The following is a 144,179-nucleotide window of genomic DNA, read 5'->3' as shown; positions in this document are numbered from 1 at the left end:
TCTTGTACAGTATACGTGTTTGTACTGCGTTCATGGCACATTTAAAAAGTCACATGACTGCATCTAGTGTAAATGAGCCCTTAAATCTCCTCACACACATTGTACAACATTCTTCAGATCTACCAACAACTGCGTAGTACAACCTACCAGATCAGATACAGACTCATTGCATAGATTTGGCAGGTCCTCATATTACAGAGTCTTGCAAAATCTAAAGTTGATTGTACAAAGCTTGTAACAAGTACAGTTGTGCTCATAAGTTTACATACCCTGGCAGAATTTATGATTTCTTGGCCATTTTTCAGAGAATATGAATGATAACACAAAAACATTTCTTTCACTCATGGTTAGTGTTTGGCTGAAGCCATTTATTATCAATCAACTGTGTTTACTCTTTTAAACGCTCCATGCACACTGGACGTTAAAATAATGTTTTAAAAACACCAGTAGCTTTGCAGCGAGTCTTTCAACGTTTTGTAACATTTTTGCAATAGCGTTTATCAGTGTTTTTAAAAAAATTTTTGTTGCTTTTTTTCAATGGATCAAAAACGTTAAAAAACACTGGTGAGCCACGTTTTTGAGCGTTTATCGACGTTTATCAGTGTTTATGAGCGTTTTTTGTGGTCAGAAAAATGACTTCTGAATGCAATTTTATGGTGTTCAGAAAACAGCCCATAAACTCCACTGCTGATAAACATCCAAAAATGTCCATGTGTGCACATAGGATAACATAGAGGGGAGTTTATGGGCTGTTAAAAAAAACACCCAAGCGATTGATGCTGGAGATGCGATTACCACAGGGGCACACTTTTACACATCTTCTGGGAATGCCCTGGCATCCAGCCATTTTGGCTACAAGTCCTCCAATTCATCCACAAATTTACGGACATCTCAGTGTCCAGAGACCCTGCAGCAATTCTTCTTAACCTGACCCCTCTCTCCCGGAAAAAATACAATAAATCATTACTTAAACATTTACTTAATGCAGCTAGAGCATGCATTCCAGCCATGTGGAAACAGCAATCTCCTCCTACCCTCGCCCAATGGTTCGCCAGAGCAAAAGACATAGAAAGCATGGAGAATCTGACCTCCGCTCTACGGGACAAATCAGAAGAACACAAAACCCGATGGTTCTACTGGGATCAATTCTGTTTCTCTGAAGAATACTCTCAATGCCTATGAAACCAATTTTTTGCCTGTCGTGACCTGGGTGGTGTGGGGATGGCGGGACACTGTCCGCATCCCTTTCCCTACCTCCCCCCACTTCACCCTCCCCCCCCCCCTTTTTTTTCTCTTCCTCCTCTCCTTTTTCTTTTTATTTTCTTCTCCCATTATAATTTTTTTCTTAAGCCCAAAAATTGATGCACTTCGTCACAGCCGAACACCGTTTAAGATATAATCCATCATCTACCAGTTACTACTTTCTCAAAGGTTTTGTATCGATTGCACAAAACTGCTTTTTTCAATTCTGTAAAGAGACAATGTTGGATTGTAGTATTTACACTAACTGTTATTACCCCGACTGTGATATAGCATGGCTATTTGTCTAGCTATAATTGTCATCTTCTGTGCATCTATCAATAAAAAAAGATAAAAAAACAAACAAAAAAAATAAAATAAACGCCCTGATCAAAAGTTTACATACCTCAGTTCTTAATACCGTGTATTGCCCCCTTTAACATCAATGACAGCTTGAAGTCTTTTGTGGATGAGGCTCTTTTATCTTCTCAAATGGTAAAGCTGCCCATTCCTCTTGGCAAAAAGCCTCCAGTTCCTGTAAATTCTTGGGCTGTCTTGCATGAACTGCATGTTTGAGATCTCCTCAGAGTGGCTCAATGATATTGAGGTGAGGAGACTGAGATGGCCACTCCAGAACCTTCACTTTATTCCTCTGTAGCCAATGACAGGTCGACTTGGCCTTGTGTTTTGGATCATTGTCATGTTGGAATGTCCAAGTTTCTGGCTGATGAATGCAAATATTCCTCCAGTATTTTTTGATAACATACTGCATTCATCTTGCCATCAACTTTGAGGCTCACACATCCCCAAAACATCAGCGATCCACCTCCATGTTTCACAGTAGGAATGGTGTACCTTTCATCATAGACCTTGTTGACTCCTCTCCAAAGGTAGTGTTTATGGTTGTGGCCAAAAAGCTCAATTTTGGTCTCATCACTCCAAATGACTTTGTGCCAGAAGGTTTGAGGCTTGTCTCTGTGCTGTTTGGTGTATTGTAAGTGGGATACTTTGTGGCATTTGCGTAGTAATGGCTTGCTTCTGGCGACACGACCATGCAGCCCATCTTTCTTCAAGTGTCTCCTTATTGTGCATCTTGAAACAGCCACACCACATGTTTTCAGAGAGTCCTGTATTTCACCTGAAGTTATTTGTGGGTTTTTCTTTGCATCCCGAACAATTTTCCTGTTAGTTGTGGCTGAAATTTCAGTTGGTCTACCTGACCGTGGTTTGGTTTCAACAGAACCCCTAATTTTCCACTTCTTGATTAGAGTTTGAACACTGCTGATTGGCATTCCCAATTCCTTGGATATCTTTTTATATCCCTTTCCTGTTTTATACAGTTCAACTACCTTTTCCCGCATATCCTTTGACAATTCTTTTGCTTTCCCCATAACTCAGAATGCAGAAACCTCAGTGCAGCACTGGATGAAAGATGCAAAGGTCTAACAGGAGTCCAGAAACTCATTGACCTTTTATACACACACACTAATTATAAGCAAACAGATCACAGGTGAGGATGGTTACCTTTAATAGACATTCAAACCCCTTCGTGTCAACTTGTGTGCATGTCATCAGGCCAAAATCACCAGGGTATGTAAACTTTTGATCAGGGTCATTTGGGTAGTTTCTGTTGCCATTATGATTTAAAAAGAGTAAACACAGTTGATTGATAATAAATGGCTTCAGCCAAACACTAACCCTGGTGATTAAACACTGAGTGAAAGAAATGTTTTTGTGTTATCATTCATGTTCTATGAAAATAGGCCAAGAAACCATCAATTCTGCCAGGGTATGTAAACTTAGCACAACTGTATAGTGACCCTTTGGCCATACATGGATTGAAATTTCATCCGGTTCAGCAGGGACCAACCGAGATTCAATTTATGCATGGCCAGGCTGAATGTACCCAAGATAATCCAGCAATCGACTTGGGTACAACCAGCCTGTCCTATTATTTTTCACGTGGCTATACCCACATGTTGTTGCCGACCCCCCCCCCCCAAGAACACAATGGCTCTATGGGAGGAACTTCAACATTCAGTGTTGATGGAGGAATCAAGCGATTTTATTTCCTTCCACCTGTAGTGGAAGGAATTAAAATAGAATCATTTATGGGCTGCTTTAGATGTACCAAAACTATATAATAGAAGGACACACTCAATCTATCCAACCAATCTGTATCCAATCAGGCCAAACCTTGCACTACATAGCTCAGAGGTCAGCAACCTTTTTCCACTTAAGGGTCAGATTCAATGTATGTGAATGCATGGAGGGCCGCATTCACCTGTTAATAAATGAAGATAATAACCTAGACCCCCTTTACAGTACACAGCCCCCGAACCTCTGAACCCCTTTACATTACACAACCCCCACACCTCTGGACCCCTTTACATTACACAGTCCCTCACCTCTGGACCCCTTTACATTACACAGTCCCCGCACCTCTGGACCCCTTTACATTACACATTCCCCGCACCTCTGGACCCCTTTACATTACACATTCCCCGCACCTCTGGACCCCTTTACATTACACAGCCCCCGCACCTCTGGACCCCTTTACATTACACAGCCCCCGCATCTCTGGACCCCTTTACATTACACAGTCCCTCACCTCTGTACCCCTTTACATTACACTGTCCCTGCACCTCTGGACCCCTTTACATTACACAGCCCTCGCACCTCTGGACCCCTTCACATTACACAGCCCCCACACCTCTGGACCCCTTTACATTACACAGCCCTCGCACCTCTGGACCCCTTTACATTACACAGCCCCCGCACCTCTGGACCCCTTTACATTACACAGCCCCCGCACCTCTAGACCCCTTTACATTACACAGTCCCTCACCTCTGGACCCCTTTACATTACACAGAGCCCCTGCAAATTACACAGCCCCCCCCCCACAGCTCTGCCCTTTCCTACCTTGTCCCATGCAGAGAAGACAGATCAGAGCAGGGAGCATGAAGCTGAATGAGAACACGGGTGAGACACACAGCAGTGCTGATAAAGAGCTTCTGGATTTAAATTTTTCATATTAACAAGCTAGGACCACCTAGCAACCAATCACCTGGAAAGTTAAGTCCAGCAGCTCCCGCTGTCTTATCAGCGCTGCTGTGTGTCTCTCCCGTGTTCTCATTCAGCTTCCTACTCCTTGCTCGGGCTCAGCTCTTACTTAAAATGTCAGCAGGCTGGGTGCACGTAAATTAATCACATGCACTGACGGGCCAGGCATTTAGCGGCGGTGGGCTGTAGGTTGCCGATCCCTGACATAGCTGATGGTGGATGTAAAAGGAGATTGTACAATCCAATCAGATTGTAATGTGTGTGGTATACTATAAGGAGAATGTCCAGAGATTGCAGCATTGGATTGTATAGTGGTTGGCCAATAGAGATGGGCTCAGGCGTGTTCAGGATCCTAGTCCCAACCCACCTGTCCAACAATCCCACCAGGAAGCCGACACTGCACACCAATAATCACAGGCAGTGAGACATTTCCTGGTCCGCAGCTGCACAGATCTGGAAATGCCTGTGATTAGTGGTGTGCAGTGTCGGCTTCCTGGCGGGATCGTTAGTCAGGTGGGTTGGGACTAGGATCCTGAACACGCCTGAGCCCATCTCTATTGCCCACCATTAGGCTCAATTTCACTTGGATTCGGTCAAACTTAGTAAACAGACCAGGGCAGAAAATTATTAATTGTTTTGCATTGATCACATGAGATGATCTGGTCATAAACTAACCAATCAGATTGTATAGTGTATAATAAGCCCCATTCAGACCTTGTGTACTGGGAACAAGCGTTCCCGCTATTAACTTTTAAAGTGTAATATTTATGTGGAAACGCTAGTTGTGCACAGGGCTGCCCTATGTGCCCTTGTCGCTAGGGTTGCCACCTCATCCCTTTAAAAGTGAACACACATGAATTACACAGGTTCTGTGACAGATTAACCACTTGCTGACCGCTGCATGCCGATATACGTTGGCACAATGGCTGCAGTGGGCAAATGGGCGTACCTGTACGGGGATAGCAGGCGTGCGCCCGCCGCTTACAGTGTGACCATGCCTGCGGGAACCAGCGGACTCGATGTCCGCCGGTCTCCTGACAATCGTGTCATGGAGCTGCAGAATGGGGAAGTGCCTATGTAAACAAGGCTTTTCCCCGGTCTGCATTGTGTCATGACAGAGATAGCACTAAGAACGGTCACTGGTTCGAATCCTGACCACGACACTACCTGCCTGGAGTTTGCATGTTCTCCCTGTGCCTGCGTGGGTTTCCTCCGGGTACTCCGGTTTCCTCCCACACTCCAAAGACATGCTGGTAGGTTAATTGGATCCTGTCTAAATTGTCCCTAGTATGTATGAATGTGAGTTAGGGACCTTAGATTGTAAGCTCCTTGAGGGTAGGGACTGATGTGAATGTACAATGTATATGTAAAGCGCTGTGTAAATTGACGGCGCTAAAGAAGTACCTGAAATAAATAAATAAAATTACTGCTCCCTGTCATGTGAATGGAAGCCGATCCCCCCACCCCCCCCCCCCAGTTAGAATCACTCCCTAGGACACACTTAACCCCTTCACCACCCCCTAGTGGTTAACCCCTTCACTGCCAGTGTCATTTACACAGTAATCTGCATTTTTGTAGCACTGATCGCTGTATAAATGACAATGGTCCCAAAATAGTGTCAAAAGTGTCCGATGTGACCACCATAATGTCGCAGTCACAATAAAAATCGCAGATCACTGCCATTACTACTAAAAAAAAAAAAAAAAAAAAAAAATGACTACTAAAATCACCATAAAACTAACCCCCATTTTGTAGACGCTATAACTTTTGCACAAACAATAATAAAAACAATATCAGTATACGCTTATTGCGATTTTTTTTACCAAAAATATGTAGAAGAATACATATCGGCCTAAACTGAGGAAAAAAATATTTTTTTATATATTTTTGGGGATATTTATTATAGCAAAAAGTAAAAAATATTGCTTTTTTTTTTCAAAATTGGTGCTCTATTTTTTTGTTTATAGCGCAAAAAATAAAAACCACAGAGGCGATCAAATACCACCAAAAGAAAGCTCTATTTGTGGGAAAAGAATGACATCAATTTTGTTTGGGTACAACGTCGCACGACCGCGCAATTGTCAGTTAAATCGACGCAGTGCCGAATCACAAAAAATGCTCTGGTCAGGAAGGGGGTAAAATCTTCTGGGGCTGAAGTGGTTAAGGTGGTAATTAAACTCACTTGGTACCTTATCTGCATTAAATTAGCCTCAGAAATCGGTGTAATTCATGTGTGTTCCGGTTTAAATGGAGGAGGTGGCAACCCTACTTGTCGCCCAAAACAAACGCCTGTTCCTTTTTGGGCGACAAGCTGAGCACGACTTTTCACTGAATGTTTTGCTGAGCGACAATCACACAACGTGTGGGGTCCCAGTAAAGAATAACGGCACCCAAACGCGTCTTCTCCCACGATTTGGAATTCCAGATTGGCCGAGTGTGAATTCAGCTTAAAAGGGAGGTTCTGGTTATTCGATCGGTTTGATAATCGATCACTTTGATTGGATGAGAAGAAAAAAAAAGAAGCATGTATGGCCACGGTAAGATCTCCAATCAGCTATGTAGCAGAGGGGACGGTCTGATCCAATACCAACTGAACGGATTGTTCACATCGGTCTTCAGGATACATTCCTTGGAGAAGTAATGGTGACCATACACTATACAATCTAATTGTACAATCTCCTCTATGTAGTGCAATTGTCTGCCTCATATTAGTGTTTGTAAATGTAAAGGAGATCGTACAATTAGATTGTATAGTGTATGGCCAGCTTGAGAGAGACAAACTACACAAGTGTCTGGTGGGAGGTTGCAATGTAAATCAGAATAAAACTTCTCTATGTAATAGAACTCCCCCCCTCGTCCTGTCTATGGTTACCATGACAACCTGACAGCAGACAAAGTTTAGGGAAGTCACTGGAAGGCCCCCAGTAGCCGGCAGTACTTACCTGTCCCCCTGCTGTTAGTGTCCTCGGTCACACACCTCCCTCTTCTTCACCACTGACAAGCTGGACATTCATTAAACTTCACCACACACGTTCAGTCAGGTAACAGAGCTCTCCCGCCCTGGAGCATCATGGGAAATGTAGTCCACACGGCCATACAGCTCAGGGGTAGAGGCGGACGGACAGACTACATCTCCCATGATGCCTCGGGGCTGCAGGCGGGGCCTGCGTCTCAAACTATGGAAATAAAACTTACTATACAAGGAGGGCGTGGCCTCAACTGTGACTGGAATTGTATAAGTGTGTAAAATGGCTCCAACTATAGAACCAATTATAGAACAGACGGTGTGTGTGTTTCCATATTATAATAAAGTGGGTCTGTCATAATAATAAAAAGCCTGCTTAGTTTTATGCCAGGCAGACTTGAAGAAAAAAGCTTATTGAAAGTTAAAAAATGTATCCCTCAGAGCTAGGGTGACCACATTTCTAAAACTGCCATTCAGGGACATTGTGAGGTGGCATCCCTAGGCACCCCCCTTCCCAAAAAAATATGATTTCAAGACCCTCGCCGACGATGGAATCTGTCACTCATTTCCCTTCTGCGTTGCTATCATAGAATGCTAGGAGGAATTGATGTCACTTTAGAACAGAGGTCCCCAGGAGGAATTGATGTCACTTTAGAACAGAGGTCCCCAGGAGGAATTGATGTCACTTTAGAACAGCGGTCCCCAACCTTTTTTGCATGAGGGACCGGTTTCGTGGAAGAGGGGAGGAATGTAATCTCTGGGTTGACAGGGAATTCGGTGGCAGGTGATTTGTCGGGTGATTGTTAGCACATAATCATCCCCACACCATGCTTGATATGGTGTCAGGATTAAGGATGAGCTCCGGCGTGTTCGCACAGCCCACATGCAGAGCCCGCCAGGAAGTCGTTACTGCGCTGCACTAATAACAGGCAGTGAGACATTGTCCCGATGCGCGGCTACAGAGATCGGGAAATGTCTCACTGCCTGTGATTAGCATAGCGCAGTGCCGACTTCCTGGCGGGCTCTGCATGTGGGCTGTGCAAACACGCCGGAGCTCATCCTTAGTCAGGATGATCAAATCACATTGTTTCTCTTACTACATTGTAATATATAATGAAATAGTTCAACTCACCATAATGCAGAATCAATGGGAACCCTAAGCTTGTCACTTGCCACCAGATACAGCATGCCACCGTCGCCTGCCCCCAGATGCAGCTTGTCACTTGCCACCGTCATCTGCTGCCAGATGCAGCGTGTCACTTGCCATCCGATGCATTTTGTCGCTTGCCACCCGTAGCCTGCCACCGGATGCAGTGTGCCACTTGCCACCTATACCTATAGCCTGCCACCAGATGCAGTGTGCCACTTACCATCTATAGCCTGCCACCAGATGCAGTGTGCCACTTGCCACCCATACCCTTCCACCAGATGCAGGGTACAATGGGTTGAGGACAGGGTTCTGTGGAGGGGTGAAGGGTACTATGGGTTGGAGGCAGGGTTCTGTGGAGGGGTGCAGGGTACTATGGGTTGGAGGCAGGGTTCTGTAGAGGGGTGCAGGGTACTATGGGTTGGGGGCAGGGTTCTGTAGAGGGGTGCAGGGTACTATGGGTTGGGGGCAGGGTTCTGTAGAGGGGTGCAGGTACTATGGGTTAGGGGCAGGGTTCTGTGGAGGTGTGCAGGATACTATGGGTTGGGACAGGGTTCTGTAGAGGGGTGCAGGGTACTATGGGTTTGGAGCAGGGTTCTGTAAAGGGGTGCAGGGTACTATAGTTTGGGGGCAGGGTTCTGTAGAGGGGTGCAGGGGACTATGGGCTGGGGGCAGGATTCTGTGGAGGGGTGCAGGGTACTATGGGTTGGGGGCAGGGTTCTGTAGAGGGGTGCATGGTAATATGGGTTGGGGCATAGTTCTGTAGAGTAGAGGGGTGAGGGGTGCAAGGTAGATGGGAGGTACAGGAAGAAGAGAGGGCTCCCACACAGGGTTCAATGGAGGAGTAGAGGGCAGAGGACAGTGTCAGAGGGGGCCCTGGACATTGACAGCCTGGAACGGTCGGAGGGACCTGGATCAGAGCTGGGGGAGACGATCAGGGTGGGAGCAGCTGGGGGTGAGCGAGCACCGAGAAGGAGGGACTCGAGGACTGGGAAGCATGGGAGGGACTCGGGGACACAGACACAGGCAGCGCCCCACCCCCATTTCAGTCACGAGAGACGAGCAGTGCCAGAGTACCGATCACCGGGATCCGCCGTACACTGCACGTCTGACAGAGAGCCAACACTGCTATTCCCGACCTACACCTCCATCCACCTTATACTACCCGACTGCCAGCCCTGCTCATTCAACCAATCACCCTCTACTACCTTGAGGACAAAGACGACCCTGCCTATCAGCAGAGCAGAGCATGGGGCGGGAGGAGCTGGTATGAAAAGACTCCGCCAATCCCGCTGTCTGTGCAGATCTCCAGCTCCTCCCGCACCCTTGCTCTGTGCTGATAGGATGAAATCGTTGGTGGTGCAGGAGAGCCGCAAGAGGAGACAGATAGACATGGCCACAGAATTGTGAACGGCTGCATTGGACTTGTCAATTTCATTGCGGGACACTGTATTGTCCCAGAATGAAGGTGCCCGGGACCTGGGACAGACCTCCAAGATGCGGGACTTTCCCGGGCAATTCGGGATGCATGGTCACCCTACTCAGAGCCCAATTTCTAGAGGCTTGATGGGGCTCTTTCACACTCGCGCACCCAAGGGATGGTAAAAGCAGGCGGTTGAGCCCCTGACCACCCACCTAAATTCAGAAATGCAGCTGCCCATGCCGTGGGCGCAGCAAAAGAAAAAAATTGAATAAACAGCATGCAGTACCACCACGCAATGTAACCCATTTACGTAATTGGACTCCGCCATAACTGCTATGCGACTGTGTGTGGCGTAGCGTTGCCACCTGTCCGGGTTTGGAATCATGTGTCCGGGTTTCAGACTGCCTGAAACCAAGACACATTATTCAGACCGGACTATGGCTTCCCAGCAGGGTTGTTGGCTGCAGTTGTCTAAGCTGAGAGTGTCTGTTACACTCTCTTTCATGCTGCCCAAAGCCAGCACCAGGCCCGGACTGGCCATAGGGACCACCGGGCATATGCCCGGTGGGCCGGGGGCCGCCGGGCCGCATATCACGTCTCCCGTCCCGACTCTCAGCTGCTTGGGCCGACCGGCACTGCTCATCCGTCGCTAGCCTCTCTGCGGCCACCTTCGCGGAGACGGCCGCATTTCTTTGTGGCAGAGTCCCGGGTCCCCACTCTGCAGCAGCAGGGCTGCTCCTTGTGACTGTGCCGCTCACCACGGCCGGCTCCGCGGCCGTTCGGCCAGCCTCCTATTCAGGTTAGAAGGAGAAAATGAAGAGGTCCGGCGTCAGGTCATGTGATTGTGCAGGGGGCGGAGCTGGAGGAGACCACCTCTGCCTCATGTCGTGAAAGGATCTGGACTGCTAGAACGGTAAGTGACACTATGCCAGTCTGGCCTACCAATGTTTTTATTTATTTTATTTTTTTTTTTTTTGTATCTTGCCTGCCAATGTTTTTTTTATACTGCTTGCCAATGGTTTTTTTTTTTTTTTTTTTGTATTTTTTTTTTATCTTGCTGGCCAAAGTTTTTTTTATACTGCCTACCAATTTTTTTTTTTTTTTTATCCTTCCTGCCAATGTTTTTTTTTTTTTTATCCTGCCTGTCAATGTTTTGTTTTTTTTTTTATCCTGTGTGAAAGCTGCTGCTTCCCGGAAACTAACCAGAATGCGAATGTAAATGTAGGCTGCATTCACGCCTCAACGTTTAAAGTCGTTTTTGCTGTGATTTTGACACGATTTAGTTCAGGTCACCAATGTAAAAGGCAGAAGAACGCCTGTAATCTGCCCTAAAGAAGCTCATGTTCTTTTTTGACCTGAAGGCATTTTCAGGCGTTTTGCTTCATGTGACAAAACGCTCAGGTGAACATGTACCATTGAAATGAACAGGATTTCGCTTGGGTGTTTTTCAGGCATTTTTTCTGGCGTTTTATTGGTGTTTTATGAGCTGAAAACGCTCAGGTGTGAATGCAGCTTTACTATTTTATCCCAGCTTGAGGGGAACAAGAAAAACGACCTACAGGTATGGATAGCTCCCAACTGTTCCTGATTTCGAGGGACTGCCCCTCTTTCCTCCGCATGTGTCCCTCATTTTGGTATAGTATAGTTGTATATAAAATGCACTATTTAATTTTCAATATGTGTTTCCCAGGGCCAGTGCCGGGACAAGGTCATCTAGAGCCCAAGGCAAGCAGGCCAAACTGCACCCCTCGAAATGTATGAGCATTATGTGTCAGCAAAACCTCGCCACCCCAAAAAAAAAAAAAACTGAGCACTAATGTATATGCTTACCTTATAAGCATAAATTCCCCCTCCTTCTAGTACAAATCTACTCCTCTCTTGAAATTCCCCCTTCCAGCGCAACCCCAGATCAATCCCCCCCCCCAAAAAAATCACCCCTTCTAGTTCAAATCTTCTGTCCTTGAAATCCCTCAAATTTCCCCTCCGAGTACATATTCCCCCCCACTCCAAATCCCCTCTCCCAGCACAAAATGCCCCCTCCTAGCGCACCCCCCTCCCCCGTATTTACCCTTATAGCAGAAACACCCCCACTATTCATCCCTACTAGTACAACCCCCCCCCCCCAAATGTCCCCTCCTAACGCAATTCTTTTCCCCCCTTTTACCATATCTCTTTTAGCACAAACCCTCCCCAATCCCCACTCCTAGCACAAAACCACCCCCTCCAAATGTCCCCACTTCTATCACAAACACCCCCTATTCATCCCTACTAGCACAGCCCCCCCCCCAAAAAAAAACTGTCCCCTCCTAGCACAATTCTCTTCCCCCATCCCAATACCCCCCATTTCCCTTTGGGATTAATAAAGTATTCTGTAACACAACCCCCCCCCCCAAAAAAAAGTCCCCTCCTACAACAATTCTTACCATCTGCTGCCTCCCAAATTTCCTCTCCTAACACAAACACAAACCCATTAAAATCCCCCCACCCCCGTGTCAGGGGGTGTGTCCTATGTCTACATACTTTTGCAGACCAGTGTCCCTCGTTCCCATCTCAGAAAGTTGGGAGGTATGAAATCTACAGTCATCAATAATTTGTTTTAACCATTTAGTTTGCATGGTGACTTTATTAGAAAAAGTAGCTCTACTTTAAAGTAGAATTATAAGCAAAACTATTTTTGAGTATTGGAGGGTTATAACCCCTGTCGTTTTTTTTTTGTTTGTTTGTTTTTTTTTTTTACCATCTGTGTCTCCCTGATGAGAATTCCCTTCACTTCCTGTCCCAAAGCCAAAACAGGAAGTGAGAGTAAATCCCTCCTGAATGAAGAACTCCCAGAACCAGTGTCCCTATTGGAAGATTTCCCCTAAAGTTTTGCCTTTAGTTTTATTTTAAGAACACAGTTTGCACACAGACATTCCAATATCACAGGATGCAATGTAAAACAAGGGGTGAGCTGATTAACCCAATTCGTTTTATTACATGTTTTATGAACATTAGATGATATTCCTAGGAGGCCCTCTAGTGGTTAAAAAGGCAAGGTTTATCCCTGCAATAAGACAGAGCAATTGTGCTTAGACTCGACCTGCCCCCTGGTGGTACAACACAAAAGTACTGTAATAAATAGACAGTAGACCAGGTCTTTTCTGGAACTTTATGTTTAAAAGTTTGTCAGTATTTTTTGCTAGAAAATTATTTAGAACCCCCAAACATATATTTTTTTAGCAGAGACCCCAAAGAATAAAGTGGCCATTGTTGCAATATTTTATGTCACACTGTATTTGTGCAGCAGTCTTTCAAACGCAGTTTTATTGGGAAAAATACACTTTAACCGCTTGCCGACCGGGCCATAGCCAAAAGACGGCTACAGCACGGTCAGATAACTCTGGGATGGTGTACTATAACGTTCTCCATAATCGCGCTCACCGCAGGTCCCCTGGGGGCACGCACCCAGAAATGTCCATGACCATTGGGTCTCCCAGACCCGGCGTGTCATGGATCAGGGTGAAGGGCCAATGACAGTGGCACTTTACCACATGAAGACTCTGTCCAATGACGGAGTGATCACTTGTCAACAAACCGGAGCATTTCCGGTTCGGCTCCTCCCCTCTCCTCACACCAATCAGTACAGCGTGTGAGGAGAGGAGGGAGCTGGTGCAGCAGCGCTGTGGGTCTGGATCTGAAGTGCCAACAGCATGATCTGTGCCCATCCCTGGCTCATCCATCCACATTTATGCTCAGCCATGCTCCATCCCTGGTTTGTCCATCCTCATTCATGCTCCATTCCTGGCTCATCCATCCATCCCTGGCTCATCCATCCACATTTATGCTCAACCATGCTCCATCCCTGGTTCATCCATCCTCATTCATGCTCCATCCCTGGCTCATCCATCCATCCCTGGCTCATCCATCCACATTCATGCTCATCCATGCTCCATCCCCGGCTCATCCATTCACATTCATGCTCCATCCCTGGCTCATCCATCCATCCCTGGCTCATCCATCCACATTTATGCTCAGCCATGCTCCATCCCTGGTTCATCCATCCTCATTCATGCTCCATCCCTGGCTCATCCATCCATCCCTGGCTCATCCATTCACATTCATGCTCATCCATGCTCCATTCCTGGCTCATCCATCTATCCCTGGCTCATCCATCCGCATGCATGCTCATCCATGCACCATCCCTGGCTCATCCATCCACATTCATGCTCCATTCCTGGCTCATCCATCCATCCCTGGATCATCCATCCTCATTCATGCTCATCCATGACCATCCCTGGCTCATCCATCCACATTCATGCTCATCCATGCTCGTCATCTCTCCCCATCCATGCTCTTCCATCCCCATCCATGGCTCATCCATGCTACATTAGTGATCATCCCTGCCACATCCATGCTACATTAGTGATCATCAGTGCCACGTCCATGCCACATCAAAGATCATTCGTGCCACATTAGTGCTCATCTGTGCCACATCCATGCCACATCAGTGCTCATCCGTGCCACAACCATGCCACATCAGTGCTCATCCGTGCCACATCCATGCTACACCAGTGATCATCCATACCACATCTGTGCTCATCTGTGCCACATCTGTGCTCATCTGTGCCACATCAGTGCTCATTTGTGCCACATCAGTACTCATCCATGCCACATCCACGCCACATCAGTACTAATCCATGCCACATCCATGCCACATCAGTGCTCATCCGTGCCACATCAGTGCTCATCCATGCCACATCAGTGCTCATTCGTGCCACATCAGTGCTCATCCGTGCCACATCCATGCCACATCCATGCCACATCAGTGATCATCCATGCCACATCAGTGATCATCCATGCTACATCAGTGCTCTTCCGTGCAACATCAGTGCTAATCCGTGCCATATCAGTGATCATCCGTGCCACATCAGTGGTCATCTGTGCCACATCCATGCCACATCTTTGCTCATCCATGCCACATCAGAGGTCATGTGTGCCACATCAGCACATCAGTGGTCATCTGTGCCACATCAGTGCTCATCCATGCCACATCAGTGCTCATCTGTGCCACATCCATGCCACGTCAGTTCTCATCCATGCCACATCAGTTCTCATCCATGCCACATCAGTGCTCATCCATGCCACATCAGTGCTCATCCATGCCACATCAGTGCTCATAAGTGCCACATCCATGCCAAATCCGTGCCACATCAGTGCTCATCCATACCACATCAGTGCTCATCCGTGTCACATCCATGCCACTACAGTGCTTCACAAAAGTGTAATAGGTAGTCAAATTAGATGTATAATTTATGTCACTAGAACACCTGATGGTGCTCCCTGCATGTTGGGCCTCTGTATGTGGCCAGGCTGTGTAAAAGTCTCACACATGTGGTATCGCCATACTCAGGAGGAGTAGCAGAATATATTTTGAGGTGTAATTTTTGCTATTTACATGCTATATGTTAGAAATATTGTATAAACAAAAAGGAAAAGGTCTGGTGTCACCCGCAAACCACCTCCAACCCATTATATGCAACACAAAACAGGAAATCGCCCCGGGACTTTAAATGAGGTGAATGCTTTTAGCCAACAATTGACAGAGTAAATGCAGTCTCAAATTTATTAAAATAGTCATGCAAACATAAACATGAATCATAGCCAAGCCACTAAAATGATACATACAAAAGAAGTAGTACTGTATGTATCATTTCAGTGGCTTGGCTATGATTCATGTTTATGTTTGCATGACTATTTTAATAAATTTTGAGACTGCATTTACTCTGTCAATTGTTGGCTAAACGCATTCACCTCATTTAAAGTCCTGGGGCGATTTCCTGTTTTGTGAAATATTGTATAAATGGACAACTTTGTGTAAAAAAAAAAAAAAAAAAAATGCGTTTTATTTTCTTTACACAATTTCCAAAAACTTGTGGAAAAAAAGACATGTTCAAAAGACTCATCATGCCTCACAAAATATACGTTGAGGTGTTTACTTTCCAAAATGGGGTCATTTTTTGGGCGTTTTCATTGTTCTAGTGCTCCAGGGCCTTCAAAAGTGTAAGTGGTACCACACGTGTGAGACTTTTACACAGCCTGGCTACATGCAGAGGACCAACATGCAGGGAGCACCATCAGGCGTTCTCGTATCGCTATACTCAGGAGGAATAGCAGAATACATTTTTGTATTTTTAGTACTGAACACTCTAAATGAATACATGCAAAAACACAAATGAATATATTAAATAAAGTCCACACTGTGATGGTAAATAAGCGAATATAATCGACGGATGAAAAACTGGGATATGATGTTTATCCAGGTGAGTGAATATCAACTTTCAGACATCAATAGCAGACAGATGTGAAGAGAAGATAATGGGAGAAGCCACCACCAACATAAGAGAGGCTTACCATAGCATAGACTCAACAAGGCGTAAGCCCAATGAGTCATCAAGACTTGAGGTGACAACACACCAATAGGCAAGGACATCAAACGTCTGCGGATGTTGGCACAGGAGGATGCTGTGCACACTGTTCCTCAGATAACTTGCAGCAAGGAAGGGAAACTCAGAGATATGTAGATCGAATCCTTTTCATATGCTCACAAGATGCAACCATAAATGAAACAGAAGTTCCACATGGTGTAAATTCGCATAACAAGGAATATTTATTAAAATTTTGAGGAACACTCACATGTGAGCAAATAAAAAGCACTTGTAAAAGACTGAAGGTTAACGCAATGGCATCAGCAGGCTTGCCCCAACGCGTTTCATCTAAGGAGACATCATCTGGGGTGTAGACATGCCATGGCCATTGCATTTAAATAGACATAATACCCCAATAATAAGCTACAGAGGCCACTCCCCTCTCCACTGTATACACTCGGTAAAAGAATTACTAGCCCCAGGAAGATCCCGCCACCCGCAGGCACCATAGAGCTGCTGATCACCACCTCCCACCAGGTGGGGGGTACAGAGATGTGCTGGGGGCTGGAGGTGCACAGCGGTGACCAGCCAGGTACACGGGAACCTCTGGAAGGGGAGGGACGGCTCTCTGGGGACCTTGATGTAAGGGGGGGCTCTCTGGGGACCTTGATGTAAGGGGGAGGCTCTCTGGGGACCCTGATGTAAGGGGGCTCTCTGGGAACCCTGATGTAAGGGGGGCTCTCTGGGGACCCTGATGTAAGGGGGGCTCTCTGGGGACCCTGATGTAAGGGGGCTCTTTGGGGACCCTGATGTAAGGGGAGGCTCTCTGGGGACCCTGATCTAAGGGGGCTCTCTGGGGACCCTGATGTAAGGGGAGGCTTTCTGGGGACCCTGATGTAAGGGGGGCTCTCTGGGGATCCTGATGTAAGGGGGGGCTCTCTGGGGACCCTGATGTAAGGGGGGCTCTCTGGAGACCCTGATGTAAGGGGAGGCTCTTTGGGGACCCTGATGTAAGGGGAGGTTCTCTGAGGACCCTCGTGTAAGGGGAGGCTCTCTGGGGACCCTGATTTAAGGGGGGGCTCTCTGGGGACCCTGATGTAAGGGGAGGCTCTCTGGGGACCCTAATGTAATGGGTTGCTCTCTGGGGACCCTGATGTAAGGGAGGAGGCTCTTTGGGGATCCTAATGTAAGGAGTGGCTCTCCGGGGGACCCTGATGTAATGAGGAGGGCTCTCTGGGGACCCTGATGTAAGGAAGGGGCTCTCTGGGAACCCTGATGTAATGAGGGGGGCTCTCTGGGGACCCTGTTGTAAGGAAGGGGCTCTCTGGGGACCCTGGTGTAAGGAGGGGCTCTGGGGACCCTGATGTAAGTAGGGAGGCTCTCTGGGGACCCTGATGTAATGAGGGGGGCTCTGGGGACCCTGATGTAAGGGGGAGACTCTCTGGGGACCCTGATGAAAGGAAGGGGCTTTCTGGGGACCCTGATGTAAGAAAGGGACTCTCTGGAATCCTGATGTGAGTAGGGAGGCTCTCTGGGGACCCTGATATAAGTGGGGAGGTTCTTTGGGGACCCTGATGTAAGGAAGGGGCTGTGCGGACCCTGATGTAATGAGGGGAGGCTCACTGGGGACCCTGATGTAAGGGGGGACCCGCACTCAGATATGTAACGATTATATATATATATATATATATATATATATATATATATATATATATATATATACAGTATCTCACAAAAGTGAGTACGCCCCTCACATTTTTGTAAATATTTTATTATATCTTTTCATGTGACAACACTGAAGAAATGACACTTTGCTACAATCTAAAGTAGTGAGTGTACAGCTTGTATAACAGTGTAAATTTGCTGTCCTCTCAAAATAACTCAACACAGCCATTAATGTCTAAACCACTGGCAACAAACGTGAGCAAACCCCTAAGCGAAAATGTCCAAATTGGGCCCAAAATGTCAATATTTTGTGTGGCCACCATTACTTTTCAGCACTGCCTTAACCCTCTTGGGCATGGAGGTCACCAGAGCTTCACAGGTTGCCACTGGAGTCTTCTTCCACCCCTCCATGATGACATCACAGAGCTGGTGGATGTTAGAGACCTTGCGCTCCTCCACCGTCCGTTTTAGGATGCCCCACAGATGCTCAATAGGGTTTAGGTCTGGAGACATGCTTTGCAAGTCCATCACCTTTGCTCTCAGCTTCTTTAGCAAGGCAGTGGTCGTTTTGGAGGTGTGTTTGGGGTCATTATCATGTTGGAATACTGCCCTGCAGCCCAGTCTCTGAAGGGAGGGTATCATGCTCTGCTTCAGTATGTCACAGTACATGTTGGCATTCATGGTTCCCTCAATGAACTGTAGCCCCCCAGTGCCGGCAGCACTCATGCAGCCCCAGACCATGACACTCCCACCACTATGCTTGACTGTAGGCAAGACACATTGGGGTTATTTACGAAAGGCAAATCCACTTTGTACTGCAAGTACACTTGAAAGTACACTGAAGGTGCACTGGGAAGTGCAGTCACTCTAAATCTAAGGGGTAGATCTGAAATGAGGGGAAACTCTGCTGATTTTATCTTCCAATCATGTCCAAGCTAAAATGCTGTTTTTTTTATTATCCTTGCATGTCCCCCTCGGATCTACAGTAACTTTACTTCCAAGTGCACTTGCAATGCAAAGTGGATTTTCCTTTAGTAAATAACCCCCATTGCCTTTGTACTCCTCACCTGGTTGCCACCACACAGACTTGATACCAACTGAACTGAATAAGTTTGTCCTTGTCTCAGACCACAGGACATGGTTCCAGTAATCCATGTCCTTAGTCTGCTTGTCTTCAGCAAACTGTTTGCGGGCTTTCTTGTGCATCATCTTTAAAAGTAGCTTCCTTCTGGGACGACAGCCATGCAGACCAATTTGATGCACTATGTGGCTTCGGTGGTGTATTTTGGTTTTGTGCTGCCCTAGGCAAGACTAAAATCAGACAACCCCCCCCCATGTAAATTTTCCCCACCCCTTCCTGTTTAATGCATGTGACTCCTTCCAAAATTGAAGGACTGCAAGTTCCAGTATGAACCCCTGAGATATCATGTTCAGACCTGTAGTCCTTCACTAGTTTTTAGGGGGGGGGGGGGGTGATATCCTCAGCTCTGAGGGGTTCATGCTGGGACCTGCAGTCCTTCACTTTTGTGGGTCACATCCCTAGATCTTACAGGTTCATGCTGGAACCTGTAGTCCTTCACTAGTTTGGGGGGCGTGCCGCATCCTCAGTTCTGAGGGGCACATGCTGGGGGGGTCACATCCCCCAAAAGTGAAGAACTACAAAGTTCCAACATGAGCTCCTTAGATCTAAGGATGTGTCTCCCTCCAAAATTGAAGGACTACAAGTCCCGGCATGAACCTCTAAGATCTAGGGATGTAACCCTTTAGATCTCACGGGTTCATGCTGGAACCTGTAGTCCTTCATTAGGAGGATGGAATCAGTGGCAGTGCTTGGGGGGGTTGGGTTCCGTATCAGTGCTTGGGGGGTGGGTGCAATGTCAGTGCTTGGGGGGGGGGGTTCAGTAACTCTCACTTGCTGTTACCTGTCAGTGAGTGTCCAATTGATTCCCCCTGCCTGCATGCAAGAGAGGGGAGGAGAGAGAGGGTTAGGGAAGGTGAGAGAGAGAGGGTGGAAGAGAGGGAGAGAGAGAGGGGGTGTGGGGGTGTGAGAGAGAGGGGGTGTGAGAGAGGGGGAGTGAGAGAGGGGGTGTGAGAGAGAGAGAGAGAGGGGTGGGCGGGAGGGGGTGTGAAAAAGAGAGAGAGAGAGAGAGAGAGAGAGAGAGAGAGAGGGGTGGGCGGGAGGGGGTGTGAAAGAGAGAGAGGGGTGGGCGGGAGGGGGTGTGAAAGAGAGAGAGAAAGAGAGGGGTGGGCGGGAGGGGGTGTGAAAGAGAGAGAGAGAGAGAGAGAGAGGGGTGGGCGGGAGGGGGTGTGAGAGAAAGAGAGAGAGAGAGGGGTGGGCGGGAGGGGGTGTGAAAGAGAGAGAGAGAGGGGGGCGGGTGTGTGGGGGTGGGGTAGAGAGAGAAGGAGGGTGTGGGAAGGGGTGGGAGAGAGAGAGAGAGGGGGGTGGGCGGGAGGGGGTGTGAAAGAGAGAGAGAGGGGGGCGGGTGTGTGGGGGTGGGGGAGAGAGAGAAGGAGGGTGTGAGAAGGGGTGGGGGTGGGAGAGAGAGAGGGGGGTGGGGGTGGGAGAGAAAGCGGGTGAGAGAGGGGGGTGGAGGTGTGGGGTGGGGGAGAGAGAGAGAGAGAGAGGGGGTGGGAGAGAGAGAGAGGGGGGTGGGAGAGAGGGGGGTGGGGATGGGAGAGAGATGGGGCGGGTGTGAGGGGGTGGGAGAGAGAGGGGGGTAGGTGTGTGGGGGTGGGAGAGAGAGAGGGGGTGGGTGTGTGGGGTGTGAGAGAGAGAGACGGGGTGGGTGTGTGGGGTGTGAGAGAGGGGGGTGGGAGAGAGAGAGGGGGGGTGGGTGTGTGGGGTGTGAGAGAGAGGGGGTGGGTGTGTGGGGTGAGGGAGAGGGGGTGGGAGAGAGAGGGGGGTGGGAGAGAGAGAGAGGGGGTGGGTGTTTGGGGTGAGGGAGAGGGGGGTGTGAGAGAGAGTGGGGTGGGGGTGGGTGTGTGGGGTGTCAGAGAGAGAGAGGGGGTGTGAGAGAGGGGGGTGGGAGAGAGAGAGAGGGGGTGTGAGAGAGGGGGGTGGGAGAGAGAGAGAGGGGGTGTGAGAGAGGGGGATGGGAGAGAGAGAGAGGGAGTGGGTGTAAGAGAGGGGGGAGAAGGTGAGGGTGGTGGGAGAGAGACCCCCTAGCCCTGCCTGCAGTCCCTACTGCCCCCCCCCCTGACTGTCCCAGGCAGCCCCTGTCTGTGTTGGTAGGTGTTGGTAGGTGTCATGCCCATCCTCGGTCAGCCTGTCCTCCTGTTCCAGCTTTTTTGCCGCCCCCCCGCAGCGTGCCGCCCTAGGCCTGGGCCTTGTTGGCCTAGGCCAAGAGACAGCACTGTGTGGCTTATGGTCTAAGCTAGTGGTTCTCAACCCTCTACTGCCGTGACCCCTTGATAAAATTTCCCAAGTTGTGGGGACCCCTAACAGTAAAATTATTTTCGTAGTGTGGGTTGTCAGCACCCGAGGCAAGACAAGTAATTTTGCGCCCCTAATCCACAGACATTTAGCGCTCCTTGAGTCCCTTCCACTCGAACAGTATTAAAACCCCTTCTGGTACATTTTAGGATGTACCACTCTTTCTCTTTGTTCTACTTTCTTTCCCTTTTACCTCTCTCTTTCCTAATTTCTTGTTATTTTTCCCCATCCCTCTCTAGCTGCTTTCTTGTTCTTTCTCTTGTTCTTTCTCTCCCTTTTTCTTTGTTCTTCCCCGTCTTTTCCTCTCCCTTCCATGTATTCTCTATTTTTATTCCCTCTCTTACTCCTGGGTGGGGGGAATGGGATGAGTGGAAGTGTTGGGGGGAGTTCTGATCAGCCAAATTTAGGTGCTCTTGATCAAGGTTATCTGCTGATCGTCTGCTGATCTGATAACTATAGTGGGGACCTATAATCACAGGTAGTGTTCCTCACTGAGTCTCCGACTTTGTGGTGTCTCCTAGCAGTGACACCTATGCCAAAATCAGGAGATAAGGTCTCCTCCAGCCCCTCTCACTTCACATTCCTCACCAGTCAGCTGATCTCTAGTCTCTGCCCCCCACCCATGCTGTGAAATGAATGGGCAGCTGTGAGCTCCAGGGACAGCCCTGCTGGGCAGCCGCAAAAAAGCTGGGAGAGCGATGCAGGCTTCAGGAACAGCCCAGGATTCGGTGACCCCTGGCAAATTGTCATTTGACCCCCGAGGGGGTCCCAACCCCCAGGTGAGAACCACTGGTCTAAGCACTAACAGGCTGACCCCCCCACCCTTTAAACCTCTTCAGCAGTTCTGGCAGCACTCATACGTCTATTTCCCGGAGACAACCTCTGGATATGACGCTGAGCATGTGCACTCAACTTCTTTGGTCGACCATGGTGAGGCCTGTTCTGAGTGGAACCTGTCCTGTTAAACTGCTGTATGGTCTTAGCCACCGTGCTGCAGCTCAGTTTCAGGGTCTTGGCAATCTTCTTATAGCCTAGGCCATCTTTATGTAGAGCAACAATTCATTTTTTTCAGATCCTCAGAGAGTTCTTTGCCATGAGGTGCCATGTTGAACTTCCAGTGACCAGTATGAGAGAGTGAGGTCCTAAGTATTCAGACCCTTTGCCCAGTATTTAGTAGAAGCACCCTTTTGATCTAATACAGCCATGAGTCTTTTTGGGAAAGATGCAACACGTTTTTTTACACCTGGATTTGGGGATCCTCTGCCATTCCTCCTTGCAGATCCTCTCCAGTTCTGTCAGGTTGGATGGTAAACGTTGGTGGACAGCCATTTTTAGGTCTCTCCAGAGATGTTCAATTGGGTTTAAGTCAGGGCTCTGGCTGGGCCATTCAAGAACAGTCACAGAGGTGTTGTGAAGCCACTCATTCGTTATTTTAGCTGTGTGCTTAGGGTCATTGTCTTGTTGGAAGGTAAAACTTTGGCCCAGTCTGAGGTCCTGAGCACTCTGGAGAAGGTTTTCGTCCAGGATATCCCTGTACTTGGCCGCATTCATCTTTTCGTCGATTGCAACCAGTCGTCCTGTCCCTGCAGCTGAAAAACATCCCCACAGCATGATGCTGCCACCACCATGCTTCACTTTTGGGACTGTATTGGACAGGTGATGAGCAGTGCCTGGTTTTCTCCACACATACCGCTTAGAATTAAGGCCAAAAAGTTCTATCTTGGTCTCATCAGACCAGAGAATCTTATTTCTCACCATCTTGGAGTCCTTCAGGTGTTTTTTTAGCAAACTCCTTGGGGGCTTTCATGTGTCTTGCACTGAGGAGAGGCTTCTGTCGGGCCACTCTGCCATAAAGCCCCGACTGGTGGAGGGCTGCAGTGATGGTTGACTTTCTACAACTTTCTCCAATCTCCCAACTGCATCTCTGGAGCTCAGCCACAGTGATCTTTGGGTTCTTCTTTACCTCTGTCACCAAGGCTCTTCTCCCCCAATAGCTCAGTTTGGCCAGACGGCCGGCTCTAGGAAGGGTTCTGGTCGTCCCAAACATCTTCCATTTAAGGATTATGGAGGCCACTGTGCTCTTAGGAACCTTAAGTGCAGCAGAATTTTTTTGTTAGACCTCATGATTCTCATTTGCTCTGACATGCACTGTGAGCTGTAAGGTCTTATATAGACAGGTGTGTGACTTTCCTAATAAGTCCAATCAGTATAATCAAACACAGCTGGACTCAAATGAAGGTGTAGAACCATCTCAATGATGATCAGAAGAAAAGGACAGCACTTGAGTTAAATATATGAGTGTCAAACAAAGGGTCCGAATACTTAGGACCATGTGATATTTCAGTTTTTCTTTTTTTAATAAATCTGCAAAAATGTCAACAATTCTGTCAATATGGGGTGCTATGTGTACATTAATGAGGAAAAAAATGAACTTAAATGATTTTAGCAAATGGCTGCAATATAACAAAGAGTGAAAATTTTAAGGGGTCTGAATACTTTCCGTCCCCCCTATATATATATATCTATATCTATCTATATATATATATATATATATATATATATATATATATATATATATATAGATAGATATAGATATATATCTATCTATATATATATATATATAGATAGATATATATCTATCTATATATATATATAAATAAACACACACACATGTATATTATATACATGTGTATGCCCGCCCAAGCGTATGACTTTCTTTACTTCGCTGCTATGGGCTCTAGCCCCCAGATCTTCTGTAGACCTAGCCCCTGGTGGGGGCCCTTCATGGTTTCTTGCACCGGGGCCCTGAAGATTGTAGTTACACCTCTGGTTCAAAGCTTGGGATATTTTTTTATAACCTAACCCTGCTTTAAACTTCTCCACAACATTATCCCTGACCTGTCTGGTGTGTTCCTTGGCCTTCATGATGCTGTTTGTTCACTAAGGTTCTCTAACAAACCTCTGAGGGCTTCACAGAACATCTGTATTTATACTGAGATTAAATTACACACAAGTAGACTCTACTTACTAATTAGGTGACTTCTGAAGGCAATTGTTTCCACTAGATTTTAGTTAGGGGTATCAGAGTAAAGGGGGCTGAATGCAAATGCACGCCACACTTTTTAGATATTTATTTGTAAAACATTTTGAAAACCATTTATCATTTTCCGTCCACTTCACAATTGTGTGCCACTTTGTGTTGGTCTATCATATAAAGCCCCAATAAAATACATTTACGTTTTTGGTTGTAACATGACAAAATGTGGAAAATTTCAAGGGGTATGAATACTTTTTTCAAGGCACTGTATATACTATTTGTCTTTACCTGTAAGCTAAGTTTTACTCTCATATGAAGATTACTTTATACATTACTCATATACAGTATATTATTGTATTAAAGTGCACTCTTGTAGGGGGTCCATTTATCCCAGTTTAGGTGTTGTGTTTAAAGGGGTTGTAAACCTTCAAGGCTTTTCACCTCAATGCATTCTATGCAACAGCTGGAGGGCCGCCAGTTTGAGACCCCTGCTTTAGAGGCCCCAGAAACAAAAAATAATAAATGTACATTTTTTTACATGCAAAAAAATGTGCATTTATTATTATTTGTTAAAAGGTGAACTTATCCTTTAAGCACTGTGGGCGGAGTGAAATGCATTGGGAACATGGCCTGGTTGGCCTCATACACCATCTTATGGGGTTTTGCAAAGATGTGCGACTTCCAGGACTGTTCCCTTTTTCCATTACTTGTGAAGTATTGCCGTGAAGGTTGTAGCAAGAGCAATAATTCTACCACCAGACCAGACCTCCTTTGTAACTTTTAAAGTGTCACCTACTGTATGGAGATTTTGAAGTACTGTAGTTTGTCGCCATTCCACAGGCATGCTTAATTTTAAAGTGTGACGTGTTACATATCTATTTACTCGGCGTAACATCATCTTTTATATTTTACCAAATAATTGGGTATTATATTGTGTATATCACATACTTACCCATACCTCGCAACCGTCCAAGTAAATCCCGGTGTCCAGCCCAAATTCGCTGAATCCCTCACTAGTCTACCTTGCAGGTGCTCATTGCATGACAGCTGTCGAGACTTAGACTTGCTCAGTGCCCAGCCAGCACAGCACCCCCTCCACCACCCCCGCTTGTCAGCCCGCTGTATAGCCTGCAGAATGGAAGAGGTGGTAGGCTAGATCTGCTCTACCGCCTCCCCTTTTCGCCTTGTGCCCACCCACAAACCCCTGGCATGCAGCCAATGCTGTGCATGTGAAGAGGTTGTGTGGGCAGGAATTTTGAATTTTTAGGCAGTGCTTCTGTAGTTGCTGCCTGAGTCTTTTCCATGTGCCAAATTGATTCTTCCTGCCTTCCATGTGTCAGTGTTCCTCCCTGCCTTCCATGTGCCATACTGATCTTTCCTGCCTTCCATGTGCCATAGTGATCCTTCTTGCCTTCCATGTACCATAGTGATCCTTCCTGCCTTCCTTGTGTCATAGTGATCCTTCCTGCCTTCTGTATACCATAGTGGCTCTTCCTGCTTTCCATGTGTCATAGTTATCCTTCCATGTACCCTCCCCCTCCACGTTTGGCCACACCCACTTGTTGCTGCGACGCACATAGCATGGCACAAGTCACTGTCTCCCTGAAATGTTGCTCATTCTCACTTCAAAAGTTGGGAGGTATGCTTACCTATGCATGGAGTCCAGCGCTGTCTTCCCACAGCTGGCCACCTTGGATATGAGATCCGGCTGTGGCTTCCTGAGGAACTACAACCAGATCCCCACTACGCATGCCATGAATCACGCACCACCCCTCCACTGCAGTCAGAACAAACAGCTGCTGGAGAGGTAAACCTCTGCGGTTTAACATTCAGCTGTCAGGCAGCTGTTCGATCAGTGTGAACCCTGCCTTCAGCCACTGTGTGGAAGCTAATGCCCCCTTGGGACACGTTATGTGCATATTTCAGGAGGCATCAGAAGCAGAGGGCATACCTTTCTCACCTAAGGGACAATGGAGGTGGGGGGCAGGGTGGAGTTAAAAAAATAAAAGAAAGGTTAAAAAAAAAAATTGTTGTTTTGGATTTCTGAGCAAAGGGTTACAGAGAGATTTGGTTCCAAAACAGGGATCGCCCCTTCAAACAAGGACCAGTGGGGGAGTTATGGAAGTCTGTGCTCCCCACTGGGCATGTCAAGGCTTCATTTCCTGTTTTGTTTGAAGGTACCTTTAAATATCAGCAGAGGCACTTCTGGAGGTTCCATTTACCACTATACCTGATATAATATATACGTTTACTAAGGATCTCTCTCTTCCTCTTTCCAATATTGTAAGTTGCAAAATATGTCCACGTGGTGGCACCATTGTCATACTAAGTTTTGCTGAAAGGTCTATTCAACTGGGGCAGCTTAAAGACTCAAACTGATACATCATATTGAAAAGAAACTGTTATTCTTGATCATTTAAATACACGGTATATAAAGGTTTAAAAAAAAATTGCATATCTTAAAGCGGGATTCTGGCCTGAAAAAAAAATTTAAAAGTCAGCAGCGACAAACACTGTAGCTGCTGACTTTAAATAAGTACTTACCTGTCCTGGGTGCCCGCGATGTCGGCCGCCCGGGGCCAACCCGTCCCTCGGCTCTCAGGTCCCGGCACCGCTATCCTAGGTAAGGGAAACAGGCAGAGGAGCCTTGCGGCTTCACTGCCAGTTTCCTATTGCGCACACACGAGCGGCACGGCGCTCCGCTCTGTGAATGGCCCTGTGGTGTTCTGGGAACACACACAATTCCCAGAAGACAACCGGGCCGCTCACCGAGAAGAACACGCCACGTAATAGGAAGAGGCAGATTAGGAAGACTGCCTAGCAACAAGGGTTTAGGTAAGTTTAAAATTTTTTTTTTTTTCAAATGTTTTTTTTTTTATTTTTTTTTAGGATTTTTGGTGATTTTTTTTTTCAGGGTGGCCTTCCAGTTAAAGTACACCTATAATCAATGTCTGTGATAAAGTGAGCCTGTTTTTTCCAGGCTACGAGATTGTCTATTAACAGTTCCACACTTATAGCTGTACATGGCGTATTCTGCAATACATGTCTATGGGCTAAATTATGCTGCATCTGTGACTTCCAGGCACCACAACAGGTGGATTTACTCTGTACAACAGGCTGCTGTTATAAATCACAGGGGCCAAATACTGCCTCCCTCCCAGCCCCCAGAAATGATCAGATTATATTTTCGCTGAAAATACACTAAAATCATTATTGTTCGACATACAGTTAGGTCCATATATATTTGGACCCAGGCACAATTTTCATACTTTTGGCTCTGTATGCCACCGAATAAAATTAAAACTAAACAATCCAAAGAATTTGAAGTGCAGACTTTCAACTTTAATTCAAGGGGTTGAACATAAGGCCCCCTTCACACTGGAGCGGTGGGGGCGTCGGCGGTACAACAGCGCTATTTTTAGTGCTGCTGTACCGTCGTTCTTGCAGCGGTATTCGGCCGCTAGCGGTTCGGTTTTAACCCCCGCTGGCGGCCGAAAAAGGGTTAAATCCGCTCGTACAGTGCGACTATAGCTGCGGTATTACCGCGGTATAGCCGCGTTGTCCCATTGATTTCAATGGGCAGGAGCAGTTTAGGAGCGGTGAATACACCGCTCCTTCCCCGCTCCAAAGAAGCGGCTCGCAGGACTTTTTTTACCGTCCTGCGAGCGCACCACTTCAGTGTGAAAGCCCTCGGGCTTTCACACTGAACAAACAGCGGAGGCTGTTTAGGGGCGGTTTTCAGGCGGTATTTTTAGCGTAATACCGCCTGAAAACCGCTCCAGTGTGAAAGGGGCCTAACTATCAAGTACAAATTCTAGGAACTGCAAGTGCATTTTTATACACAGTCCCTCATTTACAGGGGCTCAAATGTAATTGGACAAATGAATATAATCATAAAAAAATTGTTACATTTTAATATTTTGTTGAGAATCCTTTACTGGCAATGACTGCCAGTTTGGAAACCATGGACATTACCAAAGACTGGATTTGCTCCTTTCTGATGCTTTGCCAGGCTCTAACTGCAGCAGTCTTCAGTTGTTCTTTGTTTGTGGGTCTTTCTGCCTTTAGTTTTGCCTTTAGCAAGTGAAATGCATGCACAATTGGGTTGAGATCAGGTGATTGACTCGTCCATTGCAGAATATTCCACTTCTTTTCCTTTGAAAGCTCCTGGGTTGCTTTTGCAGTGTGTTTGGATCATTGTCCATCTGTACTGTGAAGCACCAACCAATCAACTTTGCTGCATTTGGCTGAATCTAGGCTGACAGTATATTTCTAAACACTGCAGAATTCATCAGGCTGCTTCTGTCTTCTGTCACATCATCAATAAACACCAATGACCCGGTGCCACTGGAAGCCATGCATGCCCATGCCATCACACTGCCTCCAACATGTTTTACAGATCACGTTGTGTGCTTTGGATCATGGGCTGTTCCAAGCCTTCTCCACACTTTTTTCTTCCCGCCATTCTGGTACAGATTAATATGCGTTTCATCCGTCCAAAGAATGCTTTTCCAGAACTGGTCTGGCTTTTTTAGATGTTTTTTGGCAAAGTCTAATCTGGCTTTTCTATTCTTCAAGCTTATGGTTTGCACCTTGTGGTGAACCCTCTGTATTTGTTCTTGTGAAGTCTTCTCTTGATTGTAGACTTTGACAATGATACACCAACCTCCTGGAGAGTATCCTTCACTTGTCTGGATGTTGTGAATGGGTTTTTCTTTACCATAGAGAGGGTCCTGCAATCATCCACCACTGTTGTCTTCCGTGGATGTCCAGGCCTTTTTATGTTGCTGAGCTCACCAGTGCGTTCTTCTTTCCTCAGAGTGTACCAAACTGTTGATTTGGCCTCTCCTAATGTTGCTGCTATCTCTCTGATGGATTTTTTTAAGTTTTTGAAGCCTTACAATGGACTTTTTCACTTTCATGGACAGCTCCTTTGAACGCATGATGTAGGTTCACAGCAATAGATTCCAAATGCAAATACCACACTTAGAATCAACTCCAGACCTTTTTTGATGAAGAAATAATTGATGAAGAAATAAAGGTCATGAAACAGCTTTTGATTCAATTGTCCAATTACTTTTAGTCCCTTGAAAAAGGGGGGGATGGCTAATCTTAAGAGCTGTAATTCCTAAACCCTTCCTACGATTTGGATGAACATACCCTCAAATTAAACCCAAGAGTGTGCACTTTCAGCCCATATCTATTATAATAACTATAGCTCGAATATGTTTTGGTAAATACCTGAAAAAAACTAAAATTGTGCCCGTGTCCAAATATATATATGGACCTAACTGTATTTACTGGACACTTCCCCTGCTCTCCACCTTGAAACATCCGCTTGTGTGTGGGCAGCAGCTACCAGCAGGAGAGGAGAGAAGCTGGCAATGCTGCGGGGAAAAGGGCACCTGGAAAGCAGGTGGATGAGGGCGTGGATGCTAGAACTGATCCTCCTGCAGCTCAGCTGGAGGAAAGAAGAAGAGGAAAAGCCAGCAGATCTGCATGGGGAAGCAGAAGAGGATCAATGTCGGCAGTACAGCTGGCCCTTCTGCCCGGCCCCCCCTTTTGAACTGTTGGGGCCCGGGCCCAGTACAGGACTGGCTCTACTGCCTTATCAGCGGCCCTGGCTGTACACCCTAATAAATGGCAATAAACAAGGGCCTTTAGAGTATATGCACTTTTGGAAATATCCGAATTTGGCTAACACACACTTTATATTGGTCAAATGTTCCCAGTCACATGGAAAAAAAAATAAATAAAATTTTTTTTAAATAGCGGCTTACTTTTTTTATTGCTCATTTTCCTAAAAATCTATGTATCTTAATCTATGTATTTCTATGTAATGTTAAGGAGGGCTGGGGGAGTATAAAAAAAAAAAATCCTTCCTGACCTACTAGAAATGGGTCAATTGGCCAAATGGGAACCACTTGACAAAAGTGACACAGAAGTAGAGATTTAGCAGATCCTGTTTGAAATAAGTAAATAATAAAAAAAAATACTATACAGCCGTGGCCAAAAGTTGAGAATGACACAAATATAAAATTTCAAAGTCTGCTGCCTCAGTTTTTATGATGGCAATTTGCATATAACAGAATGTTATGAAGCACTAGTGTTCAAATGAATTGCAAAGTCCCTCTTTGCCATGAAAATTAACCAAATTGAATAAAAAACATTTCCACTGCATTTGCGAAGAAGGCTTCAGGGCTCCCAAGCAAGCTCCAGGACAGTCTCCTATATTTGATTCAGCTGCAGGATCGGGGCTCCACCAGTGCAGAGCTTGCTCTGGAATGGCAGCAGGCAGGTGTGAGTACATCTGCATGCACAGTGAGGAGAAGACTTTTGGAGGATTTCCTGGAATCAAGGAGGACAGCAAAGAAGCCACTTCTCATCAGGAAAAACATCAGGGGCAGACTGATATTCTGCAAACGGTACAGTGATTAGACTGCTGAGGACTGGGGTAAAGTCGTTTTCTCTAAAGAATCCCCTTTCCGATTGTTTGGGACATCTGGAAAAAAACTTGTTCGAAGAATAAAAGGAAAGCACTCAGTCCTGTGCCATCAGGGTCAGCGCTAGCTATAGGCAGCTGCCTAGGGCAGCCGGGTAGGGGGGCGGAAAAATGCAGATCCCCAGCCACTCGCTGGGGTGTTGGATTTTTAAAATACCATCTGTCCCTCCAGCAGGCAAACTAAAACTTCCACCCTGCTCCCCATAGAAGAGAGGGGGCGCAGCATGGAAGCTTTGGTTTGCCTTTGGGGAACGGGATGTGGAGCCGGGGAAGGGATCTGGTGAGCAGAGGAGGGGCAGGACTTGCCATGCACCACTCTCCCGGAGGGGGTGTTTCCTGTACTGGCAGGACACTGGGCTCCCCGCTGTGTGTGCTCTTCACTGTCTCAGTCCTCAGGTAAGGGGGGGGGGGCGTGTGTGTGGGGCAGGGCCACTGATAGATACCGTAGAAGGGGACTTTTTTCTTTTTCAGGCACCTGCAGATTTACACTATCCTGTGCTGGCCGCTTTTGTGAGATAGAAGTCCCGATGCTCTCTGTCCCTGCTGCCTGCCTGGTGAAGAGATTCTGCTTTCCCTGCACACTGCCTGATTCCTGCAGTTAGGCTCCATTCACACTAGCGCGTTTTTTGATGCATTTTGCAGAAATGCACGGGAATTTTTTAACATGGGTTCCTATGGAACATGTTCACATCAATGCTTTTTTGTTTCTCTGCATTTTTGGAAAGGGTCAGGGACTTTTTTTCATGCAAAATGCAGCGTTTTGCATGTAATAGAATTCAATGGACAAGCATCAAAAACGCAAGTGCACCGTTTTTGCCGTGTTTTTTTTTTTTTTAATTTTTTTTAGACTGTTATAAAAAAAAAAAAAAAAAAAAAATGCAAAACGTGGCAAAAACACTGCTCAAAAACGTGGCAAGCATGAAAAAAAAACCTCCAAAAACGCTCAAAAGCAACATGCATAGGTGTGAATAGAGCCTAAGTGCTGAGGAAATCAGGCAGAAGAATACTGACAGGCTAAGGACAGCTGGCTGGAACTAATTAGTGCTCTGGCTGTATGTTTAGGGTCGTCCTGGAAGGTCAACCTCCACCCCAGTCTCAAGTCTTTTGCAGACTCTAACAGGTTTTCTTCTAAGATTGTCCCTATATTTGGCTCCATCCAACTTCCTATCAACTCTGACGAGCTTCCCTATCCCTGGTGAAGAAAAGCCTCCCCCCAACATGATGCTGCTGTCGCCACCACCACGTTTCATGGTGGGGATGGTGTGTTCAGGGTAATGTGCAGTGTTAGTTTTTCGCCACACATAGCGTTCTGCTTTTAGGCCAAAAAGTTCCATTTTGGTCTCATCTGACCAGAGCACCTTCTTCCACATGTTTGCTGTGTCCCCCACATGGCTTCTCGCAAACTGCAAACGGGACTTCTTATGGCTTTCTTTCAACAATGACTTTCCTCTTGCCCCTCTTCCATAAAGGCCAGATTTGTGGAGTGCACGACTAAAAGTTTCCCGTGGACAGAATCTCCTACCCGAGCGTTGGATCTGTGCAGCTCCTCCTGAGTTACCATGGGCCTCTTGGCTGCTGCTCCGATTAATGCTTTCCCTGCTCAGCCTGTCAGTTTAGGAGGATGGCCATGTCTTGGTAGGTTTGCAGTTGTGATACACTTTTTCGGATGATGGATTGAATAGTGCTCTGTGAGATGTTCAAAGCAGTGGCGGAACTACCAGGGTTGCTGCAGTCACGCTTGTGACTGGGCCCTGGCGTTCTGCCACTGTGGGAGCCCCCCCCACCCAAGACCCCCAAAAACCCAGGTCGGCAGCTCTATGGTGCCCGTGAATCTCCCTGGGGCTAGTAGTTCTCTTCCTGAGTGTATTCAGAAGGGAGGGGCCTCTGACCCAGGCATGTATCAGTTTCACTCTTCAGTGTACAAGTCGTGCTGCTTGGACAGTCTTGCTTATCCCTGCGCGGGTCAGAGGCCCCTCCCCTCTCCACTGTATACACTCGAGAAGAGAATTACTAGCCCCAGGGAGATACCACCACCCACGGGCACCATAGAGCTGGCGATTGCCACCTCCCCCCAGGTGGGGGGTATAGATGTGCTGGAGGTATGCAGTGGAGACCAGCCAGGTACATAGGGAACTTCTGGAAAGGGGAGGGGGCTCTCTGGGGACCCTGATGTAAGTGGGGGCTCCTCCAGAGTTACCATGGGCCTCTTGGCTGCTTCTCTGATTAATGCTCTCCTTGCCCGGCTTGTCAGTTTAGGTGGACGGCCATGTCTTTGTAGGTTTGCAATTGTGCCACTCCCTTTACATATGATGGACTGAACAGTGCTCCGTGAGATGTTCAAAGCTTGGGAGAATGTGTTTATAACCTAACCCCTCTAAACTTTAACACAACTTTATCCCTGACCTGTCTGGTGTGTCCCTTGGCCTTCATGATGCTGTTTTTCACTAAGGTTCTCCAACAAGCCCCTGGGGGCTTCACAGAACATCTGTATTTATACTGATATTAAATTACACAGAACAGCTGTGTGAGATAGATAGATAGATAGATAGATAGATAGATAGATAGATAGATAGATAGATAGATAGATAGATAGATAGAATTACACACAGGTGAACTCTGTTTACTAGATTCTAGTTAGGGGTTTCAGAGCAAAGGGGATGAATACAAATGCACTCCACACTTTTCAGATATTTATTTGTAAAAATTTTGAAGAAAATTATAATTTTGCTTCCACTTCACAATTATGTGCCACTTTGTGTTGGTCTATCACATAAAATACATTTATGTTTTTGGTTGTAACATGACAAAATGTGGAAAATTAAGGAGTATGAATACTTTTTCAAGGCACTAATACATTCACTACAAACCAAACTATGCAACCTTTAGGCCAGGTTCATACTATTGCGAATTGGATGCGCATCCAATTCGCAATAGCAGTAGAATGTGAATGGCTCTCTGGAGCAGGTTCACATATCTCCGATGCGGCTCCGGTGTGAATTTGCATAGGAGCCCTGTGCGTCTTTTGGTTCGTTTCAGGTCCAAATTCAGCCCAAAATTCGGGCTGAATTCAGACCTGAAACAGTGAACCAGGATGCACAGGACCCCTGCTGTGAGCCGCATCGGCATTAGGTGTAAACTGAGCCTTATAAAGCCTTCTTTACCTAGTTTCATTAACTCTGCTGATTTGATGCAATCCTTACAGTATACAGGTAAACTAAACAAGAATGTAAAAAATTATATATAAATATATATAAAAAAGGGAACAGACAACGCAGTGGATTAATTCGATTTATTGCCAAAAAACATCAATATCAAACAGGAAGGCGTGGGATGTATATACATGTTCAAAAACCAGAACAAGGATTCAGTGAATATGGTTAAATCCAGAACAGTTATGTCCAATCCTTATTTCCCCCCCCATATCAAACACAATCTAAATTATTTGCATATAACATTGGAAAAATCATTAACATAAGCACATTTCAGATGATGGTATTTGAAGAAAAAAAAAAAAAAGTGTCAGGAACAGGATTTAAAGTGCACATCACCGACACAAAGTAGGGGTAGCAACTTGAGTCCATCTTATCCTCAAAGAGGTATTCAGCTATAAAAGAACCCACAGGGTCAGGGATGTCCCACAAATTGATAGGCCCCACGTTGTTCATAGTGATTCTAAAATGTCAACTTTTTGGCCATGGATACTATTTCTACAGTTTATGGGTACTGAGCACCATTCACTTCTTTATCAACTCAAAACTGTAAAAATGATAAACTGATTCTAGTAGCAAACCCACAGGCTTTCACAGTGTTCCACCAAGGTACATCAAGAGGACCTGTTCTCATTGCCTTTTGGTCAGCTTTAAATGAAGAGCACTGATGATTAATGTTCATGCCACCAAGAGGTGAACGAAGCTCAGTACAAATGCTCCGTGACCATAGAGGAGAAGTATCCATTGGTAGATGACCTCAACCTTTTCTTTGGATGCATCAATTTAAAATAAAAAATACACTAGTTCTCATATAGCATACACAACCCTTTCTATGCTTTTATGTAGATAGGAACAAAATTTTAGCAAAAAGGAAAACCAAACATCTGAATCCTTTGAGGTTACCAAGACCTCTAAATCCAAACATATGGATATAAGCAGTAGCATTTGCACACAAAAAAATAAAAAAAAATTAGTGGTAACCATTTTACTGGCAGGAAAAACTAGACATCCGAGTGACTGGTGATATGGGCAGTGACCTCAGAGGGAAAAGGGGGGGGGGGCGTATGCCCAATAGATGCCAACCAGATTCACACTTTCCACAGCTGGTCACTATGGGCAAGAATATTTTTGCTTCCCCCACCATCACATAATATACCTGTAAGATCAAGCTGATGTGAAACACATTTAGTGGTTAAAATACTGACCGCTTTTTTTTTTGTGGACTCGGAAAAAGGGGGCCCTCCAATGGCTGCAATTGGTTACTACACATGGAGGGCAAATTATATTACATGGAATCAAAATTTTCTTATGACAACCAGGCAATGCACCACCAATAGGAAATAACTTGAATTGTGTTCATAAGATTCTATTGTAAAGGAACAAACCGTGAGAATTTTGCAACTAACATTTTGTGAAATCCAAAAACAAACCTTTCCCTTGTAGGTGTGGAAAAAAAAAAAAAAAAAAAATCTAAACTCCATGTATTAAAACACACACACAAAAAAAAAAGCTTAGATTAGATCTTGTTTTAATTCAGCCAGCAGGCTGAATGAAAAACCACCAACAGATTCTTTCAGCCACATAAGCGAGGCAGATGGAGGAATGCCCCCTCCGGGACATTGGATTCTGCTATCAGAAAACACTGGTTGAGAAAAGTTTTAACATTCCTGTTCAACAGAAGCGGCTCTAAAGATAGACTTCTGTTGAACAGAGACGGTCACACATGGATCGAAATTTAGTCCCTGCTTACCATACATTTTACAATCTCTCAGTAAAATTTCCCTTAGATTTACCAAAGATATGCAACCTTTCTGAACTATTCCATCAATGAAGGGTTTTCGTTTAGGCAGGCTGTTGCTCATAGTTAGCAGGGCTAAAGATTATATTCTATTAGCTAGATCGTACCATGCATGGTGAGCTTTACCCCCAATGTCCTAGCCTATAAATTGCCCTCTTCCTCTCAGTCCACATCAGTTCAGGGATTTTAGCCTTTGACTAAGGTCACTGCCACAAGGATTAAAAGGGTTGACCACCAACAGGATGAAATGAATGCATAGTACAAATTTAGGCTTGCCTCTATGTCCCATCTAAACTACAGATCCAAGTCACTTGTGGAGCAAGTAGATCTGACCAGTAGCTGTAAGCCAGACAAATGTTTTACAGAAAGCACCCACACTGCCAGGAACAGGGGGCCAATAGGTACCAAAAGAGGGGGTCTTATTAAGACTTTACAGAACAGGAAAACTTGAGCTGAGTGCAATCTAAACTCTGCACTCATCCTATCCTGCCCAAAAGATCCCCTCGTAGTGGTCTGTGCATGCCACTTACTAGTGCTCACTTCACCTTAAGAAATGAGGAAAGAGAAGATACGGGTTTGTTTTCAGCGCTCACAAGGATGGAAAAATGTGTCAGGAGATACATAGATGCAGCTGGTGGTTACTGCCGTCTCTAAAAATTTAAAATCAGTTTGGATTTTAAACTTTACTATTTACCTTACTAAATATAAAGGTTACATACACTTGTTACTTTAATTGCCTTGCACCAGTAGAAATCGGTGTTCAAGGGTGGGACACCGCAGAGAAGGACTCTGTTGTGTGAAAGAAGTGGTCTCTCGGCAGAGGTCTGACACTCCTTGTCAAGCTATAGCACGGAGTGCAAGCTTTACTGAAAGAAAGCCCAAACTATGAGTCCCAGGGGGGGCATGGTGCCTGTGTGCCGCCAGGAATAAGGACCGGTAACCAGAAGGAGGCCAAGAGGAATTTGCCGGCAAGGGAACTTGCAAGTGTCAGACTGTTAGTGGTAAGGCCAGCCATAGATGGAGCAAATTTCTTGCCTGCAACCATGAGGATCAACTTGGGTACATTTAGCCTGCACACAGATGGTTCGAATCTCTGCCAGTTCGAATCTTCAGCAGGAACTGTCTATTGCCAACTTGAAGTATTGTGTTTGGCTTTAAGCAAGGCAATTAAAGTAAAATTAAATATGTACATACCATTTTCCTTAAAAATCCAGTTAAAAATGAAACCTCATTGACAGGTTTACTTTATACACTAGATGGTTATAAAAACTGGCACCTCTCTGCATACAACAGGTCCACTTTTCCTGGCTGCCTACATATATTGCAAATACCCATATATCGTCAACGCACTGGTACTTACCAAATGCACTGTGCTAGCCCATAAGCTTTCTTAACTCTAAGCAGTGCGTTAGGTGTGCAACATAACAAAAAACTGAAAATGGGGTTACTTTTAAATTTATTCACAAAAAATGACCACCACTGAACAGAGGTTTACTCTAAAAACATGAACGTTAAAGAGTAGAAAGTCATACATGGAAACCAATGGAAAGGCAGGGTCAGTACTCCCATGTGCACCAAGTCTTCAAATATCAGACGCAAGAGCACTTCAGAAGTTAAGTAACCAAAACATATTAAATTCTTTCTAAATATATGTTTTAAATGAAAAAAAAAAATTTTTGTAAAAATAAAATAAAGGTCAAGCATCAGACTTTTGCATATTAAAAATTAAAAAAAGAAATATATTTATATATATTTATAAATCTATAGAAAAAAAAGGCTCTAAGCCAACGCAAAAAAAATAAAGAAAAAAAAAACTAAAGATTTAAAATGGCAAAGAAAATATTTTATTAACCTCAAGGCTGAAGAGATGGAGGTTAATACACCGCATTCTAAAAGCAGAACCCCAAATTCTGAGGGGAGGGTATGAAAAAAAAAACACATGACCCCGTGCAAAAGTCTATCGAATAAAAGCTCTTTGTAAAAGGGATGCTTCAAGGGGAGAGGAGGTGCAGGAACGTGGTCTTTGTAGGCACTTCTGTCTTGGTTATGTTCTTCCATGAAAAAGATCTAGAGAGAAAAAAAAAGGTCATGAACAGAACTGCATGGGTAAGAAAAAAATAAGGAGCAATCATACATGCTAGGAAGAACAAGAAGGGGACTGGTCAAATAGAGAATCACAACATTTACAAGAGATTGGTTCATACGCTTTCCTTTAGGAAAAAAAAAAAAAAAAAAAAAATCTTTTCATGGCTCAGAACTAGTTGCACAGTACTAAGCACTTTGCCTGATCCTGCCTGCTGGATCAGGAAACAGTTTTAAAGATGTAGGAAAAATCTTGCACAGTGTATGGCAGACAAGCGACTGACAGAGCAAACAGCAAATAGTGAGGGACAGACCAGGTCTCAGCCTGACCATCTCAACTTTTGCTTGGACTGACCAGCATTATCCAGGTTGACAGCCCTTGTACTGTTTTTTTGGGGGGGGGATCAAAGTAGCCGGTTGAAAAAAGTGAGCTGAACAGTGACAGCATCTTTTGAGATGCATTAACTATTCGGGTATTCGGACTTTTGCAGACACCGCAGCAATCAGAATACAAAACCCAGCAGGGGAGATTCCTCCACCCACGCTGTTTAGCACTGATGGATGAATCTACTCGATGTCTATCATTCAGCAAGAGATCAGATAACTGGGCCCTTTGTTCTTTTTTAGCACCAGTGCATGGCTTGCATAGCTCATACATCCTCTTGGTTGTAGACATCTCCTTTCAAGCAGCATACTAAGCAGTATGTGTGGAGAAAACCAGGCACTGCTCATCACCTGTCCAATACAGTCCCAACAGTGAAGCATGGTGGTGGCAGCATCATGCTGTGGGGGTGTTTTTCAGCGGCAGGGACAGGACGACTGGTTGCAATCGAGGGAAAGATGAATGCGGCCAAGTACAGGGATATCTTGGACAAAAACCTTCTCCAGAGTGCTCAGGACCTCAGACTGGGCCGAAGGTTTACCTTCCAACAAGACAATGACCATAAGCACACAGCTAAAATAACGAAGGAGTGGCTTCACAACAACTGACTGTTCTTGAATGGCCCAGCCAGAGCCCTGACTTAAACCAAATTGAGCATCTCTGGAGAGACCTAAAAATGGCTGTCCACCAACATTTACCATCCAACCTGACAGAAGTAGAGAGGGTCTGCAAGAAGGAATGGCAGAGGATCCAAATCCAAGTGTGAACCCCCCCCCCCCCCCAAAAAAAAAAAAAAAAAAAAAATTTTTCCCAAAAAGACTCATGGCTGTATTAGATCAAAAGGGTGCTTCTACTAAATACTGAGCAAAGGGTCTGAATACTTAGGACCATGCGATATTTCAGTGTTTCTTTTTTAATAAATCTGCAAAAATGTCAACAATTCTGTGTTTTTCTGTCAATATGGGGTGCTGTGTGTACATCGAGGAAAAAAATGAACTTAAATGATTTTAGAAAATGGCTGCAATGTAACAAAGAGTGAAAAATTTAAGGGGGTCTGAATACTTTCTGTCCCCACTGTGTGTGTATAATATTAATATATATAATAATATTATATATACACATTACCAACCTCCCTTTTTTTCCAGGTTTTGGGATGACAGACATGTGCTAAATTCAAGTCTGTCCAGGGGGGTGCCATCACAGAGGGCATTGAGGAACATAACCATATAAAAAGAGGAAACAGAGGGGTAACATTTTTTTATAGTAGCAAACGGAGAAGCCATCAGGACTTAAGAACTTTCACCTGAGATAGGTCTGTGAAGAATTCCGCTATGGAGTTTTGAGAGTTTGGAAATAGGAAGATCCGGCCAGGCAGCATTTACTTACCTGGCGCCCACTCATTCCCTGCTATTGCAAGCATACCAGCCACAGCAACCCTCAAGGTGTGCATTTGCCTGGCTTGTCAATGTAGTTTTCCATGGCTGCTATGTTTGCACGGTACCCCCAGCATCCCTACAGATGTGCATGGGCTGGTCTGTGCCGGCTGCCCTGACGGCTGTGCTTGCACGGCATCCTTGGTGTCCCTACAGATGTGCATGGGTTGGGCTGGTCTGTGTCGGCCGTTGTGCTTGCAGGGCATCCCTCTGTGGGTTGGACACCCCTGGCCTAATGCAACTGAGGGCTAAACAGCACAACAATAAACTAGCTAACCTCCATGAATACCTTCCTTTACTAGGAAACCTAAAGTGACTGCTGTGAGAGAAGCATCATGGCTGTCATTAAATGCTTCCAACTGAAAATTAATTCTACGTGGCTTGCAGTGTCTGACATCAATAGTTTGAGTTGCAGATCCAAAAAAACAAAAACGCAGGCTATATTTTTTTTTAAACACCTTATCTCTATACCTGTTCCAGGTCAGCTACTCAGCACTAAACATCAAAATGACAGCCAGGAACTTATTTTCAAAAGTGAGGTCAGCAATGGCAACCTCTATTAATCTTCCATGATAGATTCCCTTTAGAAGTCTTGGAGTAACAAAACGTGAATCTCAAAGGCCGGTAGTTGCTTTTACCTTGTGCTTGTAGATTTAAGCCATCATGTTATTATCGGCATATATCCGCCCTCCGTGGTCACTGTAACCATCCATTGCATACTCTGGCTCTAAATCACCCATATGATCAAGAGGGATTTCATCATGATACATGGGACGGTAATTGTCATCTGTGGAGACACACAGTTTTAGTGACCAAGGCATCATTCAAAGCAAGTGCTGCACAAAAGATCATCTGTCCAAAAGCTGACTCCTTGGTCATCCAAAGGAATTTCTACTTTCCAAACCCACATCTTAAAACACTGCTCTAATCAAACAGGATTTTATTCAAAGAGTTCGGCTATAGACACCTTTCACACTGGGACGGGAGGAGGGGGAATTTAGCGGTAGCACCGCTAGTTTTAGTGATGCTTTACCGCTGCTATAACAGCGCTATTCGCCACTAGTGGACGAGGGAAGGGTTAACGCCTGAAAAGCACAGCTGCCGAAGTGCTTTGCACGCGCTTCTGCAGCAGTGCCCATTCATTTCAATGGGCAGGGACGGTTTAGGAGCACTGTATACACCGCTCCCGCACTGCCCCAAAGTTGCTGCATGCAGGACTTTTTTTCCCTGTCCTGCAAGCGGACCGCCCCAGTGTGAAAGCACTCTGTCTTTTACACTGGTGCTGCAGAAGAGGCAGTTTTCAGATGCTTTTCAGATGCTATTTTTAGAGCAAAAACGCCTCAGTGTGAAAGGGGTCTTAATGCTGGACCCACTGTAGCAGTTTTAAAAAGAAAGGTTTAAAAAAAAAAAAAAAAAAAAAAAAAAAAAAAAAATCGATACCCTACACAAGTGTCTAGGAAGCCCAATAAATAAGATCCGTAAAAAAAAAAAAATTTTTTACTCACCATCAGCGTAAGGTTCACCAATGGGGATCATGCTCTGTGCCTAGAAAAAGCATGTTGAAGAAATCAGATACGCAGCCCAAATTGAAATGGGTACAGCAGAGATTACAAAGCTGGAGGCTCATTAGGAAATAGAGCAAGATAAGTGCTTACCGCTTCCCAGGCTGCAGGGTCCTGGCGGAAGATGGCATTGGTCAGCTCCACAGACACTCTCTTCCTGTAGTCCGGGTTCTTGTCCTCAGAGATACGGAATAGGACGGCAGCAGCATAGGTAGCTGAGTGATGAGAAAAAAAAACATTTTTAGGGTTTGACTGGAATCAAACAGTTTATTGCAAGGAACAGTATGTAGAGACATTTTATTGTTTAGTTTTGAACTGAGTAGGGAAGGGTTAGTCCCTTTTACGTTCATTGTCATTTATGTCCCTGCAAGGAGATGCAAATGTGCAGGGTACTTTTCCTCGCAGCAGTCATTACTTTTGAAATTTGTGTATAAATAAAGTCCTGTCATCCACCACAGCAGACAGACTTGTAGTTCTATGTGGAACAGGAGTGAGCGGTGATCACTGCACATATACTCCACTGACACTCCCTGAAAAAAACTGTACCTCTAAAGTCAAGTAGCTGGAAATAGAGTCTGCAGAAGCCTGGAATTGCATCTGCGATCCACTGATCACAGTTGCAATGCTTCACAAAAAAAATAACAAATGCAAGTTTTTCACTGCAAACGTGCATTATATTTTTGTGAGAAGTGGACTTAGCCTTTAAAAAGGTCCTTCTCTGAGTCATGAAGGTCAATATCCTGGGACAGATCTTCAAAACATGGCAGCATCCCAGAAAATCTATGAAACCTTTCAATCAACAGATTATAGGCACCAACCAGCCTGCAAAACCGTGCAAAAGGTGCCGAGACTGCAAATGTAAAAATGCCTCCATGGAGCTTGCACAACCATGACATATTCCCAAGTAGCATATAACATCTAAAATAATGGTTCGTATGGTGTCCAGCTTACCTGTGCCCTCATTGTGGGAATGCAGGAGTTCCATCAGAGGAGCAGATGCACCCTCAGCATCAATGGTGTCAGCTGCTTCTTTATCCTGAGCAAGTTCACAGAGCACTCCAGCTGCCACTCGTTGAATGTTCTCCACGGGGGAATACAGGAGCTGTCCAAAAAAAAACAGCAAGTTACTGAAAATGCCAACACCATGAAAGACTCTGGGGCTGCGGTGCTGGATGGACCCTTGCAGTACAAGCTGCTGCCAGTACTTGGTGAATAATGGAGTCCATATTATATATAAGAAGTTTACTAGGAGCCATTCCATAAACTGGAGCAACCGACCAGGTTATTCAAGGCAAGGCTGCCTGTACATGGCTGCTTATGGGGTAGCAATGGAGTATCACTTAAGCCAACTGGGCATTGTAAGGATCAGTGCCATTAGTTGGGCTAGTGTATACGGCCTTTAATTTTGTCTGACCAGGGTTAAACAGTTTGGATGGATAAGACCTGAAAAGTTTGAATATGGAACTGGATCCTATGAAGCAAAATTACACAGCCTTTTATTATAGCATTTGCTTTACACGATTCTGAACTGCTTGTATTATTCAGCAAGCCAATATGAATGCAGAACAAAGACAGCTTGAAAACTACTCAAATGAAAACCATTATCCTCCCACAAGACATGCCAAGCTTGACCTGCTTGCGAGTCCAAAGCCCTTGTACCCTAGGCTTTAGTAACCTACGACCGATAACAGATTGTCATTTCAGGACGACATGTTGATGGGACTTCAATTACATCTTCGTCAAGAGCGAAGAAAATGAGTGAAGCACTAATTCTATGAAGCTTTACTGGCTTCAGCTTGTAGAAAAGCAAGGATTCCCCCTTCAATGAGTACCAAGAAAACTACTCAAACACGAGAATACAACAGGAGCCCCAAAACAAGGGTTAGGATAAAACGCTTTAAAGCCAAACAGTTTCAGGTGCCAGAAGTGCCCCTTCATCAGGGGTTAAAAACCATTAAAAAGCCGGTATGGCTTCATAAGGAAACACAATTTAGCACACAATATGTATGTTGTATACTGAATGTACAAAACAATCTAAAGTGTTGCTAGTGTAAAGCAGGCCATAGATTATGCGATTTTCTTTCCTGCACCACAATTCCGGCAACACTGACTGTATGAATAGGTGAATGCCTCCCACTTTCTTCAGGCAGGGAGGAGCGAAGAGCTGCCCCTGCTGGGAAAACAGTGAATACTGCTAGCAGCTATAGCCACTGGCAATAATCGCATGCTAATAATCAAACATGCTGGTTGTACCCAAGTCGATGGATCAACTTGGGTACAATTAGCTTGCCCATAGATGGATTGAATCACGGCCTGTCTCTGCTGACCCAATGTCCGGCTTTATTGTCTGTATGCTAAATCTGTAGGCAACGCCACATCTATTCCAGCTTACAGAACAAAGAGCACAAACAAGAACAAGTGAACCACAGAGAGAACTCAAGGCAAAAAAAGAACTCTTTAAAGGATCACTCAGCACTATCTACTATATTGATTCCCCAACCAATCACTGATAAATCCTTTTCTTTAACAGTGCAGCCTGCCCATCACCGTGCCGGAAATATGGATCAAGTTAATGGAACAATTAGCTGCACAAATTACTAATTAATGAGGCTGTGTGTTTCCAGCTCAGGACTTCCATGCAAATCAATGATGCCTTGCAGGATCCAGCTCTGGAATGTCCGGGGACTGCTGGTAAAGTGAGCGCACTCTGCAGCAGACCTGTAAGATGTGTCAGCATATATTACAGATAGATAGGATAGTGGTGGGCGCTAATGATGGTTATGAAGCCAAGGTCAGAAATAGGTCACACAGAGGCCACACAGAGGCCACTGCAGTGACTGACAATGCAGAATCTGTTCAGTGCCAAAATATATTGCAGTGTTTGCAGGGAAGCTCATTACTGCCATTCTAAAAAGAAAATCCATATCCTAGATCTGATCCCAAAATCTGCAACAGGGCTAAACATTTCATCTATATACATTGCAACGACTAGCTTCTTTTAGGAAATATTGGTTTCCTGGCTGTCACACTGGTTCTCTTCACAAAGAGAATAGGTTTAGCCAAACAAGCAGTGCCTAGCATCACAAAAGAGCAGGCAATACATTAGACTAGGTGGCTTTTCCAGATTCTCCCAAAAAAGTGAGATCTAATTGACATGAGGCAATAAAGACTAAATCGGTTTTTTAAAGCACAACCCCCACTAAAACAAAAAAAAAAAAAAAAGTTTTCCGATGCAGTAGGGCTGTGTCCACACTGCATGGGTCAGCTTCTCGTTTTTGTCTAAGGAAGAGGAGAAAGTTTATACTTACCCAATCCTCTGCTTTACCTACAAGCGGCGCTCCCCCAGGATCCAGAGCAGGTCTATGGGCATGACGTCAGGAACAGTCCACTGCACAAGACCGTTAAGACTGTGGAGGGGCAAGGAGCCACAGAGACCTGTCTAGTGCTGGGAGGATCAGAGGATTAGGCAAGTATCTCCATTTATCCAATCCCCTACACCACCACGAGCAGTTGACCTGTGCAGTGTGGGCACTGCATGAGAAAGCTCTATCCCCCCAGAGTTAAGCTTTAAAAAGCCCCTATAAATGAGTCAGAAGGGCCCACATAGGGTATGCAGCATCCAGCCTTACCTGTACAAACAAGGGGATGGTGTTGAGCTTGTAGATCTCCATGCGGTTCATGGGGTCCCTTGCCAGGATATGAAGAGCTCCAGTGCAGCCTTCCACAATCTCCTCCATTCTGACACCATCCTGGGAAAAACATAAGGCAAAGTTTTGCAAACAACCGATGCTGGTCATTATTAAATTTAACAAGTATGCAGATTAGCCCTTTTCCACCTTTTTAACCTGGGGGAACCCTTAAAATAATTTTCCTGGGCTCAGGGACCCCCCTATTAATTACTATATCTACAATTCACAGTACATTAGTGTGATGTTTCTAGGAAGAATGCTTCCTACACTTTTGGTTACTGGGAAGAATCAACCCTCACAGATAGCTAAAAAGATTGTCGTGGTCAGTGTTTGCTCATCTGAAATGCAGACGTTGCTCAAGGAGCCCCTAAAAACCTCTGGAGGAACGTAAGGGTTCCAATGTACACTGATCGAGAATTGCTGCTAAAGATACTTTTAAGTAGTTCTCAAGCTTGGAGGCAATCAGTCAATCATTTGCAAACTAGCATACAGTGGGGAAATTATTTGATCCCCTGCAGATTTGCCCACTTGCAAAGAAATGAAGGGTCTATAATTTTCATCATAGGTGTATTTTAAATGATAGAGACAGAATATCAACCAAAAATCCAGAAAAAAACCTCATGATACAAATGTTATAAATTGAGTTGCAGTTCAGCGAGTAAAATAAGTATTTGATCCCCAAACAAAACATGACTTCGGACTTGGTAGAAAAACCCTTATTGGGAAGCAGAGAGGTAAAATGTTTCTTGTAGTTGGTTACTAGGTTTGCAACATCTCAGGAGGGATTTTGGTCAACTTTTCCTTACAGATCTTCTCTAAATCCTTAAGGATTCTTGGATGTCGCTTGACAACCCGACGTTTCAGCTCCCTCCATACATTTTCAATAGGATTAAGGTCTGGAGACTGGCTAGGCCACTCCATGACCATAATGTGCTTCTTCTTGGGCCACTCCTTTGTTGCCTTGGTGGTATGTTTTGGGTCATGTCATGCCAAAAGACCTATCCACAGCCCATCTTCAGTGTTCTGGCTGAGGGAAGGCTCCATAGCCCCATTCATTGGCACCTTAATGCAGCAAAGTCTGCCTGTACCTTAAATAGAGAAACAGCCCCAAAGCATCATGTTTCCACCTCTGTGCTTGACAGTAGGTTTGGTGTTCTTAGGGTCAGTCATTTTTCTTCCTCCAAACATGGCGAGTCGCGTTCATGCCAAAGAGCTCAATTTTGGTCTCATCTGACCACAGCATTTTCTCCCAATCCTTCTGAAACATTTAGATGTTTACTGGAAAACTTCAGGTGGGCCTGTACATGTGCCTACTTGAGGGGGACCTTGCAGGTGCTGCAGGATTTCAATCCATGGTGGCGTACTGCGTTACCAATGGTTTGTTTGGTGACTTGGGACTACTTTGAGCACAGAGTGGTGGCTCAGTCAGAGGATCTATGCTCTGCACATTCAGCTGGGGAGGGGGTGGGAGCAGCTGGCTCAGACACTCAGCTGTGTGGAAGCCAGGCATCTGGGCAAATCCAGACATTGTAGGGATCCCTGTAGAGCATGGACTGGATCCTTCACGCAAGCCAAAAACGGGCTTTAGGAGTCTTGGCAGAACTAAGTGCACTCCTGTGACCCACGGGAGAAGTATAGCCAAAAAAGCGTGGACCATACTTCTACTTTAAAGCATGCAACTGCCTTTATATGGTAAATAAGGCACTGGCCGCTAACACTAAAGTAAACACTAACTTCTGCACTACAAAACATGACCTTGGATGGATGCATCACTGTCTCACCGTGTATGGCTGTTGGGTTCCAGAAGCTGCATGCCGTTGTGCATCCTGGTGAGCTTTAACAAGCAGCTGGACCAGGCGGGGGATGACGCCAGCATCATGTAGTGGGGCATGGTTGGCAGGGCACAATGCCAGGTTTCGGATCAATCCAATTGTTGCCTGTTAAAAGAGAAAAATAAATATAAAAAACTCAAACTGTTGTAATGAGGCTTAAGACAGATCTGTAAAAAACCTTGAACCAGGCAGCCAATGCACCCTGTAAGTTACAGCCAGCTTCAACTTTATGGAACTTTTTTGTCAATGAGATCCCTGGAGTTATGACCAAACATATGCTGCAAAGGATGCGAGTAGAGGAGCTGGTTACCTTTTAGGTTCCTTCTTGCATAAGGTTACAATAAGTAGGTTAGCCCATGGAAGAGGCTGCTGTCACTAAGATTTTAAAAGCGAAGCCCGTCATACAAGTAATTCCGGGGTTTTGTAGCATCTACAGAATCCCTCAAAGAATGTGTTACCCCAACATTTTTGATATGTATCGGATATTCCATGTACGTGTGATACAAAGTATTCTGCTCGCTTTGCATTGCTTGCTTTGTGTGAAATACCTGGTGATATACCTGCCAGTCCCTCTACTCTATTTTAAATTGACAATGCTAGGCATAGAAGTACATCACAGCATAGCCTGCCTGTCCTCCAATGGTCAAACTTGAGAAAAAAAAAAAAAGCATACAGTTCTCATCACAAGTGTGTTGCAGCGTTTGCTCAATGTGCTCCTCCTCCTGAAGTTATTACTAGAAGATCCAAGGAAAGCAACTTTCATCATTACCCTCTATACCTAGACTTCTTACTATAGTACATTGACTCTTTAAAAAAAAAAAAAAAAAAAAAAGTGTCCATTGGCTAGTAGAGTGGACCAACCAACTGTTAGAATTCCACCTAAATCTGTACATTCCTGAAGTAAGGAAGGGCAATGATGAATACGATCAGATGCCTTTACACAAAAGGAGATTCCGTTTCCTACCTTGACCAGTGGCCACTGGTAGGGTTGGCCGATCAGCTTGACAATGGCTGGGATGCCATAGTGAAGTCGAACAGAGTTCTGAGCCACCTCTGCATCTGGGTGACGGCTGGTGAGATGGCGCAAGGCGCAAACTGCTGGCTCTGAGATGTCATCTTTGTCGCTCGCTCTCAGGATGGTGTGAATCAGAGACTCCACTCCGTTGCTTTGGGTGACCAGGGTTTTGTTGCGGCCGTTGTTGCAAGTCAAGTTGGAGAGGGTGCCGGTGGCACAAGTGAGGACGTTCACATCATCTGAGCTTAGCTGGTTCACCAGAATCTTCAGTACATTGTCTAGACCTTCCTATAAAAATACAAAACAATCTTGTATCAACACACTGGAAACCAGCTAGTCTTATCCACCTAATACAGGTAGAGTAGTGTTTAAAGGAGGAGGAAAAAAAAAAAAAAAAAAAGCAGAAAGAGGAATGAAGGGAGGGGGGTGGAGTCACTTTTGACTCATTTGTTCAGCTTTAGCTATTAGACTCTGTAAACAGGCTTTTCAGCAAAGCAAATAGACACAGCCAGGAAAACATGGGAAAAGATCCCTACAATTCCCAGCTGCTGGCTTTAATTGAGCAATATACACTGGGCTGTCATTTAGGATCTGTATACACACCCACATGTGTGATGTCAATACCATGTGACCTGAAAAGATCAGCAAGGAAATGTTCTCTCCAGCAATAGAGACTGAGCATGTGCAGCTTTACTACCCTTACTATTATCTGACCTTGCCAAGAGAGACCCTGCAGGAGGGGGATGATGTGTGCATAGAGGATCAAAGAGCCTTTTTACACAATGCAGAGGATTAACCCCTTAAGTTCAACAGTGAGTATAACAATCCTGCTATTCTGCATATACAGACAGATTTTACGGTTGTAGGTTTAGTAACACTTTAGGGGGTGAGGCAGCGTGACGTCACGCTGGTACCAGAAATGGCCGGGCGGCAATCTTGCTGCTCACCGCATGCTGCCACCTACTGTCCAGGGGGGCTGTCAGCAATCCCACATCATTGTATGGCCAGTTAAAACTTCCCTATGTTATCCAAAACGTAAATAGTTTTTTGGCTGGAGTTGCACTTGACATTCCGCTGACCTTGAGTGGTGATCACCTGCTAGGAGACATCGGATCGCCACCCCACCGGTCCAGAGCTTAGAAATCCCCCATAGGTTAATCTCCAAAAATGTACCGCATCAGGCGGTACGTTTAGGAGCATTCTAATTGGTTAGCGCTATCACATGGGTGGCGCCAACCACTTAGAACCCACGTAGCCCGTCCTGTCACTGTGGGCGAAGAGGAGAGAAAGCCGTTGGGAGGGGGTCCAGTGTAAGTTCACCTTACAGATTTTCTGTAAAGGTGAACTTACACTTTAAGAACAAACCTACAAAACCCATCTTGTTCATAACCCGGGAACAGTCAGTAAATAGAAAAACACACACAAAAATCACAAATTCCCTTTCATTCGGATCATTCTCAGGATTGCACAATGCTCCAATCATGATCCCAAATAGATGCAACTACATGCCAATTGTTTAGCTTATGCAATAGAGGCTCATTATTCCAGCCGATTAGGGGTCCTTTGCTACTCTTCCTTATTAAGCTGCTAGTGATCTTGTTTCCAAGCGAGCTACCCAACTTCCCCCAAGTGGCTAAATCCCTTAGTAACAAAATTATTAAAAATTGCCCATGTCGTTCTAGCTCCAGACCTTCCATTACAGAGGTGTGATCTCAGCCCAGTATATCATCTCCTCTGAATTATGCAGGGAGTGATTAGAGCTGTAATTGGGAATACATGGGACAAGCCGAGGCGTGGCACTCTCATAAACCACAAACCTTTGCAGGCAATCAGGGATTATTACAGGTAAGGTGTGTGCTCACTCTCACAAGTCTACACACCCATGTTTGCTTTATGCTCATAATAAAGTTATTGAGCATGTCACTGGAGTGAGAGCTGGGTGGAGCAGGGCTTTACAGCATGACTACAGGAGATGGAATCTAGGACACTCTGATTTTGAAATGTGTCAATACAAAATGCAATACTTAAAGACATAATATAGTGCATTTATAGCAAATACATACGTTGAATTGGTGAAATAATTTCACAACATGTGTTCAATGGTACCCCAGCACACTGAAGCAAGGCATTTGTGTTGCAGTGCAACTATTATACTACTGTGGTAGTGGGCCATGTACAAAAAAAGGTGCATATGCGATTGGTGCGAACTGGACGATAAAGCGTGCAAGTGTTATCCCACCACAACGGACCAGATCGGTGTGGTGGAGACTTTAACGTGACACCTATTTATTTCATCATTTTACAATCCATATTTTTGTTACTATAAAATTGTACAGATCTTGGGATTAGCCACTAGGAGAATGGCTCAGTACTATTGCTCTGTCTCTCAACTGTTGAGATACGACTGCTTAACAGGGAGTGCATCACATGAGTTGGCTGACAGGGGTCATCCAACTATCTATAGTGGTTGTACGCCACTGCTCCTATGTAGCACTGTAAAGCATGAAATAGATTATGATTCTGGATAGTTTCTCAGAATCAAAATGCAAAAAATTTAGTCAGCCAGGCAACCAGCTTTCTCCAGAGGTGGCCAGCAATGGTAGCCTACATACATCATAAAAGATTTGCTTCAATCAAAATGCAATTCTCAATGTCTTAAAGTGGTCGTAAAGCCCCGAGACATTTTTACACATAGGTAAGCCTATAATAAGGCTTACCCTATAGGTACTGAAAATATCTCCTAAATGTGATGCGTTTAGGAGAGATTTACCCTGTAGTGCGCCAATGAGGTCATTGGCGCATACAGTGAAGAAACGGCCCTCCGTGCCGTTTCTTCCCCAGCGTGTGACGTGACTGGCGGCTCCCACACGCATGTGCGGGAGTGAGGTCACGCGGCTCCAGCCAGTCAGAGCCGGAGTCCGTGGCTCCAGAAGGAAGATGGAAGCTTCCACCAGCAGGGGCTTCGTTTGCGATCAAGTGCAACATAATGGGCTAGTATGTGATGCATAATAGCCCATTATGCTTTTACTTTGCAGGGTAATAAAGAGGAAGTAAAATCAGGGTTTACTTCCTCTTTAGGAGATCAGTTATTTTCTATAAGCTCTATTCCCAGCTTCAGAACAACGCCTCCTAAAACATCTCTATTAGAAATTACAATGGTCACATGATCGGTACCCCATTCCGCTTGCTCCCTATCAGAAGCCTTGACAGAGACCCATCGGTGACTGCTTTGTCAGCGTGCTGCGAGCACGCTCTCACCACACAACCTCATGCACCATAAATGCATATGTGCTGCAGCTGGAAATTAATGCCCACCTTTCCTTCTTAAAGCAGCTCTCCACCCAAAAGAGAAAGCTCCACTAGTTTGCCTGCCCCCCCCCCGCCCAATTTAGCACTTTGACAGGTACCCGCTCCCATCTTCTGGGTAAGATCGCCATCACTGAGCTATAAAATTTCCGGCCCCTCCTTTCCACCTGCTGCCTTCTGGCAGTCACACACAGGTCCTAGAAGATGGCAGGACCATTCAGAAAGTGCAGCGTGACTTGTGCATGCTCGGTAGGGAACTGGCTGTGTAGCCTGGCACCTCCACCCGGAGCCAAATGACGAATCTGCTCGGGGTACCGACATCATGGGATCCCTGGACAGGCAAGTGTCCTTAAATTAAAAGTCAGCAGCTACAGTATATATATATATATATATATATATATATATATATATATATATATACACACACACACACATATATATATATATATATACACACACACACACACACGAGCTCCTCCTTGGTCCGGATGATAAGGAAAGTTATTCTAGGCTGTAGTACTCTCTCCATGCAACCAATAAACACTAACCTCCAAAGGTCAGCCACCTCCTGTGTGATAGGAATGATTCACTTCTTTGCACAGTGGACAGAAGAAAGAATTACAACCCCAATCCATCACCTTTCCCCTCCTTACATCAGCTCACTTCTCTGAAATCCACTTACCTTTGACTTTGTAAATCATTTTTATTCCCTTCAAGGCAAGTAAATGGAGAACTCACATAGGCTTATTAAATAAGGCAGAGCAAAGAAAAATGACATTGTAGTCCGAAACAGGCAATCAGAAAGCATCTTAAAAGCTGAAGCTGCTTCTTCTTTACAAAGTGCTGCCTTCAGTGCCATCTCTCCACTGCTACTAAGGACCGGATTACCCAGCCTCACCATCACCGCCCTTCATCTCTCCCTCCTATCTTAAAACTGAATGCTGAGCAAACAGCCAAATCAACCCCTGTAACAAATGTAACAAAATACACCCCCCCCCCCCCAACAGATCCCGACCAGCAACAATACAGTAGATTTCCCAGCAGCCACCATCAATAGACCCTCCCGTAGACAGCAACAGAGCCCTCCTTCAACAGTAGATCCCTACTGGCAACAGTTGACCCCCTAGCCACATGAGACCCCTCTAGCAACAATAGAGCCACCAGCAGAAACAGCAGACTTCCCCAACAATTGATCCTACCAGCTACAATAGATCCCCAAGCAGAGTGCAAGAGCATCATGGGAAATGTAGTTCCAAAACTTTTGGGGTACCAAGGTTTGCTATCACTGTCCTATCTGGTAGGGTAGAGGACCAGAGTTCTCTGTTCCAGTTCAGTTACAGGTCTCATCACTCCTAGCCTGTGGACAGTGAAAGTAAAAGCAGCATGTTGATAAGCTCATTACTCTGCTCTCTCCTCCTGCCAGCATGCTCCTTTCTACTACAGCACAATCTATTGACTGATTGTGCTGTAGACTTTAGTACTACTTTAAGCAAGAGAGCTTGCATGAGAGCAGGGTTTGTAGAGCCCCCATGTTTCTCTTGTGAAAGGTTCCCTGAAACTATAATACACTTAAAGTGAACAGCCTGACTTTTGCAGCGTTAGTCTTGCCCCGAGACCTCAAACTCGGAGTCCAGACTCAGATATACAAACCGTAACAATCACAGCAAAGTTGAGGCATGGTTCACCCCTCCTGACAGGACAATGTGACCTCTGACTATCTTTAGCAAACAATGGGGGGGGGGGGGGGGGGTTTGCAGGATAGGATGGCCATCTCCACCTCTTGCTGAGTCAAGATTTGCATACAGTACCTTTGATTTAAGGGTGCTAAAGATGCACAAAAAAAAAAAAAAAAAAAAAACACAACACACATGAAGGCATCTAAGCAGTTAAGTAGTTAAGCCAGGAAAGGCTTGCTCAACATCTGGTTGGTTGCTTTGAGGAAAGTTGACCTCTGGAGATTTTCCTGCCTGACTTAAGCTTTTTTTTTTCATGATCCAAGTTGGATGCATTCATTCAGCAAACATAGTGCAGCCACAGTCTCAAAGCCGGCTATGGGGCCAATGCTATGTTGCATGTAAGGATTTGGCAATGAAATTCCGTGCCGAAACCCAACAGTTTGGCTCCCAGTTGCAGCGTGGTCCCATTTACATCAAACGGGCAAGGTTGACAGGCCTGTCAACTCAGCATGCAAAGTTGAACTTAAACATACCGCAGAGCAAAACATCATGCAAGGTCTCTGGTTCGTTTTGGGTCGGCGGTAAAAGAATGTGGCTCAACCATCTTTTTACCTCCCTCTTGCCTCCTCTCTGTTTAAAATGAGTCCTTTGAGGCGTGTGAGAATACTAAAGTCTTGCTAGTAGCATTTTTGCTGCAATTTTTACTAAGTGGCATGTTAAATAGAGATCACCAGCAATACCTGTGAAGTGTACCTACAACACACTGGACCCATTATTGCATGAGAGTAAAATCTGCTCATTCTGCCTATCGGTTTTGGACCGCTAGGTCTGTAAAATATTTGATATACAGATTAGTGACTGAGATTCCCTCGGCTCTGCCTGGTTGATAAGGTTGGTAGTCAGCCAATGGTTCAGGATACAGACGGCTTCCCCACCTTCCACAGATTTTCACTGTGAAGGCCAGTTCACACCATAGAAAAAACGCAGCTAGGATGCGTTCCAGATGCTTGTCTGCATGTGCATTTTTGACGCAGTTTTATACAGTCCACGGCATTTCCCCCCCTCTTTTTCTTAACCTTAACCACTTACAGACCACCGCACACCGATATATATCCTAACTGACCGTTATATCGTTACCGAATGTAGTTATGGCAGCAACTAGCTGCCATAACCCCGGTATCCTCTTCTTCGACTTTAAGATAAAAGTGGACTCTGCAGCGGATTCGCCACTAGATCACTTATCAGCGGCGGGACAGGACACCCCCCCCCTGCCGCTTACCGGAGCCATCGGCAGCGGCGATTGGATGTTTTCCCTTCCTTGGCATGGAGACGAGTGAGGGGAAGATGGCCCCCACCCGTCTCCATACCATTGCAGGGCGGAAGCGACGTCAAAACGTCACTTCCGCCCATAGCTCTTAAAGGGCCATTTTTTAAAATGACAATCCCCCTCCCTCTATTGCATTCTAGTGTAAATATGAGATCTGAGGTCTTTTTGACCCCAGATCTCATATTTAAAGGAGGTCCTGTCATGCTTTTTTTCCTATTACAAGGGATGTTTGCATTCCTTGTAATAGGAATAAAAGTGACAATTTTTATTTTTTTTTTTTTTTCTTTAAGACGGTGTAAAATAAAAAAAAAAAAAATATACGCTCCCCATCCCGCCGAGCTCGCGTGCAGAAGCAAAGGCATACGTGAGTAGCGTCTGCATATGAAACCGGTGTTCAAACCACACGTGAGTACTTTTTGGTGCGTTTTACAGCATTCCAGTACAGTCCAGTGCAAGAAAAATACAGTATGTTCTACTTTTTTTCTGTAACAGGAATGCACTGAAACTGCAAGCACTGGTGTGAACTATGGCACTGAAAACCATATAAACTGCTTTCCATGCAAAAAAAAAAAAACAAAACACTTACTGGACTGCATGTGGTGTGAACTGGCCCTCAATCTTTTGTAGGGTTCCCCAGGTTTATAACCTTAGTCTGTGCCGGCAATCTGTGTGGGACCATCAGTATCCCCAGCTGGGTAACGCTATGCAAATACATGGCAGATGTTCAGCAGGTTCCTCTCACCTGTTTGGTGGCCACATCAGACAAGTTCCTCAGAGTCCATAGGCAGTTCTGTACAAGTCTGGGGCTGGAGCTAGTCAGATGCTTCCCGAGAGCCTGCATTCCCCCTGGAAGAAAAGATGATGAAACCAATTAAAGGCAGCTGTGAAAACTCCGCAGTGGGGCAGACATGCGATGAGGGCCGTCTCAGAAAAAAAAAAAAAATAAATAAAAATGAGACACGAAACAGTGACATGGCTTGAGGCAGCCGTAACAAACATGCAGCAACATGACTAGTGCCTGAATAGCCATCAAAGTATCTAAAACACTAACCTCTGACATCATGGAGCCTCCCTCGGGGACTGAAAAGTGCTGGTGTAATTAGCTCCAGAAAGCAAAGATTTTCACTTTCATCTCTAACATAGAACCCGAGAAAACTCTACCCAGAAGCCCTCGAGGCAGAGTGGCTAGTGCTTGGTCCATTGTGGGACATTTACAAAGCATTCAGAAATATTTGTGCGCAATTCCCCTTTGGCCAGTTTTAACAAGTTTGAATATTTACAGCTGTGCATTCTGATTTCACCCTTTCCCATCCACCGCAGGCCTTTAAATGGGTCTTATAGCGGAATTGGGGAGGTGTTGGTGGGAGGGGAGAAGGACGGAGTTCCTGACGGCACAACCACTGGGATTGGCTACAACAAAAATGGTGACCGTGTACAGACACCGACTCCCTGTTGCAGAAATGTGAATGCAACGGGTAAAAGATGGCTTCAGCTCCTGTTCTCCACCAGTAGAGAACTCATCAGATGCATTTTGCCCTTTTTTGGGGCCTCTACGATTAAGCTCCAAAAAGGACGAAACGCGTCTGAGAAGTTCACTACAGGTGGAGAACAGGAGTAGATCGCGTGTCTTGCATCTGTCTACATGCTGATCCGACTGACAGGTTTAAGAAGGGGGGGGGGGGGGGTTCATTCAAGCAGTTCCATTTCCATTGCACTAGGATTGGCTGTCACATTATGTCATGGCTACTTTTCCAAGGTAACATCTGGGTTTGTAAAAGGTAGTGCATACAAAGTGGACTTCCCTAATCCCATCCCAAATGGCCATTGAAGAATATATATAAATGAAAGGGTTATCGTCCAGCTTTAAGAAGGGGTTTCCTCTCACTTTGAAGAGATTTTACTTCCTCGCGTCTGGGACAAAGTGCAAAAAATAAATAAAAAAAAAAAAAAAAAAAAAAAAAAAAATCACACAGCTGTCACAAGTTTTCCACTTCCATTTGTGTAAAAGAGGAACCTTTTTAAGATAAACATGTGAAAGGCCAGCTAAATTTAAATCTTTACAATATTGTATGAAAAGGTTTGTAAGTAACATGGGAGTCTCCATAAGCTAAACAGCTGTGTGCTGGAAGTTTCTCACCAGTTCCAAGCTAGTCTCTCCATAATGGTGTATGGGGTGGAATTACTTCCACCCCAAGGTTCAGTTCACATCTATCCATGCCGTTTGCTCTGGCACGAAAGCCTATTTGAACGGGCTGCCGTGCCTGCGTTTCCCACAGAAAAAAGGTGCGTGCAACTTTAAAACCGTGGCCTGCAGAGAAATCCCATGGTCATATCAATTTCCATGTGGTTCCTGCACTGGCAAATGTGCTGCGTTTTTTTTAAATGCCTGGGGGTACCATTTAAAATAATTGGTAGACCCACAGTCTCACTGCGGGTGGTTGTGGGACTCGCTGCGATTCCTGCTCCCGCAGCCATCCACAGATGTGAACCAAACCCAAAAACGTTTTGCTGGCCTGGAATTAGTCTGCTGATTATGAATGGGAGAGTTTGACAGGTAGCTCCACCTCTCAAACTGCATGTGTACAGCCCTGTCAGGCAGTAATGTTAGGATTCAGGTTAGCAACTTGTGGAGAGGGAGGAGTGCTAAAACCACTACTCAGCCATCTGTTTTTACTGCTAAAGTAGTATAGTGCAGTGCTGATGAAGATGAAATAAGCAATAAAATTATACCAATATAAAGTGAATATGATAAATGAATATTCAAAACAAAAAATACACAGTAATAAAATATCACAATGATAAAGTAGTATAAACCAACAGTGTTAGTGCATATAAAGTGCATAAAGTCCATATATAACATCAAATATAGTGACTGTGAATCTGTGTGAACTGGTTGTCTGTAGATAATCCACCACCATAAAGGAAAGGGGCTTACCAGACAGGTTGAACCCAACTAGGCATATGCCCGATAAGTCAACCAAGCTTTTGGTGTAACACACCCAAGGAGGTACAGCAACCATGACTACCAAAGTAGACCAAACCAGATAGGGATCCGTGACCGTTTTGACATCAGTAGCTGTCTACCATAGAAATAGGGAGCAGAATTTGTGAGCGATTCCTCTCAATAGGACACATGGCAAAAAAAAATAGGGCCACAGTGTAATACCGTAAAATATAAAGCAGTTATTGAAAAAAGATAAAATGGTCACTCACATTTGAGAAGACATTGGATAAAATCAAAGCAACGCAGTGGCATCAGCAGAGCCCGTCCCGACGTTTCGTCCTAATAAGGCATCCTCTAGGGTCAAGGAAGAAACGTCGGGACGGACACTATGTGGCCCTATTTTTTCTCCTTTTGCCATATTGAGAGGAATCGCTCATGAATTCCGCTCACGAATTCTGCTCACTATTCCTATGGTAGACAGCTACTGATGTCAAAACGATCACGGATCCCTATCCGATTTGGTCTACTTTGGAAGTCGTGGTTGCTGTACCTCCTCGGGTGTGTTACACAAAAAGCTTGGTTGACTCATCAGGCATATGCCCAGTTGGGTTCAACCTGTCTGGTAAGCCCCTTTCCTTACGGCGGTGGATTATCTACAGACAACCAGTTCACACAGATTCACAGTCACTATATTTGATGTCATATATGGACTTTATGCACTTTATATGCGCCAACACTGTTGGTTTATACTACTTTTATCATTGTGATATTTTATTGCTGTGTATTTTTGTTTTGAATATTCATTTATCATAGTCACTTTATATTGGTATAATTTTATTGCGTATTTCATCTTCATTAGCACTGCACTATACTACTTTATTTGCTCACTTACTAACAGATTATCTGATATGCTGGCAGCTACCACTATTTGTATACGACAGCGCGGTTCTTTCACAATTTTTTCTACACATCTGTTTTTACTGCCCCTTGGCTATCTATGTGAAACAGCCCTAAAAGAGGGGATGTTTATGATGTACAAGGAGTGAGGGGCTGGGCTAGGGAATGGATGCTTCCTGAAGTCGTCAAAGTTGCTAAGAAGTTCAGAGGCTCATTGTAAATAAATGAAAATGTCTTTAAAGAAATGAAAAAATGCTGCAAGCAAGCATTTACTAAACTTATCTCTGTACTTTTACTTGCAGTTTAAGTTGCCTACAGGGTCTGCAAGGGCTGGTACACACCAGACGCTGCACTGCAGCACAGCAGATGGTGTGCAGTGCGAGAGGCCTGATAAAAGGAGGACCGAGCGCGGCGCCCTATAAAAAGAGGACTGAGCACAGCGCCGTAAAAAAATACATAAAATAAATAAAAAGGTCTGCATTCAGTACTTTCAGTGCACCATACCCATGCACCACTGCAAACTTGGTGTGAACCAGGCACATAGGAGACTAGGCATTTTGCCTTGTCTATGCAGTGAAATGCAGTCCCACCGCATCTGGTGTGACTCTACCCTAACCGTAGATGGGGAACCAGGGTCCTGGACATTCAGATCCAATAAAATAAAACACTCCAGGAAAAAGGAAAAAGCAAAAATGATTCACACAGCATTCAGATTTGTCAAAATCACATGGCTGAATGTATAAGGAATTTCACAGTCGTGGAAAATGTAGATCATGTCGTCAGTTAGCAATGGACAGTTTAAAAAAAAAAAATTTGACTATTTGGCCATATCATGCCATGGTGGCTCAAAAGAAAGTGGTGATCTGGACTGGCGTAGATGTATTGCGTGAAAAGGGTAATTACTTCCACCCCGTTACACAGTGCTGTATGGTTTTGCGCTCTTAGGGAAATGCAATGAATACAAGACACGGGGTCCCTGGTGAGCCAGCACTGCACGCAGTCATATGCGACAGATTACACAACAGCTTTCTTACGCTCTCTGCCTCCAAGCCCTGCCACGGAGCATCAAAAAGATCTGCCACAACAGAAGGGCCTGCTGCTAACTCAATGAGGGGAGATCAGAAGAAATGGAGGTGGAGGGGGATTAAGGAAGGAGTTAATAAGATGACACAATACCAGCGTGATTAGGAGAAACTCATCTCCGTCTCTGCTGGAACTCTGAAACTTCAGACAATTATCACCTGAAACTGAAGCTGAGTTTGACATAATATATCACGCCCCTTGCAGGCTGTTAAAGCTAACAAGGCTTAAAGGACTACCAATCCTAAAAAAAAAAAAAAAAAAAAAAAAAAAAAAAAATAAAAAAAAAAATTATATTATATATTATATTATATTTATATATATGGAAGCTGCAAAGCTGCACAGCAGGTAATGTACTTAGTAGAATGAAAGATCTAAAAATTAGTTATTTCTGGGAAGACCTTTTCATCGAAAGAGTGCACTTTCTTCAGTCTATGAAGTCCCCCAATGCACTTCATATGTTTTGTACTTGGGCTATACAGCGACTATAGTCAGCACTTAAGTTCAAATACCACCAGTAACGATCTGCAAGGAGCTGGTGTACTTTTCTTTTGGCCAATTCTATTTTCCACCCAAAAACCCACTGGTAACATGTAAGGCCACCTTTACATTTTATGAATGTGTTGGTGCATTTTTTTTTTCATAGACGACCGTTGCAGTGGCTGGGCATTATCAATGGGCTCTCAATGTGCATTAAAGTGGACCATACCAAAGATACTAACCTCTCCTGCTGCCCTTGCGTCTGACTACTGCTCTGATGCAGAGAATTCATATGCTGAAGGCTTATCAGAAACAGACTTCGATCTCTTCATCCCACTCAGTGGTTGCTCCTGCCAATCAGTACAACACTACTGAGTCCTGCAGTGACATCGGGACCAACATGAGCAGCCATGAGAGTAGGGGGACCAAGATCCTCTATAGCAGTGTTTCTCAACTCCAGTCCTCGAGGCGCCCCAACAGGTCATGTTTTCAGGCTTTCCATTATTTTGCACAGGTGGTTTGATCAGCTTCACTGCCTTAGTAATTACCACAGCCATTTCATCTGAGGGAAATCCTGAAAACATGACCTGTTGGGGCGCCTTGAGGACTGGAGTTGAGAAACACTGCTCTATAGTGTTCATTTCTGGGGAGAATTCAGTGGGTGACATTTCTGCATTGGAGCAGCATTCAGTAGCATTCAGTAGCGTGAACAGCGGGATAAGCACTGTATTTATCTTTTGCGGGGACAGCTTTCTGGATGCAGATTTTAGAAACGGGGTACTTTTCATGCATCTTCAATGTGCGTTGGAAAGAAGTGCGTTTGCTTTGAACATGTATATATCTGTTGGGCAGCCATTGGAATAGAAGCGCAATGCAATATGTATAAACAGCACATTACAATGAACACTCCACTCAAAAGTGTGCAGGGTAATCTCTAAATCTACTTGCAGCCACATTCCAAGACTAGCCTATATAACCCTGTAAAAAGAAAAAAAAAAATATATAAATATAAATATATATATATATATATATATATATATATATATATATAAATATATATATATATATATATAAATATATATATATATATATAAATATATATATATATATATATAAATATATATATATATATATATATAAATATATATATATATATATATATATATATAATATATATATATATATATATATATATATATATATTTATATATTTATATATATATTTATATTTATATTATAATATATCTGATCCAGTCCAGTCTCCAGCAGCAAATGCTCTGTGGAAGAGACCGCCAACGGCTGGGAAGGGACATGATCCATAGACTTTATATGGGGCTTCCGTTGTCAGCTGCCTCTCCTGCACACGCCTCCACAGAGAGGTCACCGCTGACAGCTCAGCGCAGGACCAGCTTTAGAAAAAGGTATGTATAGAAATTTTTGCTTTATAGGGTTAGATAGGTTAGTCTAAGAATGTGGCTGCCAGTAGATTTAGAGATTTTAGTGTTAGGCTGAACTTCTACTTTAAAAGCGGTTGTATTGTCCTCTTGGTCATTTTTTCCTATAAGGCTTACCCTGTAGGTAAAATGAATATCTCCCAAACTTGCACAGTTTAGGAGATATTCACTCTGAAGATCTGGCAGATCGTGGTGGAACCTCAGAGCTCCGTGCCGGAACAAAGGACTCCTGTGCACATGCAGGCTCACAGCGTTGGAACCCGCAAACTCGGAACAAACGCTGGGGGAACATGTCAGCCCCCTCAGCGGTGACCGGTCGATGCTGCGGGGGCTTCGTTCTAAGTTAAGCATTTCATAATGTGCTAGTATGCGATGCATACTAACACATTATGCTATTGTCTTGCAGGGTTTTTTTTTTCTTCTTACTTTTCAGCGGTTTACTACCGCTTTAAAGAAAAGGTTAAAAATTAGGATCAGTTTTAGTTCAAGCAGGAGAACCTGCTGTTCAGGCTTATGACAAAGAGCGGACAGCTCCAAGCGTCACTGCAAGTGGCTTCAATGTTCTAACATTTTTCATGCCATGTTCAGGTTAGTTCCACTGTACATAGTCCACCTATGGTGTAAACATTAATTCCAGTAATGCAAGATCCTCCACAGACAAGCAGACTGATTTTGTTTATGTGCTTCCTTGCACCAAGGGGTGAAGAACACAACATGTGCCAGAAATTTGAGATCTGGTCAAGCAAATCTGTATGAAGTCTATCAGTTTATGGTCATGTTAGATGCCATTCTACAGCAAGGCATTTCATACAGAGCCTCTTGAAGGACATTATATGAGGACTAACACCCTAAGTCTAAAAATGACTGAAATGCTAGGCTTTTCTTACCAGCTTCCACAATGGCAGGTTTGTTGCTGGGGCAGACAGATAGAACCTTCAGCACTCTGCTTGTGGTCCACAGCAGCTTCTCATAGTTGTAGGTCCTCATGATCTGCACAAGACCTTGTGGGCCTCCGTTGGCCAGAATAATCAGCTGAGAAACACAAATTATTTGTTATACCAGTGTACTTGACACAAGAGACCAACCATTTCATTTTTTCATTTCAGCATTTAATACAGGCCTCTGAACAGCATATAGACCCCCCCCCCCAAAAAAAAATGTTCCTTCACATCTCCAAGAAGGGATGGGCTACTTGTACAACATGTACCAGTAGTTTGGCTGTGGTCACTCACATGGACTTTTGAAGGAGACCGGCTTTCTATTGACATGCAGAAAGGAGGTGGACAATCAGAGGTAAGGACTGGGGTGGCTCACTCCCTACACCCTGATGCATTGCTGTAGTCCAAGCCGCTACAGCGGGAGCAGAGGGTGACAATGCTGCAGTGATTGGGAACTGCAGTAGTAAGTGTCATTACCATAAAAATAAGTCAGGATTTAATGAACAATCAGGGGGGAAAAAAAAAAAAAAAAAAACTTTCCTGCAAAAGGTTATTATGCAAAGGGAGATATGAGATAATGCTTTGCTTGCATCGACTGTAGCATATACTGTATGTAATGTGACTTTTGACCATAGTCCTACTTCAACTTTCAAAATTATAAAATTGCAGACAGTTATCAGAACTAAAGCTATTAAGCCAACTCCCTTTTATAGCTTCACTAAAAGGCCATACATAGATCAAAATTTTGCCGGTTCAGCAGGGGCTGGACGAATTTTGATCCATGTATGTGCAACCCTGGTTGTACACAAGTCAATCCATTAATTGATGTGTATACAACCAGTCTGTCAGGTTTTTACGGAACAATTCGCGCCGTTGGCAATAAGTTGGCAACACTAAACATTGTGTTCTGACGGTAGGGAAGGCTCCCCGCTGGCAGAACACAATGGCGCTGTGGGAAGAATTGCCCCTTCAACATTACTGATGGGGGATTCAGGCAATTTTCTTTCCACCTGTTGTGGAAGGAAAGAAATTTGCACAATCCATAGCATAAAATGGAGAAGTACAGACAAAGCTCGTTTGGCTGTATTTCTCATGTTGATCACAGGAATACAGTCCTTTTTGCACTACTGTGACCTGTTCTCAGCTAAAGCCTGCAGTTGGCTAATGCCACAGAGTCGGTCCAGGCCTGGGCAAAATCCCAAAAATGAAGTTGGGATCCATCCACATGCCTGGACCGGCACCCAGCTCAGCCTCTCAGCGAGCCGCTGAGAGCCAGAGCTGACCGCTTCCACCCCTCCACAACCCATTGCCCAATTGGGGTGGGGGGTGGGGGGGGGCAGAGCAGAGAGCGGTGAATGACAGTCACCAGCTCTCTGCTTAGGGAGCTGTGAGAACCGAGCAATCGGCGGTGTTTGATTTCTCAGGTGTTCGAGCCGGCGGGGGACCGATGCTGCATCCACCTAGGTAAGTATGATAATGCAAAAACACACCATACACAACCCACAAACAACTATACTTCTTTCAAGTCTTCTGGGGTTTTTTTTAGCGTATAAAGACTTTTAAAGAGGGAGAACGTAACTTTCTGGAGGCTAATTTTGTTGTTCAATATTTTATTTCCTATATGGATTGCAAACAAAACCTCTAGTGATCCATATGTCAGGGATGGAGAGTCCCTACTTAATATTTTAGAGAATCTACTGTTCTTTGTCAGGCTTACACCAACAAAAGAGCCGTAAACAAGAACAATTATAAAATGTTCGTCTCTATATACTTTACAAGCTGTGCATACATTTAGAGGCTAGCTATAATTTTACCTTCTGCTAAAACCATTGTTAAAAGATTAAAAAATGGAACCACCTACAAGGCTGTTGGTAGCAAAGACCATGGGGGGAGGGGTCTTATTCGGTTATAGGTCAGATTTTTTATTTATTTATTTATTTTTATTAATGACAAGAATGCAAATCTCGCAAATGAATAATTTTGGGAAGTGCAAAAATGCACACCTGACCTTATTCTCCTAACCTTCTGTAATGAGGGTAGTTGATTATTTTCAGCCCTAAGCTGGCCACACATTGAGCAAATTTCAGACAGTTCTTGGGTGGTCTCCTGGCCGAGATTGTTGGACGAACACAGTGCCTGCATCTGATCAGACGCAGGCACTCTTCAGGTATTTTAGAAGTGACTTTTTAGAACATGATATTTAATAAAACAAAGCTTGAATGTGTACCATCTATACTCCGTTTTATTACAGCAGACAGTTACGCTTTTAGTCCTCTGTGCAACATAAGCTTCCAAAATCCTGAATTGAAAACCTTTTAAAAATGTCATTAGGCTTCCTACGCAGCAGACGTGGTTTAGACAGCAGGTCATTAAACAGATACAAATGCCCAATCTATCTTTAAAAACAACCAAGGACAAAGCTTAAAAAGTCAGGAAATCTAAGACGGTTGCCAGGTGCCTATAATAAAGGAACCTCAAATCAAGATCACGAAAGGTCTTAAAAAAAAAACAAACATTTTATACAGCTAGGCTAATGTATCTGGCTAGTCATAAGCAGCCTAAACTATGCAAGGAATACGATTAGAGCCGAAACAACTAAATCGATTTGTTTCATAATTCGATTACTATTGTCATAATCGATTAAATCGGCCAGATAATTAGTGGGTCTGCATACAGAATGCATTATTTGTTTACATATCAGGTATTACAGTACAGCACACATACAGCTCAGTACACTGCCCATACACGTCAGTAGGTGCCTTAGAACACGTGAATGTGTGAATGTGTGAGGAGCAATGCCTCATGGGACATGTAGTCCTGGGCAGGAAGTGAGTGGTTCTAAAGACAAAATTTCTCTTTACCTTGCTATTGGGGCACTTTATAATATACTTTGCAGCTTGCTACTGGGGCACTCTGAGGGCAGGAGGAGCCAGAAGTGTCAGTGGGGACCCTAGAAGAGGATAATCCGAACTGCTCTGTGCAAAACCTTTACAGAGCAGGCAAGTATAACTTTGTTTTTATTTTTTAAGTTCAGTTTTTTAGTTAAAAAAGACTTTAAAGACTCAGGTAAGATCAGCATCTGAACCCAGAGAAGGTGGAGATTGATAGACTGGATGTAATAGAAGGGAATTACATGTAAAGTAAACATTTACCAGAACTGTGCATTTAAAGTGATCATATCTACGAAAAAAAAAAAAAGTTTAGCTTTAATATAAATCTTTTATATCTCCCTTCTACCCTTCATATAGCTTCATGTCTGACTCCTAGTTAAAATCCCCATATAGCCTACTTCTGGGTGTATTTATTATTATATATTCACAAAATATAAGTAATATTACTTTCACTGTTCCACAGTTAAAAAAAAAAAAAAAAAAAAAAAAAAAAAAAAAAATGAACCCCTTGTAGTAGTTTTTATCTGTTCTTTTTGTACTATAAAAAGGGCTCATTTTATTTTAGGTTTAACCCCACAATGACAGGTGATACAAAAAATAAATAAAAAAAAAAAAAAGCATGCTGTTGCTACTAATTTCATAATATCAGCTGCTGCATATTTGGAAAGGATCAAGGACTTTTTGCAATGCAAAACGGTGCTTTTTTGGTTCAATAGACTTCAATGAAGAAGCTGTAGAAAATGCATGTATTACGTTTTTGCAGCAATTTGTGTTTTCTAATCTGCCAAACAAAAAGCATAAAAAAAAAAAAAAAAATGCAAAAAAACACAGCAAAATCACGTGTGCAAAAATCAAAAACGCACTGCAGAAACAGATCAAAAGCAAAACTGCATAGGTGTGCACCAGCCTTATGCTTGCCATACGGATCAATTCTCAGGATGAGAACACTCGTCCAAAAAAAAAAAACACAAAAAAAATTTACATTCTTTCATTCAACGAATGTACAATTTCTGAATGAACACCACATACACCGTCTGAAAACTCTTTTGACCAAGAAGTTTTCTATTTTCTAAATTTTCCCATCACAGTGGTTGAAAACAAACGTCGATTTGACCCCACTAGTGATTAGAAAATCGAACGAACGTTCTTAAAACTACATTTATTTTTCTTTTTTAGGGAAGATATTGTTTTTGCATGGCCAGCATATAATATATTAGTTTTTTTTGAAAATCTGCAAAAACGTCATGTTTGATCTGAGTCTGATGATATTTACCAGATTCAATCTCTAATAGTATATACAATATATCTCTGTCTGTTATTCTCAGAGTGGATTTGAGATTTTGCTCCCTAACCATATAGTTGGTTATTTATATTTAGCACTGAGATATTTAAGAATAAATTGCTTTTTTTAAACCTTACATATTAACTAAATTATACACCAAGCTTCTTTTAAGGTTATTAACTGATTAATCGAAACAAAACAAAAAAAAATAAATACAATCGGCCAACTAATCGATTATGAAAATAATAGTTAGTTGCAGCCTAAAACTATGATTAATTCCAACAACGCTTGTGACAATCAGCCATGCAGTGGTTCCCTAGATGGTCACGATTGGTGCTGATTTTTGCATACAGGTTGTTAATAAATCTGTGAGTAGGAACTGGTCATGCCAATTTTTAATGGAGGACGAGGAGTAAAACTTCATTGACCACAAGCCAACAGGGCTTAGAAGTAGACCATAGCACGTTTTGGTGACATGGTGATGTTGAACACCACAATACAGTCCACAGCTTTGCAACTTGATATACACTTATACATCTAAAAGATCTGTTTTTTTTTTTCCTAGTAATAAGGGAACACAATCTGATAGCTTGTACACATTTTCCAATATCAACTTCTATAGGAACACTACACATCCATGTGAACCATAATCAAACCAGAAAAACTGCTCACATCAGACTGCACTGTAGATTACACTTTAGTGAAGGTCAGTGACCTTAATGACCATGCCAGATCGGCTCATTTATGGCTAATCAATCTGTCAGGTTCCTATAAAGGCAAACACTTGAAAAAAGGAAGTAATCAGGCCATCAGACCAGAAATTTGATGATTTTTCTGCTGCTTCTGAATGAGTCTGAACACATTCAGGTATACAGTACCGAGAACTGTTGAAAATGTCTCTCTACATAAAATCTGAAAGTTTAAACCTAGAAGCAGAGACACTTCTTACTACCAACATAATACGTAAGGCTTTGGCGACTTGTGTCTTACCTTGCTCTCCTGGTTTCCGTATGCCAAAAGCTGCAGGCAGTCTGTTGTGATGGCCAAGAATTTGGGGTTGTTCTTGTTGAGCAGTGGAACCATTTTCTGCAGTCCATCAGCCAAACGGACAGCCATTTTGGCACCTTCCTGGTATAGCAGCAGATTGTGCAGTGTGGTTATGGCGTAGAAGAGCACTGACTCTACCGGGGAGCTAGAAGATGAGAGAATGGCACAGATGTGAGGACATGTGAACATCCAAATACCTTCCATCAGCTGTCCTAAGACAATTATAAAAATATGAGGGTGCATACTTCTGTTTATATTGCAATGCACAAGTACATCAAAGGTGCTTCAGATGTCCATAGCATAGCGATAAAGTATGTAGCCAAAACGTTTAAATACCCAACCATCAGACCTATTTGTGCTTGTTTGAGATCCCATTCCAAAACCATAGAGAATTTGTACCTACTCAGCCAAAAGACAATTTGTGAGGTCAGGTTCTCATTTTGGGACAGAATACCTGGCTTGCAATTGTGTTTCAATTTGACCTAAAGAAGTGCATTAGGATTGAAGTCAAGACTCTGTGCAGGCCATTAGTCTATCAAAAGGTCTTTATTAAGGATGAACTCCGGCGTGTTCGCAAACAGCCCGTGCAGAGCCCGCCAGGAAGTCAGCAATGGGGAGCGCTAATCACAAGCAGTGAGACATTTCCCGATCTCTGCAGCCGCACATCGGGACAATGTCTCACTGCTTGCGATTAGCGCTCCGCACTGCCGACTTCCTGGCGGGCTCTGCACGGGCTGGTTGCGAACACGCCTGAGGTCATCCTTGGTCTTTATGAAGCTAGACCAGAAAATGGCCTTTCAAAAGGCTGAAAGGGCACAATTGTCTAAAACAGTTATGCAGTAGTATTAACAGTGCCATTCACTAAAAAAAAAAAAATCTACAGATAGGTGTGATAATAAAGTGTTCACAATCTTTTGAGCATATGATAAAGTTGGGAATTTTGTGGCCAATAGGTCTTCAATGTGAAATTATTAATACACAATGGCCCGTTATTTTGTAGTTGTATGAATGACAACTTCACATACATATATCTGCTGTCACAAATCTTAATACAGAGGCCTTCATCCTACTGTGGATTGCTTTGCCTCAACTTATCAAAACTATTGTGTCATGAAATTCACAAAATAATTTATCCATCATACACTCAAAAGGCAGAGGACATAGCTATGTGGAAGGTGAGACTTCTGCTTTTATTACTTTGCCTTTGTTGGTTTAGCAGGACGTTTGGCCACCCATTTGGAGACCAGTGTTTACAACACCTTGCTTATACCTTGAAGGCAAATGCAGATAATAAATACAAATAATCTGGGCTAGGTAGCACATCAGTCTTTGCACCTGATGTACCAACCAATGCCATGTGCACTTCACCTACCACAGATCAGTATTTTTTTATTGCAGATTGACACATCAAAACGCCGCTCCAATGTATAGCAAGAGACCCGGATAGCGGCACTCCATAGATCCTTCCTAAACCAGTTTTATTTAGGTTGACACATTTCACGCTGTGCTCAGCACTTACTCATAAACTGGTTGAGCGCTGAGCACAGAGCGTAACATGGTCAACCATTTCTCCCCCCCCTTGTTAGTTTTGGATGATTCTATGGATTTACTTCTAATAAAATAGCATAAGGAGGATCTGTGGAGTGCAGTTGTCCAGCTCTTTCTTTACACTGGATCAGTTGCGAGCTTGGCTAGCACCCTATGGATGCTGGATGTTGAGTCCTGAGGTGTGGACCCACCTGGAGTAGTCTTGACAACTCCCCTCCAGATTACAAGGCACATTAATTGATTAGTGTGCAAGTCCCTTAAGTGGAAAAGCCCCAACTCCTGCCAAAGGATTTGCGTTCGTTCATTCATTCATTCATTCCATTTCTGAGATACACATAGCACAGCCGCGTCTAGCAGGACGGGAGTCCTAATTTTCCCTGGAGAAGTTCTGTGTCCTTTCAAAAGGTCCTTTCCCTCCCCCAACCTGTGACTGGACAGTGAAAAAAGAAGCAAAGTAATGAGCCCTTCTGTCATTCTCCTACCAGCACACTGCATGCACTGCTTCACAACTGACTCGTACTGCTTTTACCTCAAGTCAGGGCTCTACTGTACAGGGGGTGCAAGAGGCTGATACCAAACCAAAATTACATGCCATCACTACTTATGTTAAAAAATAATAATTTGAAAATACAGAGCTACATTAATTTCTGTTGCCTATATCTGCCTGGAGATCAGCTTTAATGTTACTTGGAGTTTCTTCAGGAGGTTACTGACCACTCATATCTCAAATGCTGAAGGTAAGGTAAACAGACAATGATACCTAAGCATGCGCACAAGAGCAGGAATGCCTCCAGACTTGAAGATGGATAAGAGCCCCTCTCGGTGGTGGGACAGGTTGTGTAGGATGCTGGTGGTGCAACGGGCAGTTTCCATATCACTTGTGTTCTGCATGGTGCGCACTACGGCGGCCACAATCTGTGGAGACTGCATCAGGGCCCGGCGAGAAGCCTCTTTTTTGGAAAGTTGATTGACAATCATAGAGGCCTTGTTTACCACCACCTGGAAAACAGATATAAATACATATCAGTTATCAGCATTGCTGTGCAATGACCAGATTTCAGTGTTTTCGCCAATATAACAACGTGAACCTGTGAAGGTGAAGCCTACTGAAAAGCAAACCTCAACAGCTGCTTAAAGTTACAATCTCTTCTCTGCCCCATTTGCTTCCAGGAGAGGTTCTGTGTAAACTTCAAGTGCTTCCTAGTCAGGCTCCAGAGGACAATGCTTAGCCCTTTGTAAACTCTAAGAATGGGCAAATTAGATTTTTTGTAGATGCCAGTGTTGGAATCACCAACCAGGTTCACAAATAGATGTCTGAGGATCTGGTGGAAAATCTTTGTAACAAATTCCTAACTCCACCTGGCTGTCTTGACAAAGGGACAGAGTTGAGCAATAAGGGCTTGATCATCAATATGGTCGAGGTAGTGTGTGTATTTAAGAACTCTAGGCCAGAATATTTTACATCAAAGACTCCAAAAACACCTAAAATAATGTCAGTTAATCTAAACTGAAAATTACTTAAAAGTAGTGTTATAAAAAAGGAGCCAGTGCTAGAAAAAGTTAATGGCATCAATGCTACCACATAAAATAGGAAAGCTTGTCAAAAGCCGTGTACAATTCAGCTACAAGACAATCATACCGGATCTTCATCATTCAGGAGTTTGGTCAGCTCAGGTATGGCGCGGGTAGCCAATTCAGCATCATCCTGGTAGTTAATGAGATGGACAATGGCTGATTTCAGCATCTGTGAGGGCTCAGCCAGCTTCTGTACGTTGGTCTGCTGCCCATCAATCTGTGTGGACAGTAGGTAGCTAGAGTGGTGGTCTTCCACCGTCTCTGGGTACATGGCAGCACGCACACGCTGGGCACGCGTCATGGCCAGCTGCGACTCCATCTCTCCTGCAGGATAAAAAAAAAAAAAAAAAGTTACAATGCAGAACTAAGAGAAACTATGCAAGTAACATGCTATGTGACTTTAGTACATAGGAAAGTGAATTGTAAAGAAGGCCTGTCATAGGATCCGGGGTTACTTTATCTTTTCCTGGCGTGTCAGTATCAGGATGTAAACAAACTTGCGGCTCCTACTGGGTTTGTTTACATTGTGAAGAGCTGGCCTCCGACTTTCCAGTACAAAATGATCTGCTGGGCTGTAAAGCTGCCCTATCAATTCTACATGTGCCTTTCCCCTTTCCTCAATGTGTCCTGAGCTCTCCTGGGTCCTGTGACAGCTCAGAAGATTCACTGAAGTCTTCAGGGTGGAGAGCAGGTGGGGAGAAACCCACTTTCTAGCCCTTAAGTACGATATCCGTTACTGCAGTAGAGCTTTAATAAAAAACATTTTCCATCAAAGAACATTGCCTCTGCTCCAAAACTCTACGGCCTCTCTGAACTGATCTTGCCATCCAATTTACGAAGTCTAACTGGCTAACTATTCCAGACTGTTACATCCAAGAGAACCAGGGAGTTAATTAAATAGGGACAACAAAGAGAATGGCTAACAAGATACACTTGGCAAATACGCAGCCCATTTACCGAATATAGTCCATTAACATTCTCCCCGCAGTGCAGTGGCTGCTAAGCTCAAACCCTGTGGGTTGGTTAATTGCTCCTATAGTGATTCTGGCCAGGCTCGTTTATTTCATTAGCTTCGTTCAACGCTTGTCACAAGGTATAAAGGCATTGCGGTTGTAGGATTGGAACAGCCAAGCCTGCCCGTAGTTCGTTATATAACCCTATAATGGAGATTTCCACTTTGTCTGAACTGTATCCAATCTCTACTCTCTAATTAAACACGGTTTCTGCACCCTCTAGACATTAAGTTATGTCACTATATCCTCACTGTATTTATTCCTCTGAAATTTAAAATTTACAACAATATAAATTTCGAAAAACTATCATTAAAAAGCAGTCCTGAGGTTCCAGTCCTGTGACGTTTTAGATATATCAGTCTACTGCAGGTTGGAGGAAGTATTTCCCTCACTGCAAGGGACAGTTATTTGACCAGAGTGGGGCTCCAACGCAAGTGCAAAAATGTAATGCAAATGGAGGCCAGTTTGTCAATAGGCCCTTACACACTTTTCATGAATGCGCACATAAAAAAAAAAACAAAAAAAAAAACAAAACTATAGGTCTGATACCAGGTTCCTTAACGTGTTTCCTGTTTGTGAGTAGGTAGGCAGCTTAAGTCAAAGCAGCATCTCTCGTGATTTTATCTCAAGTATTTTAGATTAGTAAATTCCTCACCAATAATCAGTTTAAATCTCACCCAATAAGCATTCCATCAAAGTGCCCATAGACATGAGATGACTATCTGTTAATTCAGTGGATTTAATAAGGCGACAACCTTGTTTGGGCTCACCGATGGCCTACAGCCTTGGCACCCAACCTGTGGCCCTCGGACCTCAGCAGTCTGTAGTGGGAACATTAATTAGGGTAATATTGATCTCTACTAGCTTCATGTGATGTGTTCCCAGTTTCATATGGTCTTCTGCAGCATATCCCCAGCCAAAATCACAATTTCCTCTATAAGGCCCCTTCCGCAGGGAGCAGGCTCCATAGGAGTCCGCCTGCTCAGCAAAGAATCGCTCCGCTGATCCCTGCTGAGCAAGCGGGTGGCTGCTCAGTGTCTGTTCCGCTTACGCGGAGCAGACAGACATAGCATGCTCTCCTCTATGTGCAGGATTGGATGTAAACTGATCCACTATGTTGGTGGGTGTAAACGGACACATTTAAACCTGCCGCTCCAGAGGAGAATAAAAACTGACAGGTCGGCTCTGATCAGTCCTCTTGTGTGAGAAAGGGCCTTTAGATGTGCAGTTTCTTACAGTCCTCTCAAGCATTACATAAATTGAACATTACACATGGCCCTTTGGTGGTGTCAGGGGCCACATTTGAGGCCCCCCTTTAGCTCATAGGTTGACAACCACTGGCCTACGGGCAAAAAAACCTATTCTGATTGCTACTGCCTCATGGTGGTGAGTAGTCTGGATGACCCAAGTACACCTTACTTGTTGGTGGTCTAAGGTTGCACAGCGCTTCTTGGCTTGGACATAGAACTCCACTAAGCTTTTGTGTTTTAAGATGGGGAGAGGAGGAGAGTGACACAGGTAAATGGTATCAACACTATCTAGGAGGGATAAATACCCATTGTTCAAGTTTTCTAACCTACCCAATGGATTAAAAACGCAGATGGAGAGGGCAGGATACAAAACAAGGCCGAGGTCTACAACAGATCAACATCTCATTTTATACCCTGCAAAATATCTGTGATAGGGCAGTGCTAAAAAAGTTAGAGAAATACATTAAAAAAAGGGTACTATTCGAAAGGTAGGGCAATTCTCAGTCAAATATTGGAGAGAAGCAGACTTGCTTATTAGTGGCTCTCCCCTTACAAGCATAGAGGTCATATAGGAGATATAAAATTGTATTGTAGTCCTTTCAACAGCTCCTCATTTTGCAGTCACATCCTGACTTTACTTTAATCGGAGTGCTCCTTAAAATCAATTCTTCCCTACAGTGAAGGGCTTGAATCATGGGAACTTGCCATAAAGCCCAGAGCAGCTTTTTAAAGAGGTTGCTTAAATATGCTACAGACAAGTGCTGAGTTACAATGAGGTCTTTATATTGCTGCCCAAGGTCAGGATTGCTGCCACGCTAAAGCGGCTGGTGCCAGCTGCAGTTAAAGGAAATGTTACAGTCCCCTCTGGAAATTCACACGGATGAAGCACAGTGTGTACACAGTAGGGAAACAATGGCCTTGTAGGGTATGTGCCATCTGCCCGTCCCTCCTCCTAAACAAAGTATGAGAGGTATAATGGCACACCATGGGCACCAAACTAGAGGCAAATGTACCGCCTTGTGTTTTCGTTATATTGTCTAAATAAAATACCAGGGCATAGCACAGAAATTGTATAAGCCAGTGGTGGTTAACCTTTTGGATTTAGGGGGCCTCAAATGCAGCTCCAGACCAACATCGTTAAACATAATTTTCGAGGAGATGGTCACTCACAGGCAGGTCGCCCACCCGCCTGCCCTGGGAGACGCTCACAGGCCGCCCGCCATGGGAAATCCACCCCACTGCAGCCTCTTACATCATAAAATGTTCTATTTTCCCCAAGGCAATAGGTCAGCTAAAGGCAGTTTTTAAAGCGAGAACATTTCCAAATTACCTAATTCAGCCAAAATCTCCCTACTGGGGCAGAAACATCACCCCTCAGTCCCAAAATACCAGCAGCTTCCAAACCCCTAGCTTAAAGTAGAAGTCCGGTCAAAACCTAAGCTTAAACCTACTCTCACCCCTATTATAAGCCCTATACCACAACTACCCTATAAAGAGAAAGAAAAAAAAAAAAAAAAAAAAAAAAAAAAGAAGGTCTATACCTAATTTAAGGGCGCTCTGGTCCAGTCATGTGATCAGTTCCCAGTGCGGACTACAAGGGGAGAGGGGGGACAATGGATACCCTATAGTAAATCTATGGATGTCACTAACTTTTGCAGCCGTTTTCACTGCTCTTTCCTCTTCTCTGAAACCTGCCACTGAATGGAGATTATGTGACTGATCCAGAGTGCCCTTAGATTAAGTATACACATCTTTCCTTCACAGGATAGTTCGTAGAAAGCTTAGAATGGGGGCTGTGAGCAGAATTGGGCAAGTCATAGATTAATCGAGTCGCTTTCCTGCAATCATGGGTTGCAGGAAAGAAAAGTCGCTCAATTCCCCCCTCAACACAATTTGAGCATCCCCCCCCCCCCCACTCCCGCGCTATTGTGTGCTACTGGCAGGGAGCTTACCCTGCTGGCAGAATGCAATTACTGCTATTGGCTTTAGCCATTGGCAGTAATCACATGAAAAAAAAAGAAATCTGACAGGCTGGTTGTACTAAAGTCGATCGATGGATTGACTTCAGTACCAGCCTGCCCATAGATAGAATCTCAGCTGGTCCCTGCTGAAACGGCCCAAATTCAGTCCATCTATGGCCGGCTTTAAGCTTAGTTAGATTTTGACTGGACTTACACTTTAAACTAAACTACTGCTGACCTAAAGAAACCACACTTTTGTAGTTATCCAGCAGTTCTTTTATTTCCTTAGCAAAGTAGGTCTTTAAAATACTTCTATGCTTAAAAGAAAAATTGAAGTCCTAAACCTTTTATCCCTTTAGGAGGTCCTGTACCACCGTATATTACTATGTGGGTTTTTTTGCACTCCTTCGCCAGTGCTCTTTGCTGGAATAGACAAGAACCAGTCACACCCCTCATCACAAGAGTCTTCACACCAGACTTATTGCAAAAAATTGGGAGGGGGTTGTGCCTGACCAGCACTAGGTTCAATTCTGGTGCCTTTTAGGCTGCACAGATTTAAAACAGTGCACAGTGGCAGCAACCGGAAAATGGAGGCAAGGTCTATGAAAAGGCATGTTATTACAATGCCGATTTAAGATAAAAGTGAGGATGTATAGAGTGCACCATAAAAGGTGGCACCATCGCTTTGCCCTGCATGGACAAGGTGGTAGTGATGCCCCCTACCACCCAGTGTGACAGCGCTCTCCGGGATGGATAGGCCAGTGCAAGAGTGCTATTCTGTGGGATGGGGGAGGTGGTACCTACACCCCTCCATATCTTGGAAGTTAGGCACGTTGTAGGTATGTACTAAATCAGTATTTTAAACATACCTGATGCTTGTGGTTGCTGTTGTGAGTATGTGGTAGTTTTCACTGTTGTGTACTTGGAATAGCCTCCCAGATCATCATCATCCATTAGCATGGTCTTGCCGGTCACAGATGGTGCCGAGGTGTTCATCCCCGAATTAATGCCGGAATCGTAGGTGTAGGTCTTCTGCCACTCTGTGACCTTAATAGGTCTTTCCATTGTGTCCATCATCTCCATGCTGCTTCTGTGGAAAAAGAAACCAAGATCAGACTCTGAAGGGAAGTTGTTACCTGGCACAGAGAAGGATTTCAATAAGGTGCTAGTTCCAGGGAACGTTATGCGGGATGTAGCAGGGGTGCTCTGCCCTGGAACTGGCACCACTTCCCAGAGTTTAGCAATGGTGGCCTCCTAAACCTAGAAGCATACGTAAACTGAGTCATCCGTTAGCTCATCTACTTCTACAATGGTAGTATATGCAAAATGATTCATCATGAGAGATAGGGAGTGCACAAAAGATCATATATGATCCCTTATAACAAGAATGTACTGTTCTGCAGAAACCATACTGACCAAATAATGCAGATCAGCGATTATATCAACAACCTAAACCTCATACTCAGTACAAAGTATTTATCACAGTATCTCTGCGTGTCTCACAGCTCTATTCCCCCACTTTTTATTCTCTATTATGGAAAACCCATTAGGCAAGCGTGACACCATCATTTAGCTCTGTGATGGCTTTGGCAGTTGGACAGAACTGGGAATTGTGGTGGAGATTGCCGTTAGTCTCGAAGATACATAAAAATTTAAAAAAACATTATAAGTCAACACATCAAAACATGACCAAACAACCAATCAAATTTGCCTCATTCTATCTGCCAAGGGTCTTGAAACTGTTGTTGCTTGCATTTCAAATGAAGTACAGAAAAGTTCATCTCTCAACGTGTTACACCTGTATTCAGGTAATATGTTGAGTATCCACCACCTCAGACCCCCCCCCAATTCCGCCTACATGTGACAGCAGACAGTCTCCCCGCACCCACTGTCATAATTTGAAAAGAATTCTGTGAATAAACTAAAACTACAGTCAGCCATTGTGGCCAATGGCTTGTAGCATTCAATGGACTGGAGGGTTCTGGTGACTGCTCTTGTAGTCTATTGATCTTGCGGACATTAGTAACTGCCTGACCGTTTCGCACTTAAAGGGCATACAGCTATACTGACAGTCTGCAAGAGCCTAATATTGCACCCGTGATCTGCTGATCTCAGGTACAATGCTTTACAGGCTCTCAAGATTAACCGATTGCCGACCAGCCGCCGCAGTTCTACTGCGGCAACATGGCTCGGCTGCGTGAATCTCCGCCATGTTACATTTAGATTTGGCCACTAGGGTTGCATGCTCGCCCACGAAGCCGATGCGAGTGTCCGGCGGTCTCGATCACGATGGGCTACCGCAATCACTCGGGGCACACGGAGAACCGGGATCTGTGTGTGTAAACACACAGTTCCCGGTTCTCTGAGGGGAGAACAGACAGATTGTCTGTTCATAAAGAGTATGAACAGCGATCTGTCATCTCCCCTACACAGTCCCCTTCAGTTAGAACACACAATAGGGAACACATTAACCCCTTGATCGCCCCCTAGTGGTTAACCCCTTCCAGTAACATTTTTACAGTAATCAATGCATTTTTATAGCACCGATCTCTGTAAAAATGCCAATGGTCCCAAAAATGTGTCAAAATTGTCCAACGTGTCCACCATAATGTCGCAGTCCCAATAAAAAACAAAAAAAACAAAAAACAAACACACACAGATCGCCACCATTACTACAAAAAAAAAAAATTTTTAAAAAGTCATAAAAATATCCCCTTTTTTTGTAGACGCTATAACTTTTGCGCAAACCAATATACGCTTATTGCAATTTTTTACCAAAAATATGTAGAAGAATACATATCTGCCTGAACTGAGGGAAAATTTTTTTTTATATTTTTGGGGGATATTTATTATAGCAAAAAAAATAAATAAATATTGCTTTTTCTTCAAAATTGTCGCTCTTTGATTATAGCGCAAAAAATAAAAACCGCAGAGGTGATCAAATACCACAAAAAGAAAGCTCTATTTGTGGGGGGGGGGGGGGGGGGGAGAGTGGGTGAAGGACGTCAATTTTGTTTGGGTGCAACGCCCTACGACCACGCAATTGTCAGTTAAAGCGAAGCAGTGCCGAATCGCAAAAAATGACCTGGTCAGGAAGGGGGTAAAATCTTCCAAGGCTGAAGCATATAAGAAAAAAAAGTATATATATATATATATATATATATATATATATATATATACACACACACACACACATATATATATATATACACATATACACACACACACATATACATACATATATATACACACACACACACACACACACACACGTTCTGAAAAGTAAACTAAAAAAAAAAAAATCCTAGTAGTGTATGGCCCACCTTAACTTCAGACCATTGTTCCTCCAAGAAGAGCCCACACATTCTAAACTGCTGTTCTGCAGATACGTGCTACAACTAGTCTTTAGCAAAATCTCCCATTTTCCAGGGAAATCTGTTATTTGGGAAACGTTCAGCTGTTTTTAGAGAGCAAAACACAAGAGCCACAAGCTATTTCCAGCTACCGCTCGTAGTGGAAATGTTTTATGCAGGAGGCAGCTGGTATCGAATGATTAAACAGGAAACGAGCTGTATTGAAGGGTGACTGGCAGGTACGGGGCAGCTGGTAAGCTCGTCTTCGGGACTCTTCAATAGAAGGAGAAGAGACATGTTAAGCTTTTCCGCGAAGCCAAGCATGCATTGACATGCCACGGATGGCGTGAACAGGGGATGTGGGATATTGATCTGTACAGACTAAAGCTGGGGACGGCGATTAGGAAAATGCTTTGAGTCAAGATTTCACACAGAGCAATAAAGCTGGTCACAGGCGTCAGATGGTGGTTGGTCGTTCCAACTTGATGACTAATCGTTGAGAAAGGGGGCTTAAAGAGAACCTATGCCAACAATTACGCTTTGTTTCGCTGCTGAATTCCTTGAAAATGCTAGTTTTCTGGTTTTCATTGCTTCAGAACTTCCAGTAAATGCCCTTAAACAAGCATGCTGCCGGTAAATCATAATTCCTGATCTTCATACTCGATCTGTTATCTTCTTCTGTTTATCAGAAGATCCCCAGCATTCATCTCCAGAAAGGTGGAACCACCCTAATCCAGTCACTACAGAAAGGTGGACATTATTCAAGAACTGGATGGGAGAGTTGGAAATTGTGGAACCACCCTGCTCTAGTTACATAATCCCCATCCTTGGGATTAGGAAGGCTTCACATACGTTAATCTTTTGAATTACATTAAGGTGATCTGAAGATGTGAATTGTCAAAACGATGAGGTAGAGTTGCTAAAGTGGTTGTAAACCCTTACCTAAACCCAGAGAAGTAACTGGCCTCAGGTGGATAGACAGATGAAACAAAATCTACAAGGTCTTTCCCCTACATCCATTCAAAGTGCAGATTTTACACAGGATCTCTCGCCTCTGAAAAGCAGGGGGTAGAGAGCTGAAGGTACATCAATGAGAGCTGATTGGAGGGAAGGGACACACCCCCCTTCACAAGGAACAGAGCTGAGGCTGTCCATCAGTGACAGATCCCTCCCGTCACCATTTTTTTCTTGGTGTCAGGAAAACTCGTTAGAAGCGATTCATGCTGATAGAGGAACGAGTTAGTGGACAGAAATGACACTCACTTCTCCAGATTGAGATAAGTACAAACTATAGAGGGATATGCTTTGTTCATATTTCAACCACTTTAAAACTGCATTATATGTTGAAGATTGGACAACATCTGGCTTTCCATGGTGAATGGATCAAGGTGTCAGTGCTACCTGTGCAATATATAAATGTTGTGGATCTTCCTGGCTTGGTATGCTACACATCTTCAGAAAAAGTTTGGTTGAATGTGATCAGCTACTATGACCTGGATAAAAAGAAATAAAGGAGAACCTTCAGACATATATTCTTGATGTGTACAAATGGCCATTGCCCCCCACCTATAACTGGCCTTTGCAGCAAAGAGCACATGGAAGGGCGACACGTCCTACAAAACCAAAGAAAATTCCCAGCTCAAATTACCGACCAGTCTGCAACCAACCGAACTCTTGTCTAACAGTATGCATTAAAACACGGGTTTAGTTTGCAGACATTTGCAAATATATATGTGTAAGCTGCAGAGGCCACTTCACAGCACCCCAGTATTAGTCCTATCTCCAAACTTTGAGAGCTTCCATAGTAGAAGTACATGCATTATAATGTATAGGCAGATCATACTTGATCTGACTTAGCGACTTAGATTACTGAAGCCATTGAATCAACAAAGACAACTACTTTAAAAACGAGAAATCCACATAAATTTCCCTTCGTAGACCCAGCGCTGGCATTCAAATGGGAAAACAAGACGAATGGCCAACATACATTGACCATAGCATCTGCTAGCTCAAATTTTGAAAACTGTCCATTGCAACTCACAGCCATGATGAAAAAATCCGCTATCCAATCCCAGATCAAGCAAAGATGATCTCACAATAATAATAGATAACTTAACAGACTAATCAGGACAGAAAAATTGAAAAAATGCAAGCTTCGAAGCAGCCAACTTTACCCAGTTGTGCTTCTCAACCATGAGCCGCAACAAAGTATGTAAACTGGGATTCTCAACCTCACTGGCAGCACAATCAGTCCGATTTGGGTAAAGGATAAGGATGACAGAACTCTTCACGCTAACCCGTTAAGTCCATTTAAAGCTGTCCTGTATACATTGTACTATCTGCAGGAGATGCAACCCACTCATAGGCCAACAGGCATTAATCTGAGCATGATAAGTCGAGAAAGCCCAAATCTTCTCATTGCATGAGTAGGACCCCTATCACACTGAGGCACTTGAAAACTGCCCATAAAAACGTCAGGCGTTTGCGGTACTTTTGCTGCGTTAGTTTTTTTTTTTTTAAGGTCATGTGACCAAAAAAATTTAATACAAATTTTGCGGCACTTTTGAAGTGCTTACCATTCATTTTTAATAGATGGGGCATTTTAGAGGTGCTTTAAGCGCTTCAAACATGCCCCAAAAGGTGCTGCTTGCAGGATTTTTCACTGCCCCGTCCCAGTGTGAAGGCATTCATTGAAATGAATGGGAAGCAGTTTTCACGAGCTTATCAGGCACCATTTTTAGCGCAAAAGCGACTCAGGGTGAAAGGGGTCTAACATATGTTCACTGATCGCCTTCCACTTTCAGTGAAAAATCCGCAGTCATAGGTGGTCACAAAAGAGCACCTCCGACTATCCCTCCAGGAAACGATGACCCTCCAACTACCAACAGTGTTATGCACATAACTGTTCCCTCAGGACCTCTAGCAAGCGAGTTACTCAAGTAATGTCAGCAACACACAAATCACAATAAGCTTATTAACGTCCTTTAACTACAAAGTTGTTCCTTGAAACTGGTGCAGGTGGTGTTTTTTCATCTGAAAAGACAACCCGAGGGCCATGGCAAGACATATCTGTAATTGAGTGAATAACTATTTAAACTGAGCTACTAAAACGCTACATTTTCACGGAGGGCCTATTCACACTAAAGCAATCTATTGCAGTGCATTGCATTAAGATGATCCATTCATTAATATTGGGCAGTCAACGCATCCCAACAGACCCAAAAAAGGGTACATGACTTTAGCTGGCTTGCACTGTGCTCTACTGATGTGTTGCCACAGTGCACAAGTAAGAATGGGCACCAACACCCAGCTTACGTTTTTACCAATAAAAGGACATGCAAATCCCATACAGGTAGTGTCCCGATCATGATGGGAGCCGAGGACCTCAGTGCTGCAAGTCAGAAGTGCTAACCACTCTATCACGGTGCTGTTGGTCATTTTGCGCATGTGCTGCTGCATGAATGGGTCATTCATGGCCGATATCAATATAGTATGCAATTAGTGGTAGCAAATGTGCACTGACTACATATTGATACAGGAGTTGCCAGAGTTCCAAACCTCCGACTTGCGAACGACTCCTACTTACGAACGGGAGGCTGCGTGACGTTCTGCGCATGCACAGCCACTTTGACAGCGGTCATAACGTAAAACGGCGTCCGCGCATGCGCGGCTACTTGACAAAACATCAGAAAACGATGCCTCTGCCTTTCTGCGCATGCGCTTCCGACTTAACAAACCGGCAGTCCCTAACCCGTTTATAAATCAGGGACTGCCTGCATATAGAGGTTGGCCCTCAGCAACGACAGTGGCCAACAAGGTCCATGCTTGTAGACGTTAGGACATATTTTACATGTGTATAGCAGCACAAGATCAATGCAGGATCTTGTGGCCATGAGGAAACTGCATTTAAAAACTGTTAATTCACCCTTTTCAGAAAAAATAAATAAAAACAAAACCAATCCCCTTCCTCAGCGTCCGCTGTACTTGCCTCCATGGGTAATGAGCCGTCAGTGCCTACGCAGCCCATGTAGCAGTACAGGGATTTGAAATTTCACTTTTCTCCCTCTCCGTAGCACTTCCAGGACAGATCAGAGCCATTCTGAGTGGTCAGCACCTGCACAGAGCATCGTTCTGATCCGTACCAACAGCACACTACATGGGCACGGACAGAGGTAAATACAGGGGGGGACTGTGGGGAGGAATAAGGAGGCTAAACAGTGGTGGCATAGTGGTGTAGTGGTGTAGTGGATAGCACTTTCACCTAGCAGTAAGGGTTGCTGATTCGAATCCCAACCACGACACCATCTACCTGGAGTTTGCATGTTCTCCCTGCGCCTGCGTGGGTTTCCTCCGGGTACTTCGGTTTCCTCCTACATGCCAAAGACAGGCTGGTCGGTTAATTGAATCCTGTGTAAATTGTCCCTAGTATGTATGAATGTGAGTTAGGAACCTTAGATTGTAAGCTCCTTGAGGGTAGGGACGGATGTGAATGTACAATGTATATGCAAAGCGCTGCGTTAACTGACGGCGCTATACAAGTACCTGAAATAAACGGTGTTAGTGAATTTTTTTTTCTTTTTTTTTTTATTTAAATACAAAAAACTTTGGGAAAAACAGAATTCTTAGAAACGAGTAAGGTTGGGAAACATGAACTGTGGCCTTTTACAGGCAAGCCTCAAAGCAAGCTATTACATGCACGTGCAGAACATTTGCGTCCTATACATTTAGTGGATGAGAACAAGGAATGAAAAAAAAAAGAGAAACAATCAAGTGCTACAATATACGTTCATCGATATCAGCACTTTACAAGCGAAATACACACGCTTGTAAAAAGGCCAATGGCAGGCGGTCATATGACTTTCAGAAAATCAGGAAGGGAGTGGTGGTGGAGGGACACGGCCTGTTTGGAGACACTGCCAAATGCACTGGGGAGGGGGAAGAAAAGAGACAATAAACAAGCAGAGACAAAGCCAGCTGCTTGTCAGAGACCAGGCACACCCCGATGTGGAATGTCAGGCTGTCACCGCTTCCTCTGGAGTTCCTGGGTGGGGGAGAAGCCACCGAGCTGGTTTACCTAGAACATGAGCGGAGGAGGAGGAGATGGGATGGAGCAGTGTGGAGTTACATGGCTCTCATCGGCCTCTGATCCATCTCCAGCACCCCATGGGACAGGCTGATAAAGAGAAAACTCAATGGGCTGCTCAGCCACACAATGAGAAGTGTGTGTAAACATTGCGTTATTGAACAGAGCCGCCACGCTGCTTTGTCCTACAGGGACAATCGGACATTGGCAGGAAAAAGCGGGCAGGCTGGAGGCCAGGGTACAAAGGGGTAGCTTTATCTAGTCTCCGCAATCATGGTGGTACAATGGAGACAAACTTGTCCTTCCGACATAAGTGCCCATCAGAAGGGTTATTATGGGAAAAAAAAAAAGTTCATTTTGAAATGCACCCACCCAACACCTAATATCTTTCATCTTTGCAGCAGCCAGAATAACGATCGCAAGATCTTGGAAATCCCCCAGTGCCATCTTTTGACCTCTTAAAAAGGAGGTCCAGCTCCCCCCACAAAAAATTAACCTAACAAATACTGCAGGTGCCAACTTAATATATGGACACTTACCCTGTCCAGGGAGCCCGCAAGGTTGGCACCCCAGCCGATCTGCAGATCAGCTGTCGGGTGCAGCCGCTGCCATTCCTGCTAAGGCAACCAGGCAGTGAAGCCCTTCCCTACTGAGCATGCGCAAAGAACTAATTGGTCCGGAGGCGGAGGAAGGAGAGGGCCGAACTTCCGAGAGATGGTGCCACGGCCCTGTCTCCTTGAAGTGGGTAACGGTACCTGTCAAAAACTGGGACAGCACAAAACGGTCATTAGACATTACCAGAAGAACAGAGGGCTATGATGTCCAAAGATTGAGTAGCTTTGCTAGGAAATTAGAACTTTGAGTATCAATTTTCTGGCATGATCAGCCTGGGTTCACACTATAGCAAACACAGATATGGCATGCGATTTGCAGCCGCACTGCTGTGCCGATCACATGTGATGTCTGTGCAATGCAAGTTCAGCCATACAGTTGGCTGGCTAGATTCGCATATTAAAAAAAAAAAAAAAAAAAAAAAAGAAGAAGGAGGAGAAGTGCAGGGACTTTTTTCCTCCCCCACACTGGAATCTGCACTGTGATCTGTGAACTGATCTGGGAGTGTCATTAACATTGTATTGACACCCACAGGAGGGAGCTACCTGCTGGGAGATGCATTGCTATAGTGTGAACCCAGGCTCAAAAAGGTACATTGCAATGAAATAGATAAAAATTTTATGGAAAAAGGGAAAAATGCTGTTTTTTCTGAGCTTTTACCTGCAATACAAGGTGTAGAGACTGCACAGTTTCATAGGCACCTCGGAGACTTGGTGTCCATTTTTACCAGATATGGGTCAGATTCTTCCATCCACGCTATACAGCACAGATAGGTCAAATCTCCCGCTGCGGCTACTGTACTGACAGCTGGCACCATCAGTTGTCAGAATGCCCCAGCCTCATCTGATTAGATGGAGCCATTGTGGCTGACACTTTTCTGTCCGGATCCTTTGATTGAAAAATGTGGGGCAGACACGGATGGGAATATCAGCAGATTCATCAGAAACTGACCAAAATTCAACTAGTGTATGGCCATCTTTGTTTTTTGCTTGGCCAGTAGCTAAATGGTGGGTCTTGCACACAGGCCTCGTTTCAACTGTTTGCCACAGGGTAACGTGTTTGTACTGCTTGATACCCCAACAATAACAGGTTTGGGTCCTAACAGGTCCGTCATTTAAGACGTGACATTACAGCAGCTGACTCCCCATTGGCACTGTGCACTTCAGGCTGACGAAACCTGCAAAGAACAGTTTTGACCTTTGTAATTAGAGTGCAGACATTGGACTACGTAATAGTTGCTCCCCTCTGAGATGGACAATCTCCGTCTATCTGTCCTCTCTAAATCCATGGACCAGTTAAGCTGGCACAGGCACATGACTAGGCCCAAAATTAGGAACGCATCACTTGACTTGTCCACATCTCTTCAACAGGCCCTGCTCTATCGTTCTTGAGGACCTGGCACGCACTGTGAAGCATTCTATAAATATATATCTTTTTTTATTCTTTAATCAAAGCAGCATGCAGACTCCAGCTCAGCCATTCACACTTTGTAAGCTCCAACTCAGAAATAAAGTTCAGCAATAAAAAAGGTTTGGCTTTCAAAATGGCATTAGAAGCCCTGCTATTTCAATGACTATAAGGCTTAGTTCACACTGGCTTAAGAACAGAGAGGAGTTTGACAGGCGTTAGAAATGCCTATGCACAAGATTTCAATGGACAGCACATTGTGCTGCTCACATTACAAAAACATGAAGCATTAGCGTCGCTTCACTTAAAAAATTTGAAGCTTCATGTCGAGTCAGGAGGCGTTAAAGCTTTTCAACGCTTCGCAAACGCTTTGTAGGCATTTGAGGTGGTTGTGGCGCATTAAAAATCGGTCACTTTCCATTGTGGAGCAGTTTTAACACTCATCAAATGCTACGAAATAGTGCATAGGGCATTTTAACGCTTGCAAAACGCCCCATTCTAAAGCTCATTGACGCCTGTCTGACCCCCATACTAACATTTTACAAACACTATAGGAGCGTTTGTTGAGCATCAGTAATTTAGCAAGTGTGAACAAGCCCTTAGCGTTGCCCACTCCGGGACGGTACAATGGATTGCGCCACACAGGACACTTTCCTTCCTTCTCTTCTCCCCAGGCAAGTCCCCTTTTCTGCTTCTCCACCAGGTTAGTCCCCTTTTCCTCCTCTCCACAGGCAAGTCCCTTTTTCCTTCTGGTTCTCTCCTTTCCCCAAGCAAGTCCTTTTCCACTTCTACTCCTGGCTCTCGCCTCCCTTCACTCTTTAGGCCATCTTCGTCGGTTGGTGGCCTTCTCGTGCCTCTTTCTGGTTTCCACCTCCCTGTCCTGGGAGTTAGAGCCCTTCCCCTCTCCCACCATCCCCCCTCTTTTCTTTCTTCCCTAGGGGTGTACAACCATATATAAGCAATACTTGTCCTACTGATCTGAACCAACAATGTTATTAAGTTTGCATACTATGGACTTGCCCGTGGCTAGCGAAGAACTTTGTATAGTCTTGTAATCACCTGGGCTAGTTGTAATATTTTAGTGCCAAATGATGTAGCCTCATAAGAGGTTTTCTTGCTCTTTTGTGTATTGGCTTTTGTTATTAAACTTTATAAGCCCTAAAAAATTATTGTAAAACAAAAACAGAATTGCACTGGAAGAAGTAGACCCTGACTGATGGCCAGTCATTGGGGGTTTTATCACATGCCTGATAGCCAAGGTCAATGGGGTTTCATCACGTGGCCAGAGACTGTTCTCAAAAACTTCTAACAGAAGCAGCCAGTTTAACTCGCATGCCTCATACAAGCCCCAAGTAGTGACAACATGCCCGTTTAGCTTCACTGCAAGAAAAGGCTTTTTATATTCATTGGTGTCCGGGGGGGGGGGAGATTATGCCCCCCTTGTTGGTGTCAGATGAAAATTGTCCCAAGAGCCAGATAAAAGCAGGCAAGAGACTGTATCTGGCCTAGGGGCTGCAGTTTGGATACCACTGGTATACACCAAGTAAATCACTAGGTTTTTATGTAAGCGGACAATAGGAAACAAAAAGATGTAATGAGTATTTGCCAAGTTACAAAAGCACTAACCAGTCCAATGGCACAGTATACTGCAAACCACACAAATCCAATACAAATTCTATGATACCCATGGGAGTATGCCAGAGAAATGCCAGAACCCATCATTCCCAGCTTTGCCCACAAGCCATGGTTATCCCAGTGGAGTACGCTATTACCAAAATAACTATGGCTACGGGGTGGACGAAGTAGACATTACGTGCCGGATCAGAGGCTTAAAGGTCTTAATTAGAATGCTGCTCATTGGGTTCCAACCGTATGGAATCAAAAAAGGAATGTGGTGCCATCAAAAGCCAACTCAATATAAAAGGTTACTAGGCTAAGTGAAATTTTGTGAATACGCAATCTTGCACATCCAATCCTCTCTATTTAATGATGTACCAATGACGACTAATAATTTACAGAAAAGTCCCACCTGCAAAAAGTAGGCAGTGGTGAGATTTTTTTTTTTTTTTTTTTTTTTATACACCATCACTGGCCATTTCTTCAGGATCAATCTTGAAAGCTATGAAGTCTGAGGTCTATTACCAATGTCAAGCCCGCAAGTAAGAAAAGTCTCCTATGCAACACATTTGGCTTTGGGACAGGTTCCCTTTAAATGCAAAGCCCAGTGTACCAAAACAGAAGTAATCAGTGTAGGGAGGTGGTGGGGGCAGTGGACAGGTCCTCCTCCATTTCCTCCCATTACACACAAAGCAGGAATGCTGTTTATCAGTGAGGAAGGAGAGGGGAGATGGAGGATCAATAACAGGTTCATACACATCTCATATTAATCATGCATTCCTTTGCAGATAAATGCATAGAAAGCGGACCAGAAGCTATAAATTCCCACAGGGCTCCGTTTTCCGACACCAAGCATTAGCAGCTAAATTGCAGTAAACTTTTTTAAAGATGGATATGTGATGGAGATCAACTGCTGGCCTGTAAAATGTTAAAGCCCAACTGAGCCTTTACTTTCCATCAGCCGAAGACAAAAAATGTAGCCACAGCTAAAAAAAAAAAAAAAAAAAAAAAAAAAGGGCCTGTCCTCCAGTAGGACTCTTCTAAGGCCTGAGCTAGAGCTTGCCAAACAGCAGCAATAAGCGTTAGTGGATTGCAGCATTTTAGGGCCAAATCAGCAAGGAGGTGCATTGGACAACGGCAGAGAGACCTCCGATTCCACACAGAGCAAAGATCCTTGTCTTTAGCATGCTGGCAAATTAAGGAGCAGGACCAACTGCTGCTACAGGCATTTTTCATGGAGTCTTCAGTCCAGTGCATGCTCTACTTTTATGCATTAAAAAACACATGCCAGATCTACATGGCTTCATTGTTTAATGGGAGAAATGCCATCCATCAGATTAAGGCCACGAAAAATTGTTTACAAGTCACATGGCCAAAGCTATAAACTGGCTTGTTTCAACTGCTACATATAGTACATATTAGTTGCGTTGGGTGACACCAACACTTTTCCATTCTCCATGGAAGCCCCATGCTATTTGTAGCACAGTCCCTAGTCTAGTATATCCCGATATCTGCCTGTGCTGTCAGTACAGAACAGTGTGGTGGGTTTTGATGTCTCTCCTCCACGTCAAGAGTGGAGCCGCTTGTCAGGCACATTACCCTGCACTGCCAGACTCGCTCTTCTACTGTGCTAAATAATGCACCAACTGACACATTTGCTTTACATCCCAGGGATTTGCAGGCCAGGCGGGAAAAAGACAGAGGAGGTCAGAGCAGAAAGCTTATTTTTGTTTGCTACACGGCAGTTAAATGTGATGAATCGCTGTGGCTACGACTCCTTCCCTTACATGCATCACTTAAAGCATGTATACATAGCTATAACAAAGACCAATTTATAGTTGCTATTGCTATGTGCACAATAGTACATGCCTATTAGTGCTCTATTATTGGTATACACCAAGTAATTCACTAGTTTTTATGTAAGTAAACAGGAGATGAAGACGTAATTAGTATTTGCCACCAACCACGCCAAGAGCACCATATACTGTAAACCACACAAACGACACAATTGGTGGTATAAGCCATGGTATAAGTCTCACTTGGGAATGCCAGAACCCGAGTTGCCAGCTTTGCCCATGAGCCATGGTTATTAGAGAAGCGTATGGAATTTCCATGTCACCATCATTCGTCTTGGATCAATGAAGCGTTCACCAAAAGAACTGGAGCTACGGGGTGGAGGAAGTAGAGATCACGTGGAGAACCAGAGGCTTAAAGTGTCATTAAACCCACAACATTAAAAACAATCAATAAAATGCTGTATTACATGCTGTTCATGCTCACTGTTTTCCCTCCAGCATAATATTAAAGCGGAGTTCCACCCAAAATTGGGACTTCCGCTGATCTGGTCCCCCTCCGGTGTCACATTTAGCACCTTTCAGGGGGGAGGGTGGAGCACATACCTGTCTGTCTAATCCAGGCATTTGCTCCCACTTCCAGCAAAAGAGTGCAGCAGAATACACAGCGAACTACGTCATGTCCGGCCCCTCCTCCGTCCCCCATCTTCTGGGAGACAACGGTCCCAGAAGACAGCAGGGACCATTCAGAACACGACTCGCAAATGCGCAGTAGGGAACTAGGCTGTGAAGTCACAAGGCTTCACTTCCTGATTCCCTTACTGAAGATGCCTTCACCTCCCCCCAGAGCCAAGGGACAGGTAGGCTTCAGGTGAGGACATCGCAGGCGCCCTGGACAGGTAAGTGTCCTTATTTTAAAAGTCAGCAGCTGCACTATTTATAGCTGCTGACTTAATTTTTTTTTTTTCCTGCGGAACTCCGCTTTAAGGTTTAAGTCAGATTTGACCACAAGACGGAGCCAGTGGTAAACTTACAATTTTTTGCAGAAACTAGAAACTGTTTACCTTTAACAAGAGTCCCCATCATTCTTCAGTCTAAGGAAGAGAAACAGATGCATCCTTGGAACCTAGTCTCCATATTAGAGACTGAAAGAAGAAACCAGCTACAAGAGCACATGTTGGCCTAAAACTTGCATCTCCTCAATGCAGTAATCGCTGATGAGAATTACTGATCGCCATCTACAGCCTAGCTTAAATTATTTCTCTATACATTAAATATATGCATCTGGTTTTTTTCGCAATAGTTTCACAGACCCCGTTTGGCTAATAAAGCTTCAAAATCACACTTGGCCTTATTGCAGAATAGGGTTTAGCTGAATGTTGAGCTACACACAGGGAAATGTGTAGCGGGGACAAAACGGTCACTATGGGTATCGTTTTCTGTATCCTGCAAAAAAAATTAAAAAGTTGATCCTGCTGTCATCCTTCCCTCCTGTTCATGTCCCTACTGCAACTGGGCATTCTGCAGAGCAGCCGTTGGCAGCTAGTGCACATGTTCAGTTTGCAGTTACTAGGCTGAGCATTTCCTCCTTGATCACAAATGGGCAGCCCATATGACTAGAGTCACACATGTGGGTGTATACACAGTGGTAAACGACAGCCCACGTACCAGCTAAAAGCAAGGGGGATGGGATATTACATCTTGATAGGTGGAGGCTTCACCTACCTCTTATCCTAAGCAAACAGCCTGTGATTGGAAGAAATCCACCCACACCAAGTTATTGCCAAAAAATAAAGATTTAATTTCAAATATATATTTGTATAACAATTTTAAAGTTTGATATTTAATTTTAACTCTGTAATCCAAAGGCTTTTGTTTTTTTAAAGAACATGTGACCAGTAGCAGAGGACTAGATGGTCCTCCTGCCACCATTTCCATACAGACAGACTGGAAAAGAGCTGGGTCATGTGACAGCTGTATATTAATTAGGGGAAAATGGTACTTTTTTTTGTTAAAATAATTACAATGCCATCATTCACATAGAAAGAGAAGGGATAATGTAAATTAAACAATGTGTATTTAGAATCACTTTAAAGGTCTTAAACAGAATGGTGGCTGTTGGGTTCCAAAAGCATGATATCAAAAAGGACTGTGGTGCTACGCAGACAAGTCCACAAAAAGCCAACTTCATATAAAAAGGTAACTAGACCAAGCAAAAATTTTGGGAATAAATAATAGTACACATCCAATAATCTCTCATGAGTGGTCTAGCAATGAGGACTGTTCATTTTACAGAAAGTCTCACCTGAAATAACCAGCTAGTGGCCATTTTTTATACTGTCCATTTTTACCTGTATTAAAAACATGGGTGCCAATTTCAGCAAGATCAGTCTTTGAGGCTATTTTTTTTTTAAGCCGCATCCGCAGATCAGAAGTTTTTTTTCTGTTGGTAGATTGAGCCTGGAACATCTCAGGTTATACCAATTCAGACGCATCTCCCAAGTTCCTCCAGCATCAAACAGCTTGCAGCTTTTTATTACAGTCTGCTGTAATATCTCACAGAAAGCAGGTGAAAATTTTATAGATTTATACCTTCTGAAGATACTGAACAGAGGTGTGGAACTGGGTCAGAGCCAAGTAGTTTGGGTGCCAAAGGGTGAAGGATCAGCAATTCCTAGCTTCCTTCCAGAGTGATCGAGGACTGTCTCCCCAGACATAAGTTTCCTGAACCAGCCACCATAGCACAGTTAAAAGAAGCTTGTGTAAGAGACAATCCAAAACACAGAAAATGAATGTTAATGGACATTGGTATTTTAATAACTTTCAAAAGACTTCATAGACAAAATATTGGCAACTGATGAACAGTTCTGCACTGAAAAAGGATTAATGATCCTCTCACCATCCTTGACCTGAACCCAAACACCGCACGAGCTGAGGAGAAGTCCTACAGTTTCCAATCTGGAGTCTCATGGGAAGATTTGCATCACATAACTTTCAATAAAGGATTTGACACCTACATGTGGTCATAACATTGGTATATGGTACCAACCAACACAATTGTCATTTTAGATGCAGTACTCAACATGGGCAGACGGCAAAGAAGGCCGTCAGTCCCACGTGCATGCAGTCCGACTACGATCTGGTGTTAAACATGACAGTTTGACTAAAGCCAGCATTAAATAGTTCAAATCTTGGCCAGTTCAGGTTCATGGTCAGGCTGAATGTACCCAAGTACCCCACTGGGAGAAAACAGCCCCGCAGAGGAATTCCTTGTTTGCAGGAAGGGGGGGGGGGGGGGGGCGCTCTATGGCCGGCATTAGGTAAGAGGAATTAGGGAGTAGAGAATTATGAGCCCTTCTAGTGCCCCTTGGCTCAAGAATAGTGGTTAGGTCAGTCTGTGGGGGCGCTCATTGACACAAAAATTCCCCCAGATAGGAGAGCGGTCGTCTCATGTCTATGGTTACCCTTAATGACACTTCGCATTATGATCGTGGGGGATGGGCCATATAGCCATATATTTGAAATAATGTGGGAGAAGACACAGTTAAGGCATCAGGTCATTAAATCCAAACACTCATTAGCAGAAAATAAAGGCATGTGTCTGACCATTATAGCTCTAGAGAAAGTAAAGGTATTGATCTACGGGAATTCCGCAAAGCCAAACGCTGCCTATGACAGAGGTACATAAAAGCATGATATATCACCAAATAAACCTGATTATACAACAGTACTCCAGGGCCATCAGCAATAAGTTATGGAGGATGGCATAAAGTACAGTTGTCAGGAGAATAAAGTGAACATGTCACATTCAAAACATCCAACACATGTGCCTAAAAAGACGACCTCACGAGATCCCAGTACAGAGCGAATTATGGTAATTAACTCCCCGCCCCCCCCCCAACGCAACTTCACTCCCCACCCCCATTATTTTTTTCTCTTTACCCTCTTACACATACTCAAAAATCCAATGGCATCCAACGTTAAGCTGCTGTAACCCAAGGGCGTCAAATCCTTGTCCTGGTGCCAGGGCTTGGGTCATCGGGAGCCATCTATCTCTTCCAGGTTCTTGCAGCTGGCCCCTGATGTGCGGTGGCACATGCGTAGTGTTCTACATTGTCCTTGAAGCATGTTAGGAGGCTTCATGCAGATGGATGAGAAAAGTGGAAGCGCAGGGTGGGCTCCCCTAAAAATGGTATTTTAAAAAATTATATCTGCAATTTAAAGTATTGAAGGGAAGGAGCAAGATTTGGAGGTCTCCTTTAACATTAAAGGGGAAAGCTAGGTAGAATTTAAAGTGATAGTACATCGCTGGCTTTTTTTTTAAACCTTCAATGTCATAATGTGCTAGTACGCATCGCATACCAGCATATGTGAAAACGTCCCTTAGAACAAAGCCCTTCAGCTGCACACTGTCACCGCTGAAGGCCCCAACATCTTCACTCGGTCTTCCTTCCAGGTTCAGACTCTGGCTGTGCGAGTTGCCAGAGCCACGATGACGTCACTCCGGCGCATGCGGGAGCCGCCGTTTACGGCACAGGAAGCTGAAGGCATGGGTATGCCATTCCTTCAGAGCGCATGCGTCGGTGACATCACTGGTTGCATCTACAGTAAATATCTCCTACACAGTGCACATTTAGAAGATATTTACAGTATCCATTAGGTAAGCCTTGTTATCTTACCTATCGGTAAAATTTGTGCATTGGCATTTACTCTAAGTAAAAAAGGTCATTTGTAAGTGAGTCATGCAACAAATACAAAATGGGTGTTAACCTAATAAGGTTGTAAAAGTGGAAGAGGGTACTAAAATCAGGAGCGGGGTTAGATCTCCCCCCACATCCAGGTACAGGTAGCCCACGGCCTTGGCACTCCCATCTAACAGACAAAAACTTAAAAAAAAAAAAAAAAAAAAAAAAACCATGGCACAGTGCTTCATGTCTGTAGCTCACTGGCATACTACAACTATTGGTGCTGCCAACTGTATTGAAGCTTGACTAGCGTTTCTCAACTCCAGTCCTCGGGTGCCCCAATAACTCATGTTTTCAGGATTTCCCTCAGATGAAACAGCTGTGGTAATTACTAAGGCAGTAAAACTGATCAAATCACCTTTGCAAAATAATGGAGAGCCTGAAAACATGACCTGTTGGGGCACCTCGAGGACTGGAGTCGAGAAACACTGAGTTAGACGATGCTGAATGCAGTAAGCGAGACCATTTTAGATTATAAAGTCATTGGTTTCCAAGGCACAGGTGGTATCACTAAAGTGTTACTAAATCCAACGCATTCTGTGGAAATCAAGCATTAAATGCCAATGTTTTCCCAGGCCAGAGTGTGAGAAGAGACATGTCGAACCTTGTATGGTCATGAACGCCAGTCTTTAGATTTTGGCTGTGCTACATTTTTCTGCTTATTTTGCCCACACAACTTCAGATTTGAAACATTTGTTCAGCTGTTACAAATAAACAGAAAAATGAACACCAGTATAAAATCCAGAAAATGTGGTTTATGCGTAATAATGTAAAAAATTCAAAAAGGATGATCTGAACCTATTCTGGTCAAACCATGTCCTAGTGCGTGTCTGGAGGCTGCCATATACATCTCCAGTTGGTCGATATTTGAGCCGAGGATGGACCTATTGGCACCACCCAGCTGAAAAGTGTCTGCATCCAGTCAAATACTGTTACTATTTGCTGTTCTGTTGACAATTTTCCAGCTGACGTTTGTTTCGTTGCAGAACGTCAACGGGAACTTGCCGAATTTTTGAGTTACGCTATGTACGATTAGGCTAATGATGGTGCACTAAACCCTAAGCTAAAGTCATCTAAGCTTTGACAGGTCATTTCAAACTTTGTAAATCTGCATTTCACCTACTGGTGATTCAGTTGTTCAGGTACATCTGTTACAGCGTGACAACAGTCTGTCCCGATCTCTCAACTGTTCTCCTGAGTTACCACAACAGTTCCTGGTGGTGACTACAATGGGCCATACCCACATGTTCTGCAGAAATACAGTGGTGGTTAGCACTTTTGCCTAGAAGCAAAAGGGTCAAAACCCAACCACAACACTACCTGCCTGCAGTTTGCATGTTCTCCCTGTGCCAGCGTGGGTTTCCTCCAGGTACTCCAGTTTCCTCCCACACTCCAAAGACATGCGGTAGGTTAACTGGTTCCTGTCTAAATTGGTCCTAGTAAATTGACGGCGCTATACAAGTACTGTATAGCACCGAACAACTATGGTCACCATCAGCAAGCCAGTTCACAGCAATGTGTAACCAATTGGGTTTCTGCATATAGACAGGAAAATGACTGGAATGGGCTGCAGGAGGTTAACAGTACTGAGAGAAAAAAAAAAAAAAAAAAACCCACACACCACAATCACAAAACTAAAATGTCATCCATGCGTGACTTCAGTAGAACTGAACCAGGAAACAAAACTAATTTTAATATACAACGGGAGTTACCACTTTCCTCAATGTGCAATTGCCCACGCAAGGCTTCAGAACTTCGTCATAAAATGTATATTAAGGCGATTAAAAAAAAAAAAAAAATGTATAAATAAATATATATATATATATGTATAAATAAATATATATATATATATATATATATATATATATATATATATATATATATATATATATATATATATATATATATATATATATATATATATATATATATATTCTCCTTTTTACAAAACAAACATACATTATACTTACCTGCTCTGTGCAATCGTTTCGCACAGAGGAGTCCTGATCCTCCGCTTCTGAAGTACCTCGCTAGCGCTCCTGACTCCTTCCTCCTGCCGAGTGCCCCCAGAGCAAGCAGCTTGCAATGGGGGCACTCAAGCAGGCTTGCTCCTGAGCTGCAGCTCTGTGTTCACACACGCCATTATTGGGTCGAAATTGACAATAGTTATAAACTTCAAAACAAATGAAATAATTGAAAGGTGTGGGATATCATTTTTTTTTTAGAATGAACAAAACTGAATGTGTTTTTTGTTTAGGAAAATAAAATGCAAAAAAAAAAAAAAACAACTATATATATCAGTATGAAAAATGTTTAGTACGTGTGGGATTCCATTCAAACACCAGGTCTGGATGAAATTCTAGGGGCTTTTGAACTAAATTAGTTGACAACTTTGGCAAGGTCAAATGCTCTGATCAACCATTTTTTCTATGAATGTTCAACCGAAAACCCTAATCCGTGCATGGCCAGCTTTGGGGGAACCTTTGGTTGCTGGTTAAAAGCTGAACTCTGAGTAAATTACAAATAGTAATGCACTTTTTCTTTTAGAAAGCCAAGTAAGCACTGAAAAAGAGAAAAAAAAAAAAAAATTATATAATATGGAAGCTCCCTTAAAGTAGAAGTAAATCTTGGATGAACAGTGCCCTCTGCTCTCAAAATATCTGGTTTCTGTTCCCCTTTTGGGGTGCCGTGGCAAAATAAAAAATGTATAAAAAAAGTATTTAAATACACACAGTTGTACTCATAAGTTTACATACCCTGGCAGAATCAAATTCTGCCAGAGTATGTAAACTTATGAGCACAACTGTATATACACGTACACAAACACTTTTAAATTATAATACACTATAAAAAGTTAGTTTGCTAAAGCAATACATGTCAAACAATTGGCAAAAAAAAAAAAAAAATCCTTGGTTATCCTCATTTGCTTCAGCCTCTTGCTGTCTACATGCACCTCAGCAATGGCTCCATAGCATTTCTCAGGGCAGGTTTCCTGATGCCGACAACGGTAGACCTGTGTAATGTGTGCTCAACATGCAATGCAGGAGTACAAAATTAGAGAAAAAAGACAGAGCGTTGTCACCCTATAACAGGAAGTGCCTAAACAAGGACTATTATGGCAGGATCATCAGGGAATAAAAGCTGCGGATTTAAAAAATACTGAACATTTGTAATGACATTAAAAAAATGAATACTTTAGTGATTGGGTCTACATATGCTAAATCAAAGTGAAAAGATCTGATATGATTACTCCCTGACACTCCATCTATTGCAGAAAGCATTGTACTTCAGCTCAGCAAAGGGCGGGTTAGTAGAAGAGAAAAGCAGCTCCCCGAGCGCTCCTGACAGCTCCAGTAAGTGAGCGGATGTCTGACAGGCCGCTCCTGTGATGCAATGCCACAAGCCCCCGAGACGTCAGGCCAAATTCTGATTAACAAGCTCTGACTGCCTCCAATCATTACTGCTTGTTACAATTATCCCCTTAATGGGGACAAAATTAGAGCAGAGCATGGTGGGAGAGCAGACAAATGTATCCAGGCCATGCTACATACAAGACTGGTATTAATGGCTAGAAAATATACGAAGGGAGGGGGGACTAAACAATATCACATCATCTGTCATGTCATTGATACAAGTACAATCTAATAGACCCCTACCCAAAAAATAAAGTTTGTATTAGCGCTCATTCACATGACCACCATCAATAGAAGCGTATATTTCTGCACCCAGGCGCTTTTCATACAACTGTCTGTTCAAAATCAACGACAGGCTGGGGCTGTATAAGAGTAATCACACATCCTGGTGTTAACATGCTTACAGGGATGGATGAAAAGCCCTGGACACAAACCATCTAATGCCAGGGGTGCACAAATGGAACTGCTTGGATGTGCAGATCCATTTTCTGCAATGCACTAGACGTCAATGGGCTCAAAAGGCTCATCCACATGGGTGCAAAGGGCCAGGCAAAAAAAAAAAAAAAAAAAAAAAGTTTATTTCAGCACCCAGAAACCACAGGTCTTTGCATGTAGCTGCCTGTACAAACCAATAACAGGCTGCGACTATGCTGGTAATCGCACATCTGAGCGTTCATATACATACGTGGACAGATGAACAGTCCTGGGTGCAAATTACCCAAGGGCGTACATCCATCCCTGTACACACAGCACTGCTCAGATGTTCGAGTCACAAGTGTTCAAAGCTGTATGTCCAAATCAATGACAGGCTGTGACTATGCAGGTAATTCCACATCCACGCATTCCCAGCAGACAGTTTGTGCCCAGGGCCACTTGTATGCCCCTGTGTGCATGTAAATGCTCAGATGTACCGCTAACAGCATAGAGCAGTGATGGCGAACCTTGGCACCACAAATGTTTTGGAACTAGATTTCCCATGATGCTCACCTACACTGCAGAGTGCAAGAGCATTGTGTAAAATGTAGTTCCAAAACATCTGGGGTGCCAAGGTTCGCTATCACTGGCATAGAGCCTCAGCCTGTCATTGATTTGTATAGGCAGCTGCATGCAAACACCTGTGGTTTCTGGGCACAGAAATATTTTTTTTTTTTTTACGCTGTCCAACTCCCTGCACCCATGTAGATGAGCCCTTGGGGCCCATTTGCATCTAATGCATTGCAGAAAATGGCACATTAGGACTACCCATTCATTTTGAATGAGCCTCCGATTAAAAAAAAAAAATCATCAAAATTTTTACTAACACTGTGCACCATGTATGGTTGGCTCCGATCTGCACATTAAGATATGCTACAATGCAGTGCTTCAATTTGCAGCCTAATTTACAGGAAAAGATCCAACCACTGGGTTCCCATCCAAGGTCTTTTGCCTTTTAGAGCCGGGAAACCAGTATTTATTTTGTGTGTCACCCTTGTGATTGTAACCATGTTTCCTGGCTGATAAGCAGCTTCAAAAGTTTCACTCCAAAGTTCAGAGTTCTTTAGTAGAAGGCATTGACAGATTACAGCAAGCTGGAGAGATTTCACCTGTGTTTTCAATCTGGTGGACGGGCAGGGGAGTGTGAACAGCGGGAGAGGGGGAGGGTAAAGTATGTGGAGGTGATGGAGGATCGGGGCTTTTTTCACCAAGGATAGGCTGGCAGGGCATAGTTCCTGCAGAGAGACACAGCAGGAAATGAGTGGGATGCTTCCTGACAATGACGGGAAGGATATTGTTCTGCAGAGAACCTGCAGGCTCCAGAAGACCAAGCTTGGTTCGAAATGATGCATTCTTCAATGCATTTTTATCACTGGGACAGAAGAAGGTGGTGGGAGCAAGGAGTGTCTGGCTTCCTGATGTGCTACAAACTCACACAATGATGGTCGATTTCATTCAGTGTTGGATGAGGCGTTTACCTAAAATGTAAACCCAAGAAATAAAGCCAAAAAGGACACAGTTAAAACATAAAAAATGCGTTCCTTGTTAAATTTATGCAACCAGTGTGTAATTCCAAACATTGCTGCCAGAAAACACAGGCAGATCCCAGAACGCCACTACAGTGGTAGCCCAGCCCGGTCCCACAACGCCACTACAATGGTAGCCCAGCCCGGTCCCACAACGCCACTACAATGGTAGCCCAGCCCGGTCCCACAACGCCACTACAATGGTAGCCCAGCCCGGTCCCACAACGCCACTACAATGGTAGCCCAGCCCGGTCCCACAACGCCACTACAATGGTAGCCCAGCCCGGTCCCACAACGCCACTACAATGGTAGCCCAGCCCGGTCCCACAACGCCACTACAGTGGTAGCCCAGCCCGGTCCCACAACGCCACTACAATGGTAGCCCAGCCCGGTCCCACAACGCCACTACAGTGGTAGACCAGCCAGGCCAAATATACACCAGCTTGCCAATTAGACAGTGAAGAGCCTGTTGCATGACTGGCAATCCAACTCTGGTAGCTGTGAGAAGACAAGAGTGGCTTCATCCAATTGACCGCAGCCGCTGTTCAGGCAACAGTTTTCCACCCGGCTCCTTTGATTTTTTTTTCAGTTGAAGGATGTTGGATTGGGGAGGCCGTCTGTGCCACCCACTAAGTGAATTTCGTCCGGTTCCTCAGAAACCAAGCCAACATTTGCACAGTGTATGGCCAGGCAAATTACTGCCGTGTTGAGGAACCACAGAAGTTGATATCACGGTACATTTAAGCAGATACTCTAGCTGAAGGGTCTTTTCTAAAGATGGCCATACATAGAAAATGTTGAACCAAAAGCAACCCTGTTGACACCACAACCCCCCCCCCCCCCCCAAAACCCCTTAGATTTTCAGTTCGAAGGAACAGGGCAAAAAACTGGTGGCTGAATCCAATCACTGTTCAAGTACTGTACAAGCCACGGGAGCAACGGCTGATAAAATAGCTGGTGCTGTTTAGCATAGATGGGGAAATAGAGTGATCTTTGTTGCTCAGCTCCACAGCCAGCGTCTCCCACAGTCAACCTAAAGTGGAACTAACGTGTGCAATAATTACCTCTTCTAGGGTATAAGAAGAATCGCCAGCCTCTTCTATCTGCTTTTGCTGGATGTGGAGCTGTAACCATCTGTTATTGGTTGGTGCAGGATGACGTCATAAGAGCTCACAGGAATGTAGACTGCACAGCACAGAATAACTTCTAAGGGCTTATTCAGATGAGCGCCAATTCACGTCCTCCATTCAAAGCCACCATTTCAAAACTGACATGTGACTGTCCCTACAGCCGATGCGTCTATCTACTTCAACGAGCTCCCTGCATGCAGCTCCAAGGTGAATACAGACTCAAAGTGGCAAAGAGGCCCAGTACAGAGGATGGAACTGCCCTAAAGAGGCAGAATTATTGAAAAGACTCCAATGTCTCTTCTGCAATAAAACAGCCTAACTTTTTTTAATGGAGACTTTTATTAGCTCCACTTTAAAGGAAATGAAAAAATATGTCTCCCAATTAAAGTCAAGGCATTTCTACTCATTGATTTAAAATTGCACACAGAAAAAAAAAAAAAAAAAGCTGTCAATTTTCTCCAAACTCACCAAGGTCTTCAGCTTCCCGTGAACTGTAGAACAATCAGGGGAATGTGGTTCACTGTACAAATAGGCTCTGGCATGTACAGAATCTGCTCACACATTTAAGGAATTCCAGATCCAAGGCCAATTTGATACAGAAAACGTATTGCTGCAAAAAATATATGTCACACAAACAAGTATCCACTTATTGTATAAAGATAACAATGGCTCAGCAGAAGAAAGAACATGTTAAAAGATCACAGACCTTCCACTAGCACACACCAGAGCAGGAATCTCATCTACCGTGCAATGCTCTACCAACAAGCTACCTTGATACTGGTGATAGATGACAACCATCAGGAAGCACACAATCATTTGAAAAGGCTTTAATGACACATTGCCTCTACTTCACTGACCTCATAACATCAACCCTTGACTACAGAACTCCCCCTTCTCATACTTAAACACAAGAGGGAGGTTTTTTGTAGTCCAGCAGGAGAGCCAAGGCAAGGCTGAAAAGACTGCTTGGGATATCAGTGCAGTAGAGGCTCAGCTCAGACAGGAGGCATGAAGCTCAGTATTTCTGGCCTGCTGGGGACTCAGCAGGAAAGGCTGGGATTGTGAATTTTTTATTTTGATCTCAGCCTCTCCTGCCTAGAGGAGAGATGTGGGGTCTTGTAGACCCCATAAAGAAGACCTGTTGTTACGCACCATTCCTATTACACGGGATGTTTACATTCCTTGTAATAGGAACATCTCTTTATTCAAGCAGTAGAGTGAGGAAAGGGAACCCTGAGCACATATCCTGTAATGCATAGGTTTCCCCACAGACAGACAACGCCTCTGGAAAGGAGCACCGTTTGGCGGCACTGGCAGCAGGACAGTTAAGTATGTACACTTTTGCAGGATATTGATTTTGGGTTATTTTCTTACACGCTATATATGATAGGGTCACCAACACAACAAAATAGGTAATAGTAAGCATGTAAAAAAAAAAAAAAAAAAAAAAGGAGAAAAACCCAAATTTTCCACAGGGCCCTCTATGGACAAAGTATGGTCTTTGCTTGAACGACAGCTCTAAACAGGTTTAATTTTTCAACAAGGCAGTCAAAATTAGCCTGGTTAACAAGTAAAAAGGGAATCTAGAGCTTCAGCAAGCAAATATATTTACAGCTCTAGGTGGAAAAAGGCATAGCAATCTAGGACTCGCATTTCTGACTTAACACTTGTGCACAGGATTGCCACACAGCCAGGGCCGGTACTAGGAGTGGGCAGAAGGGGAAGTTGTTCTGGGCGCAGTGGCATAATGTGAGGTAGGAGGGGGCATCACGTGCCCACAATTTTTGGAGGGAGTGCATATTTGCTGCTCCTAAGGGGGCATTTTGCATCTTTGTCCTGGGAGCTAGATGACCTTGTCCCAACACTGCACACAGCTATCTTTCCCTGTGTATGGATCTGTACATAAATAGCATCTGCATTACACTTTTCTTTTTAATGAAACCATTTTGATCTGCAGTGAGTCAGACGCAGAGAGCTTAACCTTCTTCATGATAACAGACTGTTGTGCTGACTGAACAGAAACTCTTCCCTCATATTCAGACAGGAAGAGAGAATTTGTCACCTTTCAAAGACCTGGACAAGAATAATTATGGAGGTGGTCACACAGTCTCTGTGGTTTGAATGGGAGTTAGCCTTGCATCACAAGACACAGTAATGAGCAACAAGGACCATTACCTATAGAATACATTTCAAATCTGATACATCTTAAAAAAATAAATAAAAAATTGGTTACACAGAAGCAGGTCAAATAAAGCCAGTCAAAGCTGGACAGATGTGTCAGAAAAACGAGCCATCTGTGGTTCCGGGATCTACGGCCATCTCTCGTACCCAAAGGACTGAAACAGCACACGCACAAGTGACACTACCACTTCTCTTGCCGACACATGCCTGTTTCGAGTTGGGAAAAAATCACCATGCGTGATAGATTCCTCCAGCATCAGAAGACTTATTTTTGTCTTCTGGTGTACTCCTACATGGAACCTCACCCATCATCAACCTATGACAAGAGCGACTTTTTGAAGGGTTTGTATAGGACTGCAGTTTGCAATGCCTTTGCTTGAATTCAGAACAAAAAGCAAAAACATTGCAGACCCACCTTCGGATGCAATTCAGACAAGAGTTTTTCAAAGAGGTTCAAAGATTCCTATATATTTAATGGTGACACATTTACACCTGAGGGTCATGCCATTTGAAGCCAGCATTCAAAGCTCCAAAAACTCATGAACCTCTTTGGGGCAGAGTTGTAAGCTTTTGGTCCCTATAGACGTCAATGTGAGGGACAAAAAAAATAATTTGCCTCTACAATGAATTAGAAGCCTGAAATTTCCCCCCCAAAAAACAGTTCAAGTGACTGTATTTGCCTTGACTCACTGGCATTTGTGTTTCTCAGGAGTAAGACTCCTTCCTAACCAGCCAAGGGTTCCGATTTCAGTGTCCTGTTTTTAGGACAGGTCATAAAGCCATTGATGATGCCAACAAATTCTATTAGGAATAGATAACATGAAGAATTCCAGGTATGGATTCCAGGTATGGATATTTTACTTTGTTACATTGGCCCAGGTTGGACTAATGTAATTATGTATATACACCATACCTAGCCGATTCCTCTGAAAGCTGAAAAAAATCACAAAGCTAGAAACCGCTACTTCAGTGATCTCCACTTGTTTCTGGGTCCTGTACAGAGCAGGACGAGGAGGAGGTTGGCCACTCGCAAGGGGCACCATTCGTGGAAGGCTTTGGATTAATGTAATGTTCTTTGACTGAACGGAAGAGGAGAGTGCGACGTCACCATCCCACCTTGTCCAATCACAGAATGCTTTCCATTCATTTCCCTTCGGCACTGGACCTGGAAGCAAGTGGAGGCCACTGGATTAACAGTGTCTACTTCAATGATTTCCAGCTTTCTGGGGCATCGGCCAGCTATGGTATATACATGGTTACATTGATCCAAGCTGGACCAATGTAACCATGTATAAAATATCCACACTTGGAAACCTTTAGGCACTACGAACATGCCCAACTATGAGGAACAGGAAAACCGCCTTGCACACAATTTGCTTTTATCGAAGCAATAGGCTAGATATCAGTCTAATCCAGTAGTCTCCAAACTGCATCCAGGGGGGCAGATGTGGCCCTTTGCTTGCTTTTGTCTAGCCCTTGGGGAACGATTTTTCCCACTTATTTGAGGAACTATTCCTCCCACTCACACCAATTGTGCTTAATTACTGACACCAATGATGGGCTCTTGATGGCTCCCACACTAGGGCATTCTCTACACCCACTGGCCACAGTCCGGCCCCCCTAAAGCCTGAAGGACAGTAAACTGGCTCTTTGCTTAGAAAGTATGGAGACCCCTAGTCTAGTGGAATCCAGTTTTTGGGTCTGAATATCCAGAGGTGTGTCACATCCCTAATATATCAACTAGATACATGTGGATTCCCCCACTGGGACTTTAAAAAGGGACTACTACTATCACAACATATACAAGTTAAAAAGGTTTTCCAATTTTTATTGTTAAAGCAGAATCAAAAAAGGTTAGAAACATAAGTACGGCGCACAACATTACTTATGACAAAACGGTCCTAAATGACAGAACGAGGTGTCTTCGTTCACTTGACACATTTCAGAGATATAAGTCTTCTTACTCAGGGGTGCACAAGAGTGCCACATCTCTAATACAATTTGACAAACATCATCCAATATATTGCTAAAGTTTGTTTATATCTATCTAAACATGTTCTTGTATATCAATTGCACACAGGTAAATCGTGGCGAGCATAAAAACTTTTTGGGTCTGGGGAAAAAAAGTTCTAATTCAAACGGGGTACTTGCTTTATATAGGAGCTGCCAAAATGCAAGACTAAGTTCTTTTAGTTCTAATAATGATCATTTTTCTTCTTGTTTATAATTGGTTTTTAGTCTCAGTGAGGGCCTCACTTGGAAGATGCCAGTGTTATAAAGTAATAACATATGTTAAGCCTTGGTCTTCTGAAGTTATTACTTGTGATATTACAAGTGTGGCTCCCTTGAACTGAATGAATGTCAGCACAGAGGCTTCAGACTGATTAGCTGTCCATGGAACTCAGTGGGGAAGGCACGGGTCAGTGTGCAAACAGGCCTTTGTCGAAGTAGCTGAGGCATGGCTAAACCGGGAGCAAGCTTAAGGGAATTTCTTTGTCCTAAGACAATAAGGAAGGCTGAGTTATAACAGGATGACTCACAGCTAGCTCGCAATTCCCTGTATCCTTTAGATAAGGCTTTGCAAAGCCTAGAACTCCACAAATGCATTGTAATGCTTGGCTTCAGTACACTGGAACTGGAGCTGCTTTCCGCCTAAAGGCTTTTTCACTCATCTATTTAATGCACTTGATAGACATTTTTTGATGCAGAGGCAGTGGGGGATGAAATAAAGTCAGCCCATCTTGACTTAATGCATTCTCTCTATGCACTATGACAGCAAGGACGGTTTCTCCTCAAGTCATTTCACATCTCTTCAGAAAAATGCTACTGAGACTACAAGTATCGGTACACATACGTCATTTAAAACCTATTAAATAGAAATTATAAATAAACACGATGTGTTTGAACCGATTCTTTAGACTGGAAAGTTTCAGGTGGTTCCTTGTTCTAGATTCACAAAATTTCATATAGTGGTGCCAGGAAAAGGAGTTTGCCAAAAGTAATTTATATAGCTTTGACCCAAATGCCACCTGGAAAATAGAGGTTTATTTCCCGCGTCTTTACCTTGAGTCTCATAACAGTATATCTGCAGTGCGAGATCTAAGGCACTGCCATTTTAAACTTTCAAGTCTCATGGGATTCAGTGAGGTCACAACTGTGCTGCTCAAGGTTCTTCTTGCTGGAGCAAAATCTGTAATCAGTTTAAAAAGGTATCTTTGCTTTTACTAGATCCAGGGGGACAGGGAGGGGGAACCATTCTAAGCATTAGTCAACGATGGCCAGGTTTACTGAGGGAAAGGAATACTCAATCCAAGGTTCCCAAATTTTGAGACACTAGGGGAGTCCTTTAAAACGCAAGACATCGGTTAGTTAACGGTTAGGGCCATCATACGAGCTTTTACTCCCTGGAAAGGGACCGTAGGTTTTATCTAGGCCTGGGCAATGGTTCTTTTTTTAATCCATATATTTCTCCATGCTTTATTTTGCTGAGAAGTCACTTTCAAAAACAACCTAGCATTAGCAGCCGTGGCCATTTTGAGTAAAGGCAGATGATTCATGTAGCATTTGCTCCCTGGAATCCATCTGCCCTTAAGTCAGGTATGCAAGCAAGAGGGTGTGCTTAGCTGAGAAAACCCCCCTCCTCCCTTCCTGAAGACACCTGAAATGTATCAAATCATTTACCGAGGCCTGGAACTAAGTGCCGGTTCACACAGGGGCGGCACGACTTGCAGGTCGCCTCAGCGAGGCGACCTGCAAACGACTTCTGAGGCGACTTGCAAAACGACTTCTGTATAGAAGTCTATGCAAGTCGCCCCAAGTCGCCCCCAAAGTAGTACAGGAACCTTTTTCTAAGTCGGAGCGACTTGCGTCGCTCCTATTAGAACGGTTCCGTAGCACAGAACGGGAGGCGACTTGTCAGGCGACTAGGTCGCCTGACAAGTCGCCCCTATGTGAACCGAGCCTTAAGGAGTAACAGACGAGACAATAGGTAACGACAATAGGTATAGAGCAGAGGCCCATTTGGTGGGTTGAGACAGATCCTTTGCAAAGATAAGCAGCAAAGCATGCCTTCTTTAGGTTGAATATGAGATTATAAGACCAGAGTATAATACACCTTCCTCCCTATGGCTCTCCAAAAGCTAAACTGTTGCAACCACCATGTTTGGAGAACTAGCAGAGCACAAATATGTGAGGTCAGCATGACTAGGCCTACACATTCAACTTCTCTTTAATATTTAAGAAAGCCTATGTGAACAGTGCCTATTGAACAGATAAATTGGACGAACACACACCGCCTGGTGGCCGGTGAATTTTCATCATCCAGTAGTACATCATTTTAATTTTATAAAGCCCTGTAAATAAAAGCATTCTCTGTGGGTCTGGTAAGGTCACAGAACGCTCTCTTCCATCTCGCTGAATTGCAATCAACCCCTTTCCTGGCTGAAAGATTAGGGCAGCCGACTGGAGCTTCAACAGCTGCTGGAATACAGATGTTTGAGTACAAACCAAGGCAAATTCTAAATTGTTCCTGTGGTCTTTCAAGACAATTTAATTAGACTGATGGCTCCAACCTGCTAAAGAAGGCTTTGTGGGAGTGAAAAGGTTAATGAATTATGGCAATTCTTTTTAATACATCCCAAGAACAGCAGAGAGTGCTTCAGTTTATTGGCCGCACTAGGGCAGTGCACCAGAACAAGCACAACAGTAATCAAGAATGGCTTACACAGCCCTGAATGACCATATGGAGGAGTTTTACACAGCAACTGCCTCTTTGCTAACCTTTGCAGTGTAAATGAAATCAACAATTTTATGGTATTTACGCACTTACACAGCAATGCATTCAGTTTAAAAAGTGAAACGTTATTTATCACTTACCGGTACTATAGGGATTCACTGTGCGTGTACATTTGTCCAGTCCCAAAATGGAGCAGCACTATGGACATGGGAGGGCCTATTACTGGTACTTTTTGCACTTTAGTACAGTATAAATCAACCTTTTCCCCACACAGAGGAACACTTTAAATAACTTTGCGGTTTCAGGGAACCCCTGCAAATATTTTATCTGGTCACTCGGATTTCTCCAGGATGGTCACATAATCCACCGCCCAGGAGGAGAACTTGGGAAATTACTAGGATCTACAACTCCTAATACATTAGTGTGATGGTCACTGGGAAGAATGCTCCTTACACTTGCGGCCAATTGGAGGAATTCCCCTTTTACAGATAGCTAAAAAGATTAAATGGTGTGGGAACTTATCTGACAGGCAGAAATTACTCAAGGAACCCCTAGTAACCTCTGGAGCAGGGGTGCTGAACCTTTTGAAGATCGAGGGCCACTTAAGCGACATAGTACCTGCTCACGGGCCACAATGAGTGAAGAGGACGGGCAACAGGCCCATGTCCACTCTGTACATGCAGAGCAGACATGTACACAGCCCACTCTGCTCTATAGGTCCTCCAATCAGACAGAAGGGAACTGACCCGCAAAAAAAAACAGAAGGCGCATTGGATTGGCGGGTGTAAACAAACACAAGTTTGTTTACATCTGAAGCTCCATAGATGTGAACGGCGGATCCGATTGGGTGCGCCTGACAGGCGGACCCGATCATGTGAAAAAGGGCCTAAGGCTGCTTTCACACTGATGTGCTGTGGTTTAGCCACACTGCAGGTGAAGCGCACCTGTGGCTTTCCTGCACTTTACCATAGACTTCCATTATATCCTGCAGGCGTGGTGCACTTTCTGAAAGCTCCGCAGCTGCTTGCTTGCTCTGCCGCCAACTACATTCACAACGCTGATGCTCTGGGATGGTGGATCAGTATCTCACGATCTGGGCTTGCTGACCCACCATCCCAGAGCAAAACATCGCGGGCCACATCATGCAGACCACTGGTTGGGCACTCCTGCTCTGGAGGAACTCTGGTCGAGAAACCCTGGTATAAAAAAATAAATAAATAAATAAAAATGAACATCTCTAGCAGCATATATATAAGCTTGATCTTTATCAACCAAAGCAGGGATGACTTTCTGGGACATCTTCAGAGATCTAAAAGGCCTTGATCTGTAGATATTAATCTTCTGACTGACACACACACACACACACACACACACACATCATAACTTTCTGAAGGTTTGACAAAATAAGTCTCTCAACAGCCATACCTCTAAAAGTTGATATAACCCAAAATCTTTTTCACCATAGCGGGTGCCATTGCACCCTGCATACATTCATTCTTACCCGATGATCTTGCCAGTTAATACTTCTTGTTGCAAGCAAACAACGCTGAAGAAGAGCAACTGCCCAAGCAGTAGTGTTGTAAGCCTATCATGTGCACTCTATTAGGTCTGCAGGAGGCATGCATGGAACAGATTGGCAACCCAATAGCCAAGTGAAGAAGAACATGGCAGGTTAATGTTACTTCTCATTCAGGAGTCAACGTGAACAGAAGTAGTGAGGGGAACACAGTGAATGTACACACAGAAAATCTGAACAGCACCTTCAACGGGGTCTCAAACCTCCAGATTAATATTTCGATTTTTGTTTTATATATGCAGAGTTTAATTTGTGGCAGTTCCAGGTCAAAACCAAAAATGATCAGATAAACAGAAATCCAAGTCAACAATCAACTCAAATGTCAAGAAGAAAAGACAACCTGAGCAAATGGGCACTAATCAGCATTAAAGCACCACAAGACAACCCAAAACACAAGGCAACACTTTCTTTCCTCAACAAACTTTGGTGAGAGAAACCCAAAGCCGGATAACGACGTCTCAAATCAAAAAAAAAAAAAAAAGATTTCACCATGATTGAAGGCCCCGCTAGACCTCAACGCTTTTCAGACTCCATTAGTGCACAGTGATCTGACAACAACTGCTTATGTCGAAGTAAATGCATTAGGAAATGTAATGTTAGCCTTAGTTTTACAAAATGTTACAATATTACTGAGGAGGCAAAGTCATCATCATGAGCCATAAACAGACAAACCAGCAACAATGACAGCTTTTCATCGTACCCACCACATATCCAGTCTGCTCTGTAAACAAGTTGAAGTTAACCTTTCACATCCGTACAATTGTTCTTTTGATTTTCACGGCTAAGAGCTCTGTGCGCTGTGAGATAGCAACAAGTGGAGAGCGAATGCTACCCTGGAAACCATGTATAATGATAACCTTCAGCAAAAACCACATGTCAGAACCATCAGAAGACCTAGAAATGGCAGATATATGCAAAAATGGACCTCACCCTGCCTTCTTAGAGGTCAGTGAAGCCGCTTATTTGCCGTTAAAGCCAAAATTAAAAAAAAACAAAAAACAAAAAACAAACAAAAAACAAAAACTGTACCTCACTATTTATATTCACCTCCTGTAATTCTCTTCACAGCAAGACTAAAGCTGGCCATAGACTGATTGCAAATCGGGCAGTTCAAAAGGGTCTGGACAAATTTCGGCACATCTATGACCATTTCCATTCAAAATAGGAGTCATATTTATTGACTGGCCCCTCCTGAACAGGACTATTAGTAGATTTTCTTTCAATCAGCACTGCAGCCAACTGGAATTGCTCAATCCACCTCGCTCAAATCTGTTCAGTTTTCTTTTCAGCAGCTCCCCAGCTGATCGAAAAGAAAAAGGGATTCATCTATGGCCTGCTTAAAAGGTCCCCATTACAAGGGCTGGCCGATCAGAACAGCCTGTCAGTTTTCAGGCAGACCTGATCAGACCCTGCATTGTCATCTATGGAGCGGTGGATGTCAACGGACACATGTCGGCTGATATCCGCTCTACCAAAAACAGACGGATGGTGGACCTATTTACCATCTGTCCAGCGGATCGGATGGAAACAGACAGGCTGTTTGTTTATATTCACTTGCTCCATAGAAGAGCGCAGGACTGTATCAGTGTCTCTTTGCGGAGTGGACACGGGCCTGTCATCCGCCTGCTCAGTGGTGATCAGTGGACAGCTCCCCCACTGAGCAAGCGGAGGCGCCTCTGTGAAAAGGGACCTTAGACTGCAGATAAAGGCTTACAGTGCTGTTCCTATCTGGGTATACAGAAAACGGGCATCTAAAAAGGAAACAGAAAAGTACAGGATTGACATGAACATGCTTCTGCTCCTTCACTGTCCAATCACAGACTAGGGAGGTCCTTGACCATGTTGTTTTGCTTTGACAGCAGAAAAAAAAAAAAAAAAAAAGGGAGGTCAGATCCTGTGTGTGCACACGCGGACTCACAGGATGTTCAGATCAGAAAATTGGTTGAACAGAATTGCAAATTTTGGGCAGATAAGAATCCATCATGGGAAGCGGTGTTCCCAAGATTATAGGCAGTTCAGGGTGCACCACAGTTATGCCTGCAAGAATAGAAGACCCTGGGCACTTTGACCATCACATGAATTTCAAGGACTAGAAGCAAGCCATACAGCATATCATTAAAAATATTTTATTTAGGAACATTTAGATTGTCAAATGGTTAGTGGGTGGTCAAACGAACATTAGTTTGACTGCAGTGACGAGAAAACACGAAGGAGTCGGATGCAATTTATTTAATTTTTTAAAATTTAATATAGTGAATGGTTTTCATTTGGAAAGTCCATTAATTCCACAATTGAATGTTAAAGGCAAACAAAATTCCTTCATCAAGTTATCAAATGTACTGAGAATTTTTGTACAAACATTCACTCAAAAATTTGTGCACAGCCAATCTCTGGTTCAATACTGGGAAGACTATCCCTTTAAAATAAAAACCAAACAACGCTCAGTATATGATGTAGCCAGTCTAAGGAGGTCGAACTTCGCCCCAATACTTAGGAAGATCAGCCTTTAAATCGTTTATCAAAGCCTTGCAGCTCGTTTCTAAAAGTTGCTGCTCAGCAGAAAAAGAGCCCTCTCTCATTTCTTTTCTTGCTTACAGCCAGCGGATCATACTTGAATTGACAAGTCTGAAAATGTGATCTCTCTGGTTGAACACGTTCTAGAGACGGCCAGTCTGATGAATGCGCACTTTCCCATGCATCATCCCCACAGCGTCTACCGCCCAGATCTTCTAATTGCTATGTGAAAAGCCCAGGAAGGCGGCACGATTTGAAAAGTCGTCCCAACAAGAACGGTCATCTTATATCACCTGGGCTGATTCTTCCATATCAGACGATGGACTTGTAGAGCTCATGACAGGCAAAGCGATATTTGCCCCTGCTTCACACTGCCAAGATGTGCCATCATTTTAAATCTCAACCAGATGTAGAGCCACACCATCTGCATAACAAAATTATTAGGGTCGTCCCAATACCACTTTAACAATGTACTCCCCAAAACCAACTTTGACAGTTTTCAAAGACAAATTACAAGCGCGGTGTCCACTGTTTATTTAACTACCTCAATACTGGGCACTTTCACCCCCTTCCAATCTTCAGTGCTGTCACGCTTTAAAAATGACAGTTGCGGACTGTGTAGTCATGCTACACTGTACCTAAATAAATATATATATATTTAATAACTGCTGGGTTTTTTTTTTAGCAAAAAATAAGTTTTAGTTTCTGTCAAAAATTTTGTAGATAAGTACTTTCACCTTCACGGACGTGTGCTAATGAGGCGGCACTGAACTGATGGGTGGCAGTGATATGCACTGCAGCACTGATAGGTGGCACCAATATGCAGCACTGATGAGGAGGCACTGATAGCCGGCACTTATTGGCAATTGCTGGTCTGGCATAATGCTATATGTTGCAACGTCCATCTTGGTACACCTTGCACTCGGCTGCAGTAAGCAGCAGCGGACATCTTGTTATACCCAGCCCAAACTATATGGGTTGGGTGTAACAAGATGTCCATTGCTGGCTTACTGCGGCCGAGTGCAGGGTGTACCAAGACGGCCGTTGGGATGTTCAACAAGTACTTGCGCAAATGCTTGGTAACAGCCATCATGCTAGTATAGGTGCAACCCTAAAAATTATCGCAACTCTTTGGTGGCAAAAGAAGCATCTGGGAATTTCCAACATGCTGTAAAATTTCTGTGTGCGATAACCACTGTTCTGTTAAGACAACTGTTCCCATGCAGAGGTTGCTCAATGGAAAACACTTAGGTTTACAAACACCGACAGCATAGGTATTGTTCTCTTAAACTATAGGCAAAACTCCCCCCCCCCCCCCCCCCCCCAATAGAGTAGGGGAGGGTTATAACCCCTTTTCATAGTCCATTGTGGAGATTTCCCTTCACTGCGATGCATACTAGCTCATTACGTCTTTGTCTTGCAGGTGGTTACAACCACTTTAAAAGGATTCCTGGTATGGACGAATGTATACACAGTTACATATATACATACATACCCCTATATATAGCTGACCAATGCCCCTGGAGGCTGGAATTTAATGAAGCAGACACTGCTAATCTAGTGATCTCAACATGGTACTGCCCCCCTTGCTGATCAGCTGCATTCTAAAAACACATGTGGTTGGCATGGGCGCCATTCAGAGAATACTTTCCATCTTATGATTGAATGCAAAGCATTACCCGATTGGTGAACCATCCATATACCCATCACACACTTTCTTGGAAAAGGGTCCAAGATACTGGGTGCTGCTGCAATCACCAGCTGGGAAGACTGATCATGCATGACAGTGTAAATCTTTGCCAGCACACAGATTTTCAACTGGAGTCCAAACAGTTTTAATTGAAGTATGATCACATCAAACGAGAGTGCAACGCTTCAAAGTCATGCAAGACCCCTTCGTCAGACATGTGGTGTCATCACATGCCTGACAAAGGGTCCTTGCGTTACTTCCAAATGTTGCACTCTCGTTTGTGATGGGATCATACTTTATTAAAAAAAAAAAACGTTTGGACTCCAGTTGAAGATCTGTTTTGTGCTTACACTGTCTCCAACTGAACAAGGTAAAAAAGCAGGGCAGTGACCTCATGCACTACCTCATTTGGAGGGCCAATTATGGAGGTATGCAGCAATGCCTTAACTGGCCATCTAATGAAAGCTGCCTTTGCTTGTGGTTTAGCATGCCAGTACAAAATCACTTTGGATTAAAAATCAACTCTCCAGCATTTGGCGAAAGCTGAAAGACTCATTTTAGGGTGGTATTCCCCTTTAAGTATAGTGTGTGATAGCGGTCATAGTAGCTGTGTTTAGTAACAAAACAGCACTGGGGCACGGCCCAGTTAGCACAGAGGTGCGATTTGCAGGCTGGGCTGACCTGCTTGTTGACACTCGAGGGTAGAGGACGGCCCCAACTGCCAGAATGCCAGGAATGTGAGCAGAGTCAGAGAACAGGTCCACCGTGGGGGGATTTCTGTCTTTCTTCCTGCGGATTACTAGAAACCAAAACAATGCGAGAGATGGGTGCAGCCTGTACATGGCCTGGGGGGGTTCCTTTGCTAGCAACAAAAAAAAAAAAAAAAAAAAAAGGGGGGGGGGGGGGGGAATGGAAAATTCGGAGCACAAAACTTCATTTATCAGCACTTTACACATAATTAGAAGAGCAGGAGAATGTTGATCTTCCAAGGACAGATTTACAAGACTTATAAAAAGGTATAGCAAAAAACAAAATTATGTAAGGCTCGGTTCACACTAGGACGACTTGTCAGGCGACCTAGGTCGCCTGACAAGTAGCGTCCCGTTCAGTACAATGGAACCATTCTAATCGGAGCGACGCAAGTCGCTCCAACTTAGAAAAAGGTTCCTGTACGACTTTGGGGGCGACTTGCATAGACTTCTATACAGAAGTCGTTTTGCAAGTCACCCGGGCAGTCGTGTGCAGGTCGCCTCAGTGAGGCGACCTGCAAGTCGTGCCGCCTCTGGTGTGAACCGAGGCTAAGACCTTGAGATGCATAAAAGTAGAATAGCCAAAGCTCTAAGGCCTCATTTACATGTGTGCCAAAACACTTTAAAAAAAAATCAGTTATTTATATGGCTGGAGCTGCCATTAGTCCATGCAATTCTATGGAGGCGCAGTGGCTGCAAGAAAAGTAGCCACGCATCCTAATTTAGCAAGCATGTAGGCGAGAGACCCCAAATGCACACGATTTAGAGCAGTAAGTTAGGACGAGTGCTTGCATCAGTGTAGCCATCCCTGTACACCTACATGGGCTGTCTGCCTGCCACATCTGGCGGTTTCAGTCACAAACGACCAATTCATGGCGTACAGTCTTCAGTGCTTGCATGAATGAGGCCTAAATCAGTTTTTCATCCAGGTGTTGAGAATCCTCCCCCCCCCCCCCAAATCATACTTGCCTAGGTGGATGCAGCATCTGTTCCCCGCCTTGTCACAATCTTGCCCGAGCATAGACTGGCTCTGACTTCAGCCCGCTGAAAACGGGTCACAGGGGCGCAGAAGGGACTGCACTCCTGTTATTCATAAGAGAAGTACAGCCAAACAAGCTTTATATGTACTTCGCTTTAAGTGTTGGGTACATATTCACCCTACCAACCCTTTGTCTGATCTGGTGACCCAGGAACACATCTGCTGATGGTGATGCTGGAACATTCTACTTGCTGCCCATCACATACTTTAGGCTGGATTCACAGATGCGGGTCCCGTTTTGATGCAGAGTATGGTGTGGTTTCCATTCAGCGGTTCAGTTGCGAATTTGATACTGAAATTGCTCATGACCCCTTTAAAATTCGCACCGCAACCAACCCGCTTACATGTGAACCAGCTCCAAGGTTTTTGGTCCTTTATACTTCAACGAATACACCTGTAACTCATGACACACACACAAAAAAAAAAAAAAAAAATCCTAGGAGGCGCATGGCCTTACTATTCTGGATGAGGAACATATCCATAAGGTTTGGGCACCCCCAATATTTACAGATTCTCCCAGGGGTATGCATTAAAAATGCAGGAGCAGGAGGCAGAGGACATTGGTAAGTAGGTCACATTGAGAGTCATACTCTGCCACACAGCAAAAATAAGCCTCTGTGTGTCTGTAGGACCCATTGTACACACATTTGGTGTCACCCCTGCTTTTTCCCTGCTGGAGGAAATTGGACCAAGCTTCATCAGGCGCCTTTTTGGCCTTCCTCTGCATCATCTGTGGGTATGGGATTGAATATATGGAGATTCTCCATTTGATGAAGATGCTTTTGTGTCTTTTCAACCAGACACTACGGCACATCAAATCAACTGCTTTCCACTCTTGGCCATCACAAGCTGGAAGACGGCTGACTGCAGTGTATTACAGTTCTGTTATTAAATGAAAAACGCCAACTAGACAAAAAAGTTCCGATACACTCCAGAGAACTTTGAAAAATAAATCTGAATATTCCATTTTAATAAAAGGCCATCTCAACTGTCCTTCAGTCAAGGGTGTATACATAAGTGATAATGGATTTTCCTAACAATTTAGGAGTCACTGGAGGGTTACGGGGACAAGGAAGGAGACGAAAAATGCCTTTGGTGCAGTTTCACACATTCAGAATAATCAAGTCCGCCCTTCTTGTGACCTTCATCTACCAGCACCAGTGTAAACTGAGCAGACATAGCTGGGACAGCATGGAAAGCCAGGGTGTATACGAAGATGCCAAGCAAACGTATAGGCCATCAAATACATTATAGAACACATGGATGTAACTGGCCCACCTCACACTCTTATTAAACACCTAAAAAGGAGTTCTATGTACAGCAATGTGTGGGCAGTACCGGTCCCAGAATTGGGTAGGATTAAGCAAGGTTTTCTAGACTGCCCAGTCATTTTGTTCAGCAAGAATGCTTGTTTAGGGCTGCCAGGTGTTGTTCCATAGACCACAAATGATAAATCCTGCCAATAAATCTACAGACACCTTAGAACTGAACTCCAGGTATAATTTTATTGCATTGGTCCAGCCTGGACAGATATAAAATATGTATACGACATACCTGTGGAAGCTGGAAACCACTGTAGTATTCACCAATGCTACAGTGATCAACTGCCAGGTCCCGTGCCAAGCAGTTGCCCCTCTACATAGTAACCACAGCGCTAGCTTGGCATGAGCACCATTGACAGAATGGCATGCAATTTCCTCAATGAACAAAAGGTATTCTATGATTGGATGAGGCAGACAAGCAGACTGGTTATGCCACAATCTCCACATCATCCAGAGAAGGCCTTGTATTCATTGAGAAAATTTGCAAGACATTCTGTGAATGGTAAACAACAAACAGGGAGTAACACCGCTCCAGGTGATGGTAATGCCTTCCTTAGTGATCAGGTGCAGGTCCAGTCTGATCTGGGTAACTGATGCAGGAGATAAAACGATTGACCGCACTCCAAGGATAAGGAAAATTGCTTTATTGGTATAAAAATATCCAACATGAAAAGTCATCGAGGTAACAGCACAGAGGGGAGCATGGTTGACGCGTTACACAAATTTGTAACCGCGATTGTTTTTCATGTTGGACGTTTTTATACCAATAAAGCAAATTTTCCTTATCCTTAGAGTGCAGTCAATTGTTTTGTCTCCTGCATTCTGTGAATGGTGCCCATTCCAAGTGAGCGTGACAGGACCTGAAAAATAGCAGTAAGCGCTATAGTAGCAAATAGTATAGTAGGGGTATGGCACATACATACACTAGTTCAAGCTGGACTAATGTAACTATGCTATAAAAGCCATACCTGGAATTCAGCTTTGAAGAGACCCTGTTACCAGACCATCCATTTAAAAAAAAAATTCCCATAAGCTTATATGTGAATCTGACTTTTTATGCACATTATTTTCCTGTAGAAGCTTCCCTTGTAGTTCTCCAAAAGGCCTGAGATAGGTGCTGGGTGCCGCCATCTTTGATCTGATGTCAGCAGCCCCAGCAGACTCCAAGCTGTCATCCATGTGACAGTCTATACTATTCCCCTTCACTCTTTAGCCTGGTAAACAGAGGAGTTTTTTTCATTCACTATGCAAAGTTAGTGCAGTGATCTCCCCCCCGCTGAAGTGGTGTGTTCTGACAGGGGGGCCCACCCCCCCGGGGGATAAGCACCCCGCCCCCCCCCCCCGAACACTCCGATCAGCGCTCTCTGCCATTGGCTGAAAGTGTTGATCGAGAGTCAGTCGGCTGCTGGTTTTCCAGCATGCTCATCTGACAGAAGCTGGGCCAAACGACCGGCCAACATACACACGGGCCGAATGTCAGCTGATTTTTTTTTTTTTAACCGGCCGATGTCTCCTTACATTCGGCCCATGTTTACAGGGCTTAAAAGGTTCTATAGGGAGGCGAGGGGGAAGGGAACAAAAAACAAACACACCCATACTTATTGTAATGCACAAAATGCCCAATGGTGGACCTCCCCTTGTGCACAGCCAAGTACAGTGCATCCGGAAAGTATTCACAGCACTTCACTTTCCACATTTTGTTATGTTACAGTTATAGATTCAATTAATTTTCCTCAAAATTGTACAAACAATACCCCATAATGACAATGTGAAAAAAAAGTTTGAAATCTTTGCAATCTGGGCCACTCAAGGACATTCACAGATGTGTCCCGTAGCCACGCCTTTGTCATCTTGGCTGTGTGCTTAGGGTCGTTGTCCTGTTGGAAGATGAACCTTTGCCCCAGCCTGAGGTGCAGAGTGCTCTGGAGCAGGTTTTCATCAAGGATGTCTCTGTATGTTTCTGCATTCATCTTTCCCTCAATCCTGACCAGGCTCCCAGTTCCGGCCGCTAAAAAAATATCCCCACAGCAAGATGCTGCCACCACCATCCTTCATTGTAGGGATTGTATTGGCCAGGTGAGAAGTGGTGCCTTGTTTCCCCCAGACATGATGCTTGCAATTCAGGCCAAAGAGTTCAAACTTTGTTTCATCAGACCAGAGAATTTTGTTTCTCATGGTCTGAGTCCTTCAGGTGCCTTTTGGCAAACTCCAGGATGGACCGACATGTGCCTTTTACTTAGGGGTGGCTTCCGTCTGGCCACTCTACCATACAGGCCTGATTGTTGGAGTGCTGCAGGGATGGTTGCTCTTTTGGAAGGTTATCTTCTCTCCACAGAGAAATGCTGTAGCTCTGACTAAATTTGGTCATTTAGACGTTTTTCAGGCATGTCCACTGAACGATTTATCGGTCATTACACGATGGCACTATCGTTTGCGCTCACGGCCGAACGTTCATTTTTCGAAAATGGGTTCAGCTGGTTTTTCATATGGTGTATAGCCAGCATAAGAGCCTACATTTAACACTGCTGGTCTGACAGGTGTGCGGATCCTGTATCAACACCTGCCCTGTATAAACACACTTGAGTAACAACATTTGCTTACTTCCTAAAATTTGCAAGACAAAAACTTGTCTGCTTCTCATCAGAAGAAAGATGAACACTCAAAATTATAAATAATTACAAAACTTATAGCGACAGATATAGTATAAATATGATTGGCCGCAGTGTTGATCCAAGTAAAACATTTTCCAACAAGCCGCCTCTGGAGAAGTCAATCTTTAGATTGACTTCTCTTAAAACCGAAACAGCCATAGATGAATTAAAATTTGGTCAGTCCTTACTGAACCCGCTGAATTTTGATCCATCCATGGCCAGCTTGAAAATTGAAGGAGATGGGCAGAAAATTCTTAAGGGTAGGTTTGTCGAGCTGGTTGGTGCCTACAGGGCCATCCAAGGCTCATATTTCAGCTGATTCAGCAGAAAACGTCAGACAGCGTGCCATTTGTTCTTCTTCAGTTGGGCTGTCTATCGGATGGGCCCAAAAGCAGCCCAACGGCCTGCAGAAGGTTAACATGCTGCTAACTGCAAGAGAGTTGCTAAAGCTGGCCATAGTTAGAATCTTGGCCGATTCCTGAATTTGTATGGGCAGGCTGAATGTACCCAAGCTGATCGAACAAGACTAAGGATTATTCGAAAAGATGAAGGGGTATCTTTGGGGAGTGTTAGGTCGGTACAAGTATGCTGGCCTCAATCGATTAACTTGAGTACAGCCAGCCTGTCGGATTTTTACATGCGATTACCGGGAGAACGCAATGGCTCCATGGGAGGGATTCACCCCCTCCCATCAACACTGTTGATGTATAACATGGAAAAATTGAATAAAAATAATTTTTAAAAAACAATCCTGGTTTTGATGGGGGAATCAATTAACTGCTTGCTGGAAATAAATTCACTCTGTCTATGGCTAGCCTTAGTGCTGTCAGAATACAAGAGGAAGAACCTGCAGCTCCAGCTTACCTGTGTCAGTAAGCTGCTGCAGAGAAAGGGAGAGCCGACAACGGGTTGGGCCATGGGAACCTGTGGGTGGGGTCACGGCTCCCAAAACTCACAGCTATTGTCAAGAGCTCCCCTAGAAAATAGCATGGGATCACCCGACAGTGTACCATCAGTGACCCATAGACCAACATTTGAGGAACACTGCATTAAAAGCACACAGGTATGGTTGCATGGCACAGGATCATTTAAGATGCAACGGTCCTACCCAAATGTCCTCGGAGAGTCTCAGGTCTGGTTGCTTTAAATGTTAAAATATAATCTGGGAAAATAATGAGAAATGCAGAACTGCAAAGTTGCCTTGCATTCAGGAGATGTTCTACAAAATTAACGTGCAAGACTGACAGCAGTAAAACTTTATGGGTTCTTTGATTTAAGATATTTACTCTACAATAGGCATGGCTGGATCTGACCCAAAAACCTCAAATACATGTCTCGGAGCTGTGAAGCTGGTTCATCAATTCTAGTCATTACAGCATCTCGCAGCCAGCTGGAGGGAGCGCAGCCCACGGTCAGCACCGATACAGACAATACTAGGAGCAGTTAAAAAGACATTATGTCCAGTCATTGGATTCCATCTATGATCTTTACAGCTGAGCAACAGAAAAGATTTCACACCGAAAAGTCACACAGTCTATGACAAAAAAGGGACGGTTAGCTTACAAAAGAAGTTCTCCAGCACACCAACATTGCTGAAATAGTCATCACCATCGTGTTGTGGGTATTGTGTTACTTGGCTGAAAGAAGCTCAGTACAAGTATACTGGCCTCTTAACCCCACTGCTATAAATCGCTAGAAAGAAGAAAAAGCCTTGTTGAAAGTTTATGTCTCAGAGCCACCATACCAGGACTGGAAAGTAAACTAGAACTGGATAGGTATCAAAATGGTGTTAAAGAATGTCCGGTATACACCATGACGACAGCTGCTTTACACATCTGATCACATGAATTAGAATGGGCAGCCAATCAACTAACCTATGCATGTGGCAAGCATGCCACTTTATGTAAAACGGACTACTGATTGAGTAAGAATAGTCAGTTTAGTATAACAGCTCTTGCCACGCTGTTACAAAAACACAGATAACTGTACACGGACAGTTCAGCTCATGCTGGAGCTTGAATAGAAGAGTGTAAAGGGACACTGACACCTTATCCAAAAGGGATAGTGTCTTTGCAAAGAAGAACAGAAGTAAATAAAAAAAAAAAACTTTAGCCAACGGTTACATAAATGTACCCAAAGTGCTAAATCAGGAGGTCAAAAAAAGGTTTCAACTAGTCCCAACACATGCCAGGGAAAGAACTAGTCAAGCAAGAGCAATTCTGGCTCATCTTTGCCCCTGGGTGACCTTACTCCCTCCTTGGTGTCGCACTGTCGGCTTGAATCGAGGAGGGGGGGGGGGGGATACAAAAAAAAACACACTTTTTTCAGGCCAGCCACACACTGGTTACCAGTACTAAAGAACAGCCTTCATATTTTCATTAGACCCTGCACTGGTGTGTTGCAGTTAATGGTTCTTCGCTAGACTGCCTCCGGCTCAGCCCAGAAAGGGGTTAAACATGTAGGAAGTCCATCTTGCTGAACACAATGAAATCAGATTTCAGATGCATCACAAGCTGCCAGGAAAAGAATTTCCATTTGTTTGAAAAGCAAAACAAAAAAAAAAAAAAAAAAACAAAAAAAAAAAAAAAAGAAAAAGATTCCAACTGGCAGGATGGTGGTGCCAAAAATAGCCGGTACAACTACACTGCAATTGCCTTGGGAAGCGGCATCTGCCAAATGTGGAGCCTTTGCATACAAGAGGCTGTGTAAACAGCTAAACAATAAGTCTGCAATATGGCTTTACATCATCCGGGCTGCCGGTTTTGTTATATCCAAACATATGTGATCATACAATGTGTCGTCAATGACCAGACATGCCAGTTAAGTCAAAAAACATGCTTTAAGCATTTTAAACCCAAACGCTTTGTTTTCCAATACAGCTTGTCTCTTGTACAGTTTTTATTATCCCTCCAAGTGGCTTTACCCCAGTGTCTCCCATTTTCAGAGACCACAATTATTTCTGTAGGGAGTTTCAACTATGCCTCATTGTGTGCCCTGTCTAAATCAGCATTGCTCAGCTTTCATCAGTTATAGCACCCATTAAAAGCATGCAAAATCTTGAGGTACCCCAGTTTAAAATAGGGTCCCCCACTGACCAGAATCCTTAACACCCCCCCCCCTTTCACACCAGAGTCCTCAGTCCCTCCTACCCACTCCCCTTCACACCAGAGTCCTCAGTCCCTCCTACCCACTCCCTTTCACACCAGAGTCCTCAGTCCCTCCTACCCACTCCCCTTCACACCAGAGTCCTCCGTCCCTCCTACCCACTCCCCTTCACACCAGAGTCCTCCGTCCCTCCTACCCACTCCCCTTCACACCAGAGTCCTCCGTCCCTCCTACCCACTCCCCTTCACACCAGAGTCCTCCGTCCCTCCTACCCACTCCCCTTCACACCAGAGTCCTCCGTCCCTCCTACCCACTCCCCTTCACACCAGAGTCCTCCGTCCCTCCTACCCACTCCCCTTCACACCAGAGTCCTCCGTCCCTCCTACCCACTCCCCTTCACACCAGAGTCCTCCGTCCCTCCTACCCACTCCCTTTCACACCAGAGTCCTCCGTCCCTCCTACCCACTCCCCTTCACACCAGAGTCCTCCGTCCCTCCTACCCACTCCCCTTCACACCAGAGTCCTCCGTCCCTCCTACCCACTCCCTTTCACACCAGAGTCCTCCGTCCCTCCTACCCACTCCCCTTCACACCAGAGTCCTCAGTCCCTCCTACCCACTCCCCTTCACACCAGAGTCCTCCGTCCCTCCTACCCACTCCCCTTCACACCAGAGTCCTCCGTCCCTCCTACCCACTCCCCTTCACACCAGAGTCCTCAGTCCCTCCTACCCACTCCCTTTCACACCAGAGTCCTCAGTCCCTCCTACCCACTCCCTTTCAGAGTTCTCAGTTGCCTCCAACATTTTTACAAGAGAGAGAGTCCTACCTTCTGGTCTTCACAATAGTGCAGATGTGGCAGCACAGAAATGGGCGGGGGGGGGGGGGGGAATATTCCTAAAAGGAGGTAGACTTCCATCCTCTTACGGGTGCTGGGGCTGCCCTGAATATCACCCACCCTGGATTAGCACCAAGCATTTCCACAGCGCCGGTAGCCAGCCCACCTGCACCATGGAAATACATGATGTGCTGTGCAAATATACCAGATGAAGAGTGTCATCCCTGACGACCTCAGGTGGCACACCAGGGTGCTGTAGTAGTTGCGAAAGCTGGTCTATATGAATGGCTCAACCAACTCCAATGCAAGCAATATTGACAGGTGAGGGTACAAATTTGACTGTGGCAAATTTTTGAAAATGCTAGAGATAACCAACAGGTTGATTGAATGGCACAATAACGCAGACTAAACTGATTGTACTCTATACACGAATGACACGGATTCAAAAAAGAACCATTGTAATGGCATATACAAATAACTACCAGAGCAGCAAATACTGCTGTATGGTGCATCTCTAGCAAAACATTTTTTTGGGGGAAGGTTCAACCTCCGTCAGGTTTTTATTAAGGGTGCACTGAACTGAAAATTCTGGACCAAAACTGAAAATTCAGGATGCAACCGAAAGAGTTTTAATTTTTTTTGTATAATGTGGCTGGAGTTTTGCATTGAAGTCAATGGGGACACAGCATGCCATTATCGGCACTTCCCCCCTCCCTCATCAGCAAAACACTGATAACCCTATTTTCATCCGATATATCAGTGCATCCCTATTTTTATTGCCATTTGTGTCCTCATTTGAAAAATGTACCCCTTTATTTGAAATCAATGGAAAAAAAAAAAAAAAAAAAAACACAAACTTTTTTAGGAGTTATCCCCAGAACAAGGAGGGGGAATATTCCAATGGGGACACCTCTTCCAGAGACAACTGTCTAAAAGCTGGCTGTACACTAGTAGAAAATTCTGTTTGAAGTTTGTTTTAAGAACATGCATTTGATTTTGTAATGGTTAGTTGGGTCAAACTGACATTCATTTCGACCGCATCGATGAGAACATTTAAAAAAAAGGAGCAAGATGGAGATTTACATCAAAACAATGGAACTTCTAAATAGGGCTGAAACAACTAATCGATTCATCGACAACTAATCGATTATGTAATTAATCGATTACTATTTTCATAATCGATTAATCGGCCAGTAACATAATGGGGTTAAAAAAGCTAAAATTAGCCCTATATAGTACAAAAAGAGCAAATAATCTCTACTGTAAATATTACTTTCACGGTTGCACAGTAAAAAAACTATTTTTTTTTTTTTTAACTCCATTATGTTACTAAATGTCTTTAGGCCTGGTTCCCATCCATGTGTTTTTTGGTGCTTTTTGCAGAAATGCACTACAGTTCATGTAACGTTCACATCTATGCTTTTTTCAGCTGCTGTGTATTTGGAAAGGGTCAAGGACCTTTTTCAATGCAAAACTGTGCTTTTTTGGTTCAATATACTTCAATGGAGAAGCTGCAGAAAAGCATGTAATATTACAGTTCTGTTTGAAAATCTGCAAAACAGTCTAGAATTTTTTTTTCTTTAAATAAAAAAAATTGATCTGAGTCCAGATTCAACCTCTAATAGTATATAGAGTATATCTCTTCTGTCTATTATTCTCAGAGAGGTTTAAAGATTTTACTCCCTAACCGTATAGTTGGTTATTTATATTTACCCCTGCGTATAAAGATATTTAGGAAGAAATTGCCTTTTTTTAAACTTTACATATTAACTAAATGATACACCACACTTTTTTTAAGGTTATTAACCGATTAATCGATTAATCGAAACAATAATCGGCCAACTAATCGATTATGAAAATAATCGTTAGTTGCAGCCCTACTTCTAAACAGCATATGTGGTTTTATGCGGGAAAGTCCATTCAAATATTAAAAGATACTGGAGTAAGGCCAGTTTAAAGTGGTTGTAAATTCTTACAGACCACTTTTACCTACAGGTAAGCCTAGTTTAAGGCTTACCTGTAGGTGCAAGAAATATCTCCTAAACCTACACGGTTTAGGAGATATTTCCAAAAGACAGGCACCGATGTCTACGGCACATAGGTGCACTGAGCGTGCCGTTTCTAACGGTGATCATGCCGTTAGTGGCGGCACTAGCGCGCATGCACGGGAGTGACATTGCGGCTCCGGCCAATCACAGCGCCGGAGCCGCGATACCCAGAAAGAAGATGGATGCTTCATGGAAGAAGGGACAGCAGTGGCATCGCAGGCTCCTGTGACAGGTAAGTGACACATAATGGGTTACTATGCGACGCATAGTAGCCCATTATGCTTTACCTTTCCAGGGAAACAGAGGAAGTAAACCCATCAGGGTTTACTTCCTCTTTAAGCCCCCATCACAAGATCTGAAGCACTTCCAAATGCTCAACATCAGATTTCCAGGTTATTTTTTTTACCTGGAAAGTGGACAGCTACAATGGCAGATGTAAACTTCAAAATTTTTTTCTGCTGCGATTCAAGCAGTAAAGCCAAAAGGATCACTATTACACTCCAGTGGAAAGGTTCCCTTTAAATGAAACTGTTAACCTGCAAATGCTATAAATGAAAGCCAACTGACAGACGTCTAATCTGCTCTACCAAGGGGGTAGAGCAGATCCTGGCACCCATCCACAGAAACCACTAAGCAGCAGACTGACCCCATCAGGTGAGAGACATGTGTCAACAGAACCCGCTCATCATAGTGTTTGCACAGTCTGTACCTTCCAGGTAAAATACTCAGCGATTACAGGCTACTCATCCAGCAGGCCAAGCCTTCCTCAAGCCAGCAACACCCAAGTTGCCTTTACTTTCCTACAACTCTGCTCCAACCTGGTAGCGTCTGAGCCTCACCCCTGGCCCTGCCCTTGTCTGATTGCTCTTTGTAGTCAGAAACCTTCCCATGACTAAACTAGGGAGGACACCAGAAATTTCTCACATGGATGAGATATGGCAAGCTGGAACTGTTAACTCCTGCACCGCTAGAGCTCTGTAAGCAACTAAGCAGGCCAACCCACTGGAAAGGGGGTGACCGGTATGCCACATACACTTCAGGGGGACAAATAAAGTTGCTCTAAGCGGCCAGATTCCAGCTATTTTACAAGGAAATTTTAGAGAAAAGGGTACCAACACCACACATGGTTTTTTGTTTTTTTTGGAAACCGAAAGGCCAAATACTACATATAAAATGATAAAACACACATTGTAGTTTAACAAGCCCAAAAGGCCAAAGAAGGCACACGCAAAACAAAAGTAGCGGATAAGGTGGAGATTCCACACAAAGTGACATGATCAGGCCTGTTCATAAAGAAGGCCAAACTATTGGTAAGCCTTATACGTTATCGCAAGTGCTTCAGGGACCCACAGCGGATTTAGTACCGATTAAAAAGGTCAGACTGATGACAACTCGCCAGCAAGGAGGATAGTAAGGAGAGCAAAGAAACATGTTATACTTACCTACCCTGTGCAGTTGGTTTTGCACAGAGCAGCCAGGATCCTCCTCTTCTCGGGTCCCTCTTTGCTCCTCCTGGCCCCTCCCTCCTATCAAGTGCCCCCACAGTCAGCAGCTTCCTATGGGGGCACTGGAGCAAAGTCATAGAATGCATTAAGATGAACCTTCTGCCTTTACAACTCCTTTAAGGCTTCTCCTCCTACAGCGGAAAGGATATATCTACAATATATCACAAAAGGCTATACCCTCAGTGTGAATCCCTGACCATGTGTGAAGCGCTCTCACCTTTGTGTTCTAGGCATAGGAAGTCGCCCTTGGGTCCCTCAAGATCCTCACATGAAATCATGTCAACAGATCTCGACTTTGGGCTCCTCTAGACAAAGGAAATTGCCTTTGGGCCCCTCAAGACACTCACATGAACCCACAAACTTGTGTGAAGAGATCTTGCCTTTGGGCTCCTCTAGGCATAGGAAGCCGCCTTTGGGCTCCACAAGACCCAAGTCAGTGAACAACCAGGATATACCAATAACTGAAAAAGTTACCTTTCTCAAAAGCAAACTTTCTTCATTTGCTATGAACCAGCCATGGTACACTTCTATCTTACAGACAGTTATTAAATTCTGTGGCTGAGATTAAAATTATTTCCACATTACCAGCAGAGGGAAAAAAATGCAAATCTTCTGACCTCAATTTTAATCAAATCAATATTTGTTGCTCCTCTTAAAATGTGCAGCAACAAACATCGTGGATCCTTTTCAAAATCCAATCAAAAAAAAAAGGGGAGGTATAGATTAGAACAATGGTGTGCACAGTTGGGTTTTATCAGGTGTCCTTCACCTGTGGTGATTCTCCCCCCCCCCCCCCCTGCACATTCCCAGTTTAGTACATATTTAAAAGAGAAAAAACACCACTTCATTGGAAGAACATTTACTGTAGACCAGTCATATATTTGCTAAAACGTCTGTATTTATCTTTGGAGATTCTTGCCTGCTTGTACTTTGTAGATACAAAGACAGGTCCTTCAAGTTCTGAATTCCTCACCCTAAGGCAGTGTGCGACAATCTGTCCCAGAGTTGTAATAAAAGAAAAACAGCTGAGAAAGCAAGGAATGACATTTCGGGGGAGGGCAGGGATGATGTTTTCCCTACATGGCTATTGTGGTTATAAAGGAAGAGAATGTTTTTGTCAACGCTGACTGCATATTGAAGTGGAAAGATAAACAAAATTACAAAATGGCTGGTGTAGCAATGATATATTTTAGGCGTGCATGGACAAGAAGCAGCTTCGCACATTAGGCTGGGTTTCCACCTAAGCACTCTCAATGTAGTATATTGTATTGGATGTTGCAGTGTGACTTGGATATGCATTGCTTTCTTCTCTCTTTCTGATGTGCTTTACATGACAACGTGTTTTCTTGCTCTACTGGATTTCAAAAGGGTCAACATTCAATATTAACATACAAGTGCCAACCTAGCCTAAATGACAAGATGAACCTGTATGCCAAGAGACACTCAAGTACCTAAAAGCATTCTAATGGATCAAAAATGTATATAAAAAAAATAAATAAATAAAGACCACGCCTGTTACCCCTATTGGGCCCAGATGAAAATTCAGACTTCAGCATAGATGCAGTCTATACTCTGTTGTAGTGTGAACAGGGCACACAGAAAACAATTGTTATGGTGTGCCTTTGCTGAGACATGAGAACTTTTCTAGCACAGAAAACTTCAGGTCTAAACATGCACCTGAGACCTGGTTCCTTAATACTAGGGGTCTCCAAACTAACAACGTGCCAGTTTACTGTCTTTCAGACTGACTTTAGGGTGGCTGGACTGTGGCCATTGGGAGTAGAAAATGTTGTTGGGCCTCAGTGGCAAGAAGAGAGCCCCATCGTTGGGCCTTAGTGGCGGGAATAATGGCCTATGGTTGGGGTCAGTGGGGAGAATGGTGCCTTTATTTATATATTATTTCTGCGGCCATACAATAGCAGAACTTCAACCGATACCAAAATACTCAAAAGGTTAGTTCTCAAAATCATCAAGGACCCAAAAGCAATCCAGGTAAAAATTATCCAAGGTCAACTCCACCCAAACCTAAAATATTTCAGTCCTGGGTGATTGCTGGCAAGTAAAATCACGTTGTATTCTTCCATCTTAAGAGCTCCACTGATAACATTTCCCCACAAGCGTTCTCCATTACTTCCATTTGTAGAAGCTACTGTCATGTTCCTCTTATGTATACTCCATATTGTAGAACAAAAAAACAACTGAGGAGCCCAAATTCAAGGACAGATGACTGCTGTGGAATTTTGGTAAGGGGCACAAATTAGGAAATACACACTTCATGTGTTTAATCAGGCATCAATCAAGTCAGAAGGTTTTGTAGGTATCTGGAGAACTAATTGAAAGGTCAGCAAATCTACAACCAACATAAATATTTGTAAATTGTACAAAAATAACAGAGCTCTGGTCAGAAGGTTGCATAACTGCCACTCCACATCTACTGGAATGGACTACAGGTGAATACCAGCAAAACGGTAGATCCATGGGGCCAAAACAGCTGGACAGATTGTCTAGGGAAGTCTCTCAACCAAGGTTCAAAGGGTTCCTTGATGAGCAATGAGAATTTTTTTTATATGCAACTAAATTATCTAATCTCTCTAACATCTTAAACCTGAAGGCCAACGTAAGGAAGCCCATACATTAGTCAGTTTGCTACCCCCAAAACCCCCCTCTCGCCAGCAGTCTTGAAAATAGACTGTTTCTGAGGTGAGCACGCTCCATAGACAGGAACTGTTGGACTGGGGGGGGCATGGTTTTCAGGAGGATTGGCAGATCAGGGGGAGTATAAAAACTCTCTGCTTGACCCCAAGAAAATTATATAAGCAGTTGACCCATGCAGTGCGGGCACAGCTCAAAAAAAAAAAAAAAAAAAAAAAAAAAAGTGACCGGAGATGGGCTTTAAGGCATAAATTTAACTTTAGCTTGTTATTTTTGACTGGAGCAATGCTTAAGCCCTAGTTCACACCTAATCAGGCTTTGAAATTGTGCGATTACTTGAAATTGCATGATTTCAAAGCTGCATGTCAGTTTCATTTCAGACAATAGAGTGGGTTTGAATGACATTAGCTTCAGATGTTACCAAAAGCATCACTCATGGTAAGTCGCTTGGTGTCACCAATTGCACTCTCAGTAACAAAGGCTTCCGGGTTGTCGATCAATGCCACAAGTCTAGTTCAGCCCATAGTACAAGGCGAAGCTGAGCGCCAAGGGTATGAATGGCACTTGTCAGAAATGCATATCAACCACTTTCAGGATTAATAAACCCTACGCCAGCTCATTACCAATATTTTCACTAGCCATGGTTGGACCCTAAGCCACCCTGATCCCTTTCCCTTCATAACGGTGACCGGCCATGTGTCTACAAATACCTCTCCATCACGCTGAAACAAAAACACTGCGCCAAGTCAGACAGCGACCTAAATCATGTGCTTACTAATGACAAAAGGCAGAATTTCACCCACACAAGCGCCCATTGTCCAGCTCAATAAAAGCCTGTTACTTTAAAGAATATTCCCATTAGTGGCGGCTGGCCGGTGGGCAGAGGACCTATTCCGATGCAGCGTACAAAGTTCACCAATGCACAGGACAAAGGAGGATGCGCTCTTCCCGTTCCAATGACAGCAGCCGGGGGGGGGGGGGGGGGTTAGAGAAGCCAGCATACACCTGATGTTGACACAGCACATCCAGACATTAGTTTAACAGTTCGCAAAAGTGTGATGCTAAAAAAAAATTTGTAAATAAGTCTGTGTTGACAGTTCTCTGTTATAGTGAAAAAATAAAAATATTAATCTATCATCAATCCAACAGAAATGCATAACTTTTTTAATATATTCCAACAGAAGCGCATTATTGAAAAAAAAAAAATATAAATAAAAAAAATTAAATGATAATATAAAAACCAACAGAAGCTCATAAAAATAAAAATAGTACATGGATTGCATCTCTTGTGAAGTTCCACAGCAAACCACAAGGACCACAGGTAGGAGGAGATGATAAAGGAAGCAATGCCAGCCCACGATGAGATCATGCTAGGAAGAGTAGAGATGACGCTTGCCTTACGACACACAGGGTTATATGTATGAAGGCAATGCAAAGTGTAATAACCCAGTGAGATCTGATCTCAGCACGATATAAAAAAAACCCCACACCACAAAGAGAAACCAACAATGGTGTAAATAAAAAGCAAATACAATGAGGTTCATGTTCAGCAGACGTCCCATACCAGCTACAGGTAACCTGCAATACTCTGGGACATTGGACAAGTTTAGACTCCAGGCTTGCAACACATAATGACCGCTCCCGTAAAATCTACTTCCAACATAAAGTTATGGAACTATGCTGCCAGATTTCAAGTTCAGATTCCCCAAGAGACAAATTTTATTTTTATTTATTTCAGGTACTTATATAGCGCCGTCAATTTACGCAACACTTTACATATACATTGTACATTCACATCAGTCCCTACCCTCAAGGAGCTTACAATCTAAGGTCCCTAACTCACATTCATACATACTAGGGACAATTTAGACAGGAGCCAATTAACCTACCAGCATGTCTTTGGAGTGTGGGAGGAAACCGGAGTACCCGGAGGAAACCCACGCAGGCACAGGGAGAACATACAAACTCCAGGCAGGTAGTGTCGTGGTTGGGATTCGAACCAGCGACCCTTCTTACTGCTAGGCAAGAGTGCTACCCACTACACCACTGTGCCGCCCACAAATAAATTGATATACAAATGTAGTACTGGAGAGTAGGCAAGATTCAGGGCAAACCTGAAAGTCACAAAACTCCAGGTCAGATTAAACAAGATTATATAGAATCCAGAAGCGAAAAAGTCACATCTCAAAGCCAGAAAGATTTAATCTCAACACATAAAACCAGAAGAACTTTAGATTGGACCTAGGGCAGCCTCTCAACTTGTTTACCCCAGAGGAACCACTGAAAGGTCTAGTTGAGCCATCACAAAGTCTATAGGAAGAATGTCCCCCATATCGTGGCAGTTAGCAGGAAGAATGCTGTTGCCCCCCTCCCCCCCGTTGCGGTTAGCAGGAAGAGCACCCTCCCCGTACGGTTAGCAGAGAGAGCACCCCCCCCCGTACAGTAAGCAGGAAGAACATTCCCCATACGATGGTGGTCAGGTAGCAAAAATGTCCCTCACATTGGGGGTCAATGGGAAGAATGCCCTTCATACGGGTCATGTTCAGTGGGAATAAAAAACCCACCTCTTTCTGTGGGTAGAAGGTTCCCCTTGTGCCGTTGGTGGTCAGGGGGAGAACGCTCCTCACGTTGGTGGTCAAGGGGTGGGGGGGGAAGAGAGAACGCTCCTCACGTTGGTGGTCAAGGGGTGGGGTGGGGGGGGGGGAGAGAGAACGCACCTCACGTTGGTGGTCAAGGTGGGGGGGGGGGAAGAGAGAACGCTCCTCACGTTGGTGGTCAAGGGGTGGGGGGGAAGAGAGAACGCTCCTCACGTTGGTGGTCAAGGGGTGGGGGGGGGGGGAGAGAGAACGCTCCTCACGTTGGTGGTCAAGGGGTGGGGGGGGGGGGGGAGAGAGAACGCTCCTCACGTTGGTGGTCAAGGGGTGGGGGTGGGGGGGGGGAAGAGAGAACGCTCCTCACGTTGGTGGTCAAGGGGTGGGGGGGGAGAGAGAACGCTCCTCACGTTGGTGGTCAAGGGGTGGGGGGGGGAGAGAGAACGCTCCTCACGTTGGTGGTCAAGGGGGGGGGGGGGGAGAGAGAACGCTCCTCACGTTGGTGGTCAAGGGGGGGGGGGGGGGAGAGAGAACGCTCCTCACGTTGGTGGTCAAGGGGTGGGGGGGGGGGAGAGAGAACGCTCCTCACGTTGGTGGTCAAGGGGTGGGGGGGGGAGAGAGAACGCTCCTCACGTTGGTGGTCAAGGGGTGGGGGGGGGGAGAGAGAACGCTCCTCACGTTGGTGGTCAAGGGGTGGGGGGGGGGGGGAGAGAGAACGCTCCTCACGTTGGTGGTCAAGGGGTGGGGGGGGGGGGAGAGAGAACGCTCCTCACGTTGGTGGTCAAGGGGTGGGGGGGGGGGGAGAGAACGCTCCTCACGTTGGTGGTCAAGGGGTGGGGGGGGGGGGGGAGAGAGAACGCTCCTCACGTTGGTGGTCAAGGGGTGGGGGGGGGGAGAGAGAGAACGCTCCTCACGTTGGTGGTCAAGGGGTGGGGGGGGGGAGAGAGAGAACGCTCCTCACATTGGTGGTCAAGGGGTGGGGGGGGAAGAGAGAACGCTCCTCACGTTGGTGGTCAAGGGGTGGGGGGGGGAAGAGAGAACGCACCTCACTTTGGTGGTCAAGGGGTGGGGGAAGAGAGAACGCACCTCACTTTGGTGATCAAGGGGTGGGGGAAGAGAGAACGCACCTCACTTTGGTGGTCAAGGGGTGGGGGAAGAGAGAACGCACCTCACTTTGGTGGTCAAGGGGTGGGGGAAGAGAGAACGCACCTCACTTTGGTGGTCAAGGGGTGGGGGAAGAGAGAACGCACCTCACTTTGGTGGTCAAGGGGTGGGGGAAGAGAGAACGCACCTCACTTTGGTGGTCAAGGGGTGGGGGAAGAGAGAACGCACCTCACGTTGGTGGTCAAGGGGTGGGGGAAGAGAGAACGCACCTCACGTTGGTGGTCAAGGGGTGAGAACGCCCCTCACGTTGGTGGTGAGAACATCAACCTTAGAGACCGCTATAAAGCTCATGGCGTCCTACAACTGGCTCTTCCAAGTGGCATTGGCCCTGGAACCATGCAGGTGCCATCAAATAGAAGGCAACAAGGTTTCCAAGGGTGCCATGAGTTGTTTACTTATATTTAAGAGTCTGGAGAAACCCTGGTTGAGAAAGTGTAATCTAGAACATATAGGGAACACTAGAAACTCATCCAACATACGTCCCTCCAGTGAGAACACCTCAGAGACAATAGACAGAAGTTCTAAGTCTCAGCAGACATTACCACACATGGGGACTGGTCCACCCATCCAACCTCCAGACATCGGTCTACCTACACAATCCCTTGTCCCTCCAATTGTCCGGCCAAGGTGAACAAACACAAATGAGACAAACATTTCCTCCAATCTGATCTCCATGACTAGACCAGCAGACCATTGTTCTCCACTAGGAACACTACAAGACCAACACCCTACAAGATAGTAAAGGCTGACCCTACACTATCCGATCTGATTGTACAATCTCCTTTAGCTGACCAATTGAATAGTTATGTTTGTCCCCATATCATTTGGTAAGTCTAAAAGGAGATCGTACAGATTATGTGGTGTATGGACATCCTTTACACACCAGCTGCAGCCACAATCCTGACATAAGAAACAATGAGCGATGAGACAATGCCAGTTCCTCCCCCCACTACAAGCGCCCATTCCGTCCACATGGTACCCAGTGAGCCCCAGCCTAGGAGGAGGCGGGACAGGTCCTCTTACCCCTAGGTGCCAGGCGCTGGAGGAGGTGGCGGTATCCTGTGACTGCGCTCCGGACTCACTCCGACAACTAAACCCTCAACCCCGAGCCTGCTGACAGCGACACCCCCCGCCCGACCAATGAGGAGACGCCCCTACCCCAGCGCCGCCCCCGTCCTACCGCTCTTATTGGTCGGTACAGTAATCAATCCCCGGGTCTCTCGCCGCGTCGTCCCCGCCCTGAGTAACCTGATTGGCCAAGGCGAATGTCGCTCAATCTGCTTTCTCGCTGTGCTTCTGGGACTCACTGGTTATTGGGTACAAGTTCACACAGAAGACGGTGATTGGCTGGTGGCGATCTCAGTCAAACAAAGTTCAGCCAATAAGAGGGGATGGCACCGCCCTGGAATGACGATATGGGGTTCACCTGGCCAGGTGAGTAATAGTGAAGGGTGTGTGTGAGTCACAGAGTGGCAGACACCGAAACATACACAGTGCCCGGCCTTCCTGACACACGGCTCATGTATCAGCATGTGGGGGGGGAACTGGCAGATATAAAGTCCATTCCCAGCCCCCTCTCCTCCATCTATTCCTTGCACAGCACCACGTGACCACCCCTGGCATATGTACTAATATTATCATTTCCAATAGCAGACAAGTACACCATGTTGTATGGCGACACGACCGATAATTGGGGCGCTTTTCTGCATTGGAAGCCCGGCGATTCCAAGCGCAACACATTAAGGCTCCAAAATCACGCATTTTTGTGGGCGTTTACGTGCTAAAAACACAGTTGCGGCACCAATTCATTGTTAACGGCAAGAAGATGCGTGGAAAAAATGAGCAGCAAAAGGTGCGGTACAAAAAAACGCAAGTCTCAACGCGGCATAAACTAGTTTTCAGCTTGTAGGGTAGCCTATGGGGCTGCACTAAATAGTTTGATTTCATTTTATTGCACACAAACACAATACAATACCCATTTTGTTGGTAAAATATAAAAGATGATGTCACGCCGAGTAACTAGATACCTAACATGCCATGCTTTAAAATTGCGTACACTTGTGGAATGGCGGCAAACTACAGTACTTCAAATTCTCCATAGGCAAAACTTTAACCACTTGTCGACCGCGCAGTCGCTATAGCCGAATGACGGCATATATTTTCTGAAAGCAGAGACCCTGGAGAATAAAATGGCTGTAGTTCAAATTTTTTATGTCACAAGATATCAGCGCATGGGTTTATCAAGCAGAAAAATTTCCTTGTTGGCAAGCACAGAGGTCAGACGTTTCTTGTAGTTGGTTACCAGATTCACACACTCTCAGGAGGGATTTTGGTCCACTCTTCTTTACAAATCTTCTCCAAATCCTTAAAGTGTAAGTTCATCTTTACAGATAATTTGTAAGGTGAACTTACACTGGACCCTGTCCTCATCGCACCCTGCTAACCTGGAGAGCGAAATTGTTCATTCTGACACATCGTATCGTCGCTTTACCAGTCAGGGGATTTGAAATCCCAGTGGCTTTCTCTCCTCTTTGCCAGGGGTGACAGGACAGGCTACGTGGGTTCTGATTGGTCGGCGCCACCCATCGATACACATGGGCGGAAGTGTCAGATCACGTACTATGCATGTGATCTGGCACCGAGCGGCCGACCTGTCGCAGTAAATGTACGTGGGGCGGTTAAAAGCCCCTAGGTCAGTGATGGCAAACCTTGGCACCCCAGATGTTTTGGAACTACATTTCCCATGATGCTCATGCACTCTGCAGTGTAGTGGAGCATCATGGGAAATGTAGTTCCGAAACATCTGGGGTGCCAAGGTTTGCCATCACTGCCCTAGGTCATCAGTTTTGGACCAAAAGTCACCTAATGTAATGTCTTTGTGACGGGTACTCCTTATGAGAACTTTGAGATCTATTAGACCCCTGATGTCTCATTTGCCCTCCATTGAAGCTAAAGGAGTACAGATTGCACACCATTAGCTTCTTCCCACAGCAGCCGGGAAAAGTGACAGACAAACCCGCAAGTCATGTAATATACAATGCATGCTAGGTAGGGGAGATCAGCAGATGGACATTTTCTGGTCTCTCACCCCTCTACCCAGCGATGAGGGAATCGATCGGGTGGCTGTATTATCACAACACAAAGCACTGGGTTTATTTTTGTCATTTCTATGCATCTCAGCCAAGGTGCATGAATTGACCAACAGTAACATGAGGTGTTGTGAAAAAAATTCCAAACGCCATTTTTACACCATGCACCACAAGCCACCTAAAGGCAGCACTGTGGTGTGAACAGGGCACATAGAAAACAATGGTGCCCTATTGCCCTGGTGTTGAGCCTGCATTGATCTGCACAGCTCAGCTGAAGTGGTATGAACGAGCAATAAAAAATGCTGGGATGCTGTATGTCCAAGGCGTTCAAGCTGATCGTTCCATAATCGGCAACAAATGAAAAATTAAAGTATCACATGATCTCAGAATGATTAAAATGCCCATGCACGTAAAGATAACGCAAAATCCATAGATCCACCATCCATGCTTAAAGTGGTTGTAAACCCTTACCTATACCCAGTGAAGTGACTGGCCTCAGGTGATACACAGAGATGAAGCAGATCTCCCTACATGAGTTGTACCTGTGTAACTACAGTCGTCTTCCCCCTACATCCATTCAAAGTGCAGAAATTTACGCAGGATCTCTCAGCTCTGAAAAGCAGGGGGTGGAGAGCTGAAGTTACATCAGTGAGGAGAGCTCTGAGAGCTGATTGGAGGGAAGGGACACACCCCTTTTCACACAGCAGGCAGGAAGAGTTGAGTGATATAGAAAAAAAGAAAATGACTCCTGCGCACAAGTGGTCAACCAGATATATGGAAAAATGACACAGGCCTTGCTGCCCTCAAGGATGGGGAATCCTAGCAAACAAAGACAAAAAGAGAGAGGGGCGCACCGGCCATGTGCATTATCTTTTGTAAAACATTTATTGAATAAAATGATAAAAGAAATTACTCACAAGCAGTTGTACAATCAGGTGCCATAAAACTCGAGCAGCAACAAGCAGCAAGTAGTTATAGTGATGAGTGAAACTTTCCAAAGGTCTTAGAGGAACATACAGGCATCACTACTAGCTAATGCGTTTCGAAGGGCACGTCCCTTCTTCATCAGAGCTCAGCAGACTAGAGTTGAGTTGAGTATGTCAATCACAGGCTGTGCCCTCCCCGTCACCATTTTTCTCTCGGTGTCAGGAAAACTCGTTAGAAGTGATAGCGCAGGAAAGAGGCAGCGGACAGAAATGACACTTTGTGCTCTTGATGGAGACAAGCACACACTATAGAGGGATATGCTTTGTTCATATTTCATGTCTGAGGTTTACAACACACCCGTGAGGTTTACAGTGCACCCGTAGCTGTTAAAATACCTGCGTCTGATCAAATACACTTAAGGCACACTGGCTTTGAGCGGGTGGAAGGCATATGCGCACCATCCAGCCCCGCTGCTGCCAGCCTGTAAAACTATAAGGGTAGATTTAGACGTGCATCTAAATCTCCCTTGCCTATGAATCCCAATCTGTGTTCGGATCAGGCTCCAAAGGCTACTGACAGGTGGTGAAGAAGCAATGCGACGCCTCCTCAAACACCTGTTTTAGACCCATTTTTGCCGCCAAAGCGTCGCAACTGTGTTCCGATCACTACAAGTCAGGTGAACTTTGCAGCGGGCGCGAAGCATAAAAATGTCCCCGTCCACTGCCTGTTGCAGCTAAGGGTGGGCGGTTGGCGGGCAGCAAGTTGGCCCTGGCCGCAAGTCTTAACGAGGCCTAAGAGCCTGAAACCTGCTGCAGCTGGATGGTGCACCAAGTGGTACCAATGTTTTGGTCCATATGCACCCAAGGGACCCATGCCCAGATAGCAGACCTCCCACGTTCCAGGCATTTGTCCCTAGATGCACACTGCCCTAAACTTTGATAACGCTCAGTGAACCGTCAAGCTGCAGCAGTTTTCTGGCTCTCATAGAGTTTTACAGGCTGGATGGTGGACCCATGGCTTCCACTCTTACAAAAACTCTGGTATCTGATGCACGGGGCTCAACACCCAGTGTGCATGAGGCCTTAGAGTTGATATTAAAGGCAGATTTTTTTTTTTGTTAACAAACATGTTATACTTAGCTGCTCTGTGCAGTAGTTTTGCACAGAGCAGCCCCAATCCTCCTCTTCTCGGGTCCCCAGCTGCTGCTCCTGGCCCCTCCCTCCTGCTTACTGTCCACATAGCAAGCAGCTTGCTTGCAGTGCCACCTATCAGGATACCTGAGCAGGCTCGCTTCTGAGCCGTTGCTCTGTGTGTCTATTCACACACACACAGTGTGACTCAGTCCCGTCCCCGCTCTCTCCTCATTGGCTCACTGGCTGTGATTGACAGTAGTGGGAGGTAATGGCAGCCGCTGCTGTCTCAGGCAATGAGGGGGAAGAGAGCCGCTGCTCTCGTGCACATCTCTGTATCGGGATGGGGCTCAGGAAAATTTTAGGGGGGCTGGGGGGACTGCTGTACACAGAATTTTTTTACTTTCATGCAAAGAAGGCATAATGGTAAAAAAACTTTTAGCCTTTACAACCACTTTGCTGCTGGCCAAGAAGAACACTTATTCACTGTAGATTGAGATTCAGTGCAGTGCAGTCTGCACGACAGTAAGAGGGATCCAAGCACCTGTCTGACCCACATCTAGTAAGGATTGATAGTAAGGATTGATCCCTAAGGTTAAGGGGCCCTTGTGTAGCCACACAGTGTGCACAAACGTTATCTCCGCCTCTGGGAAGCAGAGATGTATAGCCGAGATAAGAGATATGGTCCATGGGCAGCTATAACTCAGACACTCCACAAAATATTGCTAAAATAAAACCCTTATACAATCCCATTTGGAGTTTGGCACATGAGAGATGCACACAAATTATATGAGACCAAAAATAAACTTTCTAGTCTTGGGTCGGACTCACACCTGAGCTGACTGATTTTCAGGTGGTTTAAGACCTATCACATGGGCAAACCAGTGCATTTCAAGTGTTTACATGTTATGCTTTAAGCCGATGGAAAGCCGATGGAAAGCAGTATAGGGAGGAGACCAGTAGGATCAAAAACACTCAAAATATGCTTGAATAAACGATCGTTTCATTAGTTTACAAGTTCTCCTTTTAAGGTCTGTGGAGCCAAAAGGTGTTTAAGGTCTTTGGGGCCCAATTGTGCTTCAAAAGTAGTTTACTGTTGAGGGGTTGAGCTACAGGCCCCCTTATCACTCATAAGTAAAAACATGAGATTTTTTGTGTTGATTTTTTTTTTTTTTTTTTGGAGCTCTGGGCTTCAAGCTAAACAATGCTCAAGCGTGAATAGGGCCTTATTTTGAAATATTAGGTTGTGAGTTGCAGAACTGGGGTCATCAGTTTAATTCCCAACCACAACACTGCATAGGTTTCCTGCTAGTACTCCAGTTTTCTCCCACACTTCAAAGACTTACTGGTAGGTTAATTGGCTCCTGTTTACATTAGAGATCGCTTTTCATTTATTGAGGAAATGCAAAGTGTTCCCTGAGTGGTGGCTGTGCTGAGTGAGCGACTTCCTGTGTTCACAAAGCAGGAGGGCAGACGCCAGGGACAGGACCTTAGAGGCTAGTGGTAGTAGTGCTGCCTTCTACAGTGGTTTCCAGCTTCACAGGGCTCCCACAGGAATGGCACATACTTTGGCATAAGCTGGACCAATGTAACTGTAAAAATTGCCTTACCTAAATTTTAGCTGTAAAATGATCTAATATGCAATAGGCATAAGCACAATATAAATAGTCAACAAACTATAAGTCCTTGGCAAACATAGGGTATAAAGATGCAATTGTTAGAGATAAATTATCTACTGTATATCAATGTCTTCCCAGGGTGTGCTTTATGAATAATTGTTCTGTAGATCTAGAGGAAGGCAAAAAAAAAGGGATATCCTTCCTCACTCCAAATAGAACAATTCATTTCCACCAAGGGTGATATACAGGTATGCTTAACTGCTGGGTAGAGAGTTCAGATGGACCGGGTCCTTGTTTAATTTAATTTTTTTTTTTTTTTGTGTAATGAAGTCAGAATGTATTGAAGTCAGGCAGCTAGCATTTTTAGAGGGAGAGGACAGCCATGGTGCCATTTTTCTCATGATAAGTCTCCTTTAAAGCCCAAAGAGAGAAAGGGAACAGGTGCCTCTGAGTGCAGACTGTAATGCAATTTAATAAAAACACGTAGGAATATAACTCACATGGTGAGGATTAGAAACAGGCATGTCACAAAAAAAGTACATCCAAAAGGACATCAGCGGGCGTAGGGACTTTGTGAGCCCGTGCTGCAGCAGTCCACCACTTGCAAAGGCCGTGCCAACCGGCTAGATGGTATAGAGTGGGAAGGGCTCAAAGCGAGGCTTGGAATGCATTGTTCACCAAATGCTTTGGCAAAATCCAGATAGACCACGTCTACGAGTCTTCCTTTATCTAGATGGCAACTCACCTCCTCATAGAAGGTTAATAGATTGGTTTGGCAAGAACGATTCTTCCTGAATCCCTTTTGATTACTGCTAAGGATACCATTGTCATTACTAAAATATTGTATATAGTCCCTTATCATCCCCTCCAAGAGTTTACATACAGTTGAAAAAAAATGCCCAACTGCTCCTAAACGTCCATTTACCAGCAGCAGTGTGCATGAGTCCTTATGCCTCATACACACGAGCGGACATTCCGGCAGACTTGGTCCAGCGGACCAGACTCCGTCGGACAATTCGATCGTGTGTGGGCTCCAGCGGACTTTTTTTTCCCAAGTCCAACGGACCTAGAAATAAAACACGTTTCAAATCTTTCCGACGGACTCGAGTCCAGTTGAAAAATCTGCTTGTCTGTATGCTAGTCCAACGGACTAAAACCGATGCTAGGGAGGCTATTGGCTACTGGCTATCAACTTCCTTATTTTAGTCCGGTCGTACGTCATCATGTACGAATCCGTCGGACTTTGGTGTGATCGTGTGTAGGCAAGTCCGTTCATTCGGAAAGTCTGTTGGAAGTCCGTCGAAAGTCTGTTGGATAGTCTGTCGGACCAGTCCGGTCAAAAAGTCCGCTTGTGTGTACGCGGCATTAATGTTAGGCTAAGTGGTCTGTAATTCCCAGGAATGTATCTTGGCCTTATATTGGTGCTACATTGGCTTTTCTCCAATCAGCTGATACCATTCCTGTCAGTAGACTGTTCGTAAAAAATTAGGAACACTGAAGTCTATTTCTAATTCTGTCCTCTGTTAACCATGGAGGTGCTTCCTGTGATGTGTCATGAGGATAAACATTGCAGTTTTGGTTACTGAAGCCCCCCGATTCAATACCTTCACCATCTCTCCATCCTTTGTAACTAGATTTCCTTCATCATTCTTCAAAGGACCAATGTGATCTGACCTCCCTTTCTTACTATTTATGTATGTAAAGAATTTCTTGGGATTTTTTTTTACTCTCCTCTGCTATGTGCCTATCGTGTTCTATCTTAGCTGAACCTGATCGTTCAGATATTTATTTGTAAAAAAAATGTGAAAACCATTTATCATTTCGCTTCCACTTCACAATTATGTGCCACTTTGTGTTGGTCTATCAAATTAAAATCCTAATAAAATACATTTACATTTTTGGTTATAACATGACAAAATGTGGAAAATTTCAAGGGGTATGAATACTTTTTCAAGGCACTGTACTACAAGCGAATGCTTAAAATACTTGTGTAAATGGGTTTTTGTTATTAATATTATGTAATCGGAGTGTTCCCTGTAGTGATCTCTTACCCTTCACCCTAGTCTGTATTGTTTCGAGCTATACATGAACTGCAACCTGATCTGCGTTCGAATATACACATTTTCAGCACTAGTTGTTCTCTAAGGCTCGACTGATCAATTGGAAATAAAATATACGTATGAACTTCTCAACCCCTTGGCAAAGAGAACCCAGTGCTCAGAGTTTTCGGTGTTGAAAAAGAAATTTATACATTTTGTACAATAAACACATGTACTATACAAGACCAATGCTTTCGGGTTACCCAAAGCCTGAAACTTAAACCCTCAAGTTTATTAATTCTTAAGGTCCTCCTTACTCATATCCCAAAACAACCCTGAACACTTAACCTGAGCTTAACTCTTAACCCCTAACCTCATTCTAACCGTAACCATTAAAATTCATTTAAAATTAACCCTCAACTTGAACCCTAAAACTTAAAGCATATCGAAACCTAAAAACAAAAATGTTATACATTCACCGGCACTTTATTAGGTACACCTTGCTAGTACCAGGTTGGACCCCCTTTGGCCTTCAGAACTTCCTTAAACCCATTGACGTCCATGCTATAGCTGAAAGACGCCTACAGCACAGACATTAAATGCCGGGAGGGCGTCCATGTACGTCTTCCCGTTCTCGCGCCGCCCAAGGCATACTCTGTGATCGCCGAGTTCTCACGCCACCTGAGGTGTACTCTGTGATCGCCAAGTTCTTGGGACCTGGCAGATCACAGAGCAGGGTAAAGGGCCAATCACAGCGGGCTCTTTACTACATGATCAGCTGTCAGCCAGTGACAGCTGATCACAGAAGTAAACAGAAGTCGGTTACCTGTATTTTTTTTTTCTTCACGCTGTCAGCATAAATAAAAGACTAAAGCTGGTAACCAGCTTCTGTTAGAGGGGCCCACCGGTGGTATTAATCAGTGCCCTCCAGTGCTGCAAATCCGTGCCCACCAGTGCCATCTATCAGTGCCCATCAGTACTGCTAATCAGTGCTGCCCATCATGCCCACCAGTGCCGCCTATTAGTGCCCATCAGTGCTGCCCATCAGTGCCACCTATCAGTGCCCACCAGTGCCACCTTTCCGTGCAACCTATCAGTGCAGCCTCATTAGTGCCCATCAGTGCAACCTATCAGTGCCGCATCATCATTGCCCATTAGTGCAGCCTATCAGGGCCCATCAGTAAAGGAGAAAAATTTCCTGTTTGTAAAATTTTATAACAAAATATGAAAAAGTTTTTGTTTTTTTTTTAATTTTAGTATTTTTTTGTTTGTTTAACAAAAAATAAAAAACTGAGTTGTGATTAAATACCACCAAAAGAAAGGTCCATTTGTGTGAAAAACAATTATAAAAATTTCATTAGAGTACAGTGTTGCATGGCCGCGCAATTTTCATTCAAAGTGTGAGAGCACTGAAAGTTGGAATTTGGCCTGGGCAGGAAGGGGGTATAAGTGCCCAGTAAGCAAATGGTTCATTTTACATGGCATAGATTCAACAAGGTGTTGGAAACATTCCTCAGAGATTTTGGTCCATATTGACATGATAGCATCACATAGTTGCTGCAGATTTGTCGGCTGCACATCCACTCCACCACATCCCAAAGGTGCTCTGTTGGGTTGAGATCTGGTGACTGTGGAAGCCATTGGAGTAAAGTGACCTCATTGTCCAGTGGTGAGATGATTTGAGCTTTGTGACATGATGCAATATCCTGCTGGAAGATCAGAAGATGGGAACACTGTAGTCATAAAGGGATGGACATGGTCAGCAAGAATACTCAGATAGGCCGTGGTGTTTTTTTGTTTTGTTTTTTTTTAAATACTTTTTATTGGTTTCCTGAAAAAGTTGTACAGTACAGAGCCTTTGGGCAATCCCCAGCTCAAACAGCACAAAACATTTAAAAAGAAAAAGAGAAAAACACAACTGCTACAATGAACCCCACAGGCTGAAACCTGCGTAAAAAAAGAGTTCATCATTACTGCTCGCTCTTACAAATATTGTGTTTTTCAGGAACATTCTGCAGTAACCCAGAGACGCACAGGCGCGGACTGGCTGGTACCCATCCAGCTGTGAATAGACGTTTGCAAGTGCACATGCACATACGCAGAAGTGCAGACACATGTACGTGCAGTAATGTGCGCATGCACGCATGTTAGCCATTTACATTGGTGCCCAGTGGCCTATAAAAGTGCAGTAGCTGCACTAGTCCTTTGCTGTTTGATCTGCAGCTGTTCCTATGTTCCTTGCATCTGATCCTGTTGATTCCTGTGTCTGACCCGGCTTGCCCTTGACTTTGCTTGATCACCACCTACCTTGACCTTGGCTTGTTCGGGACTTTGCTCTGCCTTCTGATATCTGCCTGATCCTGTGTTGTCGAATCCTGCCTGTCTCCCGACGATCTTCTGCTTACTGTCTATGCCTGCATCTGCCCGTTTGTTACTGACCTGGCTTGTCTGACTCCGAACACGCATCCAGTCGCTACTACCGCTGTCGCTATCCGCCAGCCAGAGGTCTGCTGCTTGCTGCCTTCCGTTCCAGCTTACCACCTGGTCCTGGTGAATGAATCTACCACTCACCTCTTTATCCAGCAGAGAGATCACACAGGCAGCTGTACCTCACCGCACTCCTTCAACCGCTGTCGCAACATCAGTGGTTCTCAAGTCGGGGCTGTATGAGAGGCCTCCATCTGCACGTCAGGCTCAGCCATGAGGTACATGACAGTGTTATAGCAATGCAATGAATCTTTTGCAAAGCAAGGACATTAGGTGTACTGGAGAATACATGCATAAAGTCTAATGGTGCGTACACACGGTCGGACTTTCCGACGGGAAATGTTCAATGTGAGCTTGTTGTCGGAAAGTCCGACCGTGTGTATGCTAGAGCTAACATTTGCTGTCGGAATGTTCTCAAATTTTCTGACAACTTCACTTGTTGTCGGAAAGTCCGATCGTGTGTACACAAGTCTGTCGTACAAAAGCTTGCGCATGCTCGGAATCAAGCAGAAGGAGCCGCACTGGCTATTGAACTTCCTTTTTTCTTGGCTCATCGTACGTCTTGTATGTCACCATGTTCTTGACGTTCAGAATTTCCGACAACATTTGTCTGACCGTGTGTATGCAAGACAAGTTTGAGCCAACAACCTTTGGAAAAAAATCCACGGTTTTGTTGTCGGAAATTCCGATCGTGTGTATGTGGCATTAAGCCTCGTACACACAAACGGACTTTCAAAACAAACAACAAAACCTGGAATTTTGCTTGAAGGTTGTTGGCTCAAACTTGTCTTGCATACACACGGTCACACAAGTGTTGGCCAACAATTAC

General features: G+C 44.3%; 1 protein-coding gene across 1 annotated transcript; it reads right to left on the bottom strand.

Annotated features, from left to right (window-relative positions):
* Positions 1 to 34,154: 34,154 nt before the first annotated feature.
* On the bottom strand, positions 34,155 to 133,214 carry JUP (junction plakoglobin). The gene is made up of 15 exons (XM_073607907.1): positions 133,083 to 133,214; positions 75,420 to 75,640; positions 70,391 to 70,650; positions 69,512 to 69,750; positions 67,147 to 67,348; positions 61,933 to 62,077; positions 54,933 to 55,036; positions 47,831 to 48,169; positions 46,816 to 46,971; positions 44,975 to 45,094; positions 42,297 to 42,447; positions 41,439 to 41,560; positions 41,289 to 41,328; positions 40,422 to 40,570; positions 34,155 to 37,953 (listed from the first exon to the last, which is right to left on the bottom strand). The coding sequence occupies exons 2-14, from the start codon at positions 75,631 to 75,633 to the stop codon at positions 40,437 to 40,439; spliced, it is 2,226 nt and encodes a 741-aa protein (XP_073464008.1). The 5' UTR covers positions 75,634 to 75,640; positions 133,083 to 133,214; the 3' UTR covers positions 34,155 to 37,953; positions 40,422 to 40,436.
* Between the last annotated feature and the right edge of the window lie 10,965 nt (positions 133,215 to 144,179).

This window comes from Aquarana catesbeiana, linkage group LG12, assembly GCF_042186555.1.
Source record: "Aquarana catesbeiana isolate 2022-GZ linkage group LG12, ASM4218655v1, whole genome shotgun sequence".
NCBI classification, from domain to species: Eukaryota; Metazoa; Chordata; class Amphibia; order Anura; family Ranidae; genus Aquarana; species Aquarana catesbeiana.
The sequence above is the reverse complement of the archived record's forward strand: the minus strand, read 5'-3'. Positions and strand labels throughout refer to the sequence as shown.

Bases quoted from the DNA above. Each gene is read 5' to 3' on its own strand.
- JUP (XM_073607907.1), bottom strand. From the start codon at position 75,633: ATGGAGATGATGGACACAATGGAAAGACCTATTAAGGTCACAGAGTGG. The intron at 69,751-70,390 runs GTATGATTGTCT...TCTGTTTTCCAG, and splicing joins TCCTGAATGATGAAGATCCG to GTGGTGGTAAACAAGGCCTC. The intron at 67,349-69,511 runs GTATCATTGTCT...CTCATCTTCTAG, and splicing joins GCTCTTGTGCGCATGCTTAG to CTCCCCGGTAGAGTCAGTGC.